The 120,793-nt window shown below is 44.4% G+C and overlaps 1 protein-coding gene, 1 non-coding gene and 1 pseudogene across 2 annotated transcripts; 2 read left to right on the forward strand and 1 right to left on the reverse strand.

Moving 5' to 3' along the window:
* Positions 1-475: 475 nt before the first annotated feature.
* Positions 476-7,015, reverse strand: LOC100596127 (annotated as a pseudogene).
* Positions 7,016-14,294: 7,279 nt separating this feature from the next.
* On the forward strand, positions 14,295-65,695 carry LOC115838269 (centrosomal protein of 112 kDa-like). Its single transcript, XM_030827128.1, has 5 exons — positions 14,295-14,359; positions 22,942-23,055; positions 29,753-29,943; positions 31,552-31,728; positions 65,410-65,695. The coding sequence occupies exons 2-5, from the start codon at positions 22,950-22,952 to the stop codon at positions 65,632-65,634; spliced, it is 699 nt and encodes a 232-aa protein (XP_030682988.1). The 5' UTR covers positions 14,295-14,359; positions 22,942-22,949; the 3' UTR covers positions 65,635-65,695.
* Positions 58,990-59,094, forward strand: LOC115838534. Its single transcript, XR_004033547.1, has one exon. It is a non-coding gene; the product is annotated as a U6 spliceosomal RNA (small nuclear RNA).
* Positions 65,696-120,793: the final 55,098 nt, after the last annotated feature.

Consider the following 120,793-nt stretch of genomic DNA (forward strand, 5'->3'; position numbering starts at 1 on the left):
AGCTCAGTGAGGGGAAGTGACTGCCTAACTTCCCGAGGCCACAGAGCTACTCACAGGGCAAGCAGTGGCCACCTAGGACCACATCTGATACACCAACTCCACCCCGGGTCTAGTGCAGCCTGGACCACCCCCTGAAAATCTCCAGCCCTTGGGAGATGGGAGCACCCCCCTCCAAACTCTCCCCAGACTTACTCTTTATGCTGTTCTAAGCTGACCCCTGACCTGCCAGCCAACAACAGGGGGTATCCAAGCATCATCTCCCCTCATCCTCACTCCTTCCCATTTCACCCTTTTGTCCCTGGTGTCCACTTCAGGGGCCAGAACAAGGACACATTTCATAGCTGAGTCAACGATCTTTATTGTCATCCGGCAGGGAAGCATGGGGAAGGGACTGAAGCAGGGGGCTGAGGCTGGAGAGGCTGAAGACTGCAGGGCAGATGGGGCAGCTGCCTCCCTGCCTCTTGGGAGGCTGGCCGGGGAAGCTGAGTCCTCAGTCGGTGGTCTGGTGGACCTGCTCGCGGGAGGAGATGACCTTGCCATCCTGGACCTCTTCCACAATGCTACACACCTGACGGGTGGTCACCGCTGCAGGAGAAGCAGGCACTTTAAAGTGGGTAGGGGCCAGGAGACCCTCGCTTGCCCCCTAGCCCTCATGGACAGGAGCCGGCTCTCTCCCTCGTCCTCCCCCAGGTGCTGTGAGTGCCTCCACTGGCACCTCGACATCACACTGCACACACATCCCTCCTGTCCCTGCCACCGCCTCCCTCCCATCCCATCCCTCTGCCGGTGGCCCTGTGTGAGTCTTGCCTCCCCAGATGGGTTATTTGATTCTGACCCAGTGTAATCTGCCAGGGAGGAGCCATGTAGACTCCATGAAATCCGTCTCCATTTCTCTGCAGTCTCCAGGACATAGACTTGCTCCCATCTCCCCCATCAGACTAGGATGGCCAAGACAAAAACCAGGCCCCTATCTCCTCTGTTAGACTAGGAACCCTGGGGCTAGGATCATATCTTCTCCATCAGACTGGAATTTGGAGGACAAGGAACCATGTCCCTATTTCCCATCAGGCTAGAGTTCCCAGAGACAGGACTGTTTTTGCTCATCCAAAAGCTGTCAAGAGCAAAGATCGTGAGACCATGTTCCTATCTTCCCATCAGATGACAATCTCCAGAGCTGGGACCTGTCTCCTCCATCAGACTAGGATCTCCAAGGTAAGGACCAGTTCCCTGCCCCACCCCCATCAGACCAGACGGCGTCTCCCTCATTTGATCTTTTCTTGAGTATCAATCCTCAGTGCTAATGGGTCACTTCTCCCACCCCTGCTGAGGGACAGCCATCAACTCCTGGAGCCCCTGGGGACCCAGCCCCAGCAATGTGCAGGTGGGCTGCCTGTCCCATGCACCCAATCCCCAAGGCCTCAGCCACGAAGATGCTTATGCTCTTTCTTGTACTGAGTCAGCCTGAAAGAAAAAAAAAAAAAACAGAGAGGAAATTAGATGTGAGTCTGAGTGCCCCACCCCTGCCAAAAGGCCCCCAGCCCTGACCCCAGGCTCCCCCACTCACCGGGCATCCTTGCCCTCCAGCAGGTGGCGATAGGTGGCGATCTCCTGCTCCAGCTGCGTCTTCACGTCCAGGAGGATCTTGTACTCCTGGTTCTGCTGCTCCATCTCGCAGCGAAGCTGGGCCAGCTGCTCCTCCACGCTGCCATCAGCCCCTGGATCTGGGACAGCTGCATGCAGTAGCGGTTCTCTGTCTCCGCCAGGTTGCCCTCCAGGGATGCTTTGTGCAGGAGGGCAGGAAGACCAGGGGTCAGTGAGGGTTGTCAGTGTCCTCTTCTGGGCCCACCCCCATGCACAAGACTGTTCCTACCATGCTGAACTGGGACTGCAGCTCGACCTCCAAGGCCTGCATGGTGCACCGGAGCTCCAAAATCTCGCTCTTGCCGCTCTGCACCAGCTCGCTGTTGGTAGCCACCTCGTGGTTCAGCTCCTCTGTCTGCAGACAGGACACAGGACAGGGTGGTGTGAGCCTGGATCCCTCTCCCAAGTCAGGCCTCCTCCCAAATCTAACTGTGGAGAGAGTGGTGCCTTCTCACCAGCTTCCCACGTCCCGAAGCCCAGAAACATGCCATTTGAAATGTTAACTTTTTATGGTTAATCCCTGCATGTGGGAGGCACAGACCGGAAACTTGAGAACCAGCCAGAACATGTAGCCTGGCTCTTGGTGCTAGTTCCTGACTTCTTGAGAGAGAGGTGGGGACTCCCAAGGTCTTTACCCTCTGCCTTTATTCTGTGGGGGCTCCCTACCTCCCCACCCACCCCCCAGATCCCAGCTTGAGCTCAGCTCCAGGTCTGTTGATGCAGCGGGTGACCCTGTGGTCCATGCAGCTTGCTGAGGAGGGGGCACCTCCAAGACACCTGGCTGTGGGCTTACTGTCAGTGCTAAGGCCCCTGAGCCCCAGCCCCTAAGAGAGACCTCTGGCCTGCAGCAGCCTCCACCTTGCTGAAGAACCAATCCTCGGCATCCTTGAGTTTCTTCTCTGCCATCTCCTCATACTGATCACGCATCTCGTTCAGGATGCGGCTCAGGTCCACGCCTGGGGCAGCGTCCATCTCCACATTGATCTCACCACCCACTTGGCTTCCCAAGGCGTTCATCTCCTATGGAAAAAGGGGATGTGGATGTGCGCATCTGGACCCATCTTGACCTCTCACTCCCAAGCCTTCCCCCACGAGGGGACCCCACTCCCCACAGGGACCCCTCCTTTGTTCTCCCACTGCTCTATCTGACCCTCTAAATGATTTTTATTCATCTGCTCAGTATTGCCTCCACCATCAGACTCTACCTCCTCCATTAGACCAACTGCTCTCCAAAATAAAATCTAATTATTAGGCCTATGCCCCCAAAATTTCCCCTCTAATTTCCAAGCTTCTAGGTAGATGTTCAGCTTTGAGAGTGCGAAATGGGACAAGAAGGAGACTTCCTTACTTATCCCCCCGCCCTCGTGAGGGAGGCCAGGGCAGGTAGAGGGAGCCTCTGCGGGACCCTGGGAGGTTCCTTGGGTACAGAGAAGCAATGTGGTACAAAGAGGAGTCTGCTCTGCACGCTGGACCCCAAGGATCAGGGCTCTGCAGACAGGGAAGCCCTCTAAGGTGACTAATCCCAGTGCGCCTGCTCTGCTCTCTCCCGCGGCCTCAGCCATGGCCCAGCCCCAGGGCTCTGCCACCCACTCCTCAGCATCTTTCACCTTCTGCCCCAGCCACCTCACCTCTTCGTGGTTCTTCTTCAGGTAGGCCAGCTCCTCCTTGAGGTTCTCAATGTGCATCTCCAGGTCGGCTCTGGCCAGGGTCAGCTCATCCAGCACCCTGCGCAGGCCATTGATATCGGCCTCCACACTCAGGCGCAGGGCCTGCTCTGTCTCAAACCTGCGGTGGGAATCAGGGACTTCAGCCCAGGCTGCTTGGACCTGCAGGTCCAGGTCCTGGCTGCTCACCTGCCTTCATTTTGCCAGGACTCTAAGGGGTTGGAAAGGCTGACGAGAGGGTTGAGTGGAAACAAATTCCAGCCTCGGGGCCCCGGGACCATCACAGGGCCAGATCCCACGCCCACCAGCTTCCTTACTTCTCTCTGCCTCCTGCCTCCCCTCCCTCTCTTCTATTCCCTGCCTAAGCCCAGCAATCTTCAGAACTGTCTGCCTTCACTGCATCCTGGACTAAGGAGTGGGGCTCCTAGGACTGCCCCACCCTGAGCTCCTGGGCCTTGCCACAAGCAACTAAGGAGTCCTGGGGTCAGGAGGGGTACCCTGAGATCCTCCCCCAGCTGGCCCAAGGCTGCCCAAGCCCACAGCTAGGACTCACTTGGTGGGGAAGTCAGCAGCAGCCAGATGGGCATTGTCAATCTGTAGCAGGATGTTGGCATTGTCCAGGTGGCTGTGAGGATCTGAGGAGATGGGAGAGTAGTCAGGTCATTGGATGGGGGTGGCTGAGCCCACACCAGGGTTCTGAGCAGATCTTCCTGCCTCGGGGCCTCTCTTCCCGCCCAGCGCCTCCCTTGCCCTGTGCTGTATTATTGGCAGAGGAGGGGCAAGCAGGAGTCTGAAGGGCTGAAAGGTGCCTCTTCTTCCCCCGCTACTCAATACCCCACCAGACCCCCATGCCAGGCTCAGCCTTAAAGGAGAAGAGACAGCTGGCTGGGACTATGAGGCAACCAGAAAAGAAAGGGAAAATGTCCCCAGGGCAGAAGCTGTCCCAGAATTCTAGAACAAGGGAGGGGATGTGGGCAACCCCCTCCTTTTACAGTCAGCTAGAGGGTGCCCCTTACAGGTTCCCCCAAAAGGAGGCTAAAGGAGCCCTCACCAAACAGTGGTTCCAAATCACAAGTCAGGACCCCTCCTAATCCTTAACCCTGGGCTCCAGCCAGCAGCCCTGCCCCCTGGGGTTTGCTGAGCCCATCTTAAGGGACAGCAGGAGGAAAGGAGAAGCCAGAAAAATCCCCAAATAAGGCACATCAGAGGCCTTCCCCACCCTGAGGTCCCGCCCCCTCCTTTCTACCTCCCCTCGCAGCAGGTGCTATGGGGAGCTCACTCAGACACCCCCACTCCACATCTCCCAAAACCCCCTCCTGCTGACCCCTGCTCCAAAGGAGCAAGACACCACGCATCCAGCGGCACATTGGCCAAGCCCTCCATCTGCATCCTCCTGCCTCATCCTACAACCTCTCCAGGTGGAGGAGCTCCACGAGGGAGAAACTGAGGCTCCAAGGGGCTCCATGAGGCCGGTTTGTTCCTGACTCAGCCTGCTGCCCCCAGAAAAAGGGGATGTGGGCCACACAGGGGCCCCAAGGCAGGTTCCCAGAAGCTAAGCCACAGCCAAACCACCCTTGGCTCCCTGAGATCCTATGGCTGGACTCCAGGCCTCTGGCCAGGGCAGGAGTTGGGGGGAAGAAGTCATGCCCCCCAGAGACCCCTCCCACCAGCAGGCCCTACCTTGTTCTGCAGCTCCTCAATTGTCCTGTACTACTGGCTGTAGTCATGGGCGGGCCCCGGGGCCTGCCGCTGGTACCAGTCACGGATCTTCACCTCCAGCTCAGTGTTGGCCTCCTCCAGGGCGCACACCTTGTCCAGGTAGGAGGCCAGGCGGTCATTGAGGTTCTGCATGGTGGCCTTCTCACCTCTGGCCAGCAGCCCATCAACGCCCCCAAAGCTGCTGTCATAGCCACCGCCAGAGCCAAAGCTGTAGCAGCTGGAGTAGCTGCTACCCCCGAGGGCGCTGCCCAGGCCGCCAGCACATCCCAGCCTGCAGGAGCCGGCACCCACGCCGCCAGACAGCCGGCAGGAGGTGCGGGAGGAGCCGTCCCCCAGGCCGGAGGAGCCCTTGATGGAGCTGGAGGAGGTGAACTGGCAGATGGTGGTGGTCATGGTGGCGGCGGCAGGAGGCAGGCACACAGGAGAAGGGCTGGAGAGGAGAGGGACCCTAAGTTGTGTAGGGCTGCCGGGGTTCACATGCTTCCTTTATAGGCCACCAAGTGGGCGTAGCGATTACAGCAGGCTTGCTCCTCTGTTTCCATTCCCCTGGGCTTTCATCACCATGGGCCACCTGCCAGCTCCCAAGTGGCTGGGGACCCCCTCCCCACCCATCATCGGGAATTTGCCTCATTTCTCAAAATCCTCGTGCTGGGTGCTGTGCGTGTGCGTGTGCGTGCCACTGCTCTCAGGCTGTCACCTGTGATTCGGGCGGGCCCTCCAGCTATGATTTCCCATGACCTAATACGGAGAAGAGGAGAAGGCAGGACTGCACCGTCCCCAGGCCCTCCCAGGCAGCCACCACCCCAGCCCGGCCCGCCTCAACCCTGTCTGGTGGGGAAATGGGTTGCAGTGTCAGGTGACCACCGCCCCCCCGAAGTTGCTGTCTTTCACACCACGCTGCTCCACCCACGGTGCTGGCCCGGGGCTGAAGAGAAAGAGGGGACCGAGAGCCTATCCTGCCTTGGAAACTGAGCCCAAACCCACCAGGCCCACCTCACAGCACAGAAATACCAACAAGCCTCGGAGGCCAACTCACATGGCAGATAAAGAAATTGGGGCTCCAGAGGGGTGCAGTGTCCACACTGACCCCTTCTGCAGAGCCTGACACCCAGGAATGCACTCTAGGGGCTACAGTTCCATCCAGTCAGCTTCTGACCCTGCCCCATCCCTAGAAGCCCTTGCTAACCCAGTCTCCTCGTGTAAACCTTTCCCCAGGTTTACACTCCAGGCTGGGGTGGGCAAACAGGGGCTCAGCTATAGAATGGGGAAATGGTGGGCTGTGCTAAGAGAGAATCTAAACCAACCGAGAGGGGGATGCCCCCTTCCACTCCTCTCACCCTTCTGTACCCCAAGAGACCTCAGGGTCAGGGGAGGCGCATTTATCTCAGGTCTCAGCCCACAGGAAACCTAAAGGACATTGCCCAAGAAGAGGTTCTTACAGAGACCCCAGCCAGTCCCCTCCCCACTCCAGGCTCCCCAAGATGTGGCTCCTCGGGTGGGCCATGTGCCCCACCCCACAGCCCCACCCTGCCCTGCCCACCACCCCAAGCCCGGCTCTGGGTCCCCTGGCCGGCCTCCGCCTTGCACCGGAGCAGGGGTGCCTGGTGAAACGGGCAACCTGATGCTCTCTGGGCCCTGCCCACGTTCCCCTTCCATCCACCCTCCTTTGCATCTTTCTGTGCCTGGGGCCCCCATAGGAAGCGGTCACATCCAGACTCACCAGGCCTGAGGTGCTGGAGGATGGAGAAGCGCTTGCCACGGGAAAAATCCTCCAGGAACACATGAACAAAACTTCGCCTGCACTTGGGACATCCTTCTCTACGGCTGGCCTACGAGGCAAGTGTTCTGCACACGCTCCTTGGCTAACTCCAATGCAGAGGAGCACATGAGCCCAACCTCCACGGCAGGTGCAGATCTTTGCCTCCCTTTTATAATGTCTGTATTCAAAGGACATATCCTGGAAGCCTCTTTTTTTTTTTTTTTTTTTTTTTTTTTTATTTGAGACGGAGTCTCGCTCTCTCACCCAGGCTGGAGTGCAGTGGCGTGATCTCGGCTCGCTGCGAGCTCCGCCTCCCGGGTTCACACCATTCTCCTGCCTCAGCCTCTCCGAGTAGCTGGGACTACAGGCGCCCGCCACCACGCCCGGCTATTTTTTTTGTATTTTTAGTAGAGACGGGGTTTCACCGTGGTCTCGATCTCCTGACCTTGTGATCCGCCCGCCTCGGCCTCCCAAAGTGCTGGGATTACAAGCGTGAGCCACCGCGCCCGGCCGGAAGCCTCTTTCTGATAGGATGAGAGTAGACTCTGTACTACAATACAGATTGGATAAGTCTCCAACTCTGATTAGTTAAGATTATCCAGTCAGAGCAGGAGACTATTATCCAATAAGAGTTGTCGAAAAAAGTTCCTTCTCACCCAATCAGAACCAAGCTTCCAAGATACAGCGGTTGAGTACAGCCGCTATAAAAGGGAGGCGAAGGCCCATTCCGCCATTTTCTCTTCGTGGAGGCTGGGTTCGCGTACTCTTCTGCGGTGTGGTCGGAAGCGTGTGTGGCGCGCCTGCCTTGAGGCCAGCATCAGGGAAGGGTGTCCCAGGTGCAGGCGAAGCTTCCTTCAGGTGTTCCTGGAGGACTTTCGGCTGGCAAGCGCTTCTCCATTCTCCCAACGTCTCGGGCCTGGTGAGTCTGGATCCCACGGGGCCCAAGGCACAGAGAGAGAGAGAGGAACGGGGTGGAGGGACGGAAGCGTGTGCAGGGGCCAGGAGCGCCAGGCTGCTCCGGCTTCCCAGCCCCCGGAGCCCGCCAGGAGCTGTGGCCCGGCTTGGGCCAAGGCAGAGGCCCGCCCTCCTGCTGCTGGCGCTGTCACCTCCCTGTGGTCCTGCCTCCTGAGTCCCTGAGGGCCTCCTGTCATCTGGAACTGGAAATAAGTTAGTAAAGTGACGTTTTGTGAATATTTATTGGCCTTTGCATCTTTGTCTTCATTTTCAGTGCTGGCTTTTCTGTTGGGTCATTTGTGTCCTTATTTGTGTTGATTTGAAGAATTTAAAAAGGTATTCTACAAATTAATCCTTTATGGGGTCATTTCTAGTCCAGATAGTTGTTTCTTAGTCTGGTCATTGTACCTTAATTTTATTTCACATTTCTTTCTTGGTGGTAAATAAGAAACTAATTGATTTTATAGATTGGTTTTGTGTCGTGTTACCTGGCTTAATTCACATAGTCATAGCCATCATTTTTGGATTGTGGTGGGTTTTTCATGTATTTATGTACATGTAGTTATGTACTTACGTACTTACATAATTAAATACGTACTTAGTGTCAGCCACGTATAATACCAGCTATATTGCTTAAATGTTGGTTCTTATACCTTTATTTTTCTTTATTTTCTTCTTTTGTTGTCCCAATCACACCTCCTGAGCACGGTGTGTCTGGTTCTGATTCCAGGGAAAAGGTTTCAGTGATCCTGTATTCCTTATGTACTTTGCTGTAATTTCATTTTAGACAAACTTAATCCGATTAAGGAAGCTGCCTTCTTTTACATATGCTAAGAGTTAGTTATGACTAATTGTTGAATCTGAATAAATGCTTTTTTTTACATATACTGTAAATAATATGTTTTTCTCCTATTTTTCTGAAAATAGGATATTTTACATGAACTATTTTTGGATGTTAACCGATCCTGCATTTTTTAGTATATCCCACTTGGTATCCATGTGTTACATTTCCATATGTGGTTTAATTCATATGATATGATTGTTTTAGAATATTTGTATTTGTGTTAATGAAAGAGAGGGCCTATAATTTTTTTTTTCTAATGTCCTGTTCAGATTGTGGTGTCAACGTAATGCTGGCTTCACACACACACACACAAAACACTGAAAAATATTTCCTATATTTCTTCTCTTTGGAAGAGTCTGAGAAATTTAGGTGTTTTCTTCCTTAAATATTTGGTATATTTCTTTAGGTATGGAATTTTCCATGTGGAAGAGTATTTTTGTTGGCTGGTTTGACTTTTAATAGTTCAAATCCTTTGGTATATGTAGGAGTTGTCTTGTTTTATGTTATTTCTGTGTCCATTTTAGTATGTTTATTTTTATTTTTACTTTTATTTTTTGGGGGACAGAGTCTCGCTCTGTCTCCCAGGCTAGAGTGCAGTGGCGCGATCTTGGCTCACTGCAACTTCCGCCTCTCGTATTCAAGCAATTCTCCAGCCTCAGCCTCCTGTGTAGCTGGAATTACAGGTACGTGCCACCACGCCCGGCTAATTTTTGTGTTTCTAGTAGACACAGAGTTTCACTATGTTGGCCAGGCTGGTCTCAAACTCCTGACCTCGTGATCCACCTGCCTCAGCCTCCCAAATTGCTGGGATTACAGGTGTGAGCCACAGTGCCCGGCTGTATTTTTTAGTAGAGATGGGTTTTCGGCATGTTGGCTAGGCTGGTCTCGAACTCCTGGCCTCAGGTGATCCACCTGCTTCAATCTCCCAAAGTGCTGGGATTACAGGCGTAAGCCACCATGTCCGGCCTAGTAAGTTTATTTTTCAGTGTGATGTTATTTGAATCTCTGTTGTCAAACTTGTAGTCCTAAGTATTTCACAGAACCCTCCTAGTGTCTTAATACACTGCTCTGTAGGGCAGGCTTCTGTTTTGATTCCTGATATTGGTTTTTTGTGTCTTTTCTCTTTGCCTTAGTTAGTTTCATTGGTGGTTTATTAAGTGTATTAATATTTATAAATCAACGTTTTTTTTTTTTGAGACGGAGTCTCACTCTGTTGCCCATGCTGGAGTGCAGTGGTGCGATCTCGGCTCACTGCAAGTTCCGCCTCCCAGGTTCAGGCCATTCTCCTGCCTCAGCCTCCCAAGTAGCTGGGACTACAGGCACCCGCCACCACGCCCGGCTAATTTTTGTGTTTCTAGTAGACACAGAGTTTCACTATGTTGGCCAGGCTGGTCTCAAACTCCTGACCTCGTGGTCCACCTGCCTCAGCCTCCCAAATTGCTGGGATTACAGGTGTGAGCCACAGTGCCCGGCTGTATTTTTTAGTAGAGATGGGTTTTCGGCATGTTGGCTAGGCTGGTCTCGAACTCCTGGCCTCAGGTGATCCACCTGCTTCAATCTCCCAAAGTGCTGGGATTACAGGCGTAAGCCACCATGTCCGGCCTAGTAAGTTTATTTTTCAGTGTGATGTTATTTGAATCTCTGTTGTCAAACTTGTAGTCCTAAGTATTTCACAGAACCCTCCTAGTGTCTTAATACACTGCTCTGTAGGGCAGGCTTCTGTTTTGATTCCTGATATTGGTTTTTTGTGTCTTTTCTCTTTGCCTTAGTTAGTTTCACTGGTGGTTTATTAAGTGTATTAATATTTATAAATCAACGTTTTTTTTTTTTTGAGACGGAGTCTCACTCTGTTGCCCATGCTGGAGTGCAGTGGTGCGATCTCGGCTCACTGCAAGTTCCGCCTCCCAGGTTCAGGCCATTCTCCTGCCTCAGCCTCCCAAGTAGCTGGGACTACAGGCACCCGCCACCACGCCCGGCTAATTTTTTGTATTTTTTAGTAGAGACAGGGTTTCACTGTGTTAGCCAGGATGGTCTTGATCTCCTGACCTCGTGATCCGCCCGCCTTGGCCTCTCAAAGTGCTGGGATTACAAACGTTGAGCCACCGTGCCCGACCCTATAAACCAACTTTTATCCTTGATTTGTTTCTGTTGCATTTTTTTCCTATTTCATTGATGTCTGCTCTTTATTACTTTAATTCTGCATTCTGTCATTTTGATCATTTTTAATTCTTGAGAAGGGAGTTTATATGACTGATTGTCAATCTTTTTTTCTATTCTAACACGTTCCTTTAAGGCTGTAAATTTCTCTCTAAGCAGGGATTTATCTGACAGCCCACATTTTCTGTCAGGTGTTTCCAAACCCTGTGTCTGCAGCCGCGTTGACCTCCCAGTGTCTCCACCCTGTATTGCCTACAGCCATGCCAGGCCTTGTGTGTCTCCATCCTTGTGCCTGAAGCCTGTATCTTCTCACCAGTATCGCCATCCCTTAATGACTGAAGCCCATGTCTGCCCTTGTGTATTGTCACCTGGTCTGTCCTCTGCCTGCACTTTATGCCCCCTGTCAGAAGTCTCCATTTCTTGCTCCTGCAGCCGGTGCCAGCCGTGTGAGTCTCCATCCTGTGTGCTTGCAGGACATTGCTTGCCTTGAATGTTGCCATCTCCTTAGCCTTCAGGCAGTAGCAGTCCTCCTGTGCCTCAATCCCTGTGTTTGCAGCCCATTCTGATGTTTTTGTCTGTCTGTCCCCTGAGCTTCTGCCCATGCCAGCTTATGTTTGCTACATTCTCTGTCCCCCAATCCATGTCCACAGTCAGTGTTTTCATCCATGCTTTTTGGGCCATGTCTGCATTTGTGCGTCTCCTTCCCCTGTGCCTTCAGCCCATTTCTGTCCTTTTTCTGGATCATTTCTCCCAGGAGACTATGCCCAAAACTCCTATCCCCAGTGTTTGTACCTGCAGCCAGTCTCTTTCATTGAGTGTCTCCGTCCGTTGTTACTGCAGCAGAGGCCTGTCATTGAGTGTGCCTGCTTCCCATGCCTGTCTTCCTGTGTCTCCAGCCCTTGTCCATGCAGCCCACATTAGGAGTCTTGTGACTCCACCCTTCAGCCTACAGCCACATCTACCTTCGGGTGTCTTTATCTCTGTGCACCCTGCCCACACCAACCTTCACCTACTCCTCTATCCTGTACCTGTACCCATGTCTGTCCCTGGTGTGCCTCTCTGCCATGCAGCTGTAGCCAGCGAGCTCCCTTTTTGTCTGGATCCCCTATGACTGTAGCCCAGGTCTTCTCTGCTGTGCCTGCAGCCCGTGTCTGCCCTTGAATGTCCCCATCCTCTGTGCTTGTCACCCGTCGGCCAGGCCTAGCATGTTTCCACTCTGTGCCTACACCCATGTCTGCCTCCAGGGTCTCCACTCATGGTGCCACAATTTGGTTCCCGGTCCCTATCCTCCTGGGGTGGATTCTGGCATTGTGTTGGGAGGGAGAAGGTGACCCATGAAAGGGAAGCCTGGAATGATGTAATGGGCAAGGAGGCTGCCATTCAGCAGGCTGCACAGTGGCAGAGAAGACATGGCCAGTCAGAATCCTCCCTGCATCGGAGCACCCACGCGGGGCTGTGCCTGGTGTGGGGAGTAACCGGAAGCTGGAGCAGGAGGTCTGGAGCCACCTGGCCCTCTTGGGCCTGAGACCCTCCCGACTGCAGGGGCTCCATCACTTTCCCGGTGGTCCTGCCTCCTGGGATCCTGCCCTGCAGTGTTTCTGCAGGGATCCTCTCACCTGGAACTTGCAGTGGCGGGTTTCATGTGAGGTAGAGTTTAACTAATGTTTATTGGCTTCTGTGCCTTACTTTTCCTCATATGCTTTGCTCATTTTGTGCGTGTTTTTGTAGAGTCCTTTTTTTTATATTGATTTGAAGGATTTCTCTTAAATCTGCAAGTTGATCCTTTATTGGCTCATTTTTGTCATAGATACTTGTTCTCTAGTTTGATCATTATTTTCTATTGGTTTCATACTAGTATATAGTAATCTGGTTGATAACAATAATGTATCCAGTAAGTTATTAATTGTAACAGTTTTGGCGTTTTCAGGGATTGTCTAGGCATGTAATAGTGTCATATACACATAATGACAATTTTTTTGGCTTAAAAGTTAATCCTAATTCCTTTTTATTTCTTGCTGTATTGTTTCTCCACTACAATGCTGATTAAAGAGTAATAGCAGGCATCCTCGTCTGGTCCTGCACTGGGGGAAAGAGCTTCCCATAATGCTCTGTTAATTATGTTATTTGTTATTGGCTAGTATTAGACTTTATCAGATTTCATCAAATTAAGGAAGTTGCTTTTTTTTTTTTTTTTTTTTTTTTTTTTTGAGATGGAGTCTCGCTCTTGTCGCCCAGGCTGGAGTGTGCAATGGCTCGATCTCAGCTCACTGTAACCTCCGCCTCCCGGGTTCAAGCAATTCTCCTGCCTCAGCCTCCCGAGTAGCTGGGATTACAGGCATGTGCCACAATGCCCAGCTAATTTTGTATTTTTAGTAGAGACGGGGTTTCTCCATGTTGGTCAGGCTGGTCTCGAACTCCCGACCTCAGGTGATCGGCCCGCCTCGGCCTCCTGAAGTGCTGGGATTACAGGTGTGAGCCACCGTGACTGGCCCGTCCTCTTTTTATGTTTTACTCGTTTTTTTGTGTGTGTTTGTGGTTCAATTTTAAATTTTATTAAATGCTTTAAAAAACTTTTCAGCTAAATGATCTTACTATTTTCTCCTGTATTTTTCTGCTAATGGGATGACTTACATGATTTATTTTGAATGTTAAGGACCTTGCATTTTGTTGTATATTCCATTTAGTATTGATCTACTGTGTTTTCATAGGTGGCTTCATTCATATAATATTTTGCTTAGAATATTTGTAGCTCTGTTTATTTATTTATTTATTTATTTTTATTTATTTTTTTTGAGTTGGACTCTCACTCTGTTGCCCAGGCTGGAGTGCAGTGGTGTGATCTTGGCTCACTGCAAGCTCTGCCTCCCAGGTTCATGCCATTCTCCTGCCTCAGCCTCCCAAGTAGCTGGGACTACAGGCGCCCACCATCACGCCCGGGTAATTTTTTTTTTTTTTTTTTTTGTATTTTTAGTGGAGACGAGGTTTCACGTGTTAGCCAGGATGGTCTCGATCTCCTGACCTCGTGATCCGCCCACCTCGGCCAATGCCCGCGCGGAAGTCTCCGCCCCCACCCTGGGGCACCGTGGTCGCCGCCGCCGGGAACGTCGCCATGGCAACCGCACCGCAGGCTAGAGGGGTGGAGTAGGGGGCGGGGAAGTGCGAGCGCAAAAGTCCCCGCCCCCGGGCTGCTGGACGGCTGCCACCCAGCGGCCCGCAAGGATTTGAAACCGTTTGGCAGGGGCGGCGATGGCGGCGGCATTGGCGGCAGCGGCCGAGCGGAAAGCTTGCGTATAGTGGTGCCAGGTTCTCGTTTTTTTCCGAATTTCCTTCCCCCGCCTCTCCCACCAGGTTCTTGAGTGGAATTTTGCGCCGGTGCCCCGCACTTGCGGGCCCGTTCGGGAAGGGGCGTCGCCCTCAGGCCCTGGGCCTGTTCTCCGGGCCTGGGGGGCGCGCGCCCCGGGGGTCCCGGCGCTGCCCGCTGTGGCGTCCCCGGCAGGCAGAGGGCGATCCAAGCCGGGACGGCTTGGGAAATTTCTAAGTATAGTTTGATCGGTCTGACGTGGTCCAGGAGTCTGACCCAAGGATTTGCGACTGGGAGAGGAAATCTGTGTCCTGGACAAGGTAGGAGTGCGGCCTGGGCCTAGGCCTCGGCGGGCGGAGGAAGGGACTGCCAGGAAGGAACGGCACCGCTGGAGTTTTCAATTCCGTCGCAGAAAAGAATCTCAGAACAATCAGCTGGATTTGCAGGGACAGAACCAGGGCGCTGGTTGGTTTGCAGAAAGTCATAGGCCGCTTGGAGAGGCCCTAGCCCAGCACCGCCGCATGTAGGATGCTACCCTGTGTTTCTGAGTTAATTATTTTTAAGTGTTTAAGAGAACGACATAAGTAATGTGAACAGCTTTTCTGATCATTACACGGCTATTTTTATTTGTCTTTAATATTTTAAGATGAGTCAAAATAAGATAGAAAAGGCACATTAAATTCCATCAGCCTCTCCACAGTGGTCAGGCTGCAGCTTAGTGGAATGCATGGTATTAATAATTTGTGCAGTGTTCAGGCCCAGCTGTCGCTGTCCCCTAAGAACCTAGGTCAGTGATTTCACCTCACTTAAGCCTCAGCTTCTTCCTCTGTAAAATGACCATGGAAATGGTGCGGAAATGGTAGGGCCGGGCCAGAAAATAAACTGAGATTTGTTTCTAAAGCACAAATTGAGCTACGGGTAGGATCAGGGAAGGCTCCTGTCAAAACATCCACACGTGTAAGCCAGAGAAAACGTGCACCTGTAATCCTTTTTAATTTGTCAACATTTCCAGTTTTCTTTAATGACCCACAATATATTTAAAATATGATTTGATTGAACCAAATGGATTTTACGCAACGTCCAAGAACGTTTGTTTTGTTTGGCAAGGAGTGTGATATGAATGAAGTGTATTCTTTGCTTGGCAGTTGTGACTCCTTTTTTTCCCCAGACCTTTTAATACTTGTGGCTTGGTTATGTTTGCTGACTCTAGGGTAGGTAAGCCCATTTCGTAGCTGTCCAAAAAGAAGTTTAAAAAAAGACAACATAGGTGAGTTTGATAAAAGACATGATCCAAATACAGATTGTAGCCATAAGCAAGAGTCACCCAATTTACTATTTTACCTTTGAAATTATTTATTTTTTTGAGACAGTCTTTCTCTGTGGCCCGGGCTGGAGTGCAGTGGTGCGATCTCAGCTCACTGCAACGTCCATCACCTGGGTTACCTTTGAAATAATTTATGTAACTAATAGGCACACTATAATTACTCTAAGGCTAAGCCAAAGATGTTGCTTTACCTATTTTTCAATTCTAGTAATTTAAATTTTCAATTCTGATAAATGGTATGAAACTTTTGATAAGTTGGAACTTAGATACAATTTGTGAATATGATGTAATTTGTTTTAAAATTATTTTTCATTTTCAATTTTTTCTTTTTTGAGATGGAGCTTTGCTCTTGTCACCCAGCTGGAGTGCAGTGGTGTAATTTCAGCTCACTACAACCTCTGCCTCCCAGGTTCAAGAGATTCTCCTGCCTCAGCCTCCTGAGTGGCTGGGATTACAGGTGCCTGCCACCATGCTTGGCTAATTTTTGTATTTTTAATTGGCTAGGCTTGTCTCGAACTCCCGACCTCAGGTGACCCTCCCTCCTTGGCCTCCCAAAGTGCTGGGATTACAGGTGTGAGCCACTGCATCCGGCCCATTTTTCAGTTTTTTTGAGACAGGGTCTCACTTTATTGCTCAGGCTGGAGTGCAATGGCGTGATCTTGGCTCATTGCAGCCTTGACCTCTTGGGCTCAAGCGATCCTCCCACCTCAGCCTCCCGAGTGGCTGGGACTACAGATGCATACCACCATGCCTGGCTAATTTTTGTATTTTTTTGTAGAGACAGGGTGTCACTGTGTTGCCCAAGCTTGGTCTTGAACTCCTGGGCTCAAATGATCCACTCACCTTGGCCTCCCAAAGTGTTTGGATTACAGGCACGAGCCACCACACCTGGCCAATAAGATGTAATTTGTATAGCAATAAATCCTTCAAGGTTTGAAATGTTAGTTTTTTTGTTTCTTTTTCCATTTCTTTATTTTTTTGGAGAAAAATTAAGGGATAAGAAGAAGCAGATTTTTAGTTTTTACCAAATGTTACTTTGATTCTTTATCTTGTTTTTTTTTTTAAATGTATTCTTCAATATTGCATGTCGATATAGCAATTCCAATTGCCTTTCTACTTTTCAAAATACTTTTTTTTTTTTTTTTTTGAGACAGAGTTTTGCTGTGTCACACAGGTTGGAGTGTACTGGCACCGTCTCAGCTCACTGCAAACTCCGCTTCCCGGGTTCAAGCAATTCTCCTGCCTCAGCCTCCCTAGTAGCTGGGAATACAGGCATGTGCCACTTTGCCCAGCTAATTTTTTTGGTATTTTTAGTAGAGACGGGGTTTCACCATGTTGGCCAGGCTGGTCTTGAACTCCTGACCTCAAGTTATCCGCCTGCCTCAGCTTCCCAAAGTGCTGGGATTACAGGCATGGGCCACCGCGCCTGGCCTTCAAAATACTTTTTAATTAGTTGGAGATATTGCTGACTTATATGTAAACGGTCGATATAATGGATCTGAGAGCTAGAGGTTTCAGAATTTTAATCTGAGCTTTGTGCTTGATTTCATGATTTTGAGTTAGTCATTTAATGGTTGAATTTTAGTTTCCTCTAATGTTAAACACTAACATTTCCTGCCCATGTCAAAGGATTTATTGAGAATTAGTGATTATGAGGAATCTTTTTTATTTAGCTTTAGCTATAGATATTCTCAGGCAAATGTTTGAGTACATGGGCAGTATATAGTCTTTAAGCCCCGGAGTACATCTAGGCCAGAGCTGTGCTTTAAAACTCTGGGTTTATGAGTTTCCATTGGTTTATTCATCCATTTGAATTGTTGCTTTTCAACATTATGATCTCACATCCAGCACTGGTATCATAGCCTACTGTTACCAAGTGCATAACTGATGGAATATATTGTATATATGTAAAACAAAACCAACCAGCCAAACAAAAAATGATGAGTACCAGCTAATAAGCTAGGTACTTACTAAGATGTATAAATCATGGTCCCTGCCTTCTAGGAGCTTCTCACAGATAATGGAAGATGTATGCATAATAATACACAGATGTGTAAAAAAAAAACCAGCATGAGAAATGCTGTACACAGATGTGAACAGTTTACACTGAGAACAGAGCAACAGCCAGTCTAGGGCAGGGGGGGGGGGGGCCAGCTTCACTCAGGTGACATTTGAACTGCATTTACCTGACTCCAGGTGGAGAGAATAGCCTATGAAAAGGGGATGAGATCAGATAAGTGCTCGGGGGGTTTGACCGTAGTGAGGAGTTCATTGTGGCAAGAAGGAAGTGAGCACTGGTGGGTTGGTGTAGTTAGGCAAAGTAAGTGTGTGTGTGTGTGTGTTTGTGTGTGTGGTGTGAGAGACAGGCCTGAATGCAAAGGTACTTGTATGCCTAACTTTGGGTTTGGATAGTATTCTGTTTTAGGCAGTCATGAGAGGTTTTTAAACAGGAAGTGATAGGCTTAGCTTTGTCATTAGGAAACTCATTCTGTAGCAGGTGAAGAAAATGGACTCAAGTAGAGAAAACTGACAGTAGGGAGACAGATGATGAGGCTGCCGCAGTAGTTCAGGTAAGTGGTGGGCAGGCCTTTATCTGAGATTGTGGCAGTGAGAATAGGGAAGCAGGCAGATTTTGAGATATTTCTCAGCGTTTATTGATGTATTGGTTTGTGGGGGTTTAGAGGATGGGAACATTGAAACTTCTAGCTTGGGAGATGAAGTAGATGATGTCATCAAGCAGAGTACAACATAGATTTATGGAGAAAAACATCAAGGATTTTTTCCTTGGACATATAAATCTAGGTAATAAATAGGACATTAGTGAATAGGTCCAGGAGCTATTATAAATGAGTCTGGAGTTGCAAAGAGAGGCTGGAGTTTGAAATAAAATTTAAGGGTGAATGGCATGAAATGAATACTTGAAATGATGGTACTGAATGCATTCACTAAGTGAGTGTGAAAAGTCAGATCAAAAGGAGACTAAGGAAAGAGCACTGGAGAGTCCATACTGACTGGAGAAGCCAGAGCTATTGAGAGACCGAGAAGGAATGATCTGAGGCAGTAGGGGAGCCAGGACTGAATGGAACCACTGAAGTCAAAGAAGAGTTTCTTAGGAGCAGGGAGTTGTCAGAAGTGGAAGATGCTGTGGAGATGTCAAATAGGATGCAAACTGAAGACAGCCCTTTGGATTTGGCAGTTAGTGGATCACTGGTGAACTTTGAAAGATTTTTGCTACCATGATGGAGATAGAAGAGGGTAATATACAGGGGGTGAGATCTGGATAGAAGTTGATGCAGTGGAGAAAGTAAGTGGATTTGGTGAATGGAATGCTAGAGTGAGGGGAGATTTTTAAACAGGAAGTGATAAACTTAGCTTTCTCATTAGGAAATTCATTCTGGAACAGGTGAGGAAAATGGACTCAAGTAGAGAAAACTGGCAGTAGGGAGACAGATGATGAGGCTGCCGCAGTAGTCCAAGTTAAGTGGTGGGCAGGCCTTTGAGATCGTGGCAGTGAGAATAGAGAAGCAGGCAGGTTTTGAAATATTTCTCAGCTGCCATCAGAGGGGAAGGAGTCAGTGGAGATGGAAAATTTTACATAGCGGATAGGCAATTGATAGAGGACAGGTAGCGGGAGAGTTATTGCATCTGATACAGGAGCAGAGGTGGAAGAGTGTTTTCTCTGAGAGGTAAGTTGAGAGGTGAGAGGAACAACATCTTGGGGTGGTACCACCTGACTATTTTTCCATGAAGCAAGATGTATGATTTTTAAATTGAGAGGAGAGACTGGAGTTATTCAAGGTGCTGTAAGATATTTGGGAAAAGTTTTAAAGCTGCTTCGTGGAGTAGGAAATAGCCAGACTCCTGAGGGTTCAGGTAATGTTGGAAGCCGTTTGACTACAAGGCCATGCCATTTTTTTCAGCAACCCTGTAGAGCATGAAGGAGGACATCAAGGGATTGCAGCCTTGCCAAGTAGAAAGGAAAGATCTAGTGGAATAAGAAGAGAGCATTTAAGAGGACAAGAGGTGGCCAGGCATGGTGGCTCATGCCTGTAATCCCAGCACTTTGGGAGGCTGAGGCAGGCGGATCACAATGTCAGGAGGCCAAGACCAGCCTGGCTAACATGGTGAAACCCCGTCTCTACTAAAAATACGAAAAATTATCTGGGCGTGGTGGCGGGCGCCTGTAGTCCCAGCTACTCGGGAGGCTGAGGCAGGAGAATTCCTTGAACCTGGGAGGCGGAGGTTGCAGTGAGCCGAGATCGTGCCACTACACTCCAGCCTGGGTGACAGAGTGAGATTCCGTCTCAAAAAAAAAAAAGAGAAATGAAAAAGAAAAAAAGAGGACAAGAGGCCAGTTTCAGACGGGTTTCTTTGCAAGATGGCAGAGATGAGAAAGGGGAGTACGTGGTAGTCAGATGGTTGGAGCGTTGAGCCTCAGGGATTTTGGGGCTGAGGGAGGAAGAGCAGTAGTTGGGAAGTCGCAAGATGGATCTTGTTAAGTGTTTTCCTTCCACTGCATGGTTGAGTGGAGAAAGTGAAAGACTACAGAGGATGCATGAGAGAGCAGGTGGGGAGAGAGAGAGAGAGAATGAGAGAGATTATGAGAGACCTTGACTTACCTCTAATGACTGAGGAAAGTAAAGTCAGCAAGTAAAAGTTAGGATTTACTTACAGAGACAGGGTGGAGAGAACTTTTTATGAAGAGGTTGTTGATGATGAAATGGTGGAAACCATTTGATTATGTGATAAATATTAGAAGCTGGTTTAGCAGATAGAGGGCAGTTTGTGGAGCAAGATAGCTTATGAGGCAGAACAAAGCTTTTCACCAAATATAGAATTTGTAAATGGAATAAATGAAAAATTGACACCATTCATAATGTAAAGGTAGTGCACATCCCTATCAGGGCATTTCACAATTTAAAGGAACACGTAGAGTGTGGATGTATTTTTAACTTCACAAATTTTGTCAAAACCTACACTTTTGATTTTTGGGATTCACCCCCTTTGTATTCAGTGTTTTTCTTGTTAATTAGAAAGTATTAGAAAGTATGAAAATTAGAAAAATTAGAAAGTATGATGACCAATATTTTACAGTTTTTAAAGAGGATTAAAAAATTTATATTTGGTGGGTGCAGTGGCTCATGCCTGTAATCCCAGCACTTCGGGAGGCTGAGGTGGGTGGATCACGAGGTCAGGAGTTCGAGACCAGCCTGACCAACATGGTGAAACCCCGTCTCTACTAAAAATAGAAAAATTAGCCAGGCATGGTGGTGTGTGCCTGTAATCCCAGCTACTCAGGAGGCTGAGGCAGGAGAATCGCTTGAACCCAGGAGGCGGAGGTTGCAGTGAGCCAAGAGTGTGCCATTGCACTCTGTAGCCTGGGCAGCAGAGCAAGACTCCATCTCAAAAAAATTTTTTTTTAATTTATATACAGCAAATGCACTTTTTTTGGCATATAGTTCTATCAGTTTTTACACACTGTAGGTCCTCATAACTTCCTACATAGACAGTGTACAGAACAATTCCAACATGCCAAATTGTTTCTTTGTGCCATCCCTTTGTGTTGAGACTCTGCCCCCACTGCTAACCCCATGAGCTGCTGATCCGTTCTTTTTTTTTTTTTTTTTTTTTTTTTTTGAGACGGAGTCTCGCTCTGTCGCCCAGGCTGGAGTGCAGTGGTGCAATCTCGGCTCACTGCAAGCTCCGCCTCCCGGGTTCACGCCATTCTCCTGCCTCAGCCTCTCCCAGTAGCTGGGACTACAGGCGCCCGCCACAACGCCCGGCTAATTTTTTTGTATTTTTAGTAGAGACAGGGTTTCACCTGATCCGTTCTTTATGCCTATGTTGTCTGCCTTTTCTAGAATGTCACACAAATGGAATTAGACAGTGTGCAGCCTTTTGAGAAGGGCTTCTTTCACTTAGCATAAGGATTTGAAGTTTCCATGTTGTGTGTGTATCAGTAGTTCCTTCCTTTCTGTTGCTGAGTACTATGTTATTGTGTGGATATGCCACAGTTTATCTAGTCCCCAGTTGAGGGACATTTGGGCTGTTTTCAGTTGTTTGGTGATTATTTTTTTAAAATCACATTTGGATTTTTGTGTGTATATGGATTTTTCTTTTCACTTAGCTAAATACCTGGGAGTGGGATTTCTGGCTCATAGGCTGAGTGTGTGTTTATTTTTGTAAGAAACTGCCAAACTGTTTTCCAGAGTGCCTGTACTATTTTGTATTTCCACCAGCAATGCATGAGAGTTCCTGTTGTTGTACATCCTCACCAGCACTTGGTATTGTGTGCATTTTTAATGTTAGTGGTATCTCAGTGTAGTTTTAATTTGCATTTCTGTAATGATATTGAGCATCTTGTCATGTGCTTACTTGCCATCTGTATTTCTTCTTTGGTAGAGGAACTAATTTTTTTTGCTGATTATTGGGGTAGTTTATTTTCTGATTGTTGAGTTTTGAGAGTTCCTTATGTATTCTCGATACAAGTCTCTTATAGATGTATGATTTGCAAATATTTTGTTCTGTTCTGTGGCTTATCTTCTCAATTCCTTAGCAGAGTCCTTTGCAGGACAGTTTTTTTTGTGTGAAGTTCAATATATCAGCTTTCTTTTTTATTTTTGAGATAGGGTCTTGTTCTATCTAGCACCGAGGCTAGAGTTTAGTGGTGTAATCATGGCCCACTGCAGCCTTGACCTCTCACACTTTCAAGCAATCCTCCCACCTCAGCATCCCAAGTAGCTGGGACTACAGGTGCGTGCCACTAAACCTGGCTAATTTTAAATTTTTTTTTTGTTTTATAGAGATGGGGTGTCACCAAATTGCCCAGGCTGGTCTTTAAATCCTGGGCTCAAGCATTCCTCCTGCCTGGGCCTCCCAAAGTTCTGGGATTACAGGCATGAGCTATCGTGCCTGGTCAGTTTTTCCTTTTGTGGATAATGCTTTTAATGTTGTGTATAAGAAATCTTAGCCTTACTCCAGTTTGCAAAGATTTCCTCCTATGCTTTCTTCTAAGAGTTGTATAGTTTTACGTTTTTACACTTAGGTCTGTGATTCATATTGAGTTAATTTTTATATACAGGATGAAGTTTAGGTTGAGGTTCTTTTTTTTTTTTTGTATATGGATATCCAGTTGTTACGACATCATTTGTTGTAATAACTGTCATTTCTTCATGGATCACACCTTTGTTGAAAATCAGTTGTTCATGTTTGTTTTGGTCTGTTTCTGGACTCTCTAATCTTTTCCGTTGATCTGTCTATCCTTTCACCAATACCAATTGGCTTGACTACTGTAGCTTTGGAGTACATCTTAAAATTTGATAATGTGAGTTCTCCAACTTTGTACTTTTTCAAAATTGTTTGGGCTCTTTAGTTCCTTTACCTTTTCATGTAAATTTAGAATTAAGCTTATCTCTACAAATAATACGGCTGGGTTTTGATTGGAATTGCACTAAATCTACAGGTCAATTTGGGGAGAACTGATATTTAACTCATGAGTTTTTTTTTTATGTCTCTCATCAGAGTTTTGTAGTTTTCAGCATACAAATCCTTAATATTTTGATTTAAAATCTTTTACAGATTGGATTATGGAAGTGGGAAGTGAAGAAGAAAAATGGGAGAAGCTGGATGCAGAATTTGATCACTTTGTGGTTGATATGAAGCCCTTTGTTCTAAAATTACCTCATAGGACAGGTAAGATTATGTTTGAAAATTAGATTCTTAATTTTTTTCTTTATATTATTTAGTCAAACCAATGAACTATCAACATGGAAGAAAACCTGATTTTCTCTAGTAACAATTTTTGCCATTGACATAGGACTGTTTACACTGAGTTGTTCAAGGGTAGATAGACATTCAATGATAATGTCCTGTCAAACTGGAAAGATCTTATTGTGATGCCTCGTCTCACGTGTCATGAGCTTACAGCACAAGGATCTCTAAAGTTAGCTACAACCTTTTTTCTTGCATCTTTTTCTTTTCTCTATGGAAATTTTTCTTGCAAATTTTTCTTCTTTCTATGGAAAGGGCCAGAGACAGGAGGAGCCTACTGTTCTCCTGTTCTCCAGCCCTTTTGCCTATCAAAGCAGAAAATAATCTATTGGTCTTTTATGCTTATTTGTTGGCAGAACAAAATCCAGTGTGAATAAAGTTTTGTTGCTATCTTGTCTCCAGTTCCTGGCCTGTTGTTTCTAATTATGGAATGAAAGTCTTTTTCTCAAGTTAGAGAATTTTCATGTAACTTAAGGCACTAGAGAGCAATTGGAGAGAATTTTGGGGACTGGGAAGATTCTCTAAGTCATAGTAGGTGTAAGATTGTAAAGGCCAGGCGCGGTGGCTCACGCTTATAATCCGAGCACTTTGGGAGGCCGAGGCGGGCGGATCACGAGGTTGGGAGATCAAGACCACGGTGAAACCCCGTCTCTACTAAAAATACAAAAAATTAGCCGGGCGTGGTGGCGGGCGCCTGTAGTCCCAGCTACTCGGAGAGGCTGAGGCAGGAGAATGGTGTGAACCCGGGAGGCAGAGCTAGCAGTGAGCCGAGATCGTGCCACTGCACTCCAGCCTGGGCAACAGAGCGAGACTCCGTCTCAAAAAAAAAAAAAAAAAAAAAAAAAGATTGTCTGTAAAGGTAAATGTGACTTGGTAGCTTTTGAGTGGTAGGTTTGAAGTGGGACCAAGAAACTATGGCTTTTACTTTTTCCAAGTTGCCTGTTTCCCTGAGGTGTCTGAGTGGACTCTATATTCAGTGAGGAACTGACTCAGTATTAAATATAGCAATCCCCCCTGTTCTTGAGGAATACATTCCAAGTCCCCCAGAGGCTGCCTGAAACAGCTGCTAGTACTAAAACCTATATACGCTCTGTCTTTTCCTTCACATACACACTGATGATTAAATTTAGTTTATCAATTAGGTACAGTATGAGATTGACAATAATAGCTAATAATAAAATAGAACAATTATAACAATATAATGTAATTAAAATTGTGTGAAAGTAATTTCCCTCTTTCTTTCAAAGTATCTTATTGTATTGTACTCACCTATTTTTGGACTGCATTCGAGTGTGGGTAACTGAAACAGAGGAAAGCAAAACCATGGATAAGTGAAAACTGTTGCATTTATTCCAGGGAGCTGTGTTAGGAGAAGGGAGTATGATGTATAAATTATGCATACTGTGTTCACCTATTGTTCTAGGGCCTTCAGCCTTTCCTAATCCTGGGTAAGTTGCCATGGTCTTCCCTTGAAGACCTCCTCCTCTGCCTTCTGCTCTTGACCTTGTCAGGCTTTAACCTCTTCTTTCTTCCTCTGCTGTTTTTCAAATGAATATTTCATGTCCCATGACTCAAGTTCATGATTATTTGAATGATATCTAATGATATTTTTATATTGCATCCTCTTCTGATATTCACTACCTTTTTTTCTTTTTGTCTTAGATTTACTGATTAGGAAACATTTGTATTAAAATTTCTCATTGTAAATGTATTTCAAATCAAACCATCCTCATATTTTATCTTCTTTTTTTTTTTTTTTTTGAGACATGGTCTCGCTCTGTTGCCCAGGCTGGAGTGCATGGTGCAATCTCGGCTCACTGCAAGCTCCGCCTCCCGGGTTCACGACATTCTCCTGCCTCAGCCTCTCCGAGTAGCTGGGACTACAGGCGCCCGCCACCACGCCCAGCTAATTTTTTTTTGTATTTTTAGTAGAGATAGGGTTTCACCGTGGTCTCGATCTCCTGACCTCGTGATCCGCCCGCCTTGGCCTCCCAAAGTGCTGGGATTACAAGCGTGAGCCACCGCGCCCGGCCATATTTATCTTCTTTAAAAGAAAAGATTTTAGGGGCGGAGCGCGGTGGCTCACGCCTGTAATCCCAGTACTTTGGGAGGCTGAGGCGGGTGGATCATGAGGTCAGAAGATCAAGACCATCCTGGCTAACATGGTGAAACCCTGTCTCTACTAAAAATACAAAAAAAAAAAAAAATTAGATGGGCGTGTTGGCGGGCGCCTGCGGTCTCAGCTACTTGGGAGGCTGAGGCAGAAGAATGGTGTGAACTCAGGAGGCAGAGCTTGCAGTGAGCCGAGATCGCACCGCTGCACTCCAGCCTGGGCAACGGAGCAAGACTCCATCTCAAAAGAAAAAAAAAATTAGGTACGTAGAATTCATTAATTGTAATCTTTGATTCCTTGACACATTGTCAGTATTGGTACATCCATGGCTTTCTTTTATTTAATTAGTTTATAATAAGCAATCTGAAACTCACATCTGAAACAAGAACTAGAAATTCATAATAAATTATATCTTATTGCTAAATTCAACTTATGATAATGGGTTTTCCCATTATTTTACATAGAGGAATGAATTCTTTCATTAACCAAATTGTACTAAATTCTGGACATTAGAATATTATATAGATTGCAGTTTGCTATGGGATGTGGAAAGTGTGTAGATTGAAAAACTATTTACTTAAGTTTATCAGTTTCACTTTTGTATTTTCTTCAAAGTGTTCCCAATATTTCATGAAGTTTAATGATTATATAATTTTCACAGCAAAAAATACAAAAAATTTTAAAGGCATAAGTTTCCAACCTGAAATGATGTTTGCAACATAGTAAATCCGGTCTTAGTAATTTTTGTAGGTAAAACAATAAATGAATATGACCTTTGTAAACTAAAAGATAGAGCAGATTTATGATTTGCATTAGATATATAATTCTCAAATTGACTTAGACTGATAAAAAATTAATACCAAAATAGTTTTCATGAGACCTAAAACAATCCTGTGTCATGGCAAGATAATATAGACCATATATATGGATTAAATTGTGCTGTGATTTTTAGGTAGATTTTGAAAAGAATAATTATTTCACAAAATGACATGTAAATAGTGCTCAATTACTTTTAAAGATGTTAAAACCCTCTATCAGCTACAAATCCCTGGGTATTATTGGATTTCATAAATAAAACATTCAAGATTTAATTTTAGAAAAAGTTGAAAATGCTTAGATAAATCAGAGATTGCATTTTATCTCTTTCAAGGTTTACATAATTAAAATTATAGAAAGATTTTTCAATACATCTAAAATTATTTTAGAGATGCAAAATTGCAACAAAATTTTATCACAGAAATTTATTTATAAAAAGTCTCCCAGCAAAGAAAAGCCCTGGACTTGATGGCTTCACTGATGAATTTTACTAAACATTTAAAGAATAACTAATACCAATCTTACTCAAACTATTCAAAAAAATAGAGGAGGGAGGAATATTTTCAAAGTCATTCTGCGAGGCCAGTGTTTACCCTGATACCAAAACCAGACAAAGATACATCAAAAAAAAAGAAAACTACAGGCCAGTATCCCTGATGAACATTAATGCAAAAATCCTCAGCAAAATACTTGCAAACAGAATTCAACAATATATTAAAAAGATCATTCATCATGACCAACTAGGATTTATTCCAGGGATGCAAAGATGGTTCAACATATGCAAATCAATCCATGTGATAAATCATAACACAACGGTGGACAAAAACTGTATGATCATTTCAGTTCTGGAAAAGCATTTGATAAAATTCAACATCCTTCATGATAAAAACCCTAAAAAAAACTGGGTATCGAAGTAACATTCCTCAACATAATAAAATTCATATATGACAGGACCCATAGCTAGTATTGTACTGGATGGGGAAAAACTGAAAGCCTTTCCTTTAAGATCTGGAATACAACAAGATTGCCCACTTTCACCAGTGTTATTCAACATAGTATTGGAAGTCCTAGCTAGAGCAGTCAGGCAAGAGAAAGAAATAAAGGGCATCGAAATTGGAAAGGAAGAAGTCAAATTATGCTTGTTTAAAGATGCTATGATCTTATATTGGAAATACCTAAAGACTCCCCCAAAAAACTATTAAAACAGATAAACAAATTCAGTAAAGATACAGGGTACAAAGTCGACATACAAAAATCAGTAACATGTCTATATGCCAACAGCAAACAATCTGAAAAAGAAATCAAGAAAGTAATCTCATTTCCAATTGCTACAAATAAAATAAAATACCTAGGAATTAACCAAAGAAGTGAAAGATCTCTATAATGAAAACTGTAAAACATTAATGAAAGAAATTGAAGAGGACACGAAAAAATAGAACGATACTCTATGTTCATGGATTGAAATAATCAATATTGTTAAAATGTCCATACTACCCAAACCAATCTGCAGATTCAGTGCAATCTCTATCAAAATACCAATGACATTCTTCACAGAAATAGAAGAAAACAACCTTAAAATTTATGTGGAATCACAAAAGACTCAGAATAGCCGAATTTATCCTAAGCAAAAATAATAAATCTGGAGGAATTACATTACCTGACTTCAAATTATACTACAGAGCAATTGTAACCAAACCATCATGGTACTGGCATAAAAACAATCACATGGACCTATGGAACAGAATAACCCAGATACAAATCCATACATGTACAGTAATTTCATTTTTGACAAAGGTGTGAAGTACTTATACTGGGAAAAGGACAGTCTCTTCAATAAATGGTGCCACTTACTTAAGTTTATCAGTTTCGTTTTTGTATTTTCTTGTACAAAGTAATCCCAATATTTCATGAGTTTATTTTGTGATTATATAATTTTCACAGCAAAAATGCAAACATTTTTAAAGGCATTCTTCTGTATGTGGATATCAAGTTTTCAATATCCATATACAGAAGAATGAAACTAGACCCCTATCTCCCACCATATACAAAAATAAAAATGGATTAAAGGCCGAAATCTAAGACCTCAAACAAGGAAACTACTAAAAGAAAACATTGGGGAAAATCTCCAGGGTATTGGTCTGGGCAAAGATTTCTTGAGTAATAACTCCAAAAGCACAGGCAACAAAAGTGACAATGGACAAATGGGATCTCATCGAGTTAAAAAGCTTCTGCAAAGGAAACAATCAACAAATTGAACAAACAATCCAAAGAATGAGAGAAAATCTTTTTAGACTATTCATCTGACAAGGGAATAACCAGAATATATAAGGAGCTCAAACAGCTCTATACGAAAAAATCAAATAATCTGATTTAAACATGGGCAAAAGATCTAAATAGACATTTCTCAATAGAAGACATACAAATGGTAAACAGGCATGTGACAAGATGTTCAACATCACTGATCATCAGAGCAACGCAGATAAAAACTACAGTGAGATATTATTTCACCCCAGTTAAAATGGCTTTTATCCAAAGACAGGCAATAACACGCTGGCAAGGATGTGGAGTAAAGGGAACTCTCCTACACTTCTGGTGTTAAAGCAAATTAGTGGAGTGACTATGGAGAAGAGTTTTGAGGTTCCTCAGAAAAACTAGAAAATAGAGCTACCATGTGATCCAGCAATCCCACTGCTAGTTATATACCCAAAAGGAAATCAGTGTATCCAAGAGATATCTGCACTCCCATGTTTGTGGCAGCACTGTTCACAATAGCCAAGATTTGGAAGCAACCTAAGTGTCCATCAACAGACAAATGGATAAAGAAAATGTGATACATGTACACAATGGAGTACTATTCAGCCATAAAAAAGAATGAGACCCTGTCATTTGCAACAACATGGCTGGAACTGGGAGACATTATGTTACGTGAAATAAGCTGGACACAGAAAGACAATCTTCACATATTCTCACTAATTTTTGGGAGCTAAAAATTAAAACAATTGAACTCATGGAGATAGAGAGAAGGATGGTTTCCAGAGGGTGGGAAGGATGGGTGGGGAGGAAGTGGGGATGGTTAATGGGTACAAAAACATAGAGTGAATGCGACCTAGTATTTGACAGCACAACAGAGTGACTACAGTCAATAATAATTTAATGGCATATTTCAAAATAACTAAGAGTATAATTGGATTGTTTGTAACACAAAGGATAAATGCTTGAAGTAATGGATAGATACCCCATTTATCCTGATGTGACTATTATACATTATATGCCTGTATCAAAATATCTCATGTGCTGCCTAAATATATATATCTACTGTGTACTCACAATAATTAAAAATTAAAAATTAAAGTTAATGATAATCTAGAGATTTTATTTTTGAGAAAATATTTCTTTGCATTTGTCTTTCTCATTTACCAATTACCTAATAAACTTAAATTGTAGACCAGGAGTTAGCAGACAATGGCCCATGGGCCAACTCCTGCCCACAGTCTTTTTTTGTCTGGTTTTATTGGAACATAGTCATGCCATTTGTTTACTTACAGTCTCTGAGTGCTTTCATGCTACAGTGGCAGAGTAGTTGTGCCAGAGATCATATGGCCTGTGAAGCCTAAAGTATATACTCTCTGGCCTTTAAAATGTTTCATTTTATAAAAAATCAAGTTTCTAATAGTTCTTCTGTATTTATAGAACGGCAGAGGTGTGCTCTTTGGATTAGAAAGCTGTGCGAACCTTCAGGAACAGGTGCAGGAATAATGGGGAGGAAGAATCGGAACCTGTATGCAAAATTGTTATTGCATATGCTTAAACGAGGTGTGCTTGAAGGCCCTTTTACACACCGATCTGAACTGGGGACACTAAAAATTCTACCTTCATACATGGTAGGTATCAATGAACTAAAGATAAATACTAGTTTCATTTAAAAAAAGCGTCAAGTTATCATCCCTTTGGGGAATGGTAATACTATTAGATTGTATGTGCTAGATAATATATTAAAATTGTTTTTTTCTTTGTGATTCAGTTTTTTTCCACCTTTAATAAAATACATGTATTGCTTATAAGGGGCGTATCCTTATTGATTTAGTTATGCCTCAGTATTCAACAATATTTCTAAAAACCCGAAAATGAAATTTTTTATATTGAGCTTTACTTTTTGCTAATTTTCACTGGATTATAATGGTAATTTTTATGTAATTCAGCAAATTCTAGTTTTTAAACTCTCATATAATTTAAACATTCATGAGAGGTTGGAGTGCATGATTTGTAAAAGTTCCTTTTTACTCTAATAAAATGACAGTAATAAATTGGAGTTTAAAAGTCAGTTTCTGTACTTAAATGAATTTCATTGTCAAAATCAGCTTTATTGCAAAGGCAGTTATTATGCTTGGTGGATAAATTGTCACTGTCCTGGTCCTTGTAACCATAAAATATACCTTGGTTTGTGTGGTATTAGAGTGCCTGTACTTAAGAAATCTGGAGTACCAGGTATTGGTAGCTTTGGTAGTTGCCGTTAGGATATATATGTATTTTTATAATGAACTGCAGAATTCCTGTGTGATGTATTTTAAAACTTTTTATATTTTATCAGTTTACTTAAAGCACAATTTAGTCAAGTGGCATGCTGAACATTAGAGAATAATCCCTGTTTTCCATGGCACAATGCCAAAAGTTTTAATGACTGTGTCATTTATAAAGAAATTTCTGTGCATGTCCCATATGGAGCGGAGGGTCTCGTGTCATCCTCCCTAAGGAACAGTGCCTTGAGGATTTTGTCTGTAGGATTGGGAGAATTGTTGCAGAGGTGTGCAGTCAATGCAGAGTTTTCTTTAGAAACGTGTAAAGGTAGAACATTTTATGAAGCACATCTAGATGTGAAGATATGAGTATATTGTATCATGTTTTCCCATTCACACTTAATTTCATAGAATCAAAGGGAAGGACTTTATTTAACAAATAATAATAATGTGAAAGTTTAGAGAACTCTCTTGGGTTTCCCAGCTAGTTAGTAGTGTGGCCAGAATTAAATCCCAGGTTTTTCACTCTGCTGTTCCCCACCTTATCAAGGGATTCCTAATTTTAATTCCTGGGTTGCATTGTTTGTGTTTCTCGTCCCACTGATTTCTTTTTTTGCGTGTGTAAAGTAGTTAGTGATTACAGAAAGAGATAGGATAGCACATAATTAAAAAAAAACTTTGTATTTAACTTTCCATATTTAACTAATGTCCCTTTTGTAATATAAACGTTACTATTAGATTTATCTGTTATGTACTTCTGTTTATTGTACTTCTTAGTAGCGTGCAACCAAAATGTAAATAGGTTATCAATGTATTTTAATATCTCATAATTCAATGTACATTTAATTTTTTTAAATGTTTGAATGTAATTGAATTTGCGTATTTGAAAGGCTGTTATCAAACTTGAAACTTGGTGGAAATTTTAGTGGTTTTATTATAGTACATTTTGAAAGAATAATTTTTCTAATTTTTAAGAATCAGTCCATCTATTTTGATGAACCAAATCCAGCACGAGCAAAAGGTTCAAGCCCAGAGGGATTACCAGCCTGGGTACTGGGTGAGCTGGAGACAAGTGAACACAACTTAAACGAATCGTGGAAACTCTCTTCTGGAGAAGATGACACTTTGGTACTGTCGCCAACTAGTCTCCAGGTATGCGAAGAGAATGGGATTCTGAATGTGTTTCATCATTTAATCTGTCTTTGGAACTGATTTATACATTCTGTTTTTCCTTTTTTTTTTAAATGGTAAGTAGTTTACTTTTCCCTTAACTGCACATTCAAGATTAATTTTTTTTTTTTTTTTTTTTTTTTTGAGACAGAATCTGGCTCTGTCACCCAGGCTGGAATGCAGTGGCACGATCTCCGCTCACTGCAAGCTCTGCCTCCCGGGTTCATGCCATTCTCCTGCCTCAGCCTCCCGAGTAGCTGGGACTACAGGCGCCCGCCACCGCGCCCGGCTAATTTTTTGTATTTTTAGTAGAGACGGGGTTTCACCATGCTAGCCAGGATGGTCTCGATCTCCTGACCTCGTGATCCACCCGCCTCGGCCTCCCAAAGTGCTGGGATTACAGGTGTGAGCCACCACGCCCAGCCACATTCAAGATTATTTTATATTTTTAGCCATTTAATAGATACCTGCTAACTTCATATATATTTTTGATTGCTTGACAAGTGGTCCCTGAGCATCTTTAAGTGACACAATTATGTATTTTCCTTTATGACAAGCATACATTAAAAGCATTATCAATAACTTGAACAAAATATAATATCCTGCAAATCCACCTTGAACAATATTTGTTTTCACTTAATATAATGAATGTAAGCGTAAACCCCATTAGATGGTGCTTTCTTACTAGAGTATTAAACTTAAATAGGTTTTTTTAGTGCAAATAAAAATAAATTTCTGAATTTTTGAAATATACAAAAAGGCCATTGTGTTAGCATAACTTTTGGCTTTAGGGAAGGGATAGATTTAAATTTGGACTTCTATCAAATTTTTACTTTTCCATTTGGCCTTATTCCTTGAAATGTTAAAATATTGGACAGTGTCAATTACCATGTACCATACTTTATACTTCACTCCTCACCATTCTCTTGGTAATTTTAATTTTAGAAATCTGTTTCTGTTAACAGTATAATCTTTCTTGTCCACTATAATTTTTTTGGTTTGTTCCTTAAACAGATATAGAAATGTTATTAGTAATTTGAAATGTCTCCACAGTTGATGTAGTCTGTTTATATGTTTTTCAGACCTGAGATATTATGGTCGAAAAAGATAAACAGGCCGGGCATGGTGGCTCATGCCTGTAATCCCAGCACTTTGGGAGGCCGAGGTGGGTGGATCACGAGGTCAGGAGATCGAGACCATCCTGGCTACCACGGTGAAACCCCATCTCTACTAAAAATACAAAAAAATTAGCTAGGCATGGTGGCGGGTGCCTGTAGTCCCAGCTACTCAGGAGGCAGAGGCAGGAGAATGGCATGAACCTGGGAGGCAGAGCTTACAGTGAGCTGAGATCGTGCCACTGCACTCCAACCTGGGCAGTAGAGCGAGACTCTGTCTCAAAAAAAAAAAAAGAAAAAAAGATAAACAAAAGTGAGAGATCCAGTCCATATGAAATTATTTCAGTAGAAAGGAGAAACAGAATGGGGAGGCAAAAAGGAAGAGGTGAAATACTTAAGGGCATGTTCAGAAGAGTAAAAAGAAACAAATAGATGAGTCTGTAGGAAGTGTGGTGTTAAAATACTTATTTTTACATTCATAGGAGAATTACAATTAGAAGAGGTGTAATTGTAGAATTTTTGTAGCCTTTGAAGCAATCTTTTTATATGGAAGTATAAAGAGATTGTGGTCTGTATACAAAGAAAAATACGATTCTTAGTTTAGCTGCAAAATACATCAGTTGTTTGCCAAAATATCTGCTAAGAGTCCAGCTAAATTCTGGGTTCCTTTCTAGATGTAATGAATGTGGAGTTTACAGTATCAAAGTGAACTAAAGTAGTTTCCTGTATCTTAGAGCTTAGAGCATAGTTTGAAAATGTGTAATCTTCCTGGACTGAATGAATCGTGTGGGTAGATTTGTTTTGTTGGACTTAATGTCTTTAACAATTTTAAATGAGTTGTCAAAATTAACATTTGGGGAATTTCATATAAATGCCCAACTTTCTGGCTTCTCTTTAAAACTAGACACCTAGAAATCTTTCCAGGAGGCAGCCATAGGTTGGAGCTAAGTAGTTCTTGGTTAACCCCCTTAGCGTATGCCTTCACGATTTCCTTCTAATTCCTGACACCAAATTTGATGTCTATTGCATCTCTTACTGAGCTTGAGTTTTTTTTCCCCCTTTAAGTAGGGTTAAGAGGAAAATGAAGTATTTGTTTTTCTATTTTTATGTTTTATCAAGTGAAAGAAGAAAGGTAGAAAAGAGGGATCATGTGATTTAAGAAGGGGAGAGGATTGGGCACAACCTGTGCGTCTATGGTCCTAACTATTCAAGAGGTGGAAGCAGGAGGTTAGCTTGGGCCCAGGAGTGTGAGACCAGCCTGAGCAATAGAGTGAGACCTCATCTGTGAACAAAATACAGAAGGGGAGAGACACTGTCTTTGTAGAAGTGAAGGATATCCTTATATCTGGCAGTATGATCACTCATCTGTTAAGCCCTCCAGACTTTTGATTTATAACCATTGTTTTAGATGAGTGGGGGAGAGAGATGAGCACATGGATAGTTTCAATGCAGTGGCTATGCGCAGTCATGGAAGTATTTGCAAGGATTCAGGTGTGTATAAGAGAAGGAGACCATAAAAAGTGATGAGTTCATGTCCTTTGTAGGGACATGGATGAAACTGGAAAACATCATTCTCAGTAAACTATCGCAAGGACAAAAAACCAAACACCGCATGTTCTCACTCATAGGTGGGAATTGAACAATGAGAACTCATGGACACAGGAAGGGGAACATCACACTCCGGGGACTGTTGTGGGGTGGGGGGAGGGGGAAGGGACAGCATTAGGAGATATACCTAATGCTAAATGATGAGTTAATGGGTGCAGCAAAACAACATGGCACATGGATACATATGTAACAAACCTGCACATTGTGCACATGTACCCTAAAACCTAAAGTATAATAATAATAAAAAAAAGTGGAAAAAAAAAAAAGAAGGTTTCAGGATAGGAAATAGACGAGATTTCCAGAGTCCGGGTGAATAGATTTTTTTCTTCTTTGGAATACAGGATAAAGTTTGAGAAAATACAATGAGAATATCCTTCAACTATTGCCCACTGACTTTTTTGAGAAATGAAACCATAGTAAAATCCCCACAATTGTAAAAAATAAGTTAATTCTCCTTGTTGGTCACCTATTATTAAATGGCGTTTTAACGCAAAAGGATTGCTAGAGTATGAGGCATTCGTTGTCAGTTATATAATAAGTAATGGGAAAAGCAGGCACTCTGGTGATCCTGCTGAGTCCTACCCATCCTTCAGAGATCGCAACGTGAAAAAAGCCTTATCTGATATCCCAGGGCAGTTTAGGCGGTCCCGCCATTTACTCCTTTAGTACTCTGTGTTTCTTTGCTGCCTTCATCCCATGCATAGAGGCTTACTATCTGTCCTGTGTGCTAGATTGTAAATTTCATGAGGTAGGAACTTGTGTTTTTGCTGTTTGCTGTATTTGCTATATTTCCAGCCCCTAGCACTGGGAAGGAACATGTTAGGAATTCTGTAAGTATCTATATTCAAGAGTGAATGCATGCATGAATGGGTAGATTGTGTTAGACACTGCCACATATTTAATCTGTACAAAATCCCTTTGAAACGGGAATATTGTGACAGAGGAAATGGCCTAAAAGGATTTTTTTGTTCTTTTTAACATTTCAGAAACGTTGAGGGAAGCATAAATTTTAGAAAACATGGAGGGAAGCTTGGATGTAGTTTATAGCGATTCCCTTCACACACTGTGAGGAATATGACAATGAAGGAGCTGGAAAGGACATGCTTAAAATATCCTCTGTCAAATGTCAGAATCACTAAGGTCAATTAGGGCTGCCAAAACAAAATATCTCAGGGTATCTTATGTTTCTTTTAATTTAATAGTTTTAACTTGATTATTTATTTATTTATTTTTTTTTTTTGAGACGGAGTCTTGCTCTGTCACCCAGGCTGGAGTGCAGTGGCGCAATCTCGGCTCACTGCAAGCTCCACCTCCCGGGTTCACGCCATTCTCCTGCCTCAGCCTCTCTGAGTAGCTGGGACTACAGGCGCCCGCCACCACGCCTGGCTAATTTTTTTGTATTTTTAGTAGAGACGGGGTTTCACCGTGGTCTCGATCTCCTGACCTCGTGATCCATCTGCCTCGGCCTCCCAAAGTGCTGGGATTACAAGTGTGAGCCACCGCGCCTGGCCAAGAAAACTGATCTTAAGGTGAAATATGTATCATGTGTGACATCAGATCACATGTGGTGGTGAATTGGCTACTGACGGTTCTGTCTTATTTCTTTTCTAAATTTCCTCCTTTACTTTGAGTGATCATAGTGTGCTAATGAAAAAGTTAGTATCTGCTAATCTTGACCTAATATATCTAATCAGTTCTGCAAGAAATTGTTTTAAAAAGTTTAAGAGGCTTGTGATATTTGACACATGTATGTTTTTATAGTGAATAATTTATTGTTACTTAGAACTGAAGTTTAATGCTGCCTCATAAATTTTACAGCCACTTCAACTTGGCCTTTGAAAAACCTCTTTAATCTTAAAAGATTTTTCCCCCCTTAGTGTTTCTTTTTTGATCACTTTATAAAATCCTGCTTTACTTAGACTTTTTTGTATGTGAAGTATTTCTAATGGCATTTTAGATGATGCTGTTTGTGTCCTAGCCTTATTTATGTTATTAAAGATGCAGAGTCCTTTTGAAGCCTTTTTGTTAGGACTCCCTATTCAGTAGAGATGGCACCTTCCCTTTCCTTTTATTCTTCCTGTAGGATATGGTATATAGCCTTGTTCCAAACTTGTTAGAAGTATGGTGAGGTCATACTCCATCTGGCTTATTCTCATGCTTTATTTTTTCCACCAAGTATACATTATATACTAGTGTACTTAGCATTTCACATCAAACAGCTTCAACACTTAGCTAGTAGTCCTGTCCTGGTTCTCTTCTTTGCTTTCATTTTTCATATTTTTTGGTTTACGGTAATCTTATTACCCATATTTTCTATAAGAAAAACTACTGTTCCACATTGCATTGCTATTATATATCTGTTACTGCATTTTTATGTCAAATATCTGCCTTTTTTCTTTTCTATTTTTTTGAGATGGACTCTTACTCTGTCACCCGGGCTAGAGTGCAGTGGCACAATCTCAGCTCACTTCAACCTCTGCCTCCCAGGTTCAAGCGATTCTCCTGCCTCAGCCTCCAGAGTAGCTGGGATTACAGGCACGCACCACCATGCCTGGATAATTTTTGTGTTTAGTAGAGACATGGTTTCACTATGTTGGCCAGGCTGGTCTCGAATTCCTGACCTTAAGTGATATGCCCACCTTGGCCTCCCAAAGTGCTGGGATTACAGGCATGAGCCACCATGCCTGGCCTATCTGCCTATTTTCTTGACAATGAAATATTTTAGTTATATTTGAGTTTGGAGCATGACTTTAGACAGTGTTACTAAGGAGACCATAGACTTAGATCTCATGCATGTATAGTTTGGTTAATTTCATTTAGATCTACAATCATGAGCTATATCAATATATATTATCTTTCTGATCAGCCTTCAGATACTTAACCATGGAGGTCTGATAAAGACCTTAATTGTCTTGATGGTGGTCTTCATGATCCTTCTTCTGGTGTTCATACCCTTACATAATCCCCTCCCCTTGAGTATCGGCAGGACCTCTGACTTGGTTCTAACCAATAGATTATGGCAATGGTAATGGGATATTATTCCCAGGATTACATAACTTCGTCTTGCTAGTAGACTTGCTGTCATTCCATTTGTTGGCTTTGGAAGAAGCAGCTGCCATAAATCATACATGAATCAGATAGCCATAAGGAACTGAATGCTGCTGACATCCACACGAGTCGGGAAGTGAATCCTTCCCTAATAGAGCCTCTAGATGAGAACCCAGGTCTGGTGCAATCATGATTGCACCCTTCCGTGGCCCTAAACAGAGGACCCAGTTCAGCTGTGCCTGGACTTCTGACCTGCAGAAACATGAGAAAATTTATGTGTGTTGTTTAACGCTGTTAAATTTGTAATAATTTTTTATACAGCAATAGATGACTAGTACAGTCTTTATCTTCATTTTAGAAAAGTATGCAATCTATATATATAATACATGTTTATAAAAACCTCAGTATAGAAATATTTAGAGTAAAAAGTCACAATCCTTCTCTCTGTGTCCTCTTTATCCCACTTTTGAGTGGTAATCACCATTAACAATTTTGTGCATATCATTTTACAATAGACATCCACACCTATATAATTAAGAAATTACAGGCCGGGCACGGTGGCTTACGCCTGTAATCCCAGCACTTTGGGAGGCCAAGGCAGGCGGATCACGAGGTCAGGAGTTCGAGACCAGTTTGGCCAATATGGTAAAACCCCGTCTCTGCTAAAAATACAAAAAATTAGCTGGGCATGGTGGTGGGTGCCTGTAGTCCCAGCTACTCGGGAGGCTGAGGCAGGAGAATCGCTTGAACCCGGGAGGCAGAGGATGCGGTGAGCCGAGATTGCACCACTGCACTCCAGCCTGGGTGACAGAACGAGACTCTGTCTCAAAAAAAAAAATAAATAAAATAAAAAAAGAAATTACAGTTGACCCATGCTGTACATGCTGTTCTGAGACTTGCTCTTTTTTTTTTTTTTTTTTTTACTCAGCTGTGTCTTAAACCTGTATCATGTGGACTTTTAAATTATAGATAATCCATAATGTAGATATACTATAATTTAACCTGTCTCTTCTGCTTTTAATTTTTTATTGTTATAAAGAATGCCTGAGTTAACATCCTAGTAATCCATCATCATGCACCTTATTTAAAAATGCACCCAGGGTTTGTTTTAATCAGATATTATACGTTGACAGACATAGAGACAAGTTGCCTTTGAAAGAAGAGTTTATTTCTCACAGTTTCCAGGAGGAGGGAGGCATGCCACACCATGCAGGCCACGTGGAGAAGCACAAGGGTTGGTCAGGAGGCAGAAGGAGCAAGGAGAAGCATGGGCGAGAGCCTTTTTATATAGTAGTGGGATGTTCCCTATTGGACAGAAAGTGAAACACCAATGTTGGGGTTTGTAGTTGGAGGGTTTGTAATATAATTTCCAAGTGCCCACAAAAAGACAGGGATGGTCAGGATGTGAACAACTTTGGCTGTTAGTTTGGTCCATGATTTCAAGATGCCAAATTATCAGTTAGAATATCAAGAATGATTATTATATGCCTGCATGTGTTTTGGGCTATTATGGATTCCTAGATGAGAAATTGCTTTGTTGGTGGGGTTATTAGTTGGTTCAACATCTTGTGCATGGTTAAAAAAATATACATATACACACACATATACATATATATAGGTTATTATGGCAAGGTCTAATAGGATGAAGTTAAAAAGTACATAAAGTATAGGACGCTTCCATTTGCATTTGTGTATATGTGTTTTAGAGGCTCTGTGGATACATACGTGTTCGTGTGCAGGGAATCTTTCTGGGTACCACACATGAAATTGTAAAGGTGGTTATAGCTTTAGGGATTGGGACTATTTGGAGTGTACATTTAAAAACGTTCTTGTAAAAATATGTGTCTATGGTATTTCTAATAATCACACTCTTCTATTTTGATAGATACTGTCCAGTTGCCTTCCGAAATATCTTGTTAAAATGTTTGTGCATACACAATGCAAATTAATAAATTTGTATAACGAACATATATACATGTAAACATAAAAATAAAAAATTTTCTAGTAAATAAATGTTTGTGGATTCCACTTGTATTTCTAATTTGTGAAAGCAGAGGCCAAGTGAGGCAAGTCTTACCATTTATGGATCTCCTACTGCATGCTAGGAACTGTTCTGGAAATCTTTTCCAAGTCATCTGATTGAATCCTCTCTACAGTCCAGTGAGGTTGACATCATTGCCCTTTTGTATAGACGAGGTAACAGCTTCAGGAAAGTCCAGTGACTTTTCCAGTGATGGATCCAATATTGGAATGCAGGGCCTTATGATTTCACACCCATGTTCTTTCTAGTGTATCATATAGGCATAAGTACTTTATGCAGCAAATATGGAAATTTCAGTTTTATCTGTTTTTTTCCATTTGTGCTGCATCAGCAATCCTGGACAGCTATACCTTTGTTTATGGTTATTTCTAGGTTGAGCTGAAAGAAGGCAGTTTGCCTTTGTTCACATTCCACTTCTGACGCTTGGCAACCATCTGTCCTCAGGCAAGTTACTTAATTTCTCTAAACCCCAGTTTCATCATTTGTAAATGGAGATAGTGGTAGTACTAACTTTGGGGTTAGTACTACCACTATCTCCATGGAGTTGTAAGGACAAAGTGAAATAAGGCGTGTAGAGCCCTTGACAGAGGGCCTGTTAAGTGTTAGCTGCGGCTACCACCATCATCACTGGTATGGTGAATTGTTATTGTACTAGTTCATCAGGACCTTGCTTGTTAGATTGACCATGCCTTTGCTTCTCTAATTACTAATCCTCCCAAAGGGTATTATCTTAAAGTCTGTTGGTCATTAATTATTTTCCGTTACTAAAAGTCATTTGTATTCCCTGAGAAAAATAAATTATGACTCTGCAGAAAGGTTATGATTGGCCGGGCGCGGTGGCTCACGCTTGTAATCCCAGCACTTTGGGAGGCCAAGGCGGGTGGATCACAAGGTCAGGAGATCGAGACCACGGTGAAACCCCGTCTCTACTAAAAATACAAAAAATTAGCCGGGCGTGGTGGCGGGCGCCTGTAGTCCCAGCTACTCAGAGAGGCTGAGGCAGGAGAATGGCGTGAACCCGGGAGGCGGAGCTTGCAGTGAGCCGAGATCGTGCCACTGCACTCCAGCCTGGGCGACAGAGCGAGACTCCGTCTCAAAAAAAAAGATTATAAGTATGAATCCTGCACAATATCAAAATAAAGAATGGTAATTGTATTTTAAAAGAGGCTTTATAGGAATCTTTAAACAACATAACAGGCCTCTTTTTCAAGGATAGAAGGAACACAGTGGCTGGCCTCACTGTTTACATTTTTTCATGCCATATATTTGAAGCTGCCTAAGTAACTGGGTTTTTTTTTTTTTTTTTTTTTTTTTTTTTTTTGAGATGGAGTCTTGCTCTGTCACCCAGGCTGGAGTGCAGTGGCACAATCTCGGCTCACTGCAACCTCTGCCTCCCGGGTTCAAGCGATTCTTCTGCCTCAGCCTCCTGAGTAGCTGGGATTACAGGCGTGTGCCACCACACCTGGCTAATTTTTTTTTTTTTTTTTTTTGTATTTTTAGTAGACATGAGGTTTCATCATGCTGGCCAGGCTGTTCTCGAACTCCTGACCTCAGGTGATCCCCCTCCCTCGGCCTCCCAAAGTGCTGGGATTACAGGTGTAAGCCACCGTGCTCAGCCGGTAACTAATATTTTGATTTTAGTTCACATCATCTATATACTCTTCATGCTTTATCTCAAAGACAACACAAAAGTAATAGGTTGTATTCTTGCTTTACAATTCTGTGAAAAATGTTTTGAAGCTTCTTGTTAATGGGTTGTAATTATTTTATGTCTTTTCAGTGAAGTATGTGTGGTCTGGTAGCTTATCACCAAAGTGCAGTTAGGTTCTGGGATAGGGAAAGATGTAAAAAAATGATTTAATAGCACTTATTATTTTTACTGAAAACTTTGATTAAAAGTTAGGGTAGGGTGAAGAGGAGTAATGTTAAATAAACCCTGACCTTTAAACACTGCTTTACAGTGGAAGAAACACGTTGCTTCTGCTTATTTGAGAGGAATTTATTGATGAAAAAGAAGGCATTTGATTAGATTTCTTTAGGTGCCATTTTATTAGGAGCCTACACCAGATTGCTTAGGATTTCTAGGAGAGTGCAAATAATTATTATTAACTACCTACCATTTTTACCATATCAGATTTAGGCTAATTTTATATAAATTATATTTATCTTTTAACTCATGTTGGGTCATCTAAATAATACGTGTGTTCATACCTATAAGAAAGAACTTGGAGAATAATTATCCTATCTTAAATGATTATAGAGGACTATAGTTTTTACATCTTTGCTTTAATGAGATTTTGCCATGGGTTATTTGATGCTAGATTTTAGTTTGGAATGAAGATTCTAATTATGGTCCTGCCCTTATGGAATATGTGACTTGCTTTATAATGATCCTCTTTATGATGTGGTTTTCCAGGAATGCATTGTGGCAAAAAGCTGGTATTGTGTATGTCTTACCCCAATATAGCTATCATTTCATTTGTGTGTGCAGTTTAATAACATGGCCAGCAGATGGTGATCAAGTATAATGAAAACCCACTTGTGGTTGAAGAAGTTAATCTATGTGAGCAAACATTTTTCACTTAAAAATATTGATTTAATTTTTTAGTCTGGGCACACAAAAGAATCTTTTTACTTTGCTAAACTCCATTTTTATATGTAGATGATACTATACTAACATTATAAATTGCTCCTGAAATTGTTGGATAATTTATCAGGGAGCCAATCAATACCTTTCCTTCTTAGTAAAACCTTCTTAAATATTACCTGCCAAAAGTACATTCATTTTATTTGTGAATAACCCTGATGTTTGGGCAAATGTGTGTTCTACAGCAGTAGAATTTTTGTAGTTTTAGTAGAGACGGGGCTTTACCATCTTGGCCAGGCTGGTCTTGAACTCCTGACCTCGTGATCCTTCTGCCTAGGCCTCCCAAAGTGCTGGGATTACAGTAGTGTTCAATAGAACTTTCTGATGGTAATGTTCTATAGGCGGCGCTGTCCAATACAGTCGTCACCAGTAAACATGACTATTGAACACTTGAAATGTGGCTGGTGTGACTGAAAAACTGAATTTCTAATTTTAATTAACTTAAATAGCCACATGTGATTAGGAGCTACTGTGTTGTGCAGAACAGTACCAGATCTGAGTCTGCTTGGCCATTGCAAGACCTGACTGACCAGATGGAGAGCTGGTGGCCAGTTCTCTGTCTCGGTGGGGATGTGGGGTGGGGATGGGGACTAGGGCTTGGGTGCTGGTTCATAGAAACTGGCTCTGCCACATGGGAGACCTTTCTTCTGTGCTTACTTGCATTTCATGGGCAGCTCCCTTTTTTGGTGATGATCACCCATGGTCAACATCTAGTTGCTCTTCTCTTGGTCAATTTCTGCTGTCAGAGGAGCTCCTACTAACAAAAAAGAAACTGTTTATAAATAAATATGTATATACACACATACACACACACACACACATATATATGTGTATATTTTTACTGAAAACTTTGATTAAAAGTTACGGTAGGGTGAAGAGGAGTAATGTTAAATAAACTCTAACCTTTAAACACTGCTTTACAGTGGAAGAAACACATTGCTTCTGCTTATTTGAGAGGAATTTACGGATGAAAAAGAAGACATACTGAAAAGACATAAAATAATTACAAGCCATTAACAAGAAGCTTCAAAACATTTTTCACAGAATTGTAAGGCAAGATGGAATTTGACTTTGTCTCCCAGGCTGGAGTGCAGTGGCACGATCTCGGCTCACCATAGCCTCTGCCTTCCAGGTTCAAGCAATTCTCTGCCTCAGCCTCCTGAGTAGCTGGGATTACATGTGCCTGCCACCACGCCTGACTAATTTTTGTAGTTTTAGTAGAGACGGGGCTTTACCATCTTGGCCAGGCTGGTCTTGAACTCCTGACCTCGTGATCCATCTGCCTAGGCCTCCCAAAGTGCTGGGATTACAGGCATGAGCTACCATGCCGGCCTTTTTTTTTTTTTTTGAGATGGAGTTTCGCACTGTCACCCAGGCTGCAGTGCAGTGGCGTGATCTCGGCTCCCTGCAACCTCTGCCTCCCAGGTTCAAGTGATTCTCCTGCCCCAGCCTCCCGAGTAGCTGGGATTACAGGTGCCTGCCACCACGCCTGGCTAACTTTTGTATTTTTGGTAGAGACAGGGTCTCGCTATGTTGGCCAGGGTAGGCTCCCAACTCTTGACCTCAAATGGTCCTCCCTCCTTGGCCTCCCAAAGTGCTGGGATTACAGGTGTGAGCCACTGTGCCTGGCCAAATCTGACTAATTTGACAATCTTTTATACAGTGGACACTTGCTGATAGACACTTAACCTTGTACTCTAGAAATAGGACTGCTACATAAATGAGAAGTGAAAACTGCTTCTTAGAGTACTCAATAAAATATAACATTTCACACATATAAAACCACTTAGCTACTCATTAATTTTCAACATTAATGTGCTAATTAAATGTCACTCTTAGGTATTTACTAAGATGAGGCCAAGTGGCAACTATTTGTAACTGGGATGGAGCTGCTTTGAAAATAATGGTCCTTAGGCCATTATTTCTCTTAGGCTTTTTTCTCCCCCAGTAAGTGAGCTTTCTGACAATTTAGTCACATTTCTCTTTTTCATTCTTTTAACGAGTGAGGCTTTGTAATAACATCTTTTAATTTCACAAACAAGTTTCTGTTAGGTAATATTGAACAGTTTGGGTTGTCCTTTTTAATAAAAATGGATAACAGCTTATAAGTATATTTTAACATTTAATTTTAATGAAATTTAAATACTGAGTGTTCTAAGTCAGAGATATATTAATAAACAATGATTTAAATGTACGATTTTTTAAATTTGTTTTTATTTTTAAGTTTTAAAATCAAGTGCGCCATTTTAAAGTAAGTAGTTGGAAATATGAAGTCTTAAAGTGTTGATGAATCTGTGCTCACCTTTTTCTAGTTTTGTTAAGCATCTCATTTTTTTCATTTAGTTTTCTTTTTCTTTCTAATAAAGTTCTTTTTGAAAAATTAAAATAAGTATGTTGTGGCTCATTGGAAGTTATTTTCGGCCAGGCGCGGTGGCTCACGCCTGTAATCCCAGCACTTTGGGAGGCCGAGGCGGGCGGATCACGAGGTCAGGAGATCGAGACCATCCTGGCTAACACGGTGAAACCCCATCTCTACTAAAATCAAAATTAGGCCTAAAAGCAGAAAAATTAGCCGGGCGAGGTGGCAGGCGCCTGTAGTCCCAGCTACGCGGGAGGCTGAGGCAGGAGAATGGCGTGAACCCCGGGGGGCGGAGCCTGCAGTGAGCCGAGATCGCGCCACTGCACTCCAGCCTGGGTGAAAGAGCGAGACTCCGTCTCAAAAAAAAAAAAAAAAAAAAAAAAAAAAAGTTATTTTCATTTCTTAATTTTCAGCATTATTTGATACTTTACTGGATTATTAATTGTTATTTTTGTTTCGTAAGTATATTTAGTAATATACCCAAAGAAGACTGTTCTGCAGATGGTATATAACAGTATTACCTGCTGCTCAGATAAATGAAAAGATAGGAAATCAGAAGTTCTCATTTTGGTTATCTGATAATTTATAATTCAGTAGTTGTATTACTCTTAAAATATTTTACAGCTGTGAAACATAGCATGCATATAAAAAATGTGTACAGTGCACAGGTACAGTTTAAAGAGCCACTAGAAGATAAACATTTCTATACTTTCAACCTAGCCAATAAATAGTAATTACAGTTCTCCAGAAGACCGCTGGGTACCCTTCTCCGATTGCCTCTTCTTCCCTTTGCTTGAGAGGAAATTACTGTCCTGTATTTTGTGTTAATCAGTTATTTATCTCTCTCTTTATTTTGAATTTCATATAAGCAGAATCATGCTGTACGTATTATTTTGAGACTTGCTCTTTTCACTCATCATATTTTTCAAATTTATCCATGTTAATAAATATAGCTATAGTTGATTCTTTGTCTTTTGGTAAACTGTTAAAATGCAACACACATGCAACAAGACACATCAAAGTGTAAAGCTTGATGAAGTTTTACAAAATGTATGTATCCGTGAAATCTCTTTCCAGGTCAAGATAGAGAATATAGCCACCTCCCGAGAAACTCTTTCTTGCTCTCTCCCAGTCATTTATTACCTCTTGAAGAAGGAACCACTATTCTGTATTGTTACCATTGATTCGTTTTCATTGTTTTTGATTCATAAAGCACGTTCCCTTTTGTTTGTCTTCATTTGCTCAACATTGTGTTGTGAGATTGATCCATGTTGCATTTAGCAATGGATTTTTAAAATTATTGTATGAATTTATCACAATTTATATATCCATTGTACTGTGGTTGGACTTTTGTTTTTTGACATTACAAGTGATTCTACTGTGAATACTCTTTTACATGCCTCTTAGTACACAAGTATACACATTTTTTGAGTGTTGCCTTAGAAGTGCAATCATAGTAGACACTGCTGATAAAGTTTCTCAAAGTGGCTGTACCAGTTTACATTTCCACTAGCAAGATTGAAAGTTCCCATGGCTCTCCATCCTTGCTGAAACTCGGTTTGTAAGTTTTTTATAATTTTAGCAATTCTGGTATGGCAGATGTACAGTTTGAATTTGCATTTTCCCTCATGACTAATGATACCAAGATCTCTTTTAATGTGTATTGACCATTTGGATATCCTCTTACGTGAAGTTTCTGGTTGAGTCTTTGATCTTTTTTAAGTATGAAAAAAATGGTTTGTCTGTCTTTTCACTGTTGATTTGTCTTTGTATATTCTGGATACTAATTCTTTGTTGAATACATGTATTGAAAATATCTTTTTTCACTCTGTGGCTTGCATTTTCACTTTCACTTGTGTCTTTGTCCATTTCGTGCTGCTGTAAGAGAATACCTGAGATTGGGTGATTTATAATGAAGAGAATTTATTGACTCACAGTTATGTATCTGATTTTTTAAAAAATTATACTTTAAGTTTTTTTTACAGTGTAATGTCATATGTATTTACTTATTTTTAAATTCGTACAGAGTTTTTTTAATTCTTTTTTTATATACTTTAAGTTCTGGAATACATGTGTAGAACGTGCAGGTTTGTTACGTAGGTGTACACATGCCACGGTGGTTTGCTGCTCCCATCAACCTGTCATCCACATGACGTATTTCTCCTAATGCTATCCCTCCCCTAGCCCCCAACCCCCCGACAGGCCCCGGTGTGTGACGTTCCCCTCCCTGTGTCCATGTTCAGCTCCCACTTATGAGTGAGAACATGCGGTATTTGGTTTTCTGTTCCTGTGTTAGTTTGCTAAGAATAATGGTTTCCAGCTTCATCCATGTCCCTGCAAAGGACATGAACTCATCCTTTTTTTAATGGCTGCATAGTATTCCATGGTGTATATGTGGCACATTTTCTTTATCTGGTCTATTATTGATGGGCATTTGGGTGGGTTCCAATTCTTTGCTATTGTGAACAGTGCAGAAATAAACATACGTGTGCATGTGTCTTTATAGTAGAATGATTTATAATCCTTTGGGTATATACCCAGTAATGAGATACTGGGTCAAATGGTATTTCTGGTTCTAGATCCTTGAGGAATTTCCACACTGTCTTCCACAATGGTTGAACTAATTTACACTCCCACCAACAGTGTAAAAGCATTCCTGTTTCTCCACATCTTCTCCAGCATCTGTTGTTTCTTGACTTTTTAGTGATTGCCATTCTAACTGGTGTGAGATGGTATCTCATTGTGGTTTTGATTTGCATTTCTCTAATAACCAGTGATGAGCTTTTTTTTGTATGTTTGTTGGCCGCATAAATGTCTTCTTTTGAGAAGTGTCTGTTCATATTGTTTGCCCACTTTTTGATGGTTTTTTTTTCTTGTAAATTTCTTTAAGTTCCCTGTGGATTCTGGATATTAGTCCTGTGACAGATGGATAGATTGCAAACATCTTCTCCCATTCTGTAGGTTGTCTGTTCACTCTTAGGATAGCTTCTTTTGCTGGGCAGAAGCTCTTTAGTTTAATTAGATCCCATTTGTCAATTTTGGCTTTTGTTTCCATTGCTTTTGGTGTTTTAATCACGAAGTCTTTGCCCATGCCTGTGTCCTGAATGATATTGCCTAGGTTTTCTTCTAGGGTTTTTATGGTTTCAGGTCTTGTGTTTAAATCTTTAACCTATCTTGAGTTAATTTTTGTATAAGATGTAAGGAAGGGGTCCAGTTTCATTTTTCTGCATATGGCTAGCCAGTTTTCCCAACACCATTTAATAAATAGGAAATCCTTTCCCCATTTCTTGTTTTTGTCAGGTTTGTCAAAGATCAGATGGTTGTAGATATGTGGTGTTATTTCTGAGGCCTCTGGTCTGTTCCATTGGTTTATGTATCTGTTTTGATACCAGGACCATGCTGTTTTGGTTACTGTGGCCTTGTAGTATAGTTTGAAGTTAGGTAGCATGATGCCTCCAGCTTTGTTCTTTTTGCTTAGGACTGTCTTGGCTATGTGGGTTCTTTTTTGGTTCCATATGAAATTTAAAGTAGTTTTTTCTAATTCTGTGAAGAAAGTCAATGGTAGCTTGATGGGGATAGCATTGAACCTATAAATTACTTTGGGTAGTATGGCCATTTTCACTATATTGATTCCTCCTATCCATGAGCATGGACTGTTTTTCCATTTGTTTGTGTCCTCTCTGATTTTCTTGAGCAGTGGTTTATAGTTCTCCTCGAAGAGGTCCCTCAGATTCCTTATAAGTTGCATTCCTAGGTATTTTATTCTCTTTGTAGCAATTGTGAATGGGAATTCACTTATGATTTGGCTGTTTATCTATTATTGGTGTACAGTAATGCTTGTGATTTTTGCGCACTGATGTTTGTGTCCTGAGACTGCTGAAGTTGCTTATCAGCTTAAGGAGATTTTGGGCTGAGACGATGGGGTTTTCTAAATATACAATCATGTCATCTGCATACAGAGACAATTTGACTTCTTCTCTTCCTATTTGAATACCCTTTATTTCTTTCTCTTGCCTGATCGCCCTGGCCAGAACTTACAATACTATGTTGAATAGGAGTGGTGAGAGAGGGCATCTTGTCTTGTGCTGATTTTCAAAGGGAATACTTCCAACTTTTGCCCTTTCAGTATGAGATTGGCTATGTATTTATCATAAATAGCTCTTACTATTTTGAGATACATTCCATCAGTACCTAGTTTATTGAGAATTTTTAGCATGAAGGGCCGTTGAATTTTATTGAAGGCCTTTTCTGCATCTATTGAGATAATCGTGGTTTTTGTCATTGGTCCTATTTATGTGATGGATTACATTTATTGATTTGCATATGTTGAACCAGCCTTGCATCCCAGTGATGAAGCTGATTTGATCATGGTGGATAAGCTTTTTGATGTGCTGTTGGATTCGGTTTGCCAGTATTTTATTGAAGATTTTTGCATCGATGTTCATCAGGGATATTGGCTTGAAATTTTCTTTTTTGGTTGTGTCTCTGCCAGGTTTTGGAATCAGGATAATGCTGGCCTCGTAAAATGAGTTAGGGAGGAGTCCCTCTTTTTCTATTGTTTGGGGTAGTGTCAGAAGGAATGGTAACAGCTCCTCTTTGCACCTATGGTAGAATTCGGCTGTGAATCCGTCTGGTCCTGGGCTTTTTTTGGTTGGTAGGCTATTAATTACTGCCTTAATTTCAGAACTTGTTATTGGTCTATTCAGGGATTTGACTTCTTCCTGGTTTAGTCTTGGGAGGGTGTATGTGTCCAGGAATTTATCCATTTCTTCTAGATCTTCTAGTTTATTTGCATAGAGGTGTTTATAGTATTCTCTGATGGTAGTTTGTATTTCTGTGTGATCAGTGGTGATATCCCCTTTATCATTTTTTATTGTGTCTATTTGATTCTCCTCTTTTCTTCTTTATTAGTGGCTAGTGGTCTATTTTGTTAATCTTTTCAAAAAACCAGCTCCTGGATTCATTGATTTTTTGAAGGGTTTTTTGTGTCTCTTTCTCCTTCAGTTCTGCTCTGATCTTAGTTATTTCTTGTCTTCTGCTAGCTTTTGATTTTGTTTGCTCTTGCTTCTCTAGTTCTTTCAATTGTGATGTTAGGGTGTCAATTTTAGATCTTTCCCACTTCCTCCTGTGGGCATTTGGTGCTATAAATTTCCCTCTAAACACTGCTTTAGCTGTGTCCCAGAGAATCTGGTACATTATGTGTTTGTTCTCATTGGTTTCAAAGAACGTCTTTATTTTTTATTTTTACTTTTTTTTTTTGAGACGGAGTCTCGCTCTGTTGCCCAGGCTGGAGTGCAGTGGCACGATCTCGGCTCACTGCAAGCTCTGCCTCCCGGGTTCACGCCATTCTCCTGCCTCAGCCTCTTGAGTAGCTGGGACTACAGGCACCTGCCACCACGCCCAGCTAATTTTTTGTATTTTTAGTAGAGACGGGGTTTCACTGTGTTAGCCAGGGTGATCTCGATCTCCTTACCTTGTGATCTGCCCGCCTTGGCCTCCCAAAGTGCTGGGATTACAGGCGTGAGCTACCGCGCCTGGCCAAGAACATGTTTATTTCTGCCTTAATTTTGTTATTTACCCAGTAGTCATTCAGGAGCAGGTTGTTGAGTTTGCATGTAGTTTTGCAGTTTTGAGTGAGTTTCTTAATCCTGAGATCTAATTTGATTGTGCTGTGGTCTGAGAGAGACTGTTATGATTTCTGTTCTTTTGCATTTGCTGAGGAGTGTTTTACTTCCAATTAGGTGGATGATTTTAGAATAAGTGCGATGTGGTGCCGAGAAGAATGTATATTCTGTTGATTTGGGGTGGAGAGTTCTGTAGATGTCTATTAGGTCCATTTGGTCCAGAGCTGAGTGCAAGTCCTGAATATCCTTGTTAATTTTCTGTCTTGTTGATCTGGCTAATATTGACAGTGGGGTGTTAAAGTCTCCCACTATTATTGTGTGGGAGTCTAAGTTTCTTTGTAGGTCTCTAAAAATTATGAACCTGGGTGCTGCTGTATTGGTTGCATATATACTTAGGATACTTAGCTGTTCTTATTGCATTGATCCCTTTACTATTATGTAATACCCTTCTTTGTCTTTTTTGATTTTTGTTGCTTTAAAGTCTGTTTTATGACAGACTAGGATTGCAACCTCTCCTTTTTTTTTTTTTTTTTTTGCTTTCCATTTGCTTGGTAAATATTCCTCCATCTCTTTATTTTGAGCCTATTTGTGTCTTTGCATGTGAGATGGGTCTCCTGAATATAGCACACTGATGGGTCTTGACTGTTTATGCAGTTTCCCAGTCCGTGTCTTTTAATAGGGGCATTTAGTCCATTTACGTTTAAGGTTAATATTTTTATGTGTGAATTTGATCCTGTCATTATGATGCTAGCTGGTTATTTTGCCCGTTAGTTGGTGCAGTTTCTTCATAGTGTCGATGGTTTTTACAATGTGGTATGTTTTTGCAGTGGCTGGTACTGGTTTTTCCTTTCCATATTTAGTGGTGCCTTCAGGAGCTCTTGTAAGGCAGGCCTGGTGGTGACAAAATCTCTCAACATTTGCTCATCTGTAAAGTATTTTATTTCTCCTTCACTTATGAAGCTTAGTTTGGCTGGATATGAAATTCTGGATTGAAAATTCTTTTCTTTAAGAATGTTGAATATTGGCCCCCACTCTCTTCTGGCTTGTAGGGTTTCTGCCAAGAGATCCACTGTTAGTCTGATGGGCTTCCCTTTGTGGGTAATGTGACCTTTCTCTCTCGCTGCCCTTAACATTTTTTCCTTCATTGCAACCTTGGTAAATCTGACAATTATGTATCTTGGGGTTGCTGTTCTTGAGGAGTGTCTTTGTAGTGCTCTCTGTATTTCCTGAATTTGAATGTTGGTTTGTCTTGCCAGGTTGGGGAAGTTCGCCTGGATAATATCCTGAAGAATGTTTTCCAACTTGGTTCCATTCTCCCTGTCACTTTCAGGTACACCAATCAGACGTAAATTTGGTCTTTTCACATGGTCCCATATTTCTTGGAGACTGTTCCTTTTCATTCTTTTTCTGTAGTCTTGTCTTCACACTTAATTTCATTAAGTTGATCTTCAATCTCTGATATCCTTTCTTCTGCTTGATCGATTTGGCTATTGATACTTGTGTATGCTTCATGAAGTTCTCGTGCTGTGTTTTTCAGCTCCATCAGGTCATTTATGTTCTTCTCTAAACTGGTTATTCTAGTTAGCAATTCCTCTAACCTTTTTTCAAGGTTCTTAGCTTCCTTGCATTGGGTTAGAACATGCTCCTTTAGCTCAGAGGAGTTTGTTATTACCCACCTTCTGAAGCCTACTTCTGTAAATTCGTCAAACTCATTCTTCGTCCAGCTTCGTTCCCTTGCTGGCGAGGAGTTGTGATCCTTTGGAGGAGAAGAGTCATTCTGGTTTTTGGAATTCTCAGCCTTTTTGTGGTGGTTTTTCCTCATCTCATGGCTTTATCTACCTTTGGTCTTTGATGTTGGTGACCTTCAGATGGGGTTTCTGAGTGGACATCCTTTTTGTTGATGTTGATGCTATTCCTTCTATTTGTTAGTTTTCCTTCTAATAGTCAGGCCCCTCTGCTGCAGGTCGGCTGGAGTTTTCTGGAGGTCCACTCCAGACCCTATTTACCTGGGTATCGCCAGTGGAGGCTGCAGAACAGCAAAGATTGCTGTCTGTTCCTTCCTCTGGAAGCTTTGTCCCAGAGGGGCATCTGCCAGATGCCAACTGGAGCTCTCATATATGAGGTTTCTGTCGATCCCTGCTGGGAGGTATCTCCCAGTCAGGAGGCACGGGAGTCAGGGACCCACTTGAGGAGGCAGCCTGTCCCTTAGCAGAGCTCAAACACTGTGCTGGGAGATCCACTGCTCTCTTCAGAGCCAACAGGCAGGAAGGTTTAAGTCTGCTGGAGCTGCTCCCACAGCTGCCCCTTCCCCCAGGTGCTCTGTCCCAGGGTGATGGGAGTTTTATCTATAAGCCCCTGACTGGGGCTGCTGCCTTTCTTTCAGAGATGCCCTGCCCAGAGAGGAGGAATCTAGAGAGGCAGTCTGGTTACATTGACTTTGCTGATCTGCAGTGGGCTTTGCCCAGTTCGAACTTCCCCATTGTGAGGCGAAAACCGGCTTCTCAAGCCTCAGTAATGGCGGACGCCTCTCCCCCAACCAAGCTCCAGCATCCCAGGTCGACTTCAGACTGCTGTGCTGGCAGTGAGAATTTCAAGCCAGTGGATCTTAGTTTGTTGGGCTCTGTGGGGGTGGGATCCACTGAACTAGACCACTTGGCTCCCTGGCTTCAGCCCCCTTTCCAGGGGAGTGAACGGTTCTCACTTGCATTCTAGGTGCCACTGGGGTATGAAAAAAAAAACCTCCTGCAGCTATCTCGGTGTCTGCCCAAACAGCCACCCAGTTTTGTGCTTGAAACCCAGGGCCCTCGTGGTGTAGGCACCTGAGGGAATCTCCTGGTCTGTGGGTTGTGAAGACCATAGGAAAAGTCTAGTAACTGGGCCAGAATGCACTGTCCCTCACAGCACAGTCCCTCACGGCGTCTGTTGGCTAGGGGAGGGAGTTCCCCGACCCCTTGCACTTCCTGTATGAGGCGTCACCCCACCCTGCTTCGGCTCGCCCTCCGTGGGCTGCACCTACTGTCTAACCAGTCCCAGTGAGATTAGCTGGGTACCTCAGTTGGAAATGCATTGATTTCACTGGGAGCTGCTGACTGGAGCTGTTTCTATTCGGCCCTGACTCACAGTTCTGGAGGCTCAGAAATCCAGTATCAAGGTGCTGGCATCTGATGAGGACCTTCTTGTTGTATCATCCTATGGCAGAAAGTGAGAAGAGAAAGAAAGAAGGAGGGAGGGAGAAAGAGAAGTGGGCCTAACTAGCCCTTCTATAACTAATCCACTTTGGCAATAATTATTTATGAGGGCAAAGCCTTCATGGCCTAACCACCTCTTAAAGGTCACACCTCTTAGTATTGTTACAATGGCAATTAAATTTAAACATGCGTTTTGGAGCAGACAAACCATAGCAACTGGTATCTTCTGTTGAATGTTATTAATTTTAATATAGTTTTTTCAGCTGACTCTTGTTTTTTTTTTTGTTTCCTGTTTGAGATTTCTTACCTCGCCTGTTACAAGATCAGAGAGTACTCATCTATGTTATTTTCTAGAAGCTTGTTATTTTACCTTTCTCATTTAGGTATGTGGTACATCTGGAATTGATTTTTATGTATGAAGTGAGGTAGGAGGCATGGCTAATTCACTGTCTATCACAATGGATATGTGTTTGATCTAGCATTATTTTTATTTTTATTTATTTTTTCTAGACAAAGTCTCGCTCTGTCGCCTAGACTGGAGTGCTGTGGCGTGATCTTGGCTCACTGCAACCTCTGCCTCCTGGGCTTAAGTGATTCTCCTGCCTCAGCCTTCTGAGTAGCTGAGATTACAGGCTCCCGCCACCACACCCAGCTAATTTTTGTATTTTTAGTAGAGACAGGGTTTCACCATGTTAACCAGGCTAGTCGTGAACCTCCTGACCTCAAGTGATCCGCCCATCTTGGCCTTCCAAAGTGCTGAGATTAAAGACATGAGCCACCATGCCCAGCCTAGCATTATTTTTAAATGTCATTCACACTGCTGTAGTTGGCCCTCCTTTTTTTTTTTGAGATGGAGTCTCACTCTGTCGATAGGCTGGAGTGCAGTGGCGTGATCTTGGCTTACTGCAACCTCCGCCTCCCATGTTCAAGAGATTCTCGTGCTTCAGCCTCCTGAGTAGCTGGGATTACAGGCGTGCACCACCACGCCCGTGTGATTTTTGTTTTTTTTTTTTTTTTTCCTTTTAGTAGAGATGGGGTTTCATTCTGTTGGTCAGGCTGGTCTCAAACTCCTGACCTCAAGCAGTCCACCCACCTCTGCCTCCCAAAGTGCTGGGATTACAGGTGTGAGCCACCATGCCCGGCCCTTGGCACCATTTTTGTAAACCAGGAGATCTTGTTTGTGTAGGTTTTTTCTGGTTTCTAGTTTCGTTCATTGGCCTGTTTATCTATGTGCCAATACTACACTGCCTTAATATTGTAGCTTTAAAATAAATCTTGATATTTTATAGTGTAGTGTAGGCCCTTCTTTTTCTTCCTCAAGATTGCCTTGGCTGTTCTTGGTTCTTTGAATTTCCATATACATTTCAGGATTAGCTCACCAGTTTTTACTTGCATATAAATGTGATGTGTGCATGTGTACGTGCCTATTGAGATATTTTATTATGAATGCATTGAATCTATAGATAAATTAGGAAGAATTGATATCTTTATAATATGGAGTTATACCCAGAGCCCCAGGCAAGCAATTATCTTTTTTTTTTTGGCCTTTTCTGTAAATTTCATGGGTAATACGTAGTCCTATGTATCTAGTTTTTCCACTTAACAATATTGTCTTTGAAGTTCATATTGTTTCTTGTATCAGTAGTTCATTCCTTCTTGTTCCTGAGTGGTATGTCATTGATGAGTATACCACATTTTGTTTATCCATTCACTAGTTAATGGATATTTGGATTGTTTTCAGTTATTTGGCTACAATGAATGTTGCTGTTTTGGACGTTCATTGCAAATTTTTATTTGGACATATGTTTTTCATTTCTTTTGGACAGATATGTAAGAGTAGGTTGTGTGGTAAATTTATTTTTTTTATTTTTATTTTTATTTTTTTTTTGAGACGGAGTCTCGCTCTGTCACCCAGGCTGGAGTGCGGTGGCGCGATCTCGGCTCACTGCAAGCTCCGCCTCCCGGGTTCACGCCATTCTCCTGCCTCAGCCTCTCCGAGTAGCTGGGACTACATGCGCCCGCCACCACGCCCGGCTAAATTTTTGTATTTTTAGTAGAGACGGGGTTTCACCGTGGTCTCGATCTCCTGACCTCGTGATCCGCCCGCCTCGGCCTCCCAAAGTGCTGGGATTACAAGCGTGAGCCACCGCGCCCGGCCTATTTTATTTTTTTTGAGATGGAGTCTCACTGTCACCAGGCTGGAATGCAGTGGCACCCAGCTCACTACAACCTCTGCCTCCCTTGTTCAAGCAGTTCTCGTGCCTCAAACTCCCAAGTAGCTGGGTCTACAGGTGCGCGCCACCACATCCTACTAATTTTTGTATTATTAGTAGAGACGGGGTTTCACTATGTTGACCATGTTGGTCTCGAACTCGGCACAGGGCAGGAGCAGCTGCGGAATGCCCAGAGCTAGTCCCTGGCTCCGGGCGCAGGCCCAGTAGAAGCTAGGCGGGCAGCGGCGTCGGGCAGGCCCTTCCCGCCGGGCGGACAGCCGCTCTGATCCAGCCATCCGACTTGGCTTGCATCCTGGCAGCACGGACCCTGGGGCAACTTCGCTGCGGTGGCCAAGCCGGGGGAGGCCAAACGATGGCGGCACTGGAGCGGGAACTGGCCCACACCCCTGAACAGGGCAAGCAGAGGAGCAGGTGCGCCGGCGGCGCTGTGAGGCGTCACTCGTGATAGGCAGGCTAGGCGCCGCCACCCTGAAACCTCCCAGGGAGGACCCGCCAGCCCAGGCCGGCGCCGGAGCTGCAGCGCCACCTGCAGGCCAAGCAATTTTTTCTGGGAGGCTGGAGCTGCCGGTGCAGTGACGTCACAGGTGCGTAACGGATTGGCTTGGCCTTAACCGCGAGGCTTGGCGGTTGTTGCTTGGCTTGGCGGTTGTCGCTTGGCTTGGCGGTGATCGCTTGGCTTGGCGGTGATCGCTTGGCTTGGTGGCGGTTGCTGGGCTTGGCGGCGGTTGCTGGGCTTGGCGGCGGTTGCTTGGCTTGGCGGTAGTCGCTTGGCTTGGAGTGGCAGTGATCGCTTGGTTTGGCATTTCTGGCTTGGCGGTGCTCCTTTCACAGATTGGCAACCGCGGGACTTTCTGCTGGGAGGTTGTGGCCGAGGCAGTAGCTCGCTACTGATGGCCTCCAGGGGTGGAGAAAATGGGGGAGGGGCTGAGGGGTCTCCGAAGCCCGCAGCCTCCGCCATGAGGAAGACCCCTAGCGTCGGGAACCAGGAGGACCAGTTGTCCTTAAGCTCCCTGGGGGACCGGTGGTCCTCGGATTTCTTCAGCTGGTTAAGCAAAAGCGATGGCAGCGACAGCGAGCACGATGAGGGCGCCTTAGACTAGCCTTGGCACGACGTCCTCTTGGAAGATCTCGGCGAGCTCCACAGAGGTGCCCGGTCGGGCGCCGTCCCTGGGGTGGAGCGCGTCCTGGCTCCTGGAGACCCCTGGCGTGGACAAGAGGGATAGGAAGGAGAGGTAATGGCCAGGCGAAGGAGGCGGGCGCACCGTCGTGTTGGGGACCCCGGCTTTCTGGTGCCCACAGGCTTCATGGCACCCGGGATGGGGAAACCTCGGAGGAGTCGGGCCCAGGCCTCTTAGTGAGATGGGAGAAAATATAAATGCTTATTACTATTGCAAAAGTGTTGCTTTACTTTACAGGAGTTTTCTTGAAAAATATTGCACTTCCCCGAGGCGGAGCTGGCAGTGAGCTGACATCGCGCCACTGCACTCCAGCCTGGGCAACAGAGCGAGACTCCGTCTCAAAAAAGAAAAAATAATAATTATATATATATATACACGTACATGTATACATATACACACATATATATATACGTATATATATACACACATATATATACACACACATATATATACACACACACACACATACATATATATATATTGCACTTCCCGGCCGGGCGCTGTGGCTCACGCCTGTAATCCCAGCACTTTGGAGGCCGAAGCGGGTGGATCACAAGGTCAGGAGATCGAGACCATCCTGGCTAACACGGTGAAACCCCGTCTCTACTAAAAATACAAAAAATTAGCTGGGCGTGGTGGCGGGCGCCAGTAGTCCAAGCTACTTGGGAGGCCGAGGCAGGAGAATGGCGTGAACCCGGGAGGTGGAGCTTGCAGTGAGCCGAGATCGCACCACTGCACTCCAGCATGGGCGACAGAGCCAGACTCCAAAAAAAAATTGCACTTCCCAAATGTGTTTATCCATTTTCTCAATTTATTGAGAATTTATTGAAACATAAGCTGAATACCTATTATATAGCAGACATATTCTACTATCGCTAAGGTTCCTTCCATCCTTAAAAACTTCATGTTGGCGGGGCACAGTGGCTCATGCCTGTAATCCCATCACTTTGGGAGGCTGAGGCAGGCGGATCACGAGGTCAGAAGTTCGAGACCAGCCTGTATCAACGTGGTGAAACCCCCGTCTCTACTAAAAATACAAAAATTAGCTGGGCATAGTGGTATGCGCCGGTAATCCCAGCTACTTGGGAGGCTGAGGCAGGAGAATCGCTTGGACCCAGGAGGCGGAGGTTGCAGTGAGCCAAGATCGCGCCACTGCACTCCAGCCTGGGTGATAGAACGAGACATCCTCTCAAAAACAAAAAACAAAAAACAACAAAATGTTGGCCTGGAGTGGTGGCTCACGCCTGTAATCCCAGCACTTTGGGAGGTGAAGGCAGGCGGATCATGAGGTCAAGAGATGGAGACCATCCTGGCCAATATGGTGAAACCCCGTCTCTACTAAAAATACAAAAATTAGCTGGGTGTGGTGGCGCATGCCTGTAGTCCCAGCTATTCCGGAGGCTGAGGCAGGGGAATCGCTTGAACCCGGGAGGCGGGGCGGAGGTTGCAGTGAGCCAAGATTGCGCCACTGCACTCCATCCTGGGGACAGAGTGAGACTCCATCTTAAACAAAACAAACAAACAAACAAAACAAAAACAAAAAACTTCATGTTTACCTGCCCAGCCTGAGTAAACTGAGAGATTTAAAATTGGAGTATGAGGACTTCATCTCAAAGGAAGCTTTTTTCTCCCTCCTTTCAAAGAAAAGCATTTCCGAAGGTAGAAAATAGGAAAAAGTAACCTTTAACTGCCTTTTGAAAATGTATAACACTCTTATACACTAATATTAATAATTGGAAATGCCTGATTTACATGCATTCTATAAATCTAAGTATTGAATAAAATGAGCCATACCTATTCTTCTGAATCCTGAGTTTCCTTTGGCTTAAAGTATTTTTGAAAATCAAAGTAAGAATTATTTTGTTTTAAAATTTTGTTATGCTTTTAATCTCAGCCTAGACTTAGCCAAGACCTTCATGTTAAGTTATCCTTTAGGCCCTCGGGATTCAGTTCAAATAGTGTTGCAGAAAGAGATGAGTTTCCTTTTTTCATTGCTACCAGGTCTTGTGTGCTGAGGCCCCTTTATATCCAGTATGGTACCTTTTCTCAGATCATGGAAGGTCCCATATTATCCTTCCCCAGAGTGTGGCAGGAAGCCATCACCAGAATTCTGATTCTCAAGTAAGTTGGATTTAACAGAGCTAACTGAGCCTCATCCATGACTCACGAGTATCTGTGTATAAAAGGAGAGCTTCGTACTTGCTTCAGCAGGAAACATATACTCAAATTTTAACAAAATGCAGAGAAGATTAGCATGACCCCTGCATAAAGATGATGCACAGATTTGTGAAGTGGTCCATATTTTGTGCAGTCACTGGAAGTTAGTTCATTTGACTATTTGCTGACTAACTCCAAAGAAAATGTGAGTCAAAGCAAACTGGGTGTCACCTAATATTAAATTTGTGATTTTTCATTACAAAAATATGTAGTAAGGTGATCTATGGAGTGAGAATGGAGCTGTGTAACATGTGGGATGTTGTGTGCAAATATATTGTTAGTATGTATCTCAGAAATGAGAGAATGTCAACTTGCATCTCTTTCATGGAACTGAAAACAAAAAAGTAGAATGTTGTTTTCCATGTCAGTTCGAGATGAACATGGGGATCGAGCATCATTCTAACAAAGATCTGCCAAGTTCAAGTCTGTATCGAACAGTAGTCCAAGCTAGGTCTTGACATCTATTAGCTTTCTGCCCTTGGCGTGATTGATGAGCTCAGTAATAGTGGACAATGATGTTATCTAGTTTGATGAAATAATATATTTATAAGTAAACTTAGTTACAAACTATGAAATAGTTGTGATGCCCCAAATTATAAGCCACAAAGAATAGAACAACTAATACACAAAACTAGAACTTGATAACAATTTCAGAAAACGGCAACATTTGAATATGAGAACCCCTGAAAAAATACACATTGGATTTTATTTGCAATTCCAAAACAGTTTCAGCAAATAAAGCTCAAGAACAAATTATTTCATTCCTTCACTGTTTCTCTGAGCATTTACAAAACGTTATGTCGTTAAATCTTTAACAACCTAGTGACATAAGGCAGTAAAATCCTTGCTTTTTAGAAGAATACGTTGAGCCTAAGAGAAGCAACTTGTCAGAGAACAAATAGCTGCTGGTAATAGAGCTAGGACACTTTCCATTATGCCAAGCTAATGTGAGTTAATTTACTGAGCTATACTCCCTTCAATTCGTGAGTACTTCATCTTTTTTTCTTCTTTAGAAGCTTAAAGAGAAGTTGGTAGAACTCACAAACTGAAGTATGTGGGATAATTAAAGTTCTGATGTTAACTCTGATATTGTTTGAAACACTCTAAAAATTTAATATATTTGTTTTAAAATAGTAATTTCATTTAATACATTTTTATCCATAGCATTTGGCACCTAATTCCTGAATATAAGACAGAACAGACACCTGAAAGTCTTCCTCAAAATAACGATCCAGGTAAGACTTTCAATAATGAATTATTTTTGGTGGTCCTACCATAGATAACTAAAAAGAGTAAGGAAGTTTTGATCATGAAAGAACAGTTTAAAAAAATCCCTGTGTGTAAGTTGTATATTTTTCTCTTCATTTCTTTGTTGGTAGGTTAGATTTCACAGTTATTTAAAAAGTTAACTGCAGGTCATTTATTTTTTTCAAACAATCTGGTCTGAAAAAAAATTATGGTCCCTAAAATCTATATGATATTTTTGTATAAATAAGAAAAAGATATTTTTAAGTTGTATGTTTTCTTTATAGTCACATTATAATGAATGACTTGTTATGAAATTGGAACTTCATTTTAATTTTTAAAATAAATGACTTATGTTTAGTAAATGAATATCAATCACAGTTGACCCTTTTCAATGTGGAATTTAGGGATGCTTGATCCCCTCTGCAGTCAAAAATCTGTGTATCCTCCCATGTCAGCCTCCCAAGTAGCTGGGATTACAGATGTGCACCAAAACACTCAGCTAATTTTTTATTTGTTTTTGTAGAGATGTGGTCTCACTATGTTGCTTTTGACTCCCCCCAAGAACGTAGCTAGCAATAGCCAACTGCTGACCAGCAACCTTATTGATAACATAAACAGTCAATTAAGATATGTTTGTATGGAATATGTGTTAATATGCTGTATTCTTACAATAAAGCTAGAGAAACTGTTAAGAAAATCATAATGCTTACTATTCATGAAATGCAAGTGGATCATTATATAACTCTTCATCATAGTCTTCAAGTTAAGCAGGCTAAGGAGGAGGAAGAGGAAGATTGGTCTTCGCTGTCTCAGGTGGTAGAGGTGGGAGAAAGTCTGCTTATAAGTAGACCCCTGCAGTTCAAATCCATGTTGTTCAAAGGCTAACTATATCACACAGTGATTTATGTCACTAAAAAAAAATTAGTTTCAAAAGTGGAAACTCAGCAATACCTTTCTGGCACCATAAGCAAATGGCAATAAGAACTGTGAAATGGCCAGCTGTGCTGGCCCACACCTGTAGTCCCAGCACATTGGGAGGCCTAGGCGGGAGGATTGCTTGTGTCCAGAAGTTCCAGACCAACCTGGGCGACATAGAGCACATCTCTACAAAAACAAATAAAAAATTAGCTGGGTGTTTTGGTGCACACATGTAATCCCAGCTACTTGGGAGGCTGAGATGGGAGGATCACTTGATCCTGGGAGTCAAGGCTGTAGTGAGCTGTGATTGTGATCACAACCTGGATGACAGAGTGAGACCCTGTCTCAGGAAAAAAAAAAACCTGCAAAACATACCCAGTGTGCACTAATACTAATGGGAAATTATTTTTTAAAGATACCTTCTGAGTGCAGAAGTCAGGAAAGCAATTCCTTGTTGAGAAGAACAGGTCATGTTACATACTTATAAACCAACAAGGTGTCACTATTATTGACTTTCCCCCTAGTTTGAAATCGAATGAAGTATATTTGCTTCATTTACTTCATTAGAACAAGATGTGTTCTTCTACCTGCTGGTTAATTGTTATGTTAACAGTGATTTTGTTAGAACAAGACATGCTGTTACCATTAGCCAAAAGATTATTATAATAAATATTCACATAGCCCAACTTGAGGCTCGACAAATTATAATAAAAGTACAAAAATGTTTCACAATAACAAAAATGCTTCTGTGCTACTGAGATGTGACGCCTAATGCATTGGACAATCTGAACTGTAAGAGGACACCTTTAATTTAGTACATATTAATCAAAGAACTTCTCTAAGTTAAGGTTCTGCAAGTTATGGGAGACAAACATTAAATAGACATAGTTTTGGTCTTTGAGGTGCTCATAGAATAGAGCTTTCTCTATTTCTGTGTTTTTTCAACAGAATTTTCAAGGCAATCATTTATTCACTTTTCCACTTAAATAATTATCAAATGTCTTTTAGATACTAAGCATTTTTTTTCTAATGTTACAGAATACAAACATTTAAAAATACCATTGGGGCCAGCCACAGTGGCGCATGCCTGTAATCTCAGTACTTTGGGAGGCTGAGATGGGAGGATCACTTGAGCCCAGGAGTTTGAGATCAGCCCGGGCAACATGACAAGACCTCATCTCTACTAAATTTTTTTTTTAAATAATAAAACATTAGCAGGGCATGGTGGCAGGTGCCTGTACTTCCAGCTACTTGGGAGGCTGAGGTGGGAGGATTGCTTGAGCCTGGGTATTTGAGGCTACAGTGAGCTATGATCATGCCACTGCACTCCTGTCTGGGTAACAGAGTGAGACCCTGTCTCAAAAAAGAAAAAAACAAACAAAACCCAGGAGCTTGTTATTATCATTGTCATTTTAGTTATTTGCTGAATTATTTATTCATTGCCTACTACTGTGTGCTAGATGCCCTCTGGAAGCGTATAGTGATCATTTACTATGTTAAATATGTGCCAGACACTTTATGTGAGGAATGAAAGCTGTAAAAAAGTGGTAGGATTTAAGGTAAGCAGGCAGAGTGAGTAGAACTTTTCCAGGTAAAGAGGCAGAAGGATGATGTGGGCAGAAGATTGTGTGTTTGGCAGAAGGAGCAGTGAGTGCAAAAGTAAGATGCTTGAGTGAAATTTGCAGGGTTTATGAGCAGTTCAGTTTTGCTAGTGCAAAACGTATGAGATGCGAATGGTTGGGAATGAAGTGAATACCTAAGGTAAGCTTATGACAGACTTTGTTTTTTGAGACAAAGTCTCACTCTGTCACCCAAGCTGGAGTGCAGCGGCATTCTCTTGGCTCACTGCAACCTCCACCTCCTGGGTTCAAGTGATTCTAATGCCTCAGCCTCCCAAGTAGCTGGGATTATAGTCGTGAGCCACAATTCCCAGCTAATTTTTGTATTTTTAGTAGACACAGGGTTTCAGCATGTTTGACAGGTTGGTCTCGAACTGACCTGAAGTGATCCACACACCTCGGCCTCCCAAGTGCTGGGATTACAGGCGTGAGCCACCAGTCCCTGCCCAGACTTTTTAATACTATAGAAATGAGTAGATCTCAGGCTAGGTGCAGTGGGTCATGCCTGTAATCCCAACACTTTGGGAGGCCAAGGTGGGCGGATCATGAGGTCAGGAGATCGAGACCATCCTGGCCAACATGGTGAAACCTATCTCTACTAAAAATAAAAAAAATTTAAAAAATTAATAAAAAAAAAACTAGCTGGGCGTGGTGGCATATGCCTGTAGACCCACCTACTCAAGAGGTTGAGGCAGGAGAATCGCTTGCCTTACTTTGGAAGAGTCAGTTGAAGTCACAAGGGCTCAATATTTGCACTCTTTCAGTGAATGCAGGCAATTTTCTTATTCAATCTGTAAAATCGTATTATTGATCTCCTATTAATGTCATATTTTTAAAAGTATGAGGATGCCAAATGCTAAAAATGGAGATGGTCTAGTAACTAGAAATGCCCACCCCAGGGAGCGCAGATACATCTCTCCCTACATCCTAATGATATGATGTATTTTGGAATACAGACATTAGAACTTCATGAAGCTTTAGCTGTTGATTCTTTCCCAAGCATCATCCAGTTAATGATTTAGGCAACATATGACTGAAATAATTCATTGATCATGCACATTAACATAAATGTTACACAAAATACGCCTCTAACTGAAACCGAGAGGTATAAAAACATACTTCAATCTTCGTAAAGAACTTTGTGAGGAAATATAACTCTGTGATTGTATAGACACTTTTCCTCATAACACTTTGACATTCACAAACAGTAGATTGCGCTGCAGTTTGTAACCATTTTAAGTTGCATAAACGTCTCCTTGATTTTCAAATGTAGTATACTACTGTCTACTAAAACTCCTTTTTGTTTCAACTAAGTACTCTCACATATATTAGTTTATAATAATGTTTCTTATTATTTTTAAAGTGTTTTCCATTCAAGGAAAAGAAGTAAATTCCTATGTCAGATGGTTGAAGACTAGGTATTAGCCAGAGAGGTCTAGATGGTAAAATCCATCTTCCAGCCTCAAATAAGCTCCATGAACATAGAGGAATGCCAGGTGTCACACACCTTTCCTTCACTCGAATTCATTCTTGACTAGAGCCTGTATGCCTGTTCCAGGGACATTTAAACTCTTAAAGGATTTCTTCTGATCTTTACTAAATACATTAAGAAGAATGCCAGCCAGTGCCCTTTTATGTACTGGGACATGTAGTCATGTGATTAAAACAGGGAACATGAACTCTGACTTTAAAATGTATGTAGATATAAATGCTCTCAGCTAGAAAAGGTTTTCCACATCCACAGTCATGATGGGAGCCTTTCACTCCTCAGAAATAATCCCTTTTTAGGTCATCAAAAAAGAGTACAACTGCCACAGCTCATGATGCAATATCTTCATGAGCCCAGAGCACATACAAATCCTAAGGGAACTACCATAGTACAGTGCTCATTCTTGGCACCAGAACAAATGAAACATTCTATCCTGCACACACCTGCCAGAGCAGGCCACTTTCCTCTTCTGGGAGATTTTAAAAGCCCCCCAAAATGTTATTACTCCCATCCCCAATACACAGAAAAAGGGGGAAGGCTGTTTCCAGTGCTCCACCTTTAAACAGCTGTAAATGTCAGTACTCACAGTGGCATATTACAAAGTAATAAACTGTGCACTTGAGGGCAAACCACATATTGAGCTAATGAAGAGCTCACTGTGATTAGGATTCGATCAAACATAACAGCAGAACATAAGCAAATTTTATCTGAATTCCGTAATGAATATACATGCTGCACTAACATTAAAAAAGCATGGCAGCCTATCCCAAACCAGCAAGAACAGTTGTGTGCATATAGTGGGTCTTTGTGTGTTTGAACTCCCACCACATAAGGGCAAACTCGATATGCATGCTAACATCCTATAATTATCAAATTAAAAAAATGCTAAAGGATGCCAGAGTGAACAGGAGGGAAAGACCCACTCTCCTTTAATTTTTACAAATAAATTTAAATGATAAATTAGAAACACAAATAAATTTAAACTATAAATTAGAAACTAATAAATTTAAACTATCAATTAGAAACACAAATAAACATAAGTGGCTCTAACTTTCAAATGAAGTAAATGAATTGTGTAGGAGATTAACCCCTTAACCTTTTTTTTTTTTTTTTTTAAATTTCTTGACCAGCTCTTAGACGAAGAAGATGTCTCTTCCCGTTCTTGGCAGCCCGAAAACAATGGCATGCAGCCTTTCCTGCTCCTCCTGCCGCCTCTCCTGTACCAACAGCTTCTCCACCCAAGCCTGGGGAGTCCTGCATTACAGAAAGCAGCTGCTGGATCTGCTGTGCAATGGGGTTGTCATGGGGAGAACCCTCCCTCTCCTCTCCTGGTGCAGGCTCCACGCTATCAGTGAGGCTCACCTCACAAAGATCTTCAGGGAGAGGGAGGGGGGTGGGAATCTGAGCACAGTGCAAGCCCCCCCTGCTCCTGACTGCCCACCCCACCTGAGGGCTCTACTCACCACCCTGCTTGTCAGCAACACCCCAGCTCATGTGGGATTGGGGCTCCCAGAGCGGTACACAGGTAGTGGTCTGGCTGCTGCTGCAGACTCTGAGCCTCTTGGCTCTTCAGCTCCACCTGCAGGAAGACCCTGGGCATGAGGGCATGTGGTGGCTGGCTTCCAGATTCCTGGCCCATTAATAGGGCAGCGAGGGCGCTGTGGGGCTCTGTGGCCTGCCCAGGCCCCTGGCCCCTTGCTCCAGGCCTAAGAGACTGCCTCCCTTGCCTAGAACCCCATGCCTCCTTCCCCAGCCTCAAATCTCACGTCCTTTTTCCCAGCACTGGTGGAAAAGCAGGGGGAGCCAACCACCATCTGCTGAGTGTGCTACATGCCTAATGTTTCCACATATTATCTCATTTAATCATCAGCACCTCTGCAAGGAAAAGGCTAACTTCCTTTTGAAGTTAAAGAAACAGAGACTTAGATGCAAAGTAGTTGAATTATGACCAGTGGAACTGAGGTCAGAATCCAGTTTGAATCTAAGGAGTCTTTTTTGTTTTTGTGTTTTGTTTTGTTTTGAGACAGTGTCACTCTGTGTCCCAGGCTGGAGTGCAGTGGTGTGATCTCAGCTCACTGCAACCTTCACCTCCCGGGCTCAAGTGATTCTCGCGTCTCAGCCTCCAGAGTAGCTGGGATTACAGGCATGCACCACCAGGCCCGGCTAATTTTTTTTTTTTTTTTTTAATTTTAGTAGAGATGAGCTTTCGCCATGTTGGCCACGCTGGTCTCAAACTCCTGACCTCAAGTGGTTGTCCTGCTTCAGCCTCCCAAAGTGCTGGGATTACAGGCGTGAGCCACCACACCCGACATAAGGATCCTCTTATACCACTGTCTCTTCCTCTGTGATTGGGGGGCTCCATGCCTCTAGCTGGGATGATGATGTCCAGACCTGGGAGGAGCCCAGGTCTACCCGCCTCTAAAAGTCAGAGGGCAGGAGGCAAGAAATAGTCATAGGACTGCCCTGGAGGGTGCTGGGGTCACCTGCCCCCAGGCTGCAGCTGCCTCTGGCCTGGCACCTCCCCTCCCCAGAGGCTGGTACCCGCCTCCCAGCCCTTCTTGGCTAGCTCAGAGGTTAGCATCTCTGTCAGCTCACCCGGCTTCTTCAGCTCCTTTACTTTCTGCTCCAGCTGCTGTAGGGCCTTGTCCTGGACAGAGAGAACCAATCAGTGGCCACCCACTAAAACTGGAGACCCCAGAACTTGGTGTCTGCCTCCCATGGCACCAGGAAGGGTGGAGGCAGGTTAGAAAAATCATCCCCTCTCTCCCACAGCCATCAGAGCAGGGCTCTGGCTCACAGGTGCCTTTAGAAGTACCATTTCATGTGAAGGCTGCAATGCCTCATTTTACAGGTGGGGAAACAAAGGCCTTGAGTGCTAGGGAAGAGGGCAGCCTCCTTAGGTGGGGCAATGCACCAGCTCCTCCCAGGTGCTGGATGCCTCGTCCCACTCCTCATTGAGGGCTTCCCACCCAGGCTCCAGCATCCTCTCCAGCTCCCGTGGCCTCTCCTGCCCTGGCGGCTTCTCCAGCTGACACAGCCTCTCTTCCTGTTCACGTAGCCTCTCTTAACGTAGCCTCTTCCCATTCATGTAGCCTCTCTTGGTTCACATAGCCTCTCTTCCGGTTCACGTAGCCTCTCTTCCGGTTCACGTAGCCTCTCTTCCCATTCACATAGCCTTTTTGGTTCACGTAGCCTCTCTTCCTGTTCACGTAGCCGCTCTTGGTTCACGTAGCCTCTCTTCCAGTTCACGTAGCCTCTCTTGGTTCACGTAGCCCCTCTTCCCATTCACGTAGCCTTTTTGGTTCATGTAGCCTCTCTTCCTGTTCACGTAGCCTCTCGGTTCACGTAGCCTCTCTTCCTGTTCACGTAGCCTGTCTTGGTTCACGTAGCCTCTCTTTTGGTTCACATAGCCTCTTCCCATTCATGTAGCCTTTTTGGTTCACGTAGCCTCTCTTCCCATTCACGTAGCCTTTTTGTTCTCTTTGTTCACTGTTGTCCTCCTTCACGTAGCCTTTTTTCACGTAGCCTCTCTTCCTGTTTACGTAGCCTCTCGGTTCACGTAGCCTCTCTTCCCGTTCACCTAGCCTTTTTGGTTCACGTAGCCTCTCTTTTGGTTCACGTAGCCTCTCTTCTGGTTCACATAGCCTCTCTTCTTGTTCACGTAGCCTCTCTTCCCGTTCACGTAGTCTTTTTGGTTCACGTAGCCTCTCTTCTGTTCACATAGCCTGCCTTGGTTCACGTAGCCTCTCTTGGTTCACATAGCCTCTTCCCATTCACGTAGCCTTTTTGGTTCATGTAGCCTCTCTTCCTGTTTACGTAGCCTCTCGGTTCACATAGCCTCTCTTCCCGTTCACGTAGCCTTTTTGATTCACGTAGCCTCTCTTCCTGTTTACGTAGCCTCTCGGTTCACATAGCCTCTCTTCCCGTTCACGTAGCCTTTTTGATTCACGTAGCCTCTCTTTTGGTTCACGTAGCCTCTCTTCTTGTTCACGTAGCCTCTCTTGGTTCACGTAGCCTCTCTTCCCATTCACGTAGCCTTTTTGGTCATGTAGCCTCTGTTCCTGTTCACGTAGCCTTCTTGGTTCACGTAGCCTTTTTGGTTCACGTAGCCCCTCTTCCTGTTCACGTAGCCTCTCTTGGTTCACGTAGCCTCTCTTCCCATTCACGTAGCCTTTTTGGTTCACGTAGCCTCTCTTCCCATTCACGTAGCCTCTCTTTTGGTTTACGTAGCTTTTCCCATTCACATTGCGTCTCCTCCTCTTTGCATATAGTGTTCTCCCATTCACATATATTCTCTTTCCATTCACATATATTCTCTTTCCATTCACATATACTCTCCTGTCTATGTGTCCTCTCCTTCAGTATACATATGCACTCCTCCTTTCTCACATTCAGGAGACTCAACATCCAGTTTTTTTTTTCCTCGGCCTGCAGCCGTCTTTCCACACTCTCTAGCTCCTTAGGTGGTTGTTCTCGTAGCTGCTCCACCTCAGAGGGCCCTGCTGGAGGCTCTGGGGCCAGGGGTTCAACTGAGAAAGGAAGCAGACAATAAGGGCCTCTGGATTCCCAAAAAAAAAAAAAAAAATCCTCCCTTTGGTGCAAAGCTTCTCCTCTCAGGCTTCCCAAACTTGGCCTCACTGCTAATGATTCCTCGCACCTGGATGGTAGCCAATCTTCCAAGTCACTTTCAGATAGCACTGTGGGTGGCTGACAACGGGCACTCCTCCCTCTTTACTGATGGGGACACTGAGGCTCATGGAGATGACAAGACTTGCCGTCTCCTGGCACAGACCTCTTTCCCTCTGCCTCAAAGCCCTTCCATCCACCCACCTCCCTGGGGCATTGTAAGTCACCCCCACAGACCTCTGATGCCAGTCCTGCTCCCAGGTCATGCCAGCCCCATCTTACTCGTCTGGTGTTTTAACCTGAAAAAGCTCCTCCTGAGCTTCTGTAACCGATGCTTCCACTTCGACATGCGAGGAGCCTGCCCAAAGCACGGGGGAAAGGGCCCTGGAGAGGGGCTGGTGAACCTCTAGAGACAGACTTTGAGAAAGGCCCATCCCTCTTCTGCCAGCTTGTGATTTAGAAAGGTGCATTCATTCAAGAAACATTTACTGAGTACGTACAGGCCAGGTTCAGTTCTTCATAGCAGAGATATAAGACAGCAAAGGACAGACGGGAGCCCTTGGCCCTGAGGTTTCCATTCTAGGGGCCTTTAAATCTCAGACTTTCAGAGCTAACAGAGACCTTTGATAGATACTCTCTACCGCCTCCAGAAACACGAGCCTAAGGAGGAGAGAGGGCTTGTCCAGACTCAAAAAGCAAATTAGGGACTGAGGCAGGGCAGAAATTCCGGCCCCTGACAACCAGTCAGGCTAGTGCTTCCCTGAGAGGCAACAACTCCAGGGCATGTGTGGCAAGGACTAGAGCAGGGGTGTCTGGAGAAGAGAGTCAGCAAAGAGGGCAGTGCAGCAGAGCCATGCTGCATGTTCTGTGCTCTGGGGTCCCTCCAGGTGAGACCTGGGTACCCCAGCTCCCCATTTGCCCTTGGCATCAGGGGCCCCTAGCCCCTTTCTTCAGGGACCCAAGGGGAAACTGGAGTCCAGGATTGACAGGCTGGAATCAGGGGACCCCACTGGACTCTTCCCAGTGAATTGATGTTTTCGCTGAGTTGGCCGATTATTGTGGAGCTTGAATCCAGGGCTGCCTCTAGTTGGTACTGGCTCTGAGGTGCATGCAGAGAGGAGGAGTTGGAGGAAGATTATGGGGAGGGGTAGAGAGAACAATCATTAGGGCTGGGGGGGTGTGGGCTGTCTTAGCTGGCGGAGGGGCAACAAGCCCCTGCTGTGGGAGGAGGTTGGAGGGCTGGCCTGCAGGGTCACTGCACCTCGGCCCAGGGCCTCTTACCTCTAGATCCTTCAAGGTAGATGACGCAGGGCCCTCCCTGTAGACACCTGTTGCTGACTGCCAGAGATGAGAGTGCACATGGAGATGTTCTGTCCCCCCTCACTGTCTAAGCCCTCTGACTTCCTTTCTTCCACATCAACTGGCAAAAGCTTCTTTTCTGCCTATCTTGGACCCTTTGTCCCATAACTCCTTTGTGCCAACTTCTCTCATGGTTCTTATCTCCCCACCCTCCCACGGTGGGGCCCTTTCAGTGACTCCTAAAGGGACGGCCTGATGGCAAGTGGCTCTTCTCATTGGCCTGGCTTCCCCTTGAGACTGGGTATGAGGAAAATCAAACAGCAATGACCATTTCCTGGATGTCCTGGGTGTTTGCAGCAGGCCATGTACTAAGGATGCACATAAAAGCAACAAGAATGAATTTCATTTAAACTTCACAAATGGAAGTCACAAAATACCACCTCTATTATACAGATGGGAAAAGAGAGGCCCAAAGACCTCAAGCAACTTGCCCTAAATCATATCCTAATCAATCCTTAGCAGACGGAGAGGCAGGATTCAAACCCAGGATTCTTAATACCCAACAGTCCATCCACAATCTTAACAATTACCCTCTCCTGCCCCTTGGGCCCCCTGTCCCCAGGAGCCTGGCCAGCCAAGACTCACATCCAAGCTGCCATGTGTATTTTCTTGTTGGTTTGTATGTGGATGTGTTTTCACACCAGTTGGGTAGATGTGTAGGGGCACGGTTGCTGCATACTATGTGATGCTGCAGTTTCCTTTGCAATAACATGCCATGCTGTCTTGTGAAGTGGCTATGCCATTATGCAGCCTCCCCAGTAATGAAGGAGAGTTCCTATTCTGTATTCTCACCAAGGATTGGTAGTGCTGGCTTTTGCTTGTTTATGTAACTGTCCTAATCGATGTATAGGCTATCTATCTCATTGCTGTTTTAATTTGCTTTCCTCAGTGTACAGTGCATTACTTTTTTCTCCTAATTCCCTAGTGTTCACCATGTCTTTATATGCTTATTTTCCATCAGAATATCTACTATTGGGAGGTATTGCTACATATATTTGTCCATTTATTAAATGTAGTTTATTTTCTTTTGAATTTCGCAAGTTCTTGGTGTATTTTGCATGCAAGTTCTTCAGATATGTGTTTTGTAAATGCTTTCTTTAAAGATAAGTCTAGCAAGGATGCCCTTTCTCACTACTCCTATTTAACATAGTATTGGAAGTTCTGGCCAGGGCAATCAATCAGGCAAAAGAAAGAAAGAAAGGGTATTCAAATAGGAAGAGAGGAAGTCAGATTGTCTTTGCAGATGACATGATTCTGTATTTAGAAAACTCCATCATCTCAGCCCCCAAACTCCTTAAGCTGATAAGCAACATCAGCACAGTCTCGGGATACAAAATCAATGTGCAGCAATCACAGGCATTCCTATACACCAACAATAGACAAGCGGAGAGCCAAATCATGAACTCCCATTCACAATTGCTACAAAGAGAATAAAATACCCAGGAATACAACTTACAAGGGACTTGAAGGACCTTCTCAACGAAAACTACAAACCACTGCTCGAGGAAATAAGAGAAGACACAAACAAATGGAAAAACATTCCATCCTCATAGATAGATAGGAAGAATCAATATCGTGAAACTGGTCATACATTGGACATAAATCCAAAGAGAAAAACTACTTTAAATTTCATATGGAACCAAAAAAGAGCCTGTATAGCCAAGACAATCCTAAGCAAAAAGAACAAAGCCAGAGGCATCATGCTACCTGACTTCAAACTACACTACCAGCCTACAGTAGCCAAAACGGCATGATACTGGTACCAAAACAGAGATACAGACCAATGGAACAGAACAGAGACCTCAAAAATAACAAGACACATCTATAACCATCTGATCTTCAACAAACCTGGCAAAAACAAGCAATGAGGAAAGGATTCCCTCTTTAATAAATGGTGCTGGGAAAACTGGCTAGCCACATGCAGGAAACTGAAACTGCACCACTTCCTTGCACCTTATAAAAAAATTAAGATGGATTAAAGACTTAAACGTAAAACCCCAAACCACAAAAACCCTAGAAGAAAACCTAGGCAATACCATTCAGGACATAGGCATGGGCAAAGACTTCATGACTAAAACACCAAAAGCAATTTCCACAAAAGCCAAAATTGACAAATGGGATCCAATTAAACTAAAGAGCTTCTGCACAGCAAAAGAAACTACCGTCAGAGTGAACAGGCAACCTACAGAATGGGAGAAAATTTTTGCAATCCATTCATCTGACAAAGGTCTAATTTCCAGGCTACAGGGAACTTAAACAAATTTACAAGACAAAACAACCCCATCAAAAAGTGGGCAAAGGATATGAACAGACACTTCTCAAAAGAAGACATTTATGTGGCCAAAAAACATATGAGAGAAAGCTCAACATCACTGATCATTAGAGAAATGCACATCAAAACCACAGTGAGATAACATCTCACACCAGTTAGAATGACAATTACTAAAAAGTCAAGAAACAATAGATGCTGATGAGGCTGTGGAGAAATAGGAATGCTTTTACACTGTTGGTGGGAATGTAAATTAGTTCAACCATTGTGGAAGACAGTGTGGCGATTCCTCAAGGATCTAGAACCAGAAACACCATTTGACCCAGCAATCTCATTTACTGGGTATATACCCAAAGGAATATAAATCATTCTACTATAGAGACAAATGCACACGTATGTTTATTACAGCACTATGTACAATAGTAAAGACATAGAACCAACCCAAATGCCCATCAATGATAGACTCACTGCAGCGTTGATTTCCCAGGCTCAAGTGATCCTACTGCCTCAGCCTCCTAAGTAGATGGGACTACAGGTGCATGCCATCACACCGGCTACTTTTTAGTTTTTGTAGAGATAGGGTGTCGCCATGTTGCCCAGGCTGATCTTGAACTCCTGGGCTCTCATGATCCTCCCACCTTGGCCTCCCAAAGTGTTGGGATTACAGGTGTGAGCCACCACGCCTGGCTGAGAAAAGTATTTTTAAGAAGAGGGAGTGATCGGCCAGGTCAAATGCTGCAGAAAGACTGAATAAAATTAAGAACTGAACATTGACCATTGGATGTGGCAGTGCAGAGGTCATTTCATGGAGTGACTCGGGCGACAGTCTGTGGGAAGGACTCAGCAGAGAACAGGAGAAGATAAATGGAGTCAGCACATAGACACAATGCTTTGAGAAGTTTTGCAGAGAATGGAAAGAAACAAATAGGATAGTAGCTGGGGGAGGAGTGAGGCTAAGTGACTTTACCACATGGGAGAAACGTCACTAAATTTATATGTTGTTGGGAGTGACCCAGTGAGGGGAGGGACTGATGGTGCAAGGGAGCAGGGGAGCTGCTGGGGCCCTGCCTGAGAAGCATCGGGTGGTGCATCCAGAGCTCCAGGGGAGGCCTGGCTTTGGCTCGGAGCCTGGACCATCCATCCATGATGAGAGGAGAGGACACAGAATTGGGACACAAACATAGGGAGGTGGGTGGTTTGCCCACATGGGGAGGCGGAGGCTCACTCTTAAATGCTTCTCCTGGTTTCTCGATGAGAAGTGAGGTCAGCAGCTGAGACTAAGGATGGAGGAGGAAGTGTTGGAGGTTTGAGGAAAGAGGAGAAAGTCTGAATAGCTTTTCTGGAGAGAAAGCAAGAGAGAGAAACAGGGAGAATGGTCAACAGCAACATAGTAGGATTTTTTTTTTTTTTGAGACGGAGTCTCGCTCTGTTGCCCAGGCTGGAGTGCAGTGGCGCAATCCCGGCTCACTGCAAGCTCCGCCTCCTGGGTTCACACCATTCTCCTGCCTCAGCCTCTCCCAGTAGCTGGGACTACAGGCGCCTGCCACCACGCCCGGCTAATTTTTTTGTATTTTTAGTAGAGACGGGGTTTCACCGTGGTCTCGATCTCCTGACCTCGTGATCCGCCCGCCTCGGCCTCCCAAAGTGCTGGGATTACAAGCGTGAGCCACTGCGCCCGGCCCATAGTAGGAATTTTAGGAAGCGTAAAGGGCTGCGTGATCATGAATTTTGAAGCGAGATTGTTTTTTCTCCAGACACACTGAGCTGAATGGGTGCAGGCTCCAGCTTGTAAACTTTTGCTCTTTTTATTGACCTTTTGCACAGAACCAATATTTTGCTTTAGGCCAGGCGCGGTGGCTCCTGCCTATAATCCCAGCACTTTGGGAGGCCGAGGTGGGCGGATCACCTGAGATCAGGAGTTTGAGACCAACCTAACCAATATGGTGAAACCCCGTCTCTAATAAAAATACAAAAATTAGCTGGGCCAGGTGGCACGCACCTGTATTACCAGCTACTCAGGAGGCTGAGGCAGGAGAATTGCTTGAACCCGGGAGGCAGAGGTTGCAGTGAGCTGAGATCGCATCACATTGCACTCCAGCCTGGGCGACAGAGCAAGACTCCATCTCAAAAAAGAAACAACAAAAAAAATTGCTTTATTGACCAGGTCAAACATCCTCCCTTTAACTTCTGCCTTTATTATTTCTTTAAAGTCTCCCAGCTTTGAGAGTTGAACATTTGGTTTCTTTATTATCAGGGGTTTCTTTTCTTTTCTTTTTTTTTTCTTTTTTTTGAGATGGAGTCTTGCTCTGTCGCCCAGGCTGGAGTGCAGTGCAGTGGTGCGATCTCGGCTCACTGCAAGCTCTGCTGCCTGGGTTCAAGCGATTCTCCTGCCTAAGCCTCCCAAGTAGCTGGGACTACAGGCGCAGGCCACCACACCCAGCTAATTTTTTTTTTTTTTTTTTTTTTTTTTTTTGAGATGGAGTTTCACCATGTCACCCAGGCTGTTGCCCAGGCTGGAGTGCAGTGGTGTGATCTCGGCTCACCGCAACCTCTGCCTCCCAGGTTCAAGCGATTCTCCTGCCTCGGCCTCTGAGTACCTGGGATTACAGGTGCCCACCACCAAAAATTAGCCCAGCTAATTTTTGTATTTGTAGAAGAGATGAGGTTTCACCATGTAGGCCAGGCTGGTCTTGAACCCCTGACCTCAGGTGATCCATCCGCCTCAGCCTCCCAAAGTGCTGGGATTACAGGCATGAGCCACCGTGCCTAGCCAATTTTTTGTATTTTTAGTAGAGACAGGGTTTCACCATGTTAGCCAGGATGGTCTCGATCTCCTGACCTCGTAATCCACTTGCTTCAGACTCCCAAAGTGTCGGGATTACAGGTGTTAACCACCACACCCGGCCTCTTTCTTATTTTCAAGTAAATTGACATACAGTAATACATTTTCCTTTGAGTCACTTTTTGCCAACATCTCGAAGGGTTTTAGAGATACTTTTCATGTTGAAATTTTTTTTTTTTTTTTTTTTTAAATAGAGACAAGGTCTGTCTCTGTCACCCATGCTGGTCCCGAACTCCTGGGCCCAAGTGATCCTCCCACGCCTCAGCCTCCTGAAGTGCTGAGATTATAGGCATGAGCCACTGTGCCCGGCCTCATGTTGAAATTTCTATCTAGGTGGGGTGCGGTGGCTCACGCCTGTAATCTGAGCACTTTGGGAGGCCGAGGCAGGTGGATCCCCTGAGGTCAGGAGTTTGAGACCAGCCTGGCCAACATGGTGAAACATCATCTCTACTAAAAATATAAAAACTAGCTGGGTCTGGTGGTGGGCGCCTGTAATCCTAGCTACTTGGGAGGCTGAGGCAGGAGAATTGCTTGAATCCAGGAGACAGAGGTTGCAGTGAGCCGACACAGTCCCACTGCACTCCAGCCTTGGCGACAGAGTGAGACTCCATCTCAAAAAAAAAACCACGAAATTTCTATCTAAAGAGTTTGTAATTTTTTTTTTTTTTTAAGTGGAGTCTCGCTTTGTCACCCAGGCTGAAGTGCAGTGGCATGATTTTGGCTCACTGCAATCTTCGTCTCCCTGGGTTAAGCAATTCTCCTGCCTCAGCCTCCCAAGTGGCTGGATTACAGGCAAACGTCACCATGCCTGGCTATTTTTTGTATTTTTAGTGGAAACGGGGGTTCATCATATTGGCCAGGCTGGTCTCGAACTCCTGACCTTGTGATCCGCCCGCCTTGGCCTCCCAAAGTGCTGGGATTACAGGCGTGAACCACCGCCTAGACTTTGTAATTTCGATGTTTATTTCCTCTTTCCTCTCTGACTTGAGTACTTTATTTTGTTAAGTTGTGGTTAATTTCTAATTTTATTTTATTGGGGGTCAGTGAGTATGGTCTGTGAGATTGTTACTTTTTGGTATTTTTTGAGATTTTTTGGATTTCCTTTCTAATTTTTTGGAGATTTTTTGGTCTAATATTTGGGAATGCATATTGCACTGTAAACTTATCCTCTAAACATATAGCAATGAAATATAAAAAGAGCAAAATTCGCTGGGCACAGTGGCTCACGCCTGTAATCTCAGCACTTTGGGAGGCCAAGGTGGGCAGATCACGAGGTCAGGAGTTCGAGACCAGCCTGGCCAACATGGTGAAACCCTGTCTCTACTAAAAGATACAAAAAATTAGCTGGGCGTGGTGGTGCCTGTCTGTAATCCCAGCTACTTGGGAGGCTGAGGCAGATGAATCGCTTGAACCCAGGAGGCGGAGGTTACAGTGAGCCAAGATGGCATCATTGCACTACAGCCTGGGTGACAGGACAAGACTCCATCTCAAAAAAAAAAATTAAAAAATTAAAAAAGAGCAAAATTTACTTTGTAAGTAGACTCAAAGACATGAAATGTATCTCCATGGACTAAGATACAGGGACAGAAACACAAAGTGGGGAGTTGGCCTGAAGAGGTTAAAGCTCTGGACTCCAAGTCTGGAATCAAGTAGGGAATGCTGGGAGTTTGACTATGGGTAATAGGAACTAAAACAGCCCACAGAAGACGGCAGTAGACCTGAGGCAGGATTCCTGGTTAGGCTTTTAGGGAGTAGGAGGGTGGGGAACTGAGCTAAGTATAGTGACTGAAGGGGTCCCAGAGACCTGGTGGAGAGAACAGTAGCATTGCTGGGCAGGGTGGGTCAAGGCTGCCCAGTTGAAATAAGCCGGCAAATAGAAACTCCAAATTCAACAATCCAAAGATAAGCACACTATAAGTAGGGTGACCATATCTCCTGCTTTCTCAGAAATAATCTCAGTGCACAATGCTAGTCCCAGCATCACACTACTGTCAGCCTCTTTCATTCTTACAGTATCCTGGTTTGGATGATCAATTACATGGTCACCTAACATATGAAATTAAAATAGTAGAACAAGGCTGGGCATGGTGGCTCACGCTTATAATCCTAGTACTTTGGGAGGCTGAGGTGGCAGGATTACTTGAGGCCAGGAGTAGGAGGCCAGCCTGGGCAACATATGGAGACCCTGTCTCTACAAAAAAATTAAAATTAACCGGGCGTGGTGGCATGTGCCTGTAGTCCCAGCTACTCAGGGGGCTGAGGCAGGAGGATCACTTGAGCCCAGGAGTTGGAGGCTATAGTCAGCCATGATTGCACCACTGCACTCCAGCCTGGTCAACAAAGCGAGACTCTGTCTCTAAAAAAATTAAAAAGTGGCAGGTGCCTGTAATCCCAGCTACTCGGGAGGCTGAGGCAGGAGAATTGCTTGAACCCAGGAGATGGAGGTTGCAGTGACCTGAGATCACGCCACTGCACTCCAGCCTCCAGAAGTGACACAGCGAGACTCCATCTCAAACATAAAAATAAAATAAAATAGCCTGAAGAAAAGAATTGAAAATGGACTTCTTGTGTAGATGTGGGGCTCTTACAAATTACCCAAGAGTACCAAGAAATACAAGAAACATAAACATAAGCACTATCTTTATTAAAAACTACAGATTAAAATTCCAAGCCATGCCAGGCACGGTAGCTCACGCCTGTAATCCCAGCACTTTGGGAGGCTGAGGCAGGTGGATTACCTGAGGTCAGGAGTTCGAGACCACCCTGGCCAACATGGTGAAACCCCATCTCTACTAAAAATACAAAAATTAGCCGGGTGTGGTGGCACGTGCCTGTAATCCCAGCTACTCAGTAGGCTGAGGCAGGAGAATCGCTTGAACCCGGGAGACAGAGGTTGCAGTGAGCCGAGTTATGCCACTGCATTCCAGCCTGGGTGACAGAGCAAGACTCTGTCAAAAACAAAAAACAAAAAAAAACTCCAAATCATAAACCAGGTGGAGGCTAACAGAGGCACTTGAGATTAAGCAGGAGAAAAACAGAGCTCTTGTGAAGAGCCAGCTGAGCTCACTAGCAAGGTGGGGGCCAACCTGGGAATAGGGTGCTTTATGCATCTTAGAAGAACACTGAAATAACATATTAGAACAAATGTTTTTAACTTAAGAAAAATCACCAGATAGAGGAATTGAGGCTGGGCATGGTGGCTCACGCCTGTAATCCCAGCACTTTGGGAGGCCAAGGCGGGCGGATCACGAGGTCAGGAGATCGAGACCATCCTGGCCAACATGGTGAAACCCATCTCTACTAAAAATAAATAAATAAATAAATAAATAAATAAATAAATAAATAAATAAAAATTAGCCGGGCGTGGTGGCATATGCCTGTAGTCCCAGCTACTCAAGAGGTTGAGGCAGGAGAATCACTTGAACCTGGGAGGTGGAGGCTGCAGTGAGCTGAGATTGTGCCACTGCACTCCAGCCTGGGTGACAGAGCAAGACTCTGTCTCAAAAAAAAAAAAAAAAAAAAGACAAAAAAAAAAAAGAAACAAGTAGATCTTTTCCTGTAGGCCACGGGAAATTTACCAGATGGAACGCTTTGGGCTGAAAATACCAGATGACCTAACTAACAGTGGCTAAAACAGTAGGGACCAGAGTTGTTTGGACTGTTCAGTGATATCACAGTGTTTTGTTCATGTCAGTTTTCGTGACTAATTAGCAACGGCTCCAAACATCATGGTCTCACTGACAATATCTGAAGGCGGAAAGGGTGGCTTTTCTTTACATGTTTCTTTTAGTTAGGGAGAAGACTCAGAAGCGTGCAGTTGACTTCCTGTAACATTTTATTGGCTGGGTCCTACCACAAGCTAATTCCTAAACCAGGCACTGGGAAAGCAAATGTAATTACTGTGATGAGCTTAGAATAATCTTTTACTTCTTTTGGAGTTGGGAGGGCTATTGGCATGATAAATATCCAAATAGACGTGTGTTCCTCCACCAAGACAGAACAGGGAATCACTATTGGGTAGGGAGACAGCAATGTTTACTGTAGGGATTCACTGGAGTGGGGAGTCACATGATTAGATTTGAGTATTAGGACATTCTGGTTATGGTATAAAGCAGGGATTGGCAAGCATCTTCTGGACAGGGCTTTTTCATGTGGTCTGTCATTCCTACTCAACCCTGCCATTGAAGTATGAAAACAGTCATAGATAAGAGGTAAGCAAATACACATGACTGAGCTCCAGTAAAACTTTATATACAAAACTATAAGGCTGATTGGATTTGCCCCACAGTCTATAGTTTGCTGACCCCTCATATGGAGGGTAGCTGGAAGATAACCACATAAAGAGACAGGGAAACAAAGGAAACATTTGCAGTTATCAGAGCTATAGTTTCCTTGTCCTGTCCTCACACTAGTATCAGTCTGTTGTGAGGTTTTCACCCATCCATGGTGAAATCAATAAGATTAAGGAGCTCAGTTATTCATTTAAAAATGTTGGTCTTTTTCTTGGCATGATGCCTTTTTTATTTATTTTACTTAAGCTTTTTTTTTAAGAAATAACATTAATAGTTTTTTCCCTATAAAAGCCACTACTTAAAAGCCCATGTTTAACTAGGAAATATAAACATAAAATAAATGTGTGGCAGTGGAAATATAAAGCAGATGCAGAAAAGAGGTACAGTTAATATGATTTAGTGATTGTTGAATGTAAAAACATAGGGGATAGGGAGAAATCTCAGATGATTCTCAGGTTTCTGGCTTGTGCCCTAGCATTTAACCTGGACATGAGGGAGTAGGCAGTTTTTAGGTGTATAGAGGAGAGCGCGGGTCAGCAGCCACGACTGACAGTTTTCCTGCATTGCTGAGTTTACTGGAATGTCCATGTAGGATATTTTCAGTAGGTAATTGGATAAAATTTTTATGGCTGGAGATGGAACTTGGAGGTTGGAGTTGCACACTTGGAATAATGGAGGCAAAGTTGTAGATCTGAGTGAGCTTGTCCATGATGGGAAAGGTATAGAGTGAGCAGAGGGCCAGTGACAGAACCCTAGGAATATCAGCATTTCCCAGAGGAGTTAGGAAAGAAGCCCGAGCAGTGGCTAAAGAAAAAGGAGAGGAATCAGAAAATGATGCTGCAAAAATTTAAGAAGGTGAGAATTTCAAGGAGGGAGTATCAATTCTAACCAGTAAGATTACTAAAAAGTAAAGCGAGTTAACTTTTTAAAAGCTCTTTGGTGGCACTCTCTTCTAAAGAGCAATCATAGAGTTGTGGGGTTCGCTGTTGATGTGATCAGTACTTCTGGTGTTCAAATGTGGAAGAATACACCTACCAAGATCCTGCCTAACTTTTTGTAACTGCAGCAGCTCCCTATACAGGATCAGGGAAAATGGTCAAGACTGGTGAGTTAATGTACCACCATTTTCCTAGAATTGTCTAAACCTAAGGTCATTTGTGAGGAAAAGTGTAGTCTTTCTTACCTGCTTTTTTGTGGAAATGCTTGTTTTGTACTCAAGTCCTTGATAAGCTCTTCTGAATGCATTCCCAAACAAACATCTGACAGCAACAACTGGAAGCCACTACCAGATGCATGTATATATCCTTCCTCTGACATGGAATCATAATACAGCCATGTTGTGACACAGTTTCAGGTTTTGATTAGAAATAGTTTACAGGCTAGCAGTTTAGACAAACCGACATTGTAAAAATATTTTATTGCAGGAAACTAATATAATGTCCTGGAGAAAAAGATAAAGTGCAATATGCTGAATATAGCAGCTCTCAGTACTTGGAGAATACTGGTCACATCGGTAGAAAAGTCAGTGCCTGACTTTATTAGTGCAGTTCCCTTTCCATTTACCCCCTTGTCATATTTCTGCTCTTACTGCTTCCTTTTGAATTTCATCCCTAAAGAAAATACTATTAGAACACATTTCAAATGCACTTCTTTATATCTGCACCACAATGACACAATGATGATGGTCAGCCAAGATTTTAAGTGTCTTCTGGGTTGTCAAATACAAATTGTTTTATCTGACATAGTTTAAATGTGAGGTGCTTTTCTGATATTACATTTCTTCAGAAATTGGTAATCTGTGATTTAACTAGAATATGTGGTCAATTGGATTACCACACTTTTAACCATCTATATATAAGATAAGATTCTTCTCCCTGCCAGATAAGTTAAAAGTCCTATTGACCCTTACTGATCAGTTCCACTATTTGCAGGGTTCTTTTGGACTTTTTTTTGAACAGGTGTGATTATAGCACACTGCAGCTTTAGTTCCTGGCCTCAAGCAATCCTTCTGCCTCAGCCTCCTGAGTAGGTGGAGCTACAGATGTGTGCCACTGCACGTGGCCTGCTGCACAATTATTATAAAAATGAATTAAACCTTACCGAGTGGGAGAAAACTGTGATCTTTTAATTTTTTGTTCCAGAAACTTTTATACTGTAGAACATATTGTCAATCATCAAGATTTTCTGTTTTTTAATTGGGTTAAAATAGGATTGTTGATTTTTAAAATTACTTTCTGACATCATTGTTTCATGCATTTTTAATGCTGTTAGTCCAGTGGATATAGAAGTACAGGAATCTCCAAGGCAAACGTCAAAAAATAAATAACAAGCAGATTAGGGAAAGGTATTCTGTCAAATAACCTTCTGATTGTAGTCACATATAACACTTAAACAATAAAAAAATTGTATAATGCAATTGTACCAGGGGTTCCCAAGACCACTCTAGGTTTGGTAATTCACTGAGAAGGACTCACAGGACTCAGCAGACAGTCATACTCGGGGCTTTGATTTATTACATTTAATACAGTGCAAAGACACAAAGCAAAATTCGAGAAGGGAAAAGCTGCACGTGTCAAAGTCTGGAGGAAGCCAGGCACAAGCTACAGGAGTCATCTCCTGCGTAGTTAGCAGGATGCGCTTAATTCCCCCAGCCTCAAATTTTGACGACACATGTGCAATGTTGTCTACCTTACCAGAGTTTCGTTAGAGACTCAGCACCCATGTTTTCAATGGAGGCTAGTCACATAGGCCACCTCTTCTCTCCCTCACATGTAACAAATTCTAGACTCCCAGGAGGAAATTAACTGTTCATAGTAAACCACATTTGCACAAACAGTTTAGGCACAGTGAGCCATTCCCTTCTTCTAAGTTAGGGAATGGTGGGAACCCTCTCAAATTCGAGGTCCCAAACACCAGCCAAGGACTAGCCTTGCAAGCAAGCCTTTCTAAGGATGGATGTCTTGTGCCTGCTATATGAAATGTTTGCTGCCCAGCAGCTATGGCTCTGACTAAATTTTTGATGTTATCTTAAAATTTTATGTAATAGCAAATAATATGATAGACCATAACATGGTACTGGTTTCAGTTGCATCATTCATATTAAGTAGCAAGGCTGCTTACAGTTTTGACATTTGGTGAAAACAGGTATTTATACATAAGTTACTATGGCAATATTAAGTAATTATAATCTGTCCTTCTTACCTGATTAACTTTTCAGTAAAATTGTGGGATAAAATAGGCATAATAAGTTCTGATTTAAAATTAGAATAAAAATTGTCTTTCATTTTATTTACATGGATGGGCCATTTTTGATTCATATTGTATTAAATCCCTGTTTATAATTATGAAATAAGATTAGATATTCAATCATTTTTATCAATTTTTTTGCCTAAGTATGCAATTAAAATTAATTGCTTTATGTGTTTTTATATGCTTCAATTTGGGAGATAGTACTCATATTCTGTCACCTTGATCTTTAGTGATTTGCAGTTTTCAAGGTGACTCTGTCTTTTTATAATTTAGGGTAATAGCAAGTTCAGTGAGTAATTTTTTAAAATTAATAACATTATTTTCCGAGCAGTCTTAGATTCACAGCAAAATTGAGAAGGTACAGAGATTTTTCATATTCCCCATGACCCCTGACATATGAATAGCCTGCCTCATTATCAGTACCCCCCATCGGAGTTCATCAGGGTTACAGTTGAGGAATCTACCTTGACAGGCACGTCACTCCCAAGGTCCACAGTTTACGTTAGGGTTCACTCTTGGTGTTGTATATTCTATGATGTTGGACAAATGTGTAATGGCATGTATATACCCTTGTAGTATCATAGACAAAATAGTTTCACTGCCCTAAATATCCTCTGTCCTCTGCCATTTTGTTTCTTCCTCTCCACTGGCCTCTGGCAACCATTGTTCTTTTTGGCGTCTCCATAGTTTTGCTTTTTCCAGACTAGTCATATAGTTGGAATAAAACAGTGGATATCTTTTTGAATATTTAAACAATAAAGTTCCATAGTAATTGAATTCTGTCATTTTAGATGTTCTTAGTCCTTGCCTTTGTTTTCCTCGTGTTTTGTTCATCAGAATAGGATCTGACGACATGACTTGACATGCTGAGAAAGCGTGATTTCTGTAGACATTTGCCACGTAATGGGGAGGGTGGGGAAAAATGGCACCTTGCAGTACTCTCCAGCACTAACTGGACCATCGTGCTCTAGGAGTGGGTCCAGATAGACTCTAGCGATGGGACAGGATAATCTCAAGAGCTGGACTTTATAAAACTGGAATCACAAACTCTTGCATACTTACCTTGCACTTAAAAAGAAGATCAGGCAGGAATATTACAGGTGAATACATATGTTCCTCACTGGTTCTCTTCTTTTTAGGGATGAGCTTGAAAACAGTCTATATTATTATAACGTGGCTCATCTACAACTAGATGCTCTGTCATAAGAAATACCAGTGTTTTGCTTTACAAGAAATGAAAAATAATTCTGTTTTCACTGGAGAGAGTTAACAACTGTTGGCACATTCTGGCAGCTTGATTGAGCTGATAGTTCTGTTCATATATATTTTTCATATAAGGTAGTACTCCCTGGCAACCTGCCACCACTGTGGCAGTGCTCTTCTTAAGCTTCTCTCTGAATGAATGGTATGGCTCAGAGTGAATAAGCTCTTTATGGGAGTGACCTTTCCAGTGGTTCTTTCCATGGGAGGTAAAATGGGAGGTGAATTTGAGCCTTGTTTGTGTTAGAGAAAATAGCTAGAACTAAGTAAATATAATCAGCATCTGCCTCGGAAGAGGATTAGTGAGAGTGAGTACATTGATCTCCCTTGAGCTCTTCTCCACTGGCCGCTCAAAAGTCTTTGCAAAGATCCTTGTCCCTGGTCTCTTCCCTATGTTTTGCCATATAACATAGCACAGCACCCATAGACCTACACAACAAAATGTACCGTTTACCCCATTATCCATGGGGATATGTTCCAAGACCCCCAGTGAATGCCTGGAACTGTGGATAGTACTGAACCCTAGATACGCAGTGTCAGGATAGAAGGAAGAGGATAAGAGTAAAAGGGGAAATAAAGAATGTGGAAGGCAGAGAGTATAGGGAGTAAATGAAGGGAAAAGAAGCAGGTGGATATGATGGAGGGTGGTAAAATGAGATAATACTTCAGAAAAAGGAAGAGTGGGGTATTAGGAAGGTGGAAAGAATATAAGGTCAACATGGAGCACCAAAACTTACAAGACAAACTTTACTTGCCAACATGTGAGTTGTGCTTTAAGTCTAATTATTTCATCATAGTGTGGCTATACTGATGATTTTAAGCCAGTCAGATATTCTGGTTAGCAGATCATGTGTGTGTGTATTACGGGGGTATCTTTGATTATCAAAAACGAGGAAAGCAATTAATCACTCCTTAATAACTATATGGTGGACACAGTCTTTTAAAATACAGATTCTGAAACTTTTTGGCCTGGGGCTCCTTTTATATGATTAAATATTATTGCCTAGAGGTAACCGACACCCTGAATTAATCATTTATCATGTCCATTCCCTTATAAAACATTTTATTACATATGTGTATGGTCATAAATAATAAGTAGAATTTGTTTTCATGTCCTTAAAGTGTATTACATTGTACACTCTACATATTTTTCAACTTTCTTTTGTCTGGACACACTACATTTTTGAGGTCAGTCCTTATTGATACAGGAAGCTCTGGTTTTCTATCAAATGACTGGATCTCAGTTAAACTCTCTTCATAATGATAAATAAATAAATAAAATAAAAATGATTGCAGATTCCAAAGAGCTTTTAAGTCGGTTGTATCTATTGATATTTACTATTTTTTTTATTATACTTTAAGTTCTAGGATACATGTGCACAACGTGCAGGTTTGTTACATATGTATACATGTGCCATGTTGGTGTGCTGCACCCATTAACTCGTCATTTACATTAGGTATATCTCCTAATGCTATCCCTCCCCCCTTCCCCCACCCCACAACAGGCCCCGGTGTGTGATGTTTCCCCTTCCTGTGTTCAAGTGTTCTCATTGTTCAATTCCCACCTATGAGTGAGAACATGCAGTCAGTGTTTGATTTTTTGTCCCTGCCATAGTTTGCTGAGAATGATGGTTTCCAGCTTCATCCATGTCCCTACAAAGGACATGAACTCATCCTTTTTATGGCTGCATAGTATTCCATGGTGTATATGTGCCACATTTTCTTAATCCAGTCTATCACTGATGGACATTTGGGTTGGTTCCAAGTCTTTGCTATTGTGAATAGTGCTGCAATAAACATACGTGTGCATGTGTCTTTATAGTAGCATGATTTATAATCCTTTGGGTATATACCCAGTAATGGGATGGCTGGGTCAAATGGTATTTCTAGTTCTAGATCCTTGAGGAATCGCCACACTTTCTTCCACCATGGTTGACCCAGTTTACAGTCCCACCAACAGTGTAAAAGTGTTCCTATCTCTCCACGTCCTTTACAGCACCTGTTGTTTCCTGACTTTTTAATGATCACCATTCTAACTGGTGTGAGATGGTATCTCACTGTGGTTTTGATTTGCATTTCTCTGATGGCCAGTGATGATGAGCATTTTTCCATGTGTCTGTTGGCTGCATAAATGTCTTCTTTGGAGAAGTGTCTGTTCATATCCTTCACCCACTTTTTGATGGGGTTGTTTGATTTTTTTCTTGTAAATTTGTTTAAGTTCTTTGTAGATTCCGGATATTAGCCCTTTGTCAGATGCAGTTTCTCTGTTTAAATAAACCAATGAGCCATGCCTCAATTCCCCCTCCCACCAGCTGCATAAAAACTCCCACGTGTAAACTGCTCACTTCTCCTTTCCTCCTTACTGAGGTGAAGTCCTTTCTCTCAGAGAATTCCTGAGATGAGTGTCAGTAAACCTTCCAAGAGCACATCCAAGTGTCCACAGCATCATCAACCCAGCCATCCCATAAACCTCTGGGCAGGTTGCCATGGAAACCCCGAGGAAAAGGGAATCTCCTTTCCATGGCTAAAGCCCCCGCTTAACCCAGTTCTCCCCTCACCTCCTCAGATCCAACTCCAGTCAAAATTGTCTCCTTTTCACCCCCAACTTATGACTCAATGACAAGACAGGAGCAGCTTTCGTATCCGTGCTGAGTGGAAGTGAAATCTTAGCCACAGGGAAACACGGATGGGAAGGCGGGAAGGGGCGACCTCGGTGTAAGTGACCCCTGGGGGGTCACAGCAGGTGCCCAACTAAACACTTGAAAAAAATAAGAAAATGTGTTTCTTATAAGGAGTCAAACTCATTAAACCAGCAGATAAAGACAGAAAGTCCCTCCCCCAAACGCATGGAACTGTGAGTCTTGGCAGGTCCTGCTGACGCATGTGAAAAAGACACCTATGGAGGCAGTAGCCTCTGTGCACACAACTCACAAATGTGGACGCATGCACGCACACATGTGCACATGTACAAACTCATACATCTAGTTACACGTGCACACACCCCATGCACACAGCCCACACATACCACCATCCACACACTCATACACCTGGGCACACACACACTCACATGTGCAGACACTCCATGCACACATTCCACACATGCACCTATCCACACACACTCATATACCTGGGCACACATACACACACACTCACACATGTGCCCACACCCCATGCACACCTCCCACACACACCCATCCACACACTCATACACCTGGGCACACACACGTGCACACGCCCCACACGTGCACCCATCCACACACTCATATACCTGGGCACACATGCACACACACACGCATACACCCCATGGACACATCCCACACATTTATCCACACATACACCTGGGCACACATGTGCACACATTTCATGTACGCATTCCCATACACCCATCAACACATTCATACACCTGGGCACACATTCACACATGTGCACACATCCCACACGTGTACCTATCCACACATACACCTGGGCACACACACACTCACAAATGTGCACACACCCCATGCACACACCCCCCACACAGCCATCCACACACTCATATACCTGCCACACATGCACACACACACGCACACACCCATGCACACATCCCACACACACCCATCCACACATACACCTGGGCACACATACACACACACGTGCACACATTTCATTTACACATTCTATACGTGCACCCATCCACACGCTCATACACCTGGGCACACACACCCCATGCACACACCCCACATGAACACCCATCCACACGCTCATACACCTAGGCACATATGCACACACATACACACACACCGACACGTGCACACACCCCATGCATACCTCCCACACACACCCATCCACACAATCATACACCTGGGCGCACACACGTGCACACACCCCACATGTGCACTCACCCACACACTCATATACCTGGGCACACATACACACATGCACATACCCCATGAACACATGCCACACATTTATCCACACACACACCTGGGCACACATGCGCACACACACGTGCACACATGCACACACACGTGCACACATTTCATGTACACATTCCCATACACCCATCAACACATTCATACACCTGGGCACCCACATCCACACATGCATACATCCCACACGTGTACCTATCCACACACTCATACACCTGGGCACACACACACGTGCACACACCCCATGTACACACCCCCCACACACCAATGCACACACTCATATACCTGGTCACACATGCACACACAGATGTGCACACACCCCACACACACCCATCCACACACTTGTAGACCTAGGCGCACACACACACACACATGCACACATTTCACATACACATTCCATACGTGCACCCATCCACACGCTGATACACCTGGGCACACACACGTGCACACACCCCACACGTGCACCCATCCACACATTCCCACACCTGGGCACACATGCACACACACCCTCACACTCACCCCAGATTCCAAGAGCAGACCTGGGCAGTGTGCAGTCAGCTCCATCCAGGAGGAAGGGGCTGACACTCAGAGACCAGAGCCACCTCCTCTAGTCTCGAATCCCACGCTCACCAGGCAACAGCCCAGATCATCAAGTGGCCCCCTGGATGCCTTGAAACCAGGACGCAGGTGCCTCAGCCAGAGGCTCCCGGCAGTACCCCCTTGAAGAAAGGAGGCTGGAAAGAGACATCAACATCTGATGGGCGCACCCCTCCCCTCCTGTGCTCCTCCAGAGCCATCTATCATCAGAGAGCCTGGGCATCTCCAATTCTGATGAGTCAGCACCTCCAAGACCAATTCCCAGACCCTAGAGAATGACAGTCACCAGAGTGAGGTCTCTGACCCTTCTGGAGCTCTCCCACCCCATTCTGTCACCCGTGCCTCTCAGCCCGACCACCATGTAACCCTGGGGGTGCTGAGAAGACAGGGGAAGGAGAGGGGAAGGGATGAGGGTGGCCCTGCATGTCTGGGGTCATCAGTCCTCACAAGACACCATGACTACAGACACCACAGAAATCATTTGGGCTGAACCGTGTGAGGTCCAGATGGTCCAGATCCAAACCCATCATGCCCTGGCCATGGCCTTGGAGCTGGTACTGAGCAGTTGAAGAGACCAGTGTCCAGTGTCTGTACTCACCTTACAGATCATTCTGACGGCTAAGTACTGATAGAGACCTCTGCCTGGGAGAATACACGCATGACCTCCACCTTGTCAAGGTGAGAATCAATACTTTATAGATGATGAAGCTGGGGGCGGGGGCACTGATTCACCCAAAGGAACACTGAGGGCAGCAGCACCAGGATTTCCACGCCAGGGTGGAGGCCAAGCCCGGCTGCTTCTCCCAAAGGAGACAGTGACAAGTGCTCACAGGTACCACCGTGGCCGACCACAGACACAGCCCTGGTGCAGCCTCACCACAAAACCTAGTTCTCACCATACCCCAAGACCCCCAGCTAGCCCAAAACCAGGCGAGCAATTCAACATACTCATTGTTACAGGCTCCAAAAACGCAGAGCCACAAGAAATGACAAAGGACTATTCACTCAAAACCCCAAACCCAAACTAGGAAATATCTTTCCAAGCATGAAAGAAATTGTTCCAGGACCAAGACAAGGAAAATGCACTTTCATAGGTATCCATGAGCCCATACTGATATAAATGAGTGAGTGAATGAATGAATAAACGAGGGAGAACGGACAAAACGTCCTGAGAGAAGAACTCCAAATAGTGTGTTTGGACACTTCCCCCTCCAGGAAATTGAGCTTATGTCCCCTCCTATTGATGTAAAGGGGCTGGACTTGGTGACCCTCTTCTAATGAAGGGTACAGAAAGAGAAAAACAGCAAACGGACAGTGAAGAAAACTGGCGGACACCACCTTATACGAGTGATCAAGGTCAAGATCACCAGTGATGAACGCTGTTGACGTCACGTACCTGCTGATTTGATGCAATGAGAACACTTCACTGCTGTATTCTCCCTGAAACCCCAGTTTATTATGAGAAAACTTCAGACAAAACCAAATGGAAGAACATCCTTCAAAATACATGACTAGCATTCTCCAAAATTGTCAACGTCACTAAAAACAATAAAAGACTGAGAGAAACATCACAGAGCAGAAAAGACTAAATACAATGTGGAATCCAAACTGGATCCTTGAACAGAAAAAGGATATTAGTGGAAAAACTAATCAACAGAGACCAACGCTATGGTTAACAGCATGGTTCCAGTGTTAATTTCTTAGTATTGATAAACGCACTATGATGATGTTGACATGCTTGTTGTATGCATATAACGTAGTATGAAGATGTTAATACCAAGAGAAACTGGGTGAGAGGTACATCAGAACTCTTATTATTATTATTATTTTGAGACGGAGTCTTGCTCTGTTGCCCAGGCTGGAGTGCAGTGGCACGATCTCGGCTCACTGCAACCTCTGCCTCCTGGGTTCAAGCAATTCTCTGCCTCAGCCTCCTGAGTAGCCGGGATTACAGGCATCCACCACCATGCCCGGCTAATTTTTGTATTTTTAGTAGAGACGGGGGTTTCACCATGTTGGCCAGGCTGGTCTCGAACTCCTGACCTCGTGATCCACCCACCTCGGCCTCTCAAAGTGCTGGGATTACAGGCATGAGCCACCGCGCCCAGCCCAGGAACTCATTTTCTGTAAACATATTTTCTGTAAACTTTTCCGTAAATCCAAAAGTATTCCAGAAAGTGGATAACGTGTGGAAATCTTCAATAACGCAAGTGTCTCATGCAATGGGATGATGTCACAAAGCTGTATACAGTTTCACTGGCGATAGGCAGCTGGGTCCTGCCCCTAATTTTTAGAATTAGAGCAGCTACGCGGTGCCAAGTGCTTTACTGTCGCTAATTCACAAAACGCCATGAACAGGAGCCTCCCTGTGAATGGAAAACCGGCAATGAGAGCGCTTCAGTCGCTTGACAGTCACATTCACGTGTGCACCTGATCCGGCGCTGGCTCCAAAGCCCATGTTCTTTCCCACTGGGCCCCTCCGAGACTGGAACCTTGGAGAACGACCACCTCTTCCCGTCAGGCCCCAGTGCCCTGCAAGACACAAGACCCTCCGGGAGGGGGCCTCTGTCCATGGTCCCAGATGCTGGAGTGAGAGGTTCATTTGAAAGCCGATAGGCCGGGCGCGGTGGCTCACGTTTGTAATCCCAGCACTTTGGGAGGCCGAGGCGGGCGGATCACGAGGTCAGGAGATCGAGACCACGATGAAACCCCGTCTCTACTAAAAATACAAAAAAATTAGCCGGGCATGGTGGTGGGCACCTGTAGTCCCAGCTACTCGGAGAGGCTGAGGCAGGAGAATGGCGTGAACCCGGGAGGCGGAGCTTGCAGTGAGCCGAGATTGCGCCACTGCACTCCAGCCTGGGCGACAGCGCGAGACTTCCTCTCAAAAAAAAAAACAGAAAAAACAAAAAAAACACAGGATGACACCTGATCATTTCACCAGGTTGAAAGTACTATCAGATGGGATATGGGCACAAAAGCAATTGGAAAACTCCAGTTCAAAGAATCAGGGCCTAAGGAACGTGCTAGGTCATCAAACCTTCTCATTTAGAAAGAATACTTGTGGCAGATTCAGAGCTGGGCGCCACCCCCACCAACTCAGCTGCTCCTCACTTTCCCGGGCACTTCACTCTTCGTGAAGATGGCTTTCTTAAAGCAAAAAGCACTTCACACACATTAGGATGGCTATTCTCAAAAAAATAAATAAATAATAATAAAAGAATAAGAAAATAAGTCTTGGCAAGAAAATGGAAACTTTGTGCACCATTGGTGGGGATGTGAAATGGTATAGATGCTATAGAAGATGGTATGGCAGGCTGGGTGCAGTGGCTCATGCCTGTAATCCCAGCACCTTGGGAGGCTGAGACAGATGGATCACCTAAGGTCAGGAGTTCCAGACCAGCCTGACCAACACAATGAAACCTCATCTCTACTAAAAATACAAAAATTAGGCCGGGAGCAGTGGCTCATGCCTATAATCCCAGCACTTTGGGAGGCCGAGGCGGGCAGATCACGAGGTCAGGAGATGGAGACCATCCTGGCAAACACGGTGAAACCCCGTCTCTACTAAAAATACAAAAAATTAGTCGAGTGTGGTGGCGGGCACCTGTAGTCCCAGCTACTCGGGAGGCTGAGGCAGGAGAATGGCGTGAACCCAGGAGGCAGAGCTTGCAGTGAGCCAAGATTGCACCACTGCACTCCAGCCTGGGTGACAGAGCGAGACTCCATCTCAAAAATAAATAAATAAATAAATATAAAAATAAAAATACAAAAATTAGCCAGGCGTGGTGGCAGACACCGGTAATCCCAGCTACTCAGGAGGCTGAGGCAGGAGAATCACTTGAACCCAGGAGGTGGAGGTTGCAGTGAGCTGAGACCACGTCATTGCACTCCAGCCTGGGCAACAAGAGTGAAAGTTGGTCTCAAAAAATAAAAAAAAAAAAGTTAAAATTAAAAAAAAGAGACAGTATGGTTTTTCTTCAAAATATGAAAAATAGAATTGCCATATGGTCCAACAATTCCACTTCTAGGTATATCCTTAAAAGCACTGAAAGCAGAGACCCAAACATTGCACATCGTGTTCCTAGCAACATTATTCACAATGGCCAAAGGTAGAAGCTACCCAAGTATCCACAGACAAATGAGTGGATAAACAAAATGCAACATAAACATACAATGGGATATTACTCAGCCTTAAAAAGGAAATTCTGACGCATGCTATAACATGGATGAGCCTTGAAGAAAGTAGGCTAAAGAAATAAACCAGACACAAAAGGACAAATACTGTATGATCCACTTCTATCAGATACCCAGAGTAGCCAAATTCATAGAGACAGAAAGTAGAACAGTGGTTGCCAGGGGCTGGGAGAATCGGGGAATGGGGAGTTCGTGTTTAATGGGTACAGAGTTTTAGTTTGGGAAGAAAAACTTTCTGAAAATAGGTGGTGACGGTTGCACAACAATGTGAATATACTGAATACCACAGAACTGTGTACATTAAAGTGGTTAAGATGGTAAATTTTATGTTGTGCATATTTTATCATAATAAAAATGGTGGGCCAGGTGCAGTGGCTCATGCCTGTAATCCGAGCACTTTGGGAGGCTGAGGCCAGTGGATCGCTTGAGCTCGGGAGTTCAAGACCAGCCTAGGAAACGTGGCGAAACTTCATCTCTACAAAAAATACAAAAATTGGCTGGACATGGTGGTGGGTGCCTGTAGTCCCAGCTACTCAGGAGGCTGAAGTGGGAGGATGGCTTAAACCCAGGAGACGGAGGTTACAGTGAACTGAGATTGCACCACTGCACTGGGCAACATAGCAAGACCCTATCTCAAAGAAAAAAAGAGAAAAGTAAAAATGGTTTAAAAGTGTTCAGATAGTTAAGTGAAGAAGGCATAACTGCAGAAACTATCTTGTCATTTAAAGCTCAATAAAGGTTTTACTCACATAGTGAAATTGTCCCCAAAGGCCAGTACCTCAGACACCTTCCTTTCACTTTGTAAAGCGCAATAGAACCCCTGCTTCCACACAGGCTGCTAAATCTTCAAGTCAGCTTCCTGTGGGCCCAGAAGACCACCAGAGCCCACAAGCTGAAGAACCAAAGAGGTTGCACGAATGCCTAAAAAAGCATCCGGCAGGCACTCAATATTTGTAGAATTAAGGTAAGAGGAAGTCCACAGGCAAATGACTGGAAATACATCTATCATTAGAGAAGGAATACTCCATGGCTAGCTCAAAAAGCACACCCTGAAATCCCCACTCAATCATCAGAAGGGACTGCTGGGCGGGCGGGCGGGCATGGTCTTTCCTGGCCTGTCCTACTGGGACTTCCCAGTCCAGTAAACACCAAAAAGAAGTAAATTGCTAAAGTAAAATGACCACTTTTGAAGCAAAGGGGGTTAGTCTGTAAATTATTAAAATTGGACCCTAACAATCGGCATCTTCCAAACCTTGGGGGAGCCTCACAGACCTGGGAGTCGGAAGGTCTGGTTGATTTCTGCAGCTCCAGAACTGCAGTCCCTTGATCACACCCCTAAACGAAGCCACATCTGTTTATCACATACAAAGGCAGCTGGTTTCCAGACGTCCATGCAAAAACCTGTACCAACAGACCAAATATGGGAGGAGGTGAGGATGATTCACATTACAAAAAGAATTCTTGGGCAGAAACTTGCCACTTCAGCATTCTTCTAGATTGCAGGATTCCTCCGGGCCTTTTGAATGTCATGTGATCAACCAAGATTGGTTTTGTATAGATGTTTTTCCAGGCACAGACCTCGTCTGTAAAGCAGGAACACCCAGCTGACTTTGAACAGGGGGTCTTTCACCAATGGCATAGTTGAAAAGAATTCATCCAGGATCATTCCTGTCCTCTTGTGAAGTTGAGCTGGGTGCATCAATCACGTGAACAGGAGATGCTAACTTGGTGTGGAGGACCCCAGCCAGCTCCAGGATGACAGTGACATTGTCTAGAACAATGGTGGCCACAGACAGAAGCAGCAGTGGTCTGTGTGGGTACACAAACAAATGTGCCAGGATGCTGCCCGGTCAGGGACACGTTCTAAGCTCCCAAAGACCTTGCCTACCTGAGGGGAGAAAATGCCCAGAGCTGTAGTTCCTTTATCATTCACCCAAATGCAGCCACTCCTGTCTTAACCAAGTATAAAGGGCATCTGACTTCAAGGCTCCCATGTAAAAACCTGTACCAACAAACCAGATAAGTATATGCGGGGGCCCAGACCAGTGGAGGCAAACCAGAAAGGCTTCCTGGAGGAGGAGAAAGAAACAAACACTGTGGTTGGGTAAGCTTCAGTGGGAAAAGGTTCAATTAAGGCTTTATCTGGCCAAGAAGTCAGTCAACTTCCTGTTTCTTAAAGTGCCTGTGTCAGAATGGCCTGGGTGGCTTGTTGAAAATGCAGACCCCAAAGCACTAAAGGTGAGGGGCCGGACAGGGGTGGGTGCTAAGAATATTCATTTTTAATGCATTCTGCAAGCAATTCATTCTTATGCAAACCACAATTTGAACACCAGGGGACGACGGGTGGGGCAGTCCCAAAGTGAACAGTCTACACTGCACTGGAGTAGCTTCTAGAAAAGCTGCAGCGTCTGAGTAGGGAGAACCCACCAGGAGACACTGAGGACAGGGACAGGCAGGTATAGACAGAGGTGCCTTCCAGAACTGTTTAGTCACAACTCCCGCAACCCCTCTCCCCGTGAGACTTCCTGTTATGATCCCCATTGGAGCTGGCTAGTTACAGAAAACGTCTGTACCAGTTCACAAGGAGAGAGAAAGACATGAATATCCTTCAGTTTACAAGCTACAGTAGGAAGGTTGGGAGTATTTCAAAAAGGAAAAGAAAAATCAAGTCTAGGCAACCAGACCCTAACATTAACACAGAAACTCTGTCTGGACAACAGAAATCTGTTTTGTTGAGATTTAAGTAACATCAAAACTTCCTTATCCCAAACAAACATCGCCTTCGCTCAGTGCAGGCAACCACTCCAAGTCAGAAAAGACACAGTGATACTCAAAGCAGACAGCCTCAATTCACGTGTGCGTTACTGGCTGACCATGCGGTCTCTTTATTATAAGGACAGGAGAAGGGACCCTTGCCTGGGTTTCTTCAAATTCACACAAGTGGACTCTTACGCAAAGAACCTGGGCTAGCCTCCATCCATATCAGCCACCTCCAAAAATCCCTTTGGGCTAGCTCTCCTCACCCCAAAACTTCTCCTGGAAGAAAGTCCCCTAAAGAAAAGGAGAATCACTTCCTGGCCCAAAATTGCTTAACAATATCCTAAATCCATTCTGAGTTCAGAGCAGAAATCCGTGTTCCTTCCAATCTGCTCAGATAACCAGGAAATGCTGTACCTGCTGGGTCTGCACGTTTAGCTCCCGACACACCTGCTACTCCAGCCGGTATGAGTCACCCACGCAGGCATTGCACGGCGTACTTGTCAACGACGGATTCAGTGGCTCAGCAGCTTGCTCTCACGCACACCATATGGCAAACGTCTACCCCCCCAAAGATGTGTCAGGGCAGACTGGGTAATAACCCAATTTCACTCAATGACACATTTCCACCGTAGGTTTGGGGAGAGGAAAGGAGGGAGGGGGTACACAGAGATGCTTTCCCCACTTACGGGCAGGCTCCCATAGGCCCTGGAAGCCTGATATGGCTCTGCTACCATCAGTAGAGGAAGGGCAATTCACTTGGGGAGGAAAATGGAAATGATGTCCCCATTTCAAACCTCTTCCTGAACAAAGACTGTCTTCTGTACCCCTCTAGGTTCCCACTTTTTACAAGGTCCCATTACAGGATCCCAAATTGGATCCTGGACCAGAAAAAGGACATGAGTGGGACAAATGGATAAATTTGAATGAGGCCTGTAGATTAGTTAAAAGTGTTGTGTCAATGTCAGTGTCCCAGGTCTGATCATTGCACCATGGATATATCAGATGTTAGCATTTGGGGAAGCAGGGTAAACGATATAGTGGAACCCTTGGCATTATTTTTGCAACTCCTGTAAATCTAGATTTATATCAAAGTCAAAAGTTAAGTTTTTAAAAAAGACAGCATGTTAAATCTAGCTGCTTGATATATCTTACTTTATGGTATTGCTAAAAAAAATTTACATCGGCTGGGTGTGGTGGCTCACGCCTGTAATCTCAGTACTTTGGGAGGATGAGGCGGGTGGATCTCGAGGTCAGGAGATCGAGGCCATCCTGGCTAACATGGTGAAACCCTGTCTCTACTAAAAATACAAAAAATTAGCCGGGCGAGGTGGCGGGCGCCTGTAGTCCCAGCTACTCGGGAGGCTGAGAAAGGAGAATGGCGTGAACCCCCGGGGGCGGAGCTTGCAGTGAGCCAAGATCACGCCACTGCACTCCAGCCTGGGCAACAGCGAGACTTCGTCTCAAAAAAAAAAAAAAAAAAAAATTTACTTCATAATCCTGATGGCAAATTTTAAGTTATTCTCATACCAATGCTGATCAACTCTTTGACACAAAAAGAAACAAAACAAAATACTTCATTCGCTCAGCAGCCATTCACTCTGTGCACCTTCTGTGTTTCTGTGTCCCGGCTCCAAGATGCAGTATTATCTGATGGGTAAGTGGTATCTTTTCCTCTAAGTCCATCTCAACAATGTCCAGAAATAGAGTTATTCCTTTGCTTTAGACATAACTCTAACTTAAAGCAAATAGAGCAATTTCTGGGAATTTTCCAAAGAAAATAATATAAAATGTGGACAACTCTTTAGGTACAAAAGATGCTCACCGTATTACTTCTAAGGGTAAAACTTTGGAAACAACTTAGTGTCCAACAATAGGGAAATTGCCAAGCAAATTATGAGTCAATGCAGCAGAATACAGTTACTATGCCGTCACGACATAGGGGAAACGTACAAATAAAATTACACAAAAAAAAAAGAGGAGAAGAAAAAGTTGTATATATTGCAGGATTTCACCAGTGAGGAAATATATCAAATTGCCAGCATGACTGTGTGAATTGGATGTTTTTCCCGCTTTGGGCACTTTTGTGTAGTTTTCTATAAAAGAAAGAGAAATAGCATGGATTATTTTTTAAAATCAGACAGGGAGGAGGGGTAGTGGGGTTGGTTATCAGTTTGCCTGACGGTTTCAACCTTTCCTCTCCCCGAGTCAGTCTCAGCACAGAACTGGGGTGGGGGCAGAGGGTGGGGAAGGGCCGCAGGGAAGGTGCTGCGTCAACTTGGGCAGTTCCAGGACCTGCATGGGACCAGAGGCACCGAGGGCCCCAGCTCCCGGGGTACGGGGTCGTGCCACTATGCACTGCCTTTTCTTCTTCCAGTGCTGCTTTACCTTCTCTTGCTCCTGGAGCAGTGCTCACTGGAGACACTGGGACCCTGAGCACTGACCAAGAGTGATCCCTGACAGCGTCTCGATTTCTATGCAGAAGGGACTGCTGGGTGGGAAATGGATCACCGACAGGTTCTAAATGAGAACCCACAGGCTGCAGGAGAGGGGTGAGGGGCGGAGGAGGGAATCCCTCCTCTGGGAAAGCATCCTCAGGAAACCTAGATAGGTCCTGGAGGTGAGGACAATTGCCAAGGAGGGAGAAGGAAAAGGAGGACCCTGGTTAATCTGCACGCCAAGGGCGGAGTCGCTCAGTCATTCATTCAACAAACATCTATTCAGTGCCTACTCAGTGACAGACATCGCGCTGCCCCCAAACAGGGCAGACACAAAAGAACAAGGGGAGGAGGAAGCTATGGATACAGAAGCGGTGTACTTTCAGTTCCGGACTCACGACGTAAGCCCTCTCCCCACATTGGCCAAGAAACTACTTCCATTAGCAAGTTGCGCCGGAAAGGGGAGGTGGCGGGTAGGCTCACTGGACTGAATTCCTGCCACCTCCCACCTATTCAGAAAGCCCGTCCACACCCTGGCCAAACGCATACCAGCGTCCGCCTGACGGGTGGCCCAGTCCTCGCCGGAAAGCTGCTCGCCAAACGCCCCCGCTCACCCCCCAGCCCCAACGGTGAGAGGGGCTCGGCCGCGTCGCGTTCTCCAAGCGCTGCGCCCAGCAGCGTCCCCGGTCGCCAGTGGGCGGACGCCAGGAGCTCACGGAGGCGGCACTGCTCCCGAAGTAACAGAGCCCGGAGGGCGCCCAGGCGTTAAGGCAAGTGCAAGGGGCCGAGCGGGTGCGCCGAGGACGCGGGGGCGTCTCCCCCAGCTGAGTGAGTTTCGGTCCCTCCAGGCAGCCAAGGCTTGGCAGCGCTAGAGGCTGAAGGACGATGGCCAAGAACGCCCAGGATGGGGTGGTCGCTGACCACCGTGTCCCAGGCGAATCAGCTCCGCTTGGAGGCAGGGGGATGACTAAAATGACCTCCAAGAAGACGTCAATTACAAGAACAAAAATTTCAACCCAGAATCTCGAGACCCTCGGAAAACGACGCAGAGGAAAAAAGGAAAGAAAGAAAAGAAAGTAAATCAGATCCCTTCCCCGAACCGCAGGGATACTTACCTAAAGCTTGGCGACCCAGCTGTTAAGCAGAACGAATCAATCCACTGATGGAGAAGAGGTCGTGGATCTTCTAAGCCCAGCTGATACACACCAAGTAATCCACGTTAACGGGTCCGCAGCCCCCCATCCAATTCCCCACTTTCCATCCAAGGCCAAAGAGCAGCCAGACCCTGTCCTCTGCGCTCCAGACTGGCGGAGGTCGCGGGCGGGGGGTCCCCAGGCGGCCGCATTCTCGTCCCCAGGAGTGGGCGCGCGACGCGGGCGGGGACCGGGCGCCTCGCGGACCATGCGAGCGCATCCCGCCTCCTCGTGCTGGGACAGCACCCAGCCTGGACGCCGCTCCTCGCCTTTCTTCCCCGCGCATCACCAGCGCGAACCAAAGAACCCCGCCAGGAAAGCCTCTCTGCCAAGCCGGAAAACGCCGAAAGCTGATCGTCTCTCGGACTTGGGTTTGCAGGTTCACAAGGCCCAGGAGGCTTACGGTGGGCGCCTGCCTAGCAGAGGGTCCTTGCGGAGAAGCGCAGAACGGCAAATGCCAGCAGCAGCAGCCGCATCCTCTGGATACCTGCGCCGCCTGCGCGCTCTGCAGTCGGCTGGGCCATTCGGCCCTTGTATACCAGGCGGACCCGCGACGGGACGGGGCGGAGCCGGGTGGGCGGGGAGGTGGCGGGGGAGGCCGAACGGCTTCCTGGGAGTCGTAGTTCGGCTACGTAGTCCTGTCGTAGTCAGGACAAAAGCTAAACAAGGATGGAAATGGTTGGGGTTTGCCCATCACAGCTGTCCTCCCTTGCGCCCTTCCTTCACAGACAAAGTTGGCATTCCAGTCCTATTGTCAATGCCGCTAGGTCTATTCTGGCCTTTGTGCATAAGGTGGGTCACACCAGCCCCGAATGCCGCCCAGGATGACAAACCTTGGTAGCCCTAGAGTCAGGTTATCCCAGCTGGGCCCCAGTTCTGGAGACTAGAGGTCCGAAATCAAGGGGTTAGCAGGGTTGCTTGCTTCTGGGGGCCGTGAGGTAGAATCTGTCCCGGGCCTCTCTGAGACCTGGTGGTCACTGGCTATGTTAGGCGTTCCCTGGCTTGCAGCTGCCTTACCTTCATCCTCCACCTTTTACACGGTCTTCTCCGTGTATCTTTTCACATAGTTTTCCCTCTGTGTGAATCTCTGTCTCTTCACACTGTGGTGTTTCCACAAGGATGCCAGTCATATCGGATAAGGGGCCCAACCTGATCCAGTATGACCTCATCTTAACCAATGACATCTGCAACGACCCTATTTCCAAATAAAGTTACATTCTTGGAGGTCCTGAAGATTAGGACTGCAATATATTAATATTTTGGAGTTGTGGGGGGAACAGTTCAACCCCTAACAGGTCTTCTATGCCTTGTTGCACCTGTTAACAGCTATTGTGACTAACGAGCCCTATTGATAAAAGCAAGCCCTGAGAAGAAAGATGAAATCACACAATCACTGAGGCTGTGACAGGAGGGGAAGCCAAGAACACTGGAATCCCCTGGGCCAGGTTTTCCTGTGGCCACCGTGAGATTGCTGGAGAGGAAATGGTCAGAAAAATAAGGCACAAGGTTGGGCGTGGTGGCTCATGCCTGTAATCCCAACTACTCAGGAGGCTGAGGCATGAGAATCGCTTGGACCCAGGAGGCGGAGGTTGCAGTGAGCCCAGATCACGTCACTGTACTCCAGCCTGGGCAAAAGAGTGAGACTCTGTCTGAAAAACAAAAGAAGGCATTAGTATTGAAAGTAACAGGAGGCACCTGGGTAAATGGGGTTGGGGAGGGGAGAAGATAGGGCATTCCTAGATGCCCCTGAAGCAGAGACTTGATTTTCCACCTGCCACTGTGCCCAAGTTTCCCCCCATTCAAGTCCTAGGCTACGGGCAAGCTCAGGTCTGGCCCTGGAATCCTGGCTCTCACCTGGCACTGACATTCCCAGAGAGTCAGTGGCTGTGCAGGGTCTGGATTGGCCACCATTTCCACTCTGAACTCAGAATCAACTCCTCTCTTGCTTCCAGGTAAGAGAAAAACTGAGGCCAAAGTGAATGTCAAAGGCAGGGATATCCGACCTCCATAAACCCTCCCCTACAGGATATTGAGGATAAAGCAGCTTTGCTGCTAGGAGCTGCCTGACCTTCTCCCCACTTTCCAGAACAGGGGCTGCATGTTCCTAGCATACGAAAGGGCATCCAGCCGTCTCAAAATGGTATCAGTGCCTGTTGCTGACTATGCATGGTTATTGTTTTCTCCTGCATTGTACTTCATTCTAGTCCTCAGTCTTCTTAAATTTCTGCACAGCAAACATTAGCCACTTGAATAATTAGAAAAATATAGAAATTAATTTTAACTAGTCATTTATTTCTTCTCATTGCTGTGAGATTGATTTTCTCCAGGTAAAGCTGGAATCATGTCTCTTCCTCGCTCCTAAAACATCCAGAGAGGTATAAACCCATGTTTAGCCTAACATAGAGATGACAGATATGAACATACATACATACATAGCTAGATGGAGGTAAAAATAAGAAATGTATATGTACATGCATTAGCATACACAGATATATTTCCTTTCTCTCTCTGCTGAGAGGGTCCAGAATCAATGGCAGCCCAGTAGCAATAAGCACTAGATCTAAGTGATCATTTAGCACCTAGGTTTGTTTATTATACTATTGTCCAACAGAAGGAACCAGAGCTCATTGGAGAAACAGCTGATTCTAGGACTGGGGCAGGAAATATGCAAGATGAGCCTGGAGCACCTTGTAGCGTCAGAAAGTAAGAAAGTGCTAAAACACACTGACACACAAGCATACACACCATACAATGGTGGGGCCACGACAGAGGGACACAGAAACCAACTGAAAGAGCTCTTAATCGCCAAAGTGGGGGAACCATTTGAACAACAACTTAAGTAAAGTGGTATTAGATTATAACCAAAGTACTAAAAACATTCATGAGTTCATATTGATATAATTAGGTGATTGGAAAAATAAATACACAGAGAAAAAGAAATCTGTGCAGAAGAATTTCAAAAAATGTATATAAATACTCTGCCCTCCAGGAAGTGGAGTATAACTCCCCACTTCTTAAGCGTTGGCTGCACACAGTGACTCCAATTGAGAGACAGTCCACAAAACACCTCATCAATAACCCTCAAAACTGTCAAGTTCACCAAAACCCAGGAGAGTCTGAGAAACTGTCACAGCTCCGAGAAGGCTGAGGAGGCTTGATGACTGAACGTGGTCTTCTGGATGGAATCCTGGACCAGAAAAGGGACATTAGGTTAAACTAAGGAAATCTGATAAAGTGTGGACTTTAGTCAATAGTAATGTACCAATATTGATTCATAATTGTTACAAACGTGCCATGTTAATGTAAGATGTAATAATAAGGGAAATTGAGTGTGGTTGTATCAGTTTGTTCTCATGCTGCTAATAAAGACATACCCAAGACTGGGTAATTTATAAAGAAAACGGGGGCCGGGCGCGGTGGCTCACGCTTGTAATCCCAGCACTTTGGGAGGCCGAGGCAGGCGGATCACGAGGTCAGGAGATCGAGACCACGGTGAAACCCCGTCTCTAATAAAAATACAAAAAAAATTAGCCGGGCGTGGTGGCAGGTGCCTGTAGTCCCAGCTACTCGGAGAGGCTGAGGCAGGAGAATGGCGTGAACCCAGGAGGCGGAGCTTGCAGTGAGCCGAGATCGCGCCACTGCACTCCAGCCTGGGTGACAGAGTGAGACTCTGTCTCAAAAAAAAAAAAAAAAGAAAAGAAAACGAGGTTTAATGGACTCACAGTTCCATGTGGCTGGGGAGGCCTCACAATCATGGTGGAAGGCAAAGGAGGAGCAAGGTCACATCTTACATGGCGGCAGGCAAGAAAAAATGAGAGCCAAGCAGAAGAGGAAACCCCTTATAAAACCATCAGAGACTTATTCACTACCATGAGGACAGTATGGTGGAACCACCCCCATGATTCAATTATCTCCCACTGGGTGTCTCCCAAAATGTGGGAATTAGGGGAGCTACAGTTCAAGATGAGATTTGGGTGGGGACACAGCCAAACCATATCAGTGGGGATATGGGAACTCTCTGTACTATTTTTGCAATGGTTCTGTAAATCTATTCTAAAATTGAGATGTTATTTTAAAAGTTACCTATGTATTTAATATAAATATGCATATATATGGTGATAAAAACAATTGCAATATCAACCCTCTCTCGTGTATCAAATTTTCTCCTTTTTTGAGTAGATTTATGGCTCTCTATTCTGTTCCACTGGTCAGTTTTTCTAACTCTGTACCATTATCATGGTGTCTTAATTCTAACACTTTTTTTTTTTTTTTTTTAAAGATAGAATCTCTGGCCAGGCGCGGTGGCTCACGCTTGTAATCCCAGCACTTTGGGAGGCCAAGGCGGGCGGATCACGAGGTCAGGAGATCGAGACCACGGTGAAACCCCGTCTCTACTAAAAATACAAAAAATTAGCCGGGCGTGGTGGCGGGTGCCTGTAGTCCCAGCTACTCGGAGAGGCTGAGGCAGGAGAATGGTGTGAACCCGGGAGGTGGAGCTTGCAGTGAGCCGAGATTGCGCCACTGCACTCCAGCCTGAGACTCAAAAAAAAAAAAAAAAAAGAATCTCACTCTGTCCCCCAGGCTGGAGTGCAGTGCCGCGATCTTGGCTCACTGAAACCTCTGCCTCCCAGGCTCAAGGGATTCTCCTGCCTCAGCCTCCCAAGTAGCTGGGACTACAGACACGTGCCACTGTGCCTGGCTAATATTTATATTTTTAGTAGAGATGGGGTTTTGCTGTGTTGGCCAGGCTGGTCTGGAACTCCTGACCTCAGGTGATCTGCCCACCTTGGCCTCCCAAAGTGCTGGGATTACAGGCGTGAGCTACCGCACAAAGCCCATTCATTTCTTACACCTTATTTGGAACTTCTCTCACTTTGTCTTCTTCAAGAGTTTTTAACTATTCTTAGACCTCTGCATTTACAATTAAATTTAGAATGAGCATATTACATTTCAGGTGAAAATAAATGAAAATTGCGGAGGAAAAATAACTTCAGAAGCCCCTCGTTGCCCACAAATTCACATATAAACTCAACAGCCTGGCATCAATGCCTTCTACAGCCTAACCTTAATCTACTTTTTCAATCTTTTCTCCTGTGCTCCCCAACAACCCCTGTCCTGTGCTCCAGGAAAACTGGAATATTTAATATTTCCAAAAAGACCTCAACTTCTCTAGTCCTCACTTTGGCTTCTAGAGCCTCCTCTACCCAGAAGGCCCTTTGCCTCTGCTTATGGAGTTTTGTACTCTTCTTCTGTCTGCTTTTTGGCGGCAGCTCACACACCACCTCTTCCATGAAGTCTTCCCAGATCCCCAGTGGTTCAGTTGAGAGAACTCCATTAAACCACCAAGCACTCTGAGTCCCTTTCTAAACTAAGTTTCTTGAGGTCTTGCATTTTATTCCCCTTTGTCATGATCCTCCTGTCTCCACCATTTAAAGTATTGCACATAGTTGAGGCTTATTAGGTATTTCGAAATTAACTGTGGCACTTGGATCAGAGTTCTTGGTGCCAGCATACACTTGTCTTCACGGGTAGGACCAACACCATCGTAGGTGCTGGTCTTTTCAGAGAGCTTGCTGGGTGCCAGACACTGTCCTGAACCTTTACAATGTATCCCGTCATATAATCTCCCAAGAAGCCAACAGTAGGTACTACGATTAACTCTATTTTAGAAACAAAGAAATCGAAACTGAGAGCAATGAAACACCTTGCTTAATGTTGCAGAGAAAATAGAAAGGCCAGGGTTCAAATGCAGACTCCTCTCTCAGAAACTTCATCCTACTCCACAGTTTCAGATAACGAGTCTATAAATTTCCCAGCAGCAAGGACTGGATCTTTTTACATTGTTGTACCCGCTGCACCGAGGATCGTTCCAGGAAGAGTAAATGCTCTGCACAAGCTGATGTAAGAATGTGGCCGAACAGGTGTAAAGAACTCAGCACACTGCCTTGCCCATTACAGGCACTAAGTAAATGTTAGGGATCTTAGTGAGCCTACCTGTTCTGCTGTCCTTCCTTCTGCCCCCTCCCTACCCTGCCTGGGCTCTTCCATTGCCCATCCCACTCCCCCTTGTGTGAAAGGTGTGGCTTAGGTATTGGACAAAGCGGATAGAGAATCTTTCCACCATCACAGAACATTCTATTGGACCAGACTGCAACATCGGCATCGCCTGAGACTTCATTAAAAATGGAAGGCTTCATACTGTCCACCGAGCATCAGAATCTGCACCTGCTGATGCACATTATCTTTATTCTTAATTTTGCAAGTGGATATAAATATACATAGTCAGCCTCCTGTGTCCATGGTTCTGCATCTGTGGATTCAACCAACTGCACATCAAAAACATTCCAGAAAAAAAAATCCACAAAGTTCCAAAAAGCAAAACTTAAATTTTCTTCACACCAAGTACTACATTGAACCCACATGAATGAAGTGATGCACAGGCATTGTGTTAGGTATTATAAGTAATCTAGAGATTATTTAAAGTATATAGGAAGAGGTGAGTAAGTTATATGCAAACACTAAGCCATTTATGTCAGGGACTTGAGCATCCTTGGATTCTGGTATTTGCAGGGCATCCTGGAACCAATCCCCCATGGATACTAAGGGTCAACTCTAGCTAATTTTAGAATTATTTTTAAATTAGCAAGTCAAAACCCCTTGGACAGAGTGTTTTAAACAAATCAAATGATATCCTATATCTGGTCTTGCAACACTCTTTATTTTTTTTTTCTGTGAGCTATGTGTTGTGCAGAGTTTTCATAAATCTAGCAGTTCAAGGGATCTATAGCATTAGGGAATCATTTGACGCAAAGTAAATTTTAAAGGAAGTTCATGGCTGGCCTGATGCCCCACATTGAGCGAATGCCTCAGATCACAGGATATGCATATCAGTTGGTTAAAATATGCAATACACTTGGTATCGATATCCAAAAATATCAAAGGGAGGTTTGCACAAGGAGAGAGCCAAAGCACTGTGGCATGTTTGAGAGGTGAGAGGGCATGCCAGTGGGATCTAATTATAAATCCCAGGCCGCTGAGGTTTTCATGCTTGACACAGAGATTAAAATAACTCAAAAACAAGCAGTCACAGATTTCAGCCAAAAACACGCTGTTCTTTAGTGGAATGATTACTCCAGAGCTTCCAAGAAATTTCAGAAGGTGTGAGCCAGTCCATTCAATTTTCAAACAATTCAAAGAGTGAGTCCTCATACCTATAATCACATGAGGGGATCGTCAGAGCTCAGACCTTTCTTTCCATGTCACGAGATGATCCAGTTTTTTTCTCCATCCTCTTCTTCTCCCCTCAATAATAAATGATAAAAAGTATTCATTGAGCACTTACTAAATGTTCAGCTCTGTGCCTAGCACTTATAAACCTTTAATGCTCACTGAAACCCTAAGAGATAGGAAAGATGATTATTGCTGTGTTACAGATGAGACAGCAGAGGCTCAGAGTAACTTGCACAGGGTCACGCAGCCCTTTCCGCCATCTTCCTCCTTCCTTACTCCTGGCTTCATCAAATGGACTCATCCTTCTTTGCCTCCAGGGGACATCTCATCTCTTGAGTCCCTACATTCTGACTCTTACTTACCTCTACCATGCCATTAAAAGTGTCCTCTCGGCTGGGCGCAGTGGCTCACGCCTGTAATCCCAGCACTTTGGGAGGCCAAGGAGGGTGGATCACTTGAGGGCAGGAGTTCGAGACCAGCCTGGCCAACATGATGAAACCCTGTCTCTACTAAAAATACAAAAAGTAGCCAGACATGGTGGTACACGTCTGTAGTCCCAGCTACTTGGGAGGCTGAGGCAGGAGAATCGCTTAAACCCGGGAGGCGGAGGTTGCAGTGAGCCAGTGAGCCGAGATCGCACCATTGCACTCCAACCTGGGCGACAGAGTGAGCCTCCATGTCGAAAAAACAAAAACAAAAACAAAAACAAACAAACAAACAAACAAAAACAGTGTCTTTTCCAGGGCCCCAGGAACCTGCTAACCACTAACCACCGAATCCAGGGTGCTGGTTCTAGCCTTCTTAGTTTTGTTCTCTCTGCAGTTTCTTTTCCCGAAATCCCCTTTTCCCGTGGCTTTTGCCATCATGTGCCAGGCACGAGGTCTCTGCCCACTGACTATGCTCCCTTCCCACCCCCTACCTGTAGGACGCATCCCAGGCTCCAGTCCTGAGTTGCCCCCTGGTCTCCTTTCTTCAGTACCTTGCTCCCTCTCATACCCAATCCTGCCAACCAAGTGGTTGGCTCGATTCCTGGTTTGCCTTCCTCCTTGCCCATTAGACGTGTCTACATCAGCTGAACCCCAGGCTGTCTAAGAATAAGCATCTATAACTACCCACTGATGATGCCCCACCCAATGGCCCCTTGCTACCAAATTGCCCTGCAGCCACAGTGGACAATTCCATCAAGTGGCCACCTCCTGCCTCAGCCACCTGTGACTATTGTTTTTTTCTTTCTTTTATTTTTCTTGCTGTTCTTTGGGCTTGTTTAGTTCTTTGCAGAAGCATCTCAGAAGTGCCAGGGGTTTACCCTGTCTAAGGACAACCCTCAAAGAAGGGAATCATTAGATAAATATTCCATCTTTTTCATCCTTTGATTGGGCAATTTTGGTTTTTTTGTTTTTGTTTTTGTTGTTTTGAGACAGGGTCTCTGTCACCCGTCACCCAGGCTGGAGTGCAATGGTGCAATCTTAGCTCACTGAAACCTTGAATTTCTGGGCTCAAGTGATCCTCCCACCTCAGGCTCCCAAGTAGTGGGACTAGGGACTACAGGCACATGCCACCACACTTAGCTAACTTCAAAATTTGTCTTGTAGAGATGAGGTCTTGCTATGTTGCCCAGGTTGGTCTCTAACTTCTGGCTTCAGGGGATCCCCCCGGCTCAGCCTCCCAAAGTGCTGGGATTACAGGTGTGAGCCACTGCACCTGGCCTGATTTGGCCCTTCTGAAGTTTATTTTATTGAGTTGCTTGGAGGGTCCCCAGTGAGATTCAGCCCTGTATGCCCACAGCATAACCTCTCATTCGCCACCCTTTATTGAGTTTTCTCCCTCCCAATTCACTCTCTTTGTGCTTCCCAAGGTAAACTCACAAATCCGGTTATACACAAACACTTTTCTGCCTCGAGAAGAATCCAAAATAAGATACCAAGCACAAATCATTTTTTTCCTGCTGGATTCTTTGCTGAGGCCTGTGATTTTTCTAAGCCTCCCAGACATCAGGGTTCCAAGCTTAGACACATTCTGTATTCTTTTGCTCCATCCCCTTCACCCCTCTGAGTGTTTGTGACTCATGGCTTTCAAATGTCTAATATTTCCATTATTCCATTCTTCCCAGCCTGGTGCAGGTCCTTACAACCTCACACTGTGATGACCCCACCACCACCACCGTTGCTCACACCATCCCATCTGCCAGAAATGCTTTTCGGACTTTGCTGGGCTTGTCCTTGCAGAGTGCCTCTTGTGTGCCCTGCCTTGTCCCAGGCGGGTACTTCAGACTCCTGGGATGACCTGCCTTCCCACCCCACCCCCACGATGGCTGTCTTCTCAGAACTTCCCTTACATTATCAGGCACTCCATTAATCTGACATTGAGATATACTGTCTTTCACCAGTGGTTGTTAAGATGTGTACATTTCTGGCTCCTCCCATTAATTTTAAGTGTTCTGGGATCAACGAATATATCACATATGCTTTCTTGCTTGCCTTTTTTTTGTTTTTAATCCTCTCAACAGGGGCTCAGTCAACACTGGCTGGTTTAATTTGATTGATGATGTTAAATTGCCAACAAAGCGAATGCAGGTAAATCGTGCTCTTGAATGTGGACAAACGGATTCCTTCCCCAGACTGTGCTGAATCAATTTCCAGACGGCTCACCCGCAAAGCCCTAACCAAAAGCCTGGTATTACAGCAAGCCGCCCAAGCCGGTGGAATTAATTAGCCTGCACCTACGTGCCAACATCATTCTACCAGTCAATACTCTTGATGGTCTGTGATATAAAAAGGATAGTGTCTGTCCTAGAGGTGCTATGAAGAATGTGAATTGGTAGCTTTCTGTCTCTAGATTGAACAGTGGTGACTACTCATTCATTTGTTCAACAAACATCTATTTCGCATCTGGTAAGCTCCAGGTACTGTGCTAGGCACTGGGGATATAATAACAAAGGTGAGAGTCAAAGGCTCTTTTTTGTGGGGAGATGGAATAAATAAGTAAACAACTAAATTAAATTATTGCAGAGTGTGGTAAGAACAAGGGAAGACATAAACCTATGCTATATTAGAGGGAAAAGAGGCTTCTTGAAGAAGGGGTAACTTATGAAACTGATCAAAACTAGATCATCCGACACTGGTACATACACACCCATCACACCCATATAAGTGACAGAGAGGCAGGTGATGTTAAAGGAAAATCTGGCCAGATGTGGTGGCTCACACCTGTAATCCCAGCACTTTGGGAGGCTGAGGTGGGCAGATCACCAGGTCAGGAGTTTGACACCATCGTGGCCAACATGGTGAAACCTGTTTCTACTAAAAATACAAAAAATTAGCCAGGCATGGTGGTGGGTGCATGCCTGTAGACCCAGCTACTCAGGAAGCTGAGGCAGGAGAATCCCTTGAACCCAGGAGGCGGAAGTTGCAGTTAGCCCAGATCATGCCACCGCACTCCAGCCTGGGCGAAAGAGTGAGACTCTGTCTCAAAAATAAATAAATAAATAAAAGGCTTCATTGGGCTGAATTCACTGATACACTCACCCAGGTTTGGGCTTTGGAGTTGGCATGAATAATCTACAATGGCTAAGTCAGACTTGACTTAATAGAGACCTAAAGTTAAAGTTCCACCACCCAGAAGCAGCTGGCTTAGAGGGCGGTGAAATGGTTGCTTAAAATTCATTTACAGGGTTAGCCTGGAGACGACACTCCGCGGGCTTCAAGTGTTGGCCTACAGGATTCAGTTATGTCTTTTAAAAGCTGCTAACATTTGGAGTTGTCTCCTTCAAAACTAGAAAGTGTACATCTAGAGGCCAGCTGCGGTGGCTCACGCCTGTAATCTCAGCACTTTGGGAGGCCAAGGCAGGTGGATCAGGTGGTCAGGAGTTCAAGACCAGCCTGGCCAAAATGGTGAAACTCCATCTCTACTAAAAATACAAAAATTAGCCAGGCATGGTGGTGGGCGCCTGTAATCCCAGCTACTTGGGAGGCTGAGGCAGGAGAATCACCTGAACCTGAGAGATAGAGGTTGCAGTAAGCTGAGATCATGCCACCGCACTCTAACCTGTGTGACAGAGCAAGACTCTGTCTCATAAAGAAAAAAAAAGAAAGTGTACATCTAGAAAACAGAGGATGAAGGAGTAGCTACTCTCACTTACACCTAAGAACACACTTGAAGAACTCTTGCTGCCCATCCCTATTGTGTCTGAAATTGGTGGGTTCTTGGTCTCCCTGACTTCAAGAATGAATCCATGAACCCTCGCAATGAGTGTTACAGTTCTTAAAGGCAGCGTGTCCAGAGTTTGTTCCTTCTGATGTTCAGATGCGTTTGGAGTTTCTACCTTCTGGTGGGTTCGTGGTCTCGCTGGCTCAGGAGTGAAGCTGCAGACCTTTGCAGTGAGTGTTACAGCTCTTAAGGCGGGGCGTCTGGAGTTGTTTGCTCCTCACAGAGGGTTCGTGGTCTCGCCGGCTTCAGGAGTGAAGCCGCAAACCTTTGTGGTGAGCGTTACAACTCATAAAGGCACTGGGGACCCAAAGAGTGAACAGTAGCAAGATTTACTGCAAAGAATGAAACAACAAACCTTCCACGCTATGGAACAGGCCCGCCGGTTCTCGCTATTGGTTTGGGCAGCCCGCTTTTATTCTCTTATCTGGCCCCACCCACATGCTGCTGATTGGTCCATTTTACAGAGAGCCAATTGGTCTGTTTTACAGAGAGCTGACTGGTCCATTTTGACAGGGTTGCTGATTGGTGCATTTACAATCCCTTAGCTAGACACAAAAGTTCTCCATGTCCCCACTAGATTAGCTACATACAGAGTGTCGACTGGTGTATTTACAAACCCTGAGCTAGACACAGAGTGCTGATTGGTGCATTTACAAACCTTGAGCTAGATACAGAGTGCTGATTGGTGTATTCACAATCACTTAGCTAGACATAAAGATTCTCCAAGTCCCCACCAGACTAACTAGTTACAGAGTGCCCATTGGTGCATTCACAAACCCTGAGCTAGACACAGGGTGCTGATTGGTGTGTTTATAAACCTTGAGCTAGATATAGAGTGCTGATTGGTGTATTTACAATCCCTTAGCTAGACATAAAGATTCTCCAAGTCCCCACCAGACTCAGGAGTCCAGCTGGCTTCACCCAATGGATCCCAGATGGGAGCCGCAGGTGGAGCTGCCTGCCAGTCCCGCACTGTGTGCCCACACTCCTCAGCCCTTGGGTGGTCGATGGGACTGGGCGCAGTGGAGCAGGGGGTGGTGCTCATCAGGGAGGCTCGGGCCACACAGAAGCCCATGGCGGTGGGGAGAGGTTCAGGCATGGCGGGTTGCATGTCCCAAGCCCTGCCCCACGGTGAGGCAGCTAAGGCCCCGCGAGAAGTGGAGCACAGCAGCTGCTGGCCCAGGTGCTAAGCCCCTCACTGCCCGGGGCTTGCAGGCCAGGGGCCGCTCCTAGTGCGGGGCCCTCCAAGCCCGCACCCACCCGGAACTGGCACTGGCCCGCAAGCGGAGCGCGCAGCCCCGGTTCCCGCCTGCGCCTATCCCTCCACACCTCCCTGCAAGCTGAGGGAGCCGGCTCCGGCCTTGGCCAGCCCAGGAAGGGGCTTCCACAGTGCAGCGGTGGGATGAAGGGTTTCGCAAGCGTGGCCAGAGTGGGCGCCAAGGCCGAGGAGGCGCCGAGAGTGAGCAAGGGCTACAAGGGCTGCCAGCATGCTGTCATCTCTCACTATGACCTTGGATTTGGGAGTTTGAATATTCTAGTGCCTAAGGTGGGGACTGTTTCTACCAGGGAATTGTACTACCATGGTCATGGTTCTGATAAATTGGAAGCTAAGGCTTCCCTCAGGCCATCTGGGGATACTTATGTCACTGATCCAGCAGGCACAGAAGGAAAGACAAATATCTTTCCTTTTGGCCACCCAACACCTGAACCTTCTTCCTATATCTCTAGGGTACAAGCAGATGACCTGGGCTCAGCCATATAAAAACACTCAGCCCCTTGCCAGGCGTGGTGGCTCATGCCTGTAATTCCAGCACTTTGGGAGGCTGAGGCAGGAGAATCTCTTGAACCCGGGAGGCAGAGGTTGCAGTGAGCTGAGACGGCACCACTGCACTCCAGCCTGGGCAATAGAGCAAGACTCAGCCTCAAAAATGAAAAAATAAAAACTAAAAACACTCAGTCCTAATTCGAATGGAACATGAGTTGCCCCACCTCTAGTGGCATAGGATAGAGTTCCTGGAGCAGGTGCAGCAGTGCTACTGGCAGTCTGAAGGATTCAGTGCTGGAGAGGTGGGAGGAGCAGCAGCAGCATCTACAGTTCAGAGAACCAGTCTTCCCTGTAATTCAGAGAGATGCCACTCTCCTCCTCATAAATCATTTTACCGCTAGAGTTGATTCCTATGGCCGGCGACTGACAACTCTTACTGAAGCTGTTGTACTGTTCTCTATTTCTCTGTTTTTGAAGTATTTCATAATAAAGAATCATTTTACTGCTAGAGTTGATTCCTATGGCCCGCGACTGACAACTCTTATTGAAGCTGTTGTACTGTTCTCTATTTCTCTGTTTTTGAAGTATTTCATAATAAAGAAAACGAATAAGGAGGAAAGATGCAGGATCATCTTAATAAAAGCAGAAAAAACATGCAATAACATTCAACATTCATAAATAACAGTAACAGGCTGGGCGCAGTGGCTCACGTATGTAATCTCAGCACTTTGGGAGACCGAGGCGGGTGGATCACAAGGTCAGGAGTTCGAGACCAGCCTGGCCAATATGGTGAAACCCCGACTTTACTAAAAATACAAAAGGGTGGCTGGGCACGGTGTCTCACGCCTGTAATCTCAGCACTTTGGGAGGCCGAGGCGGGCAGATCACGAGGTCAGGGGTTCAAGACCAGCCTGACCAACACAGTGAAACCCCGTCTCTACTAAAATACAAAAAATTAGCCGGGCATGGTGGCAGGCGCCTTTAATCCCAGCTGCTCGGGAGGCTGAGGCAGGAGAATCGCTTGAACCCGGGAGGCGGAGGTTGCAGTGAGCTGAGACTGCACCACTGCACTCCAGCCTGGGCGACAGAGGGAGGAGACTACGTCTCAAAAAAAAACACAAATAAACAAAAAAAAACAGTAATAACAAATTCATAGGAAACTAGACTAGCTGCCAACTTCCTTAACGTGATGAACATTTTCTATCAAAACACACAGGAGAAATAATAATGGAAATGTGGAAGCCTTCTCTTTAAGAGCAGAAACAAAGAATGAAAGCCCATTGTCACCATTTCTATTTAACATTGGAGGGCCAGACTGGGTGCGGTGGCTCATGCCTGTAATCCCAGCATTTTGGGAGGCCAAGCTGGATAGATCACTTGACGCCAGGAGTTTGAGACCAGCCTGGCCAGCATGGTGAAATCCTGTCTCTACTAAAAATACAAAAATTAGCCACGTGTGGTGGAAGGCGCCTGTAATCCCAGCTACTCAGGAGGGTGAGGCAGGAGAATCGCTTGAACCCGGGAGGCAGAGGTTGCAGTGAGCTGAGATCGCACCACTGAACTCCAGCCTGGGCAACAGAGCAAGACTCCATCTCAAACAAAAACAAAAAAAAAATCCCATTTACAATAGCAACAAAAGTTATAAAAGGCTTAAGAATAAATCCAGCTGGGTGCAGTGGCTCACACCTGTAATCCTAGCACTTTCGGAGGCCGAGGCGGGCAAATCACTTGAGGCCAGGAGTGTGAGACCAGCCTGGCCAACATGATGAAACCTCTACTAAACCAAAAAATTAGCCAGGCGTGGTGGTGTGCACCTGTAATCCCAGCTACTTGGGAGGCTGAGGCTGAGGCTGAGGCGGAAGGACTGCTTAAGCCAGGAGGTCCACAGAGGCTGCAGTGAGCCATGATGGTGGCATTGCACTCCAGCCTGGGCAACAGAGCCAGACCCTGTGTAAAGAAAAAAAAGTATAGTATTTGTTCAGGGAGAAACAAAGAACCCAGTGGAACAAAATATAACCAGAAAATGACCCATGCCATATGAAAATAATATATGGCAGAGAAGACATTACAGATCAGTGAAAAGAAGTTAGTGGTACTGGCCTAATTAGTTACCCAAATGGGAGAAAATAGTTTGATCCTTTCTTCATAGCATACAAAAAAATAAATTATAGGTGAATTGAAGACCTAAATGTGGAGGCAAAACTCCAAAACGGGTTTTGGAAAACTATATAGGGGAAAATATATAGGGGATTTTCTTTATGGCAGAATAGAAAAGAGTTTCTCAAATAAGACACAAAAAGGACACACTATGAAATTATTTTAGAAACTTCTTACCAAAAGAAAGAAAGGAAACAAGAAGGAAAATTTAAAAGCCATAACAACAGTGAAAATAAAGCCACAGACTTTAAGATTCATTTTCAGAAAATTTTTTTTAAAGTCCTATAAAATCAAGAAGAAAATAACAAACAACCCAAGTGGAAAATGGGCAAAGGATATTAAAAGGAAACTCACAGAATGGTCAAGGGCATGTGAGAAGAGGCTCCAAACTCATTAACAGGGAAATGAAACTTAAAACAACCCGGAAAGACCACTTTATATCCCTCAGCTTGGCAGGAGCTTGAAGGACTGACAATGGCAAGTGTTGGCAAGGACACGCAGAAATGGGAACTCACACACACTGCTGGCCAGAGTGTAAATTACTACAGTCACTTCGAAGAACAATTTGGCCATAGCTAGTAAAATCCGTGGTGAACAAATCCTTCAGTCCACCAGTTCTGCTTCCGGATATACACCATAAGCTCACACACTTGCCCAAAACAGCGTAAACAACAATGCCCATTGTAACTCTGTGTGTAATAGCAAAAAACTGCAAACAACTCAAATATTCATCAACAGAAGGCCAGAGAAACAAGTTGCATGCAGTTGGAAAAAAAAAAAAAGAATGAGAGCCACATATATCACTATGGATAAATTTCAAAAACAAATTTGAAAGCATGCTGAAGTTTTTGTTTTGTTTTCTTTTGTTTTGTTTGGAGACTGAGTCTCACTCTGTCTCCCAGGCTGGGGTGTAGTGGCGCGATCCCGGCTGACCGCAATCGTTGCCTCCCAGGTGCAAGCAATCCTCCCACCTCAGCCTCCTGCATAGCTGGGACTACAGGCACGCACCACCACACCTTGTTGCTACTTTTTTGGTTTTTGTTTTTTTGTTTTGTTTTGTTTTGAAATGGAATTTCACTCTTGTTGCCCAGGCTGAAGAGCAATGGCGCAATCTCGGCTCACCGCAATCTCCACCTCCTGGGTTCAAGCAATTCTCCTGCCTCAGCCTTCTGAGTAGCTGGGATTACAGGCACCCACCACCATGCCCAGCTAATTTTTGTATTTTTAGTAGAGATGGGGTTTATCCAGGTTGGTCAGGCTAGTCTCGAACTCCCAACCTCAGGTGATCCACCCGCCTCGGCCTCCCAAAGTATTGGGATTACAGGCATACGCCACCACGCCTGGCCAAGTTTTTTTTGTTTTTGTTTTTGTTTTTTTTTTGGTGGAGACTGGGTTTCACCATGTTGATGGCTTTCTCAAAATCTTAAACACAGAGTTGCCCTATATCACCTTATGACCCAGCAATTCCACTTCTGGCTATACATCTAAGAGAACTGCAAACATACATTTACACAAAAAATTGTACACAAATGTTCATGGGAGCATTATTCATAAAAGCCAAAAAGTGGATATAACCCAAACGCTCTTCAATTGACAAATGGATAAACAGAATGTGGTATCTCCATACATTGGAATGTTGCTTGGCAATAAAAAGGAATGAAGTACTGATCCACGCTACAACAGGGATAAACCTTGAAAACACACTCAGTGAAATAAGCCAGACACAAAGGACAACAGAGTGTATGATTCCATGTACATAAAATGTGCAGAGTAGGCAAGTCCATAGACACCGAGAGTAGATGAGTGGTTGCCTAGGGCTGGGGAAGAAGGGATCAATGGGGAGTGACTGCTAATAGATGCACAGTTTCTTTTAGGGAATGAAGAAATCTTCTGAAATTAGATAGTGGTGATAGTTGCATAACTCTGTGAATACAGTAAAAGTACTGAAATGTACACTGTACAAGGGTCAATTTTATGGCACATCAATTATACCTCAATTAAAAACACACAAACACATTGAGAATCTTATGTTAAAGTGTGTGACCTGCTCTGCCCATTTCTATGTCACCTCCACCATTTGCCCCTAGGAGGAGGTTCAGGACAGCACAATGGGAGTGTGAGCTGGACACTGTTCAAATGCTCACCCTCCTACAAAGACCCTGAGGAAATGAAGCTGGAGCCCAGTGTCAGAAATCCAGTTTTATAGGCTGCAGTGTGGTCATCAAGAATGTTTGCCCCGTCTCCTGTAGCCAAGCAAATGTTGAATTGTAGGAAACAAGTGAGCTTTGGAGTGGCATATGATGGTTTAAAATGTTATTCCAAATTTTATTTTATTATTTTATTTTATTTTTTGAGACAGAGTCTTGCTCTGTCGCCCAGGCTGGAGTGCAGTGGCATGATCTCGGCTCACTGCAGCCTCTGCCTGCCGGGTTCAAGCGATTCTCATGACTCAGCCTCCTGAGTAGTTGGGACTACAGGCATGCACCACCATGACTGGCTAATTTTTTTTTTGTATTTTTAGTAGAGACAGGGTTTCACCATGTTGGCCAGCCTGGTCTTGAACTCCTGGCCTCAAGTGATCCACCCACCTCGGCCTCTGCAAGTGCTGGGATTACAGTTGTGAGCCACCATGCCTAGCGTAAATGTTACTCCATATTTTAGATCTGCTTAACTACTCTGAATTTACTTATAAGACTGCTATAGTCATGTCACAAAATGATGGTAGTCTCTTGATAAGCAGTCGTTTTCATTCATTTTGTAAGCAGATCTGAATGCTGTAGTATTTCAAATGTCTAAAATATTTGTAAATAAAAATATGAGGCCGGGTGCAGTGGCTCATACCTGTAATCCCCGCACTTTGGGAGGCTGAAGTGGGAGGATAACTTGAGCCTGGGAAATCAAAGCTGCAGTGAGCCCTTATCATGCCAGTGCACTCCAACCTGGGCAACACAGTAAGACCCTGAGAGAGAAAGAGAGAGAGAGAAACAGAGGGAAGGAAGGAGGGAGGGAGGGAAGGAAGAAAGGAAGGAAGGAAGGAAGGAAGGAAGGGAGGAAGGGAGGGAGGGAGGGAGGGAGGGAGGGAGGGAGGGAGGGAAAGGAAAGGAAGGAAGGAAAGAAAGAAAGGGAGAGAGGGAGACAGACAGATGGGTGGCTGGGCGAGGTGGCTCACACCTGTAATCCCAGCACTTTGGGAGGCCAAGGCGGGTGGATCATCTGAGGTCAGGAGTTCAAGACCAACCTGACCAACATGGTGAAACCCCATCTCTACTAAAAATACAAAAAGTACCTGGGTGTGGTGGCAGGTGCCTGTAATCCCAGCTACTCAGAAGGCTGAGGCAGGAGAATCACTTGAACCCAGGAGGCGAAGATTGCAGTGAGCTGACATCAGGCCATTGCACTGCAGCCTGGGCAACAAGAGTGAAACTCTGAATCAAAAAAAAAAAAAAAAGATGGGATTATTCATTTTTATAAAATATTTAACCCAACAAATCTAAAATATCATTTCAGCATGTAAACAATACAGATGGTCCCCAATTTAACCATGGTTCCATTAAAGGATTTTTTGACTTTAATAATGGATTTATCAGAACATAACCTCATCATAAGTTGAGGAACATCTGTATAAAAATATATTAATGAGATACTCTACATTCATTATCCTTTGCATACCAAGTCTTCAACATACCATATGGATTTTGCACTTCCCACACATCTCAATATGGACCAGTCACATCACATGCCCCCTGCCAGATGCAGCTAATGGCTTCCACATCGGACAGCTCCACACTAGAATGACAGTAAGGCACAGAACCAGACTCAGTCCCCCGGCTTCCAGCTCACAATCAGCCACTTATAGCCATGGGAGCTTTGGAGAGTGCCTTAATAGTTATGAATCTAGGCTAGGAGTCGTGGCTCATGCCTGTAATCCCAACTCTTTAGGAGGCCAAGATGGGCAGATAGCTTGAGGCTTTTTTTTTCTTTTAAGATGGAGTCTCGCTCTGTTGCCAGGCTGGGGTGCAGTGGCAGGATCTCAGCTCACTGCAACCTCCACCTCCTGGGTTCAAGGGATTCTCCTGCCTCAGCCTCCCGAGTAGCTGGGACTACAGGCACGCACCACCATGCCCAGCTAATTTTTGTATTTTTAGTAGAAACAGGGTTTCACCATGTTGGCCAGGATGGTCTCGATCTCTTGACCTCGTGATTCACCCACCTCAGCATTTCAAAGTGTTGAGATTACAGGCATGAGCCACCACGCCCAGCCAGCTTGACGCTTGATTCCAAGAATTCAAGACCAGCCTGGGCAACATGGCCCAAACCCTGTCTCCACTGGAAAAAAAAATTAGCCAGGCGTGGCGACATATGCCTGCAGTCCCAGCTACCCCAGAGGCTGAGGTGGGAGGATCATTGAACCCCCAAAAGTCAAGGCTGCAGTGATCCAAGATTGCATCACTGCACTCCAGTCTGAGCGACTGGATCTATAGGTTCTGAATCTATAGGTTCTAGCCCTGGGAAATTCTGGATTAAATGGAGTTAACAGTTCACTTGCCTCAGGAGAGATAATGTAAAACTAGAAAGGCCCGTGCCATTGTGATGTTTAATTGAATCTACTTATCAAAACAGTGCCCAAATGCAGTATGTTCAAAAACCTTATAGCGTTAGGTAATAATAACCATAGACAAGATAAAAAATATGGGCTGGGGCCGGGCGCGGTGGCTCACGCTTGTAATCCCAGCACTTTGGGAGGCCGAGGTGGGCGGATCACGAGGTCAGGAGATCGAGACCACGGTGAAACCCCGTCTCTACTAAAAAAAAAATACAAAAAATTAGCCGGGCGTGGTGGCGGGCGCCTGTAGTCCCAGCTACTCGGAGAGGCTGAGGCAGGAGAATGGCGTGAACCCGGGAGGCGGAGCTTGCAGTGAGCCGAGATCGCGCCACTGCACTCCAGCCTGGGTGACAGAGCGAGACTCCATCTCAAAAAAAAAAAAAAAAAAAATATGGGCTGGGTATGGTGGCTCGCACCTATTATCCTAGCATTTTGAGAGGCCAAGGTAGGAGGATTACTTGAGGCCGGGAGTTTGAGACCAACCTAGGCAACATAGCAAGACCCCATCTCTATAAAAAAAAATATAAATATAATATAAAGATATATATGCTATATATATACATATATTTCTACATGTTAACTTGGGGTGAGGGGTGCAGGGAGGGTGGAAAGGAGAAAGTCATAATATTAAGCATCAGTAGGCCAGGCACGGTAGCTCACACCTGTAATCCCAACACTTTGGGAGGCCGAAGCAGACAGATCACGAGGTCAGGAGATCGAGACCATCCTGGCTAACACGGTGAAACCCCGTCTCTACTAAAAATACAAAAAATTAGCCGGGCGTGTGGCAGGCGCCTGTGGTCCGAGCTACTCGGGAGGCCGAGGCAGGAGAACGGTGTGAACTCTGGAGGCGGAGCTTGCAGTGAGCCAACATCGTGCCACTGCACTCCAGCCTGGGCAACAGAGTGAGACTCTGTCTCAAAAAAAAATAATAATAATAAGCGGGGTGTGGTGGCTCACACCTGTAATCCCAGCACTTTGGGAGGCCGAGGTGGATGGATCATGAGGTCAGGAGTTCAAGACCAGCCTGGCCAGCATGGTGAAACCTCGTCTCTACTAAAAATACAAAAAATTAGCCAGGCATAGTGGCGCACGCCTGTAGTCCCAGCTACTCAGGAGGCCGAGGCAGGAGAATCACTTGAACCCGGGAGGCAGAGGTGGCGGAGGGGGCAGTGAGCCGAGATCACACCACTGCACTCCAGCCCGGGTGACAGAGCAAGACTCCATCTCAAAAAATAATAATAATAATAATTAAGCATCAGTAAACAACTCTAGAGCCAGGCACCGTGACTCACTCCTGTGATCCCAGCTTTTCAAGAGGCCAAGGCAAGAGGATCACTTGAGGCCAGGAGTTCAAGACCAGCCTTGGCAACATAGTGAGACTCTCCCATCTCTAAAACAACAACAACAAAAAGTTAATTAAAAATTAAAAGAAAAGAAAACTCCATAGCCATCTTCTCCAGGAAAACAAGTCCCAAAGCCACTTGCCACTGATGCAGAGGTACGCAGAACCCGAGGAACACGGAGTCATAGTAGCTCTGCAAATTGATTTTATTCCAGGCTAAA

The sequence above is a fragment of the Nomascus leucogenys genome, chromosome 14, assembly GCF_006542625.1.
Source record: "Nomascus leucogenys isolate Asia chromosome 14, Asia_NLE_v1, whole genome shotgun sequence".
Lineage (NCBI taxonomy): Eukaryota > Metazoa > Chordata > Mammalia > Primates > Hylobatidae > Nomascus > Nomascus leucogenys.

Excerpts from the sequence above, each read along its gene's own strand:
- LOC115838269 (XM_030827128.1), top strand. The coding sequence starts at position 22,950 with ATGGAAGTGGGAAGTGAAGAAGAAAAATGGGAGAAGCTGGATGCAGAA. Across the intron at positions 23,056-29,752 it reads AAAATTACCTCATAGGACAG|AACGGCAGAGGTGTGCTCTT; the intron begins GTAAGATTATGT and ends CTGTATTTATAG. Across the intron at positions 31,729-65,409 it reads TGTCGCCAACTAGTCTCCAG|CTCTTAGACGAAGAAGATGT; the intron begins GTATGCGAAGAG and ends TTTCTTGACCAG.